The sequence below is a fragment of the Oncorhynchus clarkii genome, chromosome 4, assembly GCF_045791955.1.
Source record: "Oncorhynchus clarkii lewisi isolate Uvic-CL-2024 chromosome 4, UVic_Ocla_1.0, whole genome shotgun sequence".
NCBI lineage: Eukaryota > Metazoa > Chordata > Actinopteri > Salmoniformes > Salmonidae > Oncorhynchus > Oncorhynchus clarkii.
Genome location: NC_092150.1, coordinates 14,048,115 through 14,190,658, shown reverse-complemented (window position 1 = coordinate 14,190,658; position 142,544 = coordinate 14,048,115). Strand labels below are relative to the sequence as shown.

General features: G+C 40.9%; 10 protein-coding genes and 1 non-coding gene across 20 annotated transcripts in view; 1 reads left to right on the top strand and 10 right to left on the bottom strand.

The window, feature by feature from the left end:
- LOC139406471 (troponin I, fast skeletal muscle-like) overlaps positions 1-3,007 on the bottom strand; it is a 5,081-nt gene extending 2,074 nt beyond the window's left edge. The window contains exons 1-4 of one of the 2 annotated variants that reach the window (XM_071149088.1): positions 2,787-3,007; positions 976-1,008; positions 786-822; positions 462-587 (exon numbers count right to left, since the gene is read on the bottom strand). In XM_071149088.1, the coding sequence (XP_071005189.1) occupies positions 462-587; positions 786-822; positions 976-983 (171 nt within the window). In that variant the 5' untranslated portion in view covers positions 984-1,008; positions 2,787-3,007. Of the gene's footprint in view, positions 1-461; positions 588-785; positions 823-975; positions 1,009-2,550 lie in introns of both variants that reach the window. The other variant, XM_071149089.1, reaches the window with a different exon arrangement.
- A 1,497-nt stretch (positions 3,008-4,504) lies between these two features.
- On the bottom strand, positions 4,505-5,733 carry LOC139407501 (troponin I, fast skeletal muscle-like). Its single transcript, XM_071151293.1, has 5 exons — positions 5,718-5,733; positions 5,548-5,636; positions 5,155-5,265; positions 4,895-5,068; positions 4,505-4,726 (listed from the first exon to the last, which is right to left on the bottom strand). The coding sequence occupies exons 1-5, from the start codon at positions 5,731-5,733 to the stop codon at positions 4,655-4,657; spliced, it is 462 nt and encodes a 153-aa protein (XP_071007394.1). The 3' UTR covers positions 4,505-4,654.
- A 6,583-nt stretch (positions 5,734-12,316) lies between these two features.
- LOC139406470 (troponin I, fast skeletal muscle-like) lies at positions 12,317-16,980 on the bottom strand. The gene is made up of 7 exons (XM_071149087.1): positions 16,766-16,980; positions 15,097-15,127; positions 14,961-14,997; positions 13,401-13,529; positions 13,020-13,109; positions 12,760-12,933; positions 12,317-12,591 (listed from the first exon to the last, which is right to left on the bottom strand). Exons 2-7 carry the CDS (start codon positions 15,102-15,104, stop codon positions 12,511-12,513), a joined length of 519 nt encoding a protein of 172 aa, XP_071005188.1. The 5' UTR covers positions 15,105-15,127; positions 16,766-16,980; the 3' UTR covers positions 12,317-12,510.
- A 2,199-nt stretch (positions 16,981-19,179) lies between these two features.
- Positions 19,180-33,619, bottom strand: LOC139406472 (troponin I, fast skeletal muscle-like). 3 transcript variants are annotated; one of them, XM_071149092.1, is made up of 7 exons: positions 33,539-33,619; positions 27,880-27,912; positions 27,491-27,527; positions 27,190-27,318; positions 26,943-27,032; positions 26,670-26,813; positions 19,180-19,292 (listed from the first exon to the last, which is right to left on the bottom strand). In XM_071149092.1, the coding sequence occupies exons 2-7, from the start codon at positions 27,885-27,887 to the stop codon at positions 19,200-19,202; spliced, it is 501 nt and encodes a 166-aa protein (XP_071005193.1). In that variant the 5' UTR covers positions 27,888-27,912; positions 33,539-33,619; the 3' UTR covers positions 19,180-19,199. The 3 variants fall into 3 exon arrangements, with proteins under 3 accessions (XP_071005193.1, XP_071005194.1, XP_071005192.1); XM_071149093.1 differs by lacking the exon at positions 19,180-19,292 and adding an exon at positions 20,094-20,451; XM_071149091.1 differs by lacking the exons at positions 19,180-19,292; positions 27,491-27,527; positions 27,880-27,912; positions 33,539-33,619 and adding an exon at positions 20,288-20,451 and having other exon boundaries at positions 27,190-27,384.
- Positions 33,620-34,422: 803 nt separating this feature from the next.
- Positions 34,423-41,156, bottom strand: LOC139406467 (troponin I, fast skeletal muscle-like). Of its 2 annotated transcripts, none has more exons than XM_071149084.1 (7): positions 40,918-41,156; positions 36,926-36,958; positions 36,793-36,835; positions 36,510-36,638; positions 36,248-36,337; positions 34,900-35,076; positions 34,423-34,789 (listed from the first exon to the last, which is right to left on the bottom strand). In XM_071149084.1, exons 2-7 carry the CDS (start codon positions 36,931-36,933, stop codon positions 34,694-34,696), a joined length of 543 nt encoding a protein of 180 aa, XP_071005185.1. In that variant the 5' UTR covers positions 36,934-36,958; positions 40,918-41,156; the 3' UTR covers positions 34,423-34,693. The 2 variants fall into 2 exon arrangements, with proteins under 2 accessions (XP_071005185.1, XP_071005186.1); XM_071149085.1 differs by having other exon boundaries at positions 40,899-41,001.
- Positions 41,157-44,316: 3,160 nt separating this feature from the next.
- Positions 44,317-52,330, bottom strand: LOC139406468 (troponin I, fast skeletal muscle-like). The gene is made up of 7 exons (XM_071149086.1): positions 52,272-52,330; positions 48,346-48,378; positions 48,200-48,236; positions 47,892-48,020; positions 45,586-45,675; positions 45,295-45,471; positions 44,317-44,578 (listed from the first exon to the last, which is right to left on the bottom strand). The coding sequence occupies exons 2-7, from the start codon at positions 48,351-48,353 to the stop codon at positions 44,483-44,485; spliced, it is 537 nt and encodes a 178-aa protein (XP_071005187.1). The 5' UTR covers positions 48,354-48,378; positions 52,272-52,330; the 3' UTR covers positions 44,317-44,482.
- A 4,449-nt stretch (positions 52,331-56,779) lies between these two features.
- LOC139406466 (uncharacterized) lies at positions 56,780-63,633 on the bottom strand. 2 transcript variants are annotated; one of them, XM_071149083.1, is made up of 5 exons: positions 63,519-63,633; positions 62,753-62,850; positions 62,535-62,621; positions 61,589-61,773; positions 56,780-58,063 (listed from the first exon to the last, which is right to left on the bottom strand). In XM_071149083.1, the coding sequence occupies exons 2-5, from the start codon at positions 62,838-62,840 to the stop codon at positions 57,158-57,160; spliced, it is 1,266 nt and encodes a 421-aa protein (XP_071005184.1). In that variant the 5' UTR covers positions 62,841-62,850; positions 63,519-63,633; the 3' UTR covers positions 56,780-57,157. The 2 variants fall into 2 exon arrangements, with proteins under 2 accessions (XP_071005184.1, XP_071005183.1); XM_071149082.1 differs by having other exon boundaries at positions 63,457-63,537.
- A 3,050-nt stretch (positions 63,634-66,683) lies between these two features.
- On the bottom strand, positions 66,684-72,781 carry LOC139406464 (synaptotagmin-2-like). Of its 2 annotated transcripts, XM_071149077.1 has the most exons (10): positions 72,669-72,781; positions 72,167-72,226; positions 70,645-70,767; positions 69,986-70,155; positions 69,660-69,746; positions 69,225-69,392; positions 68,904-69,071; positions 68,628-68,745; positions 68,166-68,299; positions 66,684-67,958 (listed from the first exon to the last, which is right to left on the bottom strand). In XM_071149077.1, the coding sequence occupies exons 3-10, from the start codon at positions 70,751-70,753 to the stop codon at positions 67,719-67,721; spliced, it is 1,194 nt and encodes a 397-aa protein (XP_071005178.1). In that variant the 5' UTR covers positions 70,754-70,767; positions 72,167-72,226; positions 72,669-72,781; the 3' UTR covers positions 66,684-67,718. The 2 variants fall into 2 exon arrangements, with proteins under 2 accessions (XP_071005178.1, XP_071005177.1); XM_071149076.1 differs by lacking the exon at positions 72,167-72,226.
- Positions 70,692-100,021, top strand: LOC139406465 (cathepsin D-like). Of its 4 annotated transcripts, XR_011633988.1 has the most exons (10): positions 84,352-84,521; positions 84,798-84,948; positions 85,111-85,234; positions 86,146-86,264; positions 86,348-86,544; positions 86,747-86,869; positions 96,924-97,068; positions 97,156-97,210; positions 97,356-97,454; positions 97,779-100,021. XR_011633988.1 is itself a non-coding variant. In XM_071149081.1 (9 exons), exons 2-9 carry the CDS (start codon positions 84,835-84,837, stop codon positions 97,923-97,925), a joined length of 1,068 nt encoding a protein of 355 aa, XP_071005182.1. In that variant the 5' UTR covers positions 70,692-70,911; positions 84,798-84,834; the 3' UTR covers positions 97,926-98,492. The 4 variants fall into 4 exon arrangements, 3 of the variants coding, with proteins under 3 accessions (XP_071005182.1, XP_071005181.1, XP_071005180.1); XM_071149081.1 differs by lacking the exons at positions 84,352-84,521; positions 97,156-97,210 and adding an exon at positions 70,692-70,911 and having other exon boundaries at positions 97,779-98,492; XM_071149080.1 differs by lacking the exon at positions 97,156-97,210 and having other exon boundaries at positions 84,351-84,521; positions 97,394-97,454.
- Positions 100,022-101,524: 1,503 nt separating this feature from the next.
- Positions 101,525-115,819, bottom strand: LOC139407578 (cadherin-related family member 5b). The gene is made up of 15 exons (XM_071151404.1): positions 115,729-115,819; positions 110,093-110,268; positions 109,833-109,883; positions 109,189-109,278; positions 108,801-108,887; positions 108,586-108,684; positions 108,254-108,430; positions 107,971-108,061; positions 107,680-107,777; positions 107,050-107,256; positions 106,657-106,770; positions 106,444-106,510; positions 106,087-106,248; positions 102,553-102,728; positions 101,525-102,158 (listed from the first exon to the last, which is right to left on the bottom strand). Exons 1-15 carry the CDS (start codon positions 115,817-115,819, stop codon positions 101,601-101,603), a joined length of 2,244 nt encoding a protein of 747 aa, XP_071007505.1. The 3' UTR covers positions 101,525-101,600.
- LOC139408134 (U7 small nuclear RNA) lies at positions 103,413-103,466 on the bottom strand. Its single transcript, XR_011634191.1, has one exon. It is a non-coding gene; the product is annotated as a U7 small nuclear RNA (small nuclear RNA).
- Positions 115,820-142,544: the final 26,725 nt, after the last annotated feature.

The window sequence follows — 142,544 nt, the reverse complement described above, 5'->3', positions numbered from 1 at the left end:
TTACAACTGCGACCTGGACAAGATAAAGCAAAGCAGTGCGACACGAACAACAACACAGAGCTACACATGGAATAAACAAGCGTACAGTCAATAACACAATAGAAAAAAAGAAAGTCTATATACAGTGTGTGCAAATGGCGTGAGGTGGTAAGGCAATAAATAGGCCAGAGTAGCAAAGTAATTACAATTTAGCAGATTAACACTGGAGTGATAGATGAGCAGATGATGATGATCAGATGACGGTGTGTAAGTAGTGATACTGGTGTGCAAAAGAGCAGAAAAGTAAATAAAAACAATATGAGGTAGGTAGATTGGGTGGGCTATTTACAGATGGACTATGTACAGCTGCAGCGATCAGTTAGCTGCTCAGATAGCTGATGTTTAAAGTTAGTGAGGGAAATGTAGGTCTCCAGATGCGTGAAGTTTGTGTAAATGAATTAATTATTAGCGTTGTATCGTACCACCAGCGCCGTTTGATCTCCAGACAAATCCAGGGCGGGGAGCTCAGCCATGAAATTGGCTTTCTCCTGCACAGCCTCCTTTTTCTCCACTTCAATAAGCTCAAACGCAATCTGGAGCACTAAGCTCTGTAGGACAAAGAAACATAGTAAAGACAAACCCAGTCTATGTAGTATTGGGGCACAAAAGATTACCTAAATGATTAAAGAGGTTGAAAAGTTATAAAACCAGTCTAATTTATGCCCAAACTAATTCAGTCAAGTACTGGACATTGGTGTGAAATACTTGTTTCATCCAATGGACCATAATTCATTGTCTTGGTTCACCTTCAGATGATGCCTGCGGCTCGATGTCATCTTTTTACTGTGGAAAAAACATGGATTTGACATGTTGTTAGGGATATAACAGTTATGTGCATTGCTGAGAGAACATAAGGGTGGTTTGGACATGTTTTGTGTCAGGCTGGAAGTCTGGAATTACACTTTTAGTGAATGTTAGACAAATTTCAAGACTTACTCTGACATCTTGGCTGTTGTTGTGTTTCACACCCTGAATAGAAGCACAACAGAGAAAACTTGCTTTTTTTATTTTGTATTTTTTTTATTTCACCTTTATTTAACCAGGTAGGCCAGTTGAGAACAAGTTCTCATTTGCAACTGCGACCTGACCAAGATAAAGCATAGCAGTGTGAACAGACAACACAGAGTTACACATGGAGTAAACAATTAACAAGTCAATAACACAGTAGAAAATTGTCTATATACATTGTGTGCAAAAGGCATGAGGAGGTAACAGATTAACACTGGAGTGATAAATGATCAGATGGTCATGTACAGGTGAAGATACTGGTGTGCAAAAGAACAGAAAAGTAAATAAATATAAACAGTATGGGGATGAGGTAGGTGATATTGGGTGGGCTATTTACCGATAGACTATGTACAGCTGCAGCGATCGGTTAGCTGCTCAGATAGCAGATGTTTGAAGTTGGTGAGGGAGATAAAAGTCTCCAACTTCAGCGATTTTTGCAATTCGTTCCAGTCACAGGCAGCAGAGAACTGGAACGAAAGGCGGCCAAATGAGGTGTTGGCTTTAGGGATGATCAGTGAGATACACCTGCTGGAGCGCGTGCTTGATACTTATGATTAAAAAATAAACATTTATAATATCAGTAGGGTGCAATATGTGCAATAGGTGCAAAAGCGAGAGACATGTCTCGTCTAAAGATCATATTCTGATATTGAGCTGAAGATTGGGGAACACTAGGCCAAACTAGGTTCTTAGGGGAAATATGATACATTTTCACAGCTAGAGTCTGAGGCAATTCCGAGAAAGCTATATCTGGACTGCTAGAGTCAGTTGTCTGACTTGTTTAATGGTTGTTAGAATGTGAAACCCTAATAAACTTTAACTGCTGCTGCCTTCAGAGACGCAGGTTTCAATTTATTAACCTGCTGCGGTGCTGTATATCAGAAAACCCTTCCTAAATACATAAATCAACAGCATCTTCTTCATTCTGTAGACAGATGTGATTGTGTTGAATCAATGTCCTCACACTCATCAATGGATATAATGGTTTGCTATTTTATTCCCCAACAATTGACTGTAAGTCTCAGTTAAAAGTTATTGATAATTGAAAACATCAAAAAAGCGTTACTTTCCCAGTCATTCATAATCTAATCAAATTAATTATTTAATTTCAAATCATCATGTCAACTACACAATTTAGCAAGCTAAGATCTATCGCAAAACTCTACTTTTTATTTTTGTTGACCTATACATGACAATTAACATGGCATTTAGCATGCTGTCTATTACACAGTATTACAAAGCTGTTACTCCATCCACCACCTCAAATAAACATGCACCACATAGTGTATAACACTATGAACTTACCATTTTATATTGAATTAACAATCATCTAAATATAATCTCACACAGAACATTCTGTGCCTGAGGTCTTTATCTCAAACTCAATAACTCAGAGGTCTGTATTTATGTTGTGTCTTTACCAGCTTTGACTGCTAGAGTATAACCCCTAACCAGAACCCTAGTCAAAGTTTTACAAAAAGAAAGAAAGTCTGACTTATTTACCTCAATGTCTTCACCTGTTTTGCCAGGTGAATATATCTGTTCCATATGCTCCATTTGGTAATGATCCATAAAGTGGTAAACAGAAATACACCCATGTGCAGTGAGTGTGTTGGATTGTTACGATTGCCATTGGTTGGGAGGCCCTTTAGTCTATTTCTATTCCTTGTGCTTTTAATCCCAGTGATGCAACACAATCAGAGAGTTTGATAGAGAGACGGGAAAAGAGAGATTCTCACCTATGAGAGGAAGAGGAGGAGGAGGAGGGCAGAACACACCAGGAGGAAGAATGGAAGACTAGCACACTGACAAGCGACATGCGGTGAAACATGAAAACGGTATATATGGTGTCGGATGATGCATCAGCAGAAACATTGGGTCCTCTTTATGGAAGTAGTTTCCATGTCAGACCAATGGAACATCGAGCTCCTGAAATACACTATGCCCAGCCCTGTTCACCTCATAAATGTTCTTTCCTTCAAGATGTCTTTCAAGACATATGTTGCTCTGAGCAGTGTGTATAGAATTACAGTTCAGTATGGGAGGGATAGGGAAAGTATTTATAGATAAGAGTGAATATAAAAAATATGATACTGTATTTCTAAAATCTAAATTAATTGAAGTGGGAGTCTACTTCAACAAGTGAATCATAGTAATATAACTCAACAAGTGAATCATATTATTAATTCTAGAAAAACAAGTTCTTGAAAATCCTAATACAGTTTTAAAAGTGGTTATTTTATCGAATCAGTAAAGCACTCAGAAATTTAAATTGTATCGAAATCAGAAATTGATTTATTGTCTTAAAGACAAAACACAATAAACCTCAATTCCATCATGTTTCCTTCAAACCTAAAAGCACAGCAACTGTGAATTATATGTTAGGCCATATTGATAATATGTTGAGTGCTTAATCAGGCCAACACATGACAAATGGAGTTAAACAAACGAGTAAATAACACGTAGTAAGTGAAATGCTACTCTACTCATGATTCTGCTTGGCTACATTTGGTGAAACAGTGCAGATTGCCATTGTTTGTTCAAAACTCACCAACTTCCCCCATTTTTCCATTGCTATACTTTCAGAGAAAGGGGATTGTATTAAATTGAGAGTTGGGCAGAGTGAATGAGAGAGAGAGGAAGGATCAGCAGAAATTAAAAGTACTCTACTATACTGACATCTTGTGGTTTAATAGATAACCTAATAGATGTATTTAATAAATAACCTCCACCCCAGATGTTCTAGGTGTCTCCAGAATTTGTGTTGCAAAATTCCAGTAACTTTCCCAAAATTACCAGGTTTTCCAGAAATCCTGGTGGGAAGATTCCCAGAATAAGAAGCAAATAAGATGATTTTTCAGAAAGCCAACTTTTTTCCAACCATACTCCAGAATACCTTACATCCAAAAGCATGGAGGGACCAAATCTGAAAGGAGTAAAATAATTTACCACAACATAGAATCATAAAATTGATACCATTTCCATGTTTCATGTTTCCACCATGTTCATGTTTCCACCATGTTCATGTTTCCACCATGTTCATGTTCATGTTTCCACCATGTTCATGTTCATGTTTCCACTATGTTCATGTTCATGTTTCCACCATGTTCATGTTTCCACCATGTTCATGTTTCCACCATGTTCATGTTCATGTTTCCACCATGTTCATGTTCATGTTTCCACCATGTTCATGTTTCCACCATGTTCATGTTCATGTTTCCACCATGTTCATGCTCATGTTTCCACCATGTTCATGTTTCCACCATGTTCATGTTCATGTTTCCACCATGTTCATGTTCATGTTTCCACCATGTTCATGTTTCCACCATGTTGCCAACATTTATTGAATTACTGCAGTTTGGCAGTTGTATATATTTTCAGTAAGCCTATATATTTGGAAAATAATTTACAATTCGATTACAGTTTACAGTTAGTATAAGGGCTTATCTTATGCTGTAAGATAAACATGTCTTTGCCTCAAATCTCGACCTTAGGTCTTCCATATCCAACTCTGTAACCGTACAACAAAATAACAAAAAAGATAGATCAATCACTCTGTATCCTCCGTAGTTTTGAACACCAAAACTAATTTGGTAATTTTGGCAGACTAAAACTTCTTCTTCCTGCCGTCCATGCCAGCCTGTTCATCAACGTTCTTACGCCAGTCACCGACTTCCTCCTGCATGACATAAAATGTACGATGTGACATTCTTAGTGTTTGAGGATATAATATGAAATAAATGTAATTGATCCTTTCATCAAAGCCCTGAATACATGTGGGGAAAAGGTTGCCAACTCCCAAAGTACTGTGATTCTCTGCTTCGTAATTCTCCCCACAAATACCCACCTCCTCTTTGACCTCCTTCTTCACTTCTTTCAAGTTGGCTCTGAAATCCATGGAAGCCTTGTGCTTGGTGCCCAGCAGAGCTGCAAGCATAGCATCAGCAGACATACGCACTTTCTTCAGAGCTGGCTTCTTTATGCCCTGGATCTCAACCACTTTCATCTTCAGGTCCTCGATCTGTGAAGAGGGTGAGTCAACACATAGTCAAGACCAGCGCTATATGTTTCCAGGATGAGGACAATATGGAATGCAAAGTACTGTACCTCTTTGTCTGTCTTCTTCACTTTTGCCTCGGCGTCATATCTTTCCTCATCAACCTTGTCAATGGTCTGGGCCAACTTTTTAAAATAATTTCCTGTGTGCACAACAACACACTACAGATCATTTGTATGAGAGGCATCACTATGGCACCAGAATCTAAAGAGGGTGGAATTAACCACTTTCTACAGGCAAAAGCTATCTAGAGAGGGAGAGGTGGTAACCTTTCATTTGACATACTGATGAAGGCTTTGCCAAGACGTCTGTGCGAAATTATATCCCCCGCTGTGGAATTAAAATAAGACATTAGCAACCACAAAAGGAAGACAATGGAGTGTGTATACATCTACGAATCCCACCTCATTACGATAAACTCAAATCAATAAACAGTATGGTACCACCAGCGCCGCTTGATTTCCAGACAAATCCACAATGGGGATCTGAGCCATGAAATCTTCTTTCTCTTGCATGGACTCCTTTTTCTCTGCTGCCAGAAAAGTAGCCGCAATCGAGAGACACAAGCTCTGGAGGAAAAGGAAACCCAGTGAGGCCAAACCTAGTCCAGTACCTGGCTTGGTGTACATTCAGGACACGCTGTTGTGCTTAGTGGAGGTCAAAAAGATAGAAATGCACATTGGCATACACAGAGTCATATACTGCTCATATAGGAAACCCATTGACAAAATGCAGTTTGCACCTAATTTGCCAAGCATAAGAATACATAGAATGTTGTCACAGTGAACTGTGTTGATTTACCTTTAGATTATGCTTGCGGCTCGAGGTCATCCTTTTCCTGTGAAGAAAGGTGAGTTTGACATACTGGATTGTTATATACATGACTGGTCAATATGCTGAAGGGACATGAATGATCAATATGCTGAAGGTACATGACTGGTCAATATGATGAAGAGACATGACTGGTCAATATGATGAAGAGACATGACTGGTCAATATGATGAAGAGACATGACTGATCAATATGCTGAAGGGACATGACTGATCAATATGATGAAGAGACATGACTGATCAATATGCTGAAGGGACATGACTGATCAATATGATGAAGGGACATGACTGATCAATATGTTGAAGGGACATGACTGATCAATATGATGAAGAGACATGACTGATCAATATGATGAAGAGACATGACTGGTCAATATGCTGAAGGGACATGACTGATCAATATGATGAAGGGACATGACTGGTCAATATGATGAAGGGACATGAATGATCAATATGATGAAGGGACATGACTGATCAATATGATGAAGGGACATGACTGATCAATATGCTGAAGGGACATGACTGATCAATATGATGAAGGGACATGACTGATCAATATGATGAAGGGACATGACTGATCAATATGATGAAGAGACATGACTGATCAATATGATGAAGGGACATGACTGATCAATATGCTGAAGGGACATGACTGATCAATATGCTGAAGAGACATGACTGATCAATATGCTGAAGAGACATGACTGATCAATATGCTGAAGGGACATGACTGATCAATATGCTGAAGGGACATGACTGATCAATATGCTGAAGAGACATGACTGATCAATATGATGAAGGGACATGACTGGTCAATATGATGAAGAGACATGACTGATCAATATGCTGAAGAGACATGACTGGTCAATATGTTGACCAAGGCTTGTATCAGTGATATGCTATAGCATGCTGAATAGATTGGGAAGGTCAAAAAATATCTAATTTACTTTTCTCACGTTGTTGTGAAAGACTCACACCCAATAGTTTTTATGATGGCCATGAGCAATATGGTATCATTGCAAAATGTATACTGAATAGAAATATAAATCCAACATGCAACAATTTAAACGATTTTACTGAGGTACAGTTCATATAAATTAATTAGGCCCTAATCTATGAATTTCACATGACTAGGAATACAGAAATGAGTGCACAATACTTGAGAGAAATAAAGGTTTTGAGTGTATGGAACATTTCGGGGATCATTTCAGCTCATGAAACATGGGAAAAACACTTTAAATGTTGCATTTATATTTGTGCTCAGTGTAAGCATCCTGCTCAATTTCTATGTAATTTATTTCATACATTATTTACATATTATTGCCTTCGTAAAGTATTCAGACCCCTTTACTTTTTCCCATTTTTGTATGTTACAGCTTTATTCTAAAATGTTCCTCATCAATCTACACACAATAACCCATAGTGACAAAGCAAAAACAGGTTTTTAGAAAATTTTACAAATGTATTACAAATAAAGAAATGGAAATATAACATTTATAATATTTAGACCCTTTACTCAGTACTTTGTTGAAACACCTTTGGCAGCAATTACAGTATCGAGTCTTCTTGGGTATGATGCCACACAAGCCACAAGCTTGGCAGACCTGTTTCTGCCAGGTTTCCTCCAGAAGTGACGCTTGGCATTCAGGCCAAAGCGTTCAGAGAATCTTGTTTCTGATGGTATGAGAGTCTTTAGGTGCCTTTTGGCAAATCAAAGTCAGGTGGTCATGTGCCTTTTACTGAGGAGTGGCTTCCGTCTTGGCACACTCTCCCGTAAAGGCCTGATTGGTGGATGGCTGCAGAGGCAGTTGTCCTTCTGGAAGGTTCTCCCATCTCCACAGAGGAACTCTAGAGCTCTGTCAGAGTGACCATCAGGTTCTAGGTCACCTCCCTGACCAAGGCCCTTCTCCCCCGATTGCTCAGTTCGGCCGGGCAGCCAGCTCAACGAAGAGTCTTGGTGGATCCAAACTTCTTCCATTTCAGAATGATGGAGGCCACTGTGTTCTTGGGGACTTTCAATGCTGCAGAAATGTTTTGGTACCCTTCTCCAGATCTGTGCCTCTACACAATCCTGTCTTGGAGCTCTATGGACAATTCCTTCAACCTCATGGCTTGGTTTTTGCTCTGACATGCATTGTCAACTATGGGACCTTATATAGACAGGTGTGTACCTTTCCACATCAAGTCCAATCAATTGAATTTACCACAGGTGGACTCCAATCAAGTTGTAGCAGCATCTCAAGGATGATCAATGGAAATGGGATGCACCTGAGCATAGGGAAGGGTCTAAATACTTATGTAAATAAGTTATTTATATATATTTTTTTTTAATATATTTGCAAAAAATTCTAAACACCTGGTTTTGCTTTGTCATTATGTGGTATTGTGTGTAGATTGCTGATGATTTTTTATTTTTAAATCCATTTTAGAATAAGGCTTTAATGTAACAAAATGTGGAAAAAGTCAAGGGGTCTGAATACTTTCTGAAGGTACTGTGTGTGTGTGTGTATATTTGCCCATGTTAGAGTACGGTTTAGGCATACTAGCAATTGTTTGATGTTAGGGTTAGGGTTGGCTGTTTGTTTTTTGTTTGTATGTTTCTTTGTCTATTTGTTTATTTATTCTGATTTGGTATAAAAAAAAATCCCTACTTTCTAACACTATGTTTGTCTAAGACTAGGGATGCAAAAATCTGTAACTTTCCGAAGATTCCCAGGTTTTTCCGAAATTCTGGTTGGAGGATTCCAGATTCCTGCTTATTCACTCCTGATTACGGGAGACTTCCAAACAGGATTTCTGGAAAACTGGAGAATTTTTGGAAAGCTACCGCATATTTGCAACGCTATCTAAAATCCTGTGAAAAGAATAACATGTGGCAAACATCAAGGTAATGGATACTTACTCAGACATGATGGAGGAATGTGTGCTTCAGACCCTGTAACAACAAGACAATGAGGAAGAGAAATGTTTTTAGCATTAGGGTGCTATTTGCCTCATAAGCCTAAAATTAGAACAGGCTTGTGTATCCAGCTCAAGAATGATTAATGAACACTGGCTGCTAATGGAGCAATTTGGACACTTCAAGGAAGGGAGGGGAAATCTGATCCATTTGACTATTAAAACTTGTTGGAACAATTTTGATCAGGCTAAATTTGGACAGCTGGAGACAAGAGTCACCCCTGACATTCATGGGCTGTTACTTTATTGATGTCATTAGCACACAAATCTTCTGCAGGCATCATCGTCTTGCTCCACCCTGAGAACATCTTGGTATCACTCAAATCACTACAACCTGCGTTCTCAGTGAACCCCGTCATTACATCTCTTTCACTTTTCCTATTGCATTTTGGGGGGCATACTTTCTGTCATGAAAAGCCCCTCAATCGAATCATTGATTATTATTTTAAGCAATACAGTATGGCTCAAATGTTGTAAGACACTGTTGTTAAACCCCACCGCATCAATGAATAGCAATGTTAAGAATAGGAATGATGTTTTTAACAACTTCTCTGTTTTCTCTAGTTTGAAGTCAATGACACATGCAGTTCAAATACGTTCAAATTCATTAATATTCAAATGATCAAATAAATGCTACTATTTTGAGTATACTTCAGCAAACAGAGAAATTGACAATAAAAACTCTTGCCAACACATCCTTTTCCAATCTGTTCAACTAGGAACATACATGATAATCAAAATATGTATTAAACTCTTACTTTCAAATGCCTGATAGAGCATGGTGCTTGCAACGCTCAACTGTTATGCCATGACTATCAACTGACCAGTGGATCTGAAACTATTCTGTAGGTTACCAAATGTTAGCTGTAGCCCAAGAGGAACGGACCTCCAACCAAGGGCCTAGAAGCCCCATTCAGTAAACACTGTCTGCTGTAACCTAGTTATCACATTCGAGTTACAGTATAATCAAAATTCTAGATCTCCATCACAAATCCCATATCGCTATCCGTGACAGTTATACACATTGAATATTTGAGCAGGAGTCCCCCCCGCCCTCCACACAGGGTCACACTGTCTAACACAGAGGCCCGTCGGCCACATCATTCTGTCTAGACAGGCTCAATAGTCTTTCATAATATCCACCCTGATATATTTATCTCAATGTATTCACCTGTATTCAAATGTAGTGAACTTGTGACAGGTGTCACTTAGTGCGATCATTTCCAGGTGCTACCTGTTAATGGGTATTTTTTTATTCTTTTTTTTCTACTGTGTTATTGACTTGTTAATTGTATATTCCATGTGTAACTCTGTGTTGCTGTCTGTTCACACTGCTATGCTTTATCTTGGTCAGGTCACAGTTGTAAATGAGAACTTGTTCTCAACTAGCCTACCTGGTTAAATAAAGGTGAAATAAAAAAAATAAAAAAAATAATATCTGTGTAAATGTAGCCATGAAATCACCTTTACATCAACGTCTATAAATGTACACTGTGTAAGACTTAATTACCAGGTAAAACTACCCCCCCACGGTGAGACTGTATTCCTTCATTTATCAATAAGTCACATCCAACCTTATTTATCATTAAGACAGATCCTGTGTGATCGAAAGATAAGAGAGGTTCTCACCTATGAGATGAGGAGGACAGGACACACTTGGTGAAGAAGGGGAGAAACTGGTAAGTCACAGGCAAAGAACAAATCCAACAGGGTATATATATGTAGACTAGTGATGAATCAGCAGAAACCCAGGGACCTCCTTGTGGTGGTGGAGACTCCTTAGGCCAACGGAACTGTGGGCTCCTGAAATACCACCAACCCTTTCCTCCAACTCACATCATAAATTTCCCTTTCTGCAAGGTGTCTCCCAAAACCTGAGCTGCCACTGGCTTCCATACCAACGACGTTGGAAAGGTTTGACAAAGCCATCCCAGTTAAGCACGGACAACATGGATAGATAAACCCGGGTAAGCAAGGGTCAACGTTGATATATTCTTGAACCACTTTTGGTTGATTGATGATAATTCCATTTTCAATAATAAGAAGGCTATTGTTAAAGGGTCAGTGTGCAGTTCAAACAATAAAAAGTGACTTCCCAGCCACTGTTTTGACAAAAAGTTCTTCAACAATCAATGTGTATATAGCAATAATTTTAAAGTAAAAAAATGGAAGTACCAATTGCAGATTGCACCTGTAAAATAAAAAAGGGAAAGGGGTCGTGAACTTTAACAAGGGAACCATGCTATCAATTGCATTTAAGTGAAACCGTTGAACAATTTCTGTATCTGTCATTATTGTCAGAACAATTTTTGACCTCTGGAATCCATTTTGTTAAGGATTTTTAAAAAGTAGAAAAAAGTGTTACTCACCATTTGCAGGACTAGAGTTCCCCAATCCAACTTCAATTGCATGGCAATACACTGTAAATTGAATATCTACAAATAATGAGAAATTCCTGAGAAAAAAGTGGGCAAGCAAATAGCCCTCTTTTGCTCAAAGGTGAGATGGGGAGAAGGAGCGAGAGATTGAAAGAGAGCGAGAGAGAGCGATAGAGTGATGGAGAGAGGATATTTATTTATTTATATATTATATTACTAATTATATCATAACTATATTCTTGTAAATTGTTTATGATATTCTTTATTCAAATATGAAAGGTATAATTAAATATAAAACATTTTTTAAATGATTAATACACATCTAAAATGTGTAACTAAATCAAGCCAATCGTTATTGAGTTTTAATTAAATTGTGTTTTCATCAAGTTATTTCGCATGACACATTATACTCTAATGACATTGACATTTATGATGAAATGTTTGTAGGAAATATAATCCTATATTCTTACCACAAATATATTAGATTAATTCACTGTGGGGTTGCAAAAAGCAAATGTTACCGGTTTTCAGGGATACAACCTAACTTCAGTTTCTCCTGGAAACCGGAAGTGTGGACTCTGCTTAGGCGTCTTTTTACACCAGTATTATCTTATGCCAGGTTGTGATTTTCAATGTTCCTGATAGGTCGATATTTCCTTGGGGGCTGGAATAGAGAACCTTGACACAGCTGTCTGGTAGGTGCACATAAGTGACATAAGTGCAACATTAATATTTGGAATAAATATTTATTAATATTTGGAAAAGCCCTAGTTATGGATGCCCCACTATTTCAGTGCCAAATTAGTAATAAAGAAATAAACATGCATAACAATGTTCAAGCACAGGAGGTTGGAAAGCACGGACTCGTAGTAATGACTGGAGCGGAGTGGGTGGAATGGTATCAAATACAACACACATACGGTTTCCATGTGTTTGATGCCCTTCCATTTGCTCTGTTCCAACTATTATTATGAGCCGTCCTACCCTCAGCAGCCTCCACTGTATTCAAGAAATATACATGTCAAAAGTAACAAAAAAAGACTGTCTTCTTCAAAGCATTTATTTAATTACTGAGCTTTGGCATGAATGTTGGACATAGGTAAAATATGTTTTCTTCAATAGCTTTTTACTATTGACATAAGACATACGTTTAAGTTAAATAGATTGACAAAATGACTCTAACTCTGTGACGGTATAACAAAACAACCTAAAATATGTATTAAAAAGCAAATTCAGTCATTTATGCGGTCTCAAACTTCTTCTTCCTGCCGTCCATGCCAGCCTGTTCATCAACGTTCTTACGCCAGTCACCGACTTCCTCCTGCATGACATAAAATGTACGATGTGACATTCTTAGTGTTTGAGGATGTAATATGAAATTCATGTAACTGATCATTTCCTCAAAGTTCTGAGCACATTCGGAACAACTGCCGCCAACTCCTAAAGTACTGTGATTCTCTGCTTCGTAATTCTCCCCACAAATACCCACCTCCTCTTTGACCTCCTTCTTCACTTCTTTCAAGTTGGCTCTGAAATCCATGGAAGCCTTGTGCTTGGTGCCCAGCAGAGCTGCAAGCATAGCATCAGCAGACATACGCACTTTCTTCAGAGCTGGCTTCTTTATGCCCTGGATCTCAACCACTTTCATTCTCAAGTCCTCGATCTGTGAAGAGGGTGAGTCAACACATAGTCAAGACCAGCGCTATATGCTTCCAGGATGAGGACAATATGGAATGCAACGTACTGTACCTCTTTGTCTGTCTTCTTCACTTTTGCCTCGGCGTCATATCTATCCTCATCAACCTTGTCAATGGTCTGGGCCAACTTTTTAAGCATTTCCTGTTGACACACAAACATATCACAGATAATTTGTATGAGAAACACAGTGTATCTTAATGGTGTCTTCAGCTTTTGGCACAGATCAATCTCATTCAATTCATTTTCGTTTCTATGCAAATCAAATAAATCCAAATGCAGCCTTAACACATATCTCAAAATCAAATATGTAACATGAAAAATAAATAGGTTAGGATTTTTGTGGTACCAATTGTATGGTTGTATGAATTATTGTATATGTCAGGTATTCAAAGCAGACTAAATGAGAATGAACTGGTTAGAATGGTAAAATACCTGCAGCTCAGGAAGACCCCCAGACAATACCGGAGCAGGGCAGTTTTCTGCTATAAAAGCTGCCTTTTCCGTTATCAAGTCTGCTGCTTCTTTCTCCAGGAGGTCTTTGGCAATCGCAAGCATCAAGCTCTGGATGCCAGGGGGAGAAAAGGTGTCAGAGCAGCTAACACGACTACACCAAAACATGTAGGACTCACCAATGCAAAGTTAGGCCTAGCATCAATTTCAGGCACTCTCAAATGTACTGTATTTCCTTATACATTCAAGAAAGTAACCTTGTGGTATTACCATGTGTCTGAATAAATAATTGAGAGCCTAAGCACGTTAACTTCAGGCAACTGCCAGCTAATGTGTTTCTGCCGTTTGTGTTTGTCTTGATACATTTTACACAATCACTTGTACACATAGTTCATTTGTGGTTATTTAATTAAATAGGGAAAAGTATTTGAATTTCATATCGCTACTGTGCCCGCAGTTTTGACATCTTTTCAAATAAGAATGGGTTATTATTTGACTTAGCTGTATAGACACAATATGAGTCAAAGGTTTGGACACACCTATTCATTCAAGGGTTTTTCTTTATTTTTACTATTTTATACATTGTACAATAGTAGTGAAAGCATTAAAACTATGAAATAACACATACACACTGTCATGTAGTAACCAAAAAAGCATTAAACACACCAAAATATATTTTATATTTGAGATGCTTCAAAGTAGCCACCCTTTGCCTTGATGACAGCTTTGCACACTCTTGGCATTCTCTCAACCAGCTTCATGAGGTGGAAGGTGACCTGGAAGGCATTTAAATTAACAGGTGTGCCTAGTTAAAAGGTCCTTTGTAAAATGTATTTCCTTCTTAATGCGTTTCAGCCAGTCAGTTGTGTTGTAACAAGGTAGGGGTGATATACATTGGATAAAGACAGCCATGTTTGATAAAATACCATGTCCATATTATGGAAAGAACAGCTCAAATAAGTAAAGAGAAATGACAGTCCATCATTACTTTAAGACATGACGGTCAGTCAATGCAGAAAATGTAAAGAAATATTTGACCAAGAAAGAGAGTGAGGGAGTGCTGCATCAGATGACCTGGCCTCCACAATAACCAGACCTCAACCCAATTGAGATGGATTGGGATGAGTTGGACTGCAGAGTGAAGGAAAAGCAGCCAAAAAGTTCTCAGGATATGTGGGAACTCCTTCAAGACTGTTGGAAAATCATTCCTCATGAAGCTGGTTGAGAGATTGCTAATAGTGTGCAAAACACTGTCATCAAGGCAAAGGGTGGCTACGTTGAATAATCAAAAATATAAAATATATTTTGATTTGTTTAACACTTTTTTTGGTTACTACATGATTCCATATGTGTTCTTTCATAGTTTTGAAATCTTCACTATTATTCTACAATGTAGAAAATAGTAAAAATAAAGAAAAACTCTTGAATGAGTAGGTGTGTCCAAACTTTTGACTGGTACTGTAAATGTTCAATCAAAGGAGAGTAAGAACAAAACAGTTTTTCATATTGGAAGCTGAAATTGGGTTAAATCAGTATATTTACCTTCAGATGACCCCTGCGGCTCGAATTCATCTTTTTCCTGTGAGAGGAAGAAGTAGATACATGAGATGTTCGCGATGCACTCAGACAATCAGTCACCTCTCAGATGTTATTGAGTCTAATGTAATATTGTACTTACTCTGACATCTTGCTTGTTTATTTTTTCACACCTTGTACAAGACAGAAATTAAAAGATTAAAAACTTTGACAGAACAAGTGTTGTTATAAATGTATATGTTGTACTGTGATAGACTCAGAAGAGCAGTCATAATGCCAAAATGAATCCACAAAATAACAGTAGCACACATAAGATATAGAGATCACTTTAATTACTCAGCAAGTAGGAGTCTACCCTGGCTCACTTTACTGGGTATGTACTTATTTTTATCTTTATGCTGGTGCAGGACATTTGGACAACCTGCGATTTTAGCATATTATTATGGCAGCTAGACACTGGCAATAGAACACCTTTCAACTAGTTTCACATTGCAGATATAAGCATGCAGATATGAAGTATTCACAAACATGTATCATATTGCTGCTTGCCACTTGGAACAATTTTATGCTTAAACAGATAGGGTTTCAACTTATTCAGATGCCAAAACATATATACATTCTGAATGATAGTTTCTTATTTCCCTGAGGACGACAAATCTAAACTGGTATTTGGCATGCTAAACTTTGATCTACTTAATTATTGAGCTGCTGACCTACATTTGAATATAACTACAACTACAATTTTACTAATTTGTTAAAACAATGAGTCACTCTTTATAATGTTGATCCTTTAAAGGGATAGTTAAACTATTTTTTTTAAATTGTAGCTTTTCTTCCAATTTCCTTAAGTTGTTGTTGTTTTCTCCAAACCATTTCAAAATAACTAGCTAGCTAACCAAGTTAAATACTAGCTAACCAATTTAAATACAGTTCGTAGGAAACCAATAACTAGCTAACCAATTGAAATACAGTTTGAAGGAAACCAATAACTAGCTAAACACCCTAAAGTCGAAAATACGCTAATATTTCCAAAAAGTGAACTATCACTTTAAACAGTGATATATTCAATTTTTTTACTCATGAATGTTCAAATCTTGCAAATAAATCATGTAAAATGTTTTATTCATTCATGATACACAAAAGGTTTCATATTCTGATGGTTATTTATATTTAATTTCTGTAGATTCCAGACATCTAGAACACCACCTGTTCAGGAACAAATGGCATAAGATTGCACACACAGAGCAGAACAAAAACATCCAGGTAACAAGGTCCCCTTGAGCATCATGTTGGGCTGATACATGCAATCAGCCTACGAAGTATAATATTTCTAGTGACCAAGACGGCTCAAACTGTTGAGCTAGCTCTACTTCCTGAATAGCTAAATTCACATCTGGTGACACAAAACAATTCAGCAATTCAATTCATTCAATTAAAACATTCAAATTCCTTAATATCTGTCAATCATGTGCACATAATGAATCACTGAAAATAACGTCTATCGCTTAAAAAAAGAAAGGTGAGAATACAGACCTGTATTTGTTTCCCCCTTATATCCCAAAACAATTTAGCCAGCACACATGCATACATTTACCATGTGGGTGGCCATAGGGATAGAATCCACAACCCTGGTGTTACAAGCACTGTCCTCAACCAACTGAGCCATACAGGACCATGTTACTACTGTGATCGTATGATCTGTCAATGTGCAGAAACCAACAGCTGCAACACTACATACAGTTCAAAGCAGTCAAGAGACAGGAGCACATTATGCATGCTGGAGCACTATAAGATCCCACTATTATCCTCACCTGTGAGAAAAATAATGATGAAAAATGAAGAGCAGCTGTAAGAGATGGAGAGGGAGAGGATGGCAAGCCAATAGCAGATTAAATGAGGGAGTACACAGTATTAAATACTGATGGGTGGACACCAGTGGTTTATCCCTCCCTCAACATGGTAATGTTTACTGCAGTAGGTCAGTCTTTATGGTAGTGGTCAGTGATGCTGCCGGCCCCCTGTCAGCCTGATATACTGCCCTGTAACATATACATGCCCTGTAACATGCCCCGTTATCTAAATATAGGCTCCATATTTCCAAACCAGATAACTAAAGTATCAATAATATTTCCACATCTTGCTCTGTAACTTAAATAATAACAAGCAACGTGCAACTGCTTGTCACAATGTCATCCCCTCTATAGTTTCTTGTTGTGATCAAGTCTTAATCGATGAATGATACGTGAATGTGGTCAAAGTAGCCCTACACTACAGGGCCAGATATAATAAGCATTGGAAATAAAGCATCTAATGGTAGGAACTTACCCGGTAAAATAAGGGTTAAATAAAAAATAAAAATAGGGGTCTGATCCCATACTTTGACCTAGGGCTGGCTCCAGCCTTTTGGGGGCCCTAAGCAAGATTTGGTAGGGGGCCCCCCACATCACGGCAAAACATTTGAGAGGCACCGCTCTTGACGGTGGAGAAAAAAATGCTTGTTTTAAAGGCCCAGTGTATTTTCCTTTGTTTTATACATATTTCCATACTATGAGTTTGGAATACACTGACAATTTTAATTGAAAACAATCAAAATCAAATCAAATTTCATTTGTCACTTGCACCGAATACAACAGGTGAAATGCTTACTTAAGAGCCCTTTTCCCAACAATGCAGAGTTTAAAAGTAAGAGCAATTTGCCAAATAAAAAAAGGAAATAGTAGGGCCTCCTGGGTGGCGCAGTGGTCTAAGGCACTGCATCGCAGGAGTCACTAGGAGTCACTGCAATTCTACACATTTTGCCATGGGGCATAGAGAAAATGTTGCAGTTTTAAAGCAAGTTTACTGCAATCCTATGAATTGTGACATGGGACAGAGATCATTTTTTCAGTTTTTCAGTTTTACAACAAATTTCCCACAATCTACCTATTTTGCCATGGATGGAGATACTTTTTTTTTGCAGTTTTAAAGCAAATTTTCTGCAATTATACACATTGTGCAAGGACTTATGCCATGTTAATATGATATGAGTGAGAATGACTAACAAAATCAATGGAGGCCCCTCTGGAGGTCAGGTACCCTGGGCACGAGCCCTGCGTGCACGGTCGGTATTCAGCCATGCTTTCTACAAGTTTAGATAGCTGGTTAGACTAACTACCAATAAAAAAAGTGTTAGCTGACATGGCTAATTGAGTGACTGTCATTGACTGACATAACAAGAGAAAAACTGCTGGCACACAACCACATTTCGAAATTGCACCTGGGGTATTCAACTATTCTCACTCTGAAATAGTAAGTTGAGATCCGACTGAATTTCCCCCAAAAATGTCATAAATAAATAATAATAATTTGTTGGGGGCCCTAAGCGACCGCTTATGTTGCTTATGCCTGGAGCCGGCCCTGCTTTGACTATCCTCCATCCTGACTTTGTATTTAGGTCATTTGGCACCAGAATTAGCCTAGTTCTATATCCACCAGCCATCTGCTAAAATGTAATGGCCCCTCCTAGGAATCTTTTGGGGGAATTTGTTGTGGCAAATTTTTCTGTGGCTCTGTATTACAGTTTAGTTATTTAGCAGACGCTCTTATCCAGAGTGACTTAGTAGTGAGTACCTACATTTTAATATTTTTTCGCACAGGTCCCACGTGGGAAACGAACCCAAAATCCTGGCATTGCAAGCACCAAGCAGTACCAAATGAACCACAGAGGACATATTGTAAGCATCATCTAATTTGTCCTTTAAAGACACAGATTGTTAAATATGATACCCAGTGAAAAGTGTCACCTTGAAAGTAAGGGAAACGGTTTTGCAAATGTGCAAGAAGAAGAAGATACAGACATGTGAATCATGCATCCTCTGGTTGATCAGTTATAGAAGATATTGTCATGCATTGTTCACACAGAGTTATTTCTCCAATAGGCTTTAACAATACAATCACAACTTCAACCATTTCTTTTACATCTGATAAAGCACCATGATCCAAATACAATCCTTACATCACTCACCTAATATCCTTTTTCCATTCAATATATATCTATCTATCCAGATTTCTCCATTTTTCATCTACCCAGATTGAATTCTACACTGTGATTGACAATAAAACCAAAGCACTTGTCAATAAATCACATCAAAGCTGTAGTAGGCAAAAACGCAAAGAAGATCTATTACACAGATGATCCATATCTGAATTGATTACCATGGCCAGCCAACAGGTTTCTTATTTCTCCCATACCTGCAGTTGTGTGTGCTACGGTGAGGCAGTAGAGGGCGTCATATCCATGCTAGTCCACCGCTGTCTTGCTCTCGCTACAGCGGAGATGTCACAAGATACAACACCAACCTATGGTGTCATAAGACACAAGAAAACATAGGTTTTTCATCATGAATACAAGAAAACATCATGAATACTCAACTACCCTGGTCAACACACTATGCATGCTGATTTTTGTGTGAGAAATACTAACAATCCAATATTCGGTAATTCACGAATTAGCCATTATAGGCCAAAGTTAAAATACATGTTTCTAATGCTAATAGTAATAGTTTCTATGCTTATAAAAACGTATACATGTTTATAAATGTTTACAAATAATGAAATACTTATTTACTAATAGATTATAAATAGTTTATTAATGCGTAGTCATGAAAGTTGTTATAACATGTTACACTATATTCATTCTTAATTTTTTATATAAAGTTACTGCTTATATTTTTGTATTAGTATTAGTATTGAACATTTGATTAACTCTACAATTGATTAAATCCTAGCCTAAATATGTTTGTATCAGTTTCCATTCACAAGATGGCCAAACAATAAAGAGATGCTACCAATTCTAGGAGTCATAATTACAGCAGGATTCGGCAGAGAGAAAAAGAGAGAGGGAGAGAGAACATGCACAGAGCATACACCTTTTGGTTTGTGTGACATGTTCTAAGAAATTATGTCCTAAGATGAAAGTCCTTCAGTCGTTACATTTTTTTTTACAACTAGCTTCTAATTGCCATCTGCTATTGAACATTGAATAGTGTTCTACTCATACTCAAATCAAGTAGGTAACTGCATAAGTCGTGTTCTCTTTTTATTCATCACAAAACCCTAAAAGACATGCAGGCAAAATAAAAATGCTATTCCAGTTGTAAAGGTTCAAATATTTATTTAATATTCAGTCATATATACTTAAGTACATTTCTTCATACAGCAAGTGTTCTTCAAAATATGTTCAAGTTGCTGTGAAAAGGGAAATTATCTTAGTCGACAACATGGTCATACAAATCCATATCTGACTTAACCACAAAACTACTTTATATATCTAACATCTAAATACAAAATACAGCCATGGCTGACAACAACTGACTTATTATTAGGACATAGAGAAAGGCAGGTGAAATGGGACTGAGTCGTGCCACAGATATTATGCTGCCTCAAACATCTTCTTTCTGCCGTCCATGCCTGCCTTGTCATCAATGTTCTTACGCCAGTCACCAACTGCCTCTTTGTCCTGTAAGGGTAGAGTGGGTGTTACAGCAGAGAGATCAGGTCAATAGAGAATCTAAGCTATTTGTTTAGGTTATTTAAAATTTGAGCTTTAAGGGTTTTCATAGTGATATTAGTCAATATGGATATACTCCAGAATGTTATGAAGAGTGATCAGATGAATTGCAATTAATTGCAAAGTCCCTCTTTGCCATGCAAATGAACTGAATCCCCCAAAAACATTTCCACTGCCTTTCAGCCCTGCAACAAAAGGACCATCTGACATCATGTCAGTGATTCTCTCGTTAACACAGGTGTGAGTGCTGATTGAGTTCGAATAACAGACTGGAAGCTTAAAACAGAGGGTGGTGCATGGAATCATTGTTCTTCCTCTGTCAATCATGGTTACCTGCAAGGAAACAAGTGCCGTCATCATTACATTGCACAAAAAGGGCTTCACAGGCAAGGATATTGCTGCCAGTATGATTGCACCAAAATCAAACATTTATCGGATCATCAAGAACTTCAAGGAGAGCAGTTCAATTGTTTTGAAGAAGGCTTCAGGGTGCCCAAGAAAGTACAGAAAGCGCCAGGACCGTCTCCTAAAGTTGATTCAGCTGCGGGATCGGGGCACCACCAGTACAGAGCTTGCTCAGGAATGGCAGCAAGCAGGTGTGAGTGCATCTGCACGCAGTGAGGCGAAGACTTTTGGAGGATGGCCTGGTGTCTAGAAGGGCAGCAAAGAAGCCCCTTCTCTCCAGGAAAAACATCAGGGACAGACTGATATTCTGCAAAAGGTACAGGGATTGGACTGCTGAGGACTGGGGTAAAGTCATTTTCTCTGATGAATCCCAATTTCCGATTTTTTGAGGCATCCGGAAAAAAAAAGCTTGTCCGGAGAAGACAAGGTGAGCGCTACCATCAGTCCTGTGTCATGCCAACAGTAAAGTATCCTGAGACCATTCGTGTGTGTGGTTGCTTCTCAACACAGCCATGAATGAAGAACGGTACCAACACATCCTCCGAGAGCAACTTCTCACAACCATCCAGGAACAGTTTGGTGATGAACAATGCCTTTTCCAGCATGATGGAGCACCTTGCCGTAAGGCAAAAGTGATAACTAAGTGGCTCGGGGAACAAAACATCGATATTTAGGGTCCATGGCCAGGAAACCCCCCAGACCTTAATCCCATTGAGAACTTGTGGTCAAACCTCGAGGCAGGTGGACAAACAAAAACCCACAAATTCTGACAAACTCCAAGCATTGATTATGCAAGAATGGGCTGCCATCAGTCAGGATGTGGTCAGAAGTTAATTGACAGCATGCCAGGGCGGATTGCAGAGGTCTTGAAGAAGAAAGGTCAACACTGCAAATATTGACTCTTTGCATCAACTTCATGTAATTGTCAATAAAAGCCTTTAACACTTATGAAATGCTTGTAATTGTACTTCAGACAAAAATATCTAAAGACACTGAAGCAGCAAACGTTGTGGAAATTAATATTGGTGTCATTCTCAAAACTTATGGCCACGACTGTATGTAGGCACTGATACATAGCCTCGTGAAGTATCAAATCAAATTTATTTATAAAGCCCTTAGTTTTTGGGGGTTTCTGTTCATTACTCCACTATCTATATTTTTGACAACTTTTACTTCACTACATTCCTGAAGAAAATAATGTACTTTTTACTCCATACATTTTCGCTGACACCCAAAAGTACTCGTTACATTTGGAATGCTTAGCAGGACAGAAAATGTTTCAATTCACACACTTATTAAGAGAACATCACTGGTTATCCCTACTGCCTCTGATCTGTCGGACTCACTAAACACAAATGCTTCATTTGTAAAATATGTCTGAGTGTTGGAGTGTGCCCCAGGATATCCGTAAATTTAAAAAAACAAGAACACTTTACCGTTTATTTTGTAAATATATGAGGAACTTTTAATTATTCATACTTAGATTTTTACTTTTGATACTTAAGTATATTTTAAACCAAATACTTTTTGACTTTTACTCAAGTAGAATTTTACTGGGTGACTTTCACTTTTACTTGAGTCATTTTCTATTAAGGTATCTTTACTTTCACTCAAGTTTGACAATTGGGTACTTTTTACACTACTGATATTTGATCAACTCCCAATATTGAGCGAACAGCATTGTTTTACAAAGTATCTTTGAGGGATAGGTTATTGGCAAGAGTGCATCTGCCATCACCGCTGAGCACACATACAGTGCCTTTGGAAAGTGTTCAGACCATTTGACTTCTTCCACATTTTGTTACATTACAGCCTTATTCTAAAATAGATGAAACCAAATAAAATCCTTAGCAATCTACACACAATACCCCATAATGACAAAGCGAAAACAGATTTTTTTAATCTTTTATCTAAAACTGAAATACCTTATTTACATAAGTATTCAGACCCTTTGCTATGAGTCTCAAAATTGGGCTCAGGTGCATCCTGTTTCCATTGATCATCCTTGAGATGTTGCAACAACTTGATTGGAGTCCACCTGTGGTAAATTCAATTGATTGGACATGATTTGGAAAGGCACACCTGTCTATAAATGGTCCATCAATTGACAGTGAATGTCTGAGCAAAAACCAAGCCATGAGGTCGAAGGAATTGTCCATAGAGCTCCGAGACAGGATTGTGTCCAGGCACAGATCTGGGGAAGGGTATCAAAAAATGTCTGCAGCATTGAAGGTCCCCAAGAACACAGTGGCCTCCATCATTCTTAAATGGAAGAAATTCGTAACCACCAAGACTCTTTGTTGAGCCGGCTGCCCGGCCAAACTGAGCAATCAGGGGAGAAGGGCCTTGGTCAGGAAGGTGACCAAAAACCAGATGGTCTCTCTGACAGAGCTCTAGAGTTCCTCTGTGGAGATGGGAGAACCTTCCAGAAGGACAACCATCTCTGCAGCACTCCACCAATCAGGCCTTTATTGTAGAGTGGCCAGACGGAAGCCACTCTTCAGTAAAAGGCACTTTTCACACCACTTGAAGTTTGCCAAAAGGCACCTAAAGACTCTCGAAACATGAGAAACAAGATTCTCTGGTCAGAAGAAACCAAGATTGAACTCTTTGGCCTGAATGCCAAGCGTCACGTTTGGAGTAAATCTGGCACCAACTCTACAGTGAAGCATGGTGGTGGCAGAATCCTGCTCTCAGGGACTGAGAGACTTTTTATAGTCCCGTAACCCTTTAAACATTCAACCTCCAGCTGCGTACCCCCTCTAGCACCAGGGTTTGCGCACTCTCAAATGCCGTTTTTTGGCATCGTTGTAAGCCTGCCACACACACTATGAAATATTTATTAAACATTTGTCACAATATAACAAATAACAATATAATATTAATCAATAATTTTGCTCTTTATTTAGCCATCTTACATATAAAACCTTATTTGTTCATCAACAAAATGGTGAATAACTCACTACAGGTTAATGAGAAGGGTATGCTTGAAAGGATGCACATAACTCTGCAGTGTTGGGTTGTATTGGAGAGAGACTCTGTGCCTGTATTTAGTTGTCATACTAGTGAGGGCCGAGAATCCACTCTCACATAGGTACGTGGTTGCAAAGGGCATCAGTGTCTTAACAGAGCGATTTGCCAAGGCTGGATACTCTGAGCCCAATCCAGAAATCTGGCAGTGGCTTTTGATTTAAATTACATTTTCACAGAACCGCTTTTTGCAATTTCGATGAGACCCTCTTGTTCAGATTTCGGTAAGTGGACTGGAGGCAGGGCATGAAAGGGATAACGAATCCAGTTGTTTGTGTCATACGTTTCAGGGAAGTACCTGAGTAATTGCGCATCCAACTCACTCAGGTGCTTCGCTATATCACATTTGACATTGTCCGTAAGCTTGAGTTCATTTGCACACAAAAAAATCATACAATGATGGAGAGACCTGTGTGTTGTCCTTGTTAATGCAGACAGAGATGATCTCCAACTTCTTAATCATAGCCTCAATTTTGTCCTGCATATTGAATATAGTTGCGGAGAGTCCCAGTAATCCTAGATTCAGATCATTCAGGCGAGAAAAAACATCACCCAGATAGGCCAGTCATGTGAGAAACTCGTCACCATGCAAGCGGTCAGACAAATGAACATTTTAAGATGGTCTCTCAATTCAGGAAACGTGTCAGTACTTTGCCCCTTGATAACCCGCGCACTTTTGTATGTTGCAAAAGCGTTACATGGTCGCTGCCCATATCATTGCATAGTGCAGAAAATACCCAAGTGCAGTGTACCCAAGTGGGGTCAGGAGCAACTGCTTGCACTCACATTACCACTCCACTATGTCTCCCTGTCATGGCTCTTGCACCAATCAGTACAGATACCAACACATCTTGACCACCAAAGTCCATTTGATATCACAAAGCTGTCCAGTACTTTAAAAATATCCTCTCCTGTTGTCCTGGTTTCCAGAAGAGGATGTCTTCCTTAATGGCCCCCATAAACGTAACTGATATTTATCAGGAGCTGTGCCAGGCCCGCCACGTCTGTTGACTCCTCCGGCTGTAACGCACAGAATTCATTGGCTTGTATGCGAAGCAGTAATTGTTTCAAAACATCTCCTGCCATGTCACTGATGCGTCGTGAAACAGTGTTGTTTGATGAAGACATTGTCTGTATAGTTTTTTTGGCCTTTTCCCCCAGCGTTGTCCCAGCCATATCCATGGCAGCAGGAAGAATTAAGTCCTCCACAATAGCATGGGGCTTGCCTGTTCTAGTCACTCGGTAGCTTATCATATAAGACACTTCTAGCCTGTTCTTATTAATGGAACTATTGCTTTTATACATGCCTTACTACTCGAAAGTCGTCTTAATTTTCACTCAAAAAACTCCTGTGGCTTATTTTTCAAATTGGCATGTTTTGTTTCTAAATGTCTGCACAAGAGTGAAGGATTCATCAAGTTGTGAGATAGGACTTTTGCACATATAACACACTGTGGCTGAGGAAAGGCACTACTCCCAATATAAGTGAACCCCAAATAAATGTAGTTCTCATCATATTTGCTCCTCTTCGATGGTCCAACGTCCCTGTCTGTTGTTCGGTGCTTTCCCAGGTAAGGGGGCAGTAGCTCTTCGGCTGCATCAGATTCACAACTGTCAGTGTCCATGTTAGCTGGGCTAACAACAAATGTAGAATTACTGATGCTAGCATTGGATGAATTGAACAACTTGTGTCATCAACAGGTGCAGGTGTAGTACTGCTGGTTGTAGCAGTACTACCAGTAGAGCTGGTATTTGTCTCTATGGACACAGGCCTTACTTTTTTTAACCATTTATACATTTTTGAGCAAACGGAATGAGCAGCAGCTACATTTGACTACATACGGACCGTTAGTGGAATTCCCGCAAGAGAGTAACGGTTAATGTGATTAATTATTTGACTAGGCTACCTGTATTTGACATTGTGTTGTTATTACTCTGAACACTAGATGGTTTCATTTAATTTTTGCCAGTGAAACTAGGCTACTCAGGCGAGAAAAAAACCTCACCCAAATGTATAGCCCCGTTGGAAAATATAAATGGACTTTTTGAAAATGTGAGGGGAAAAATATATATATATTTTTAAATGTTTTATTTGACCTACCCTTGACGGCATTTCGCGTACCCCAGTTTGGGAATACTTGGCCTAGGCTATTGGTTGCATTCAAGACTAAGTTGTTTCTATTGTTCTCAGTTTTTCAGGGTCAGAGTACCCTGTCATTACGGTTGTTTCAGGGTCAGAGTACCCTGTCATTACGGTTGATTCAGGGTCAGAGTACCCTGTCATTACGGTTGTTTCAGGGTCAGAGTACCCTGTCATTACGGTTGTTTCAGGGTCAGAGTACCCTGTCATTACGGTTGTTTCAGGGTCAGAGTACCCTGTCATTACGGTTGTTTCAGGGTCAGAGTACCCTGTAGTTACGGTTGTTTCAGGGTCAGAGGACCCTGTCATTATGGTTATTTGTTTGGTATTAAAAAATATTTTGAAAATGTCTCCCTTCATTTAAAATTATGTAGAATTGCATGAAATGCTTTTTGCTAAATTATAGAATGTCTTCTGCTTCTGTCTTCTGCACCACTATACGCAAATTCGATGATAGAGACAGGCAACGCTTTATTATAAAGGTGACCCCCCCAACTCAAAACATTTTACATCTTCCCATGGGTATTCACTGATATCCTTCCATAGTATTATACCAATTCTCTGCTTTGTAGATTTCCACACAAATACCCACCTCCTCTTTGACTTCCTTCTTCACTTCTTTCAGGTTGGCTCTGAAATCCATAGACACCTTGTGCTTGGAGCCCAGCAGTGCCTGGAGCATGGAGTCAGCAGACAAGCCTTGGAACTCAATCACTTTAATCCTCAAATCCTCAATCTGTGAAGAGAGGAAGTCAGGAAAAAGACTAGATCTGCACTCTTAACAAGAGAGAAAATCAACAAACATAATCAACCTCAAATGCCTACAATAGGATTTAATTTGACAGATTAACTTTGGTTTCTGTACCTCTTTGTCACACTTGCCCCCTTTGTCTGCCAGGTCGTATCTCTCCTCATCCACTTTATCAATCTGGTGATGAATTGTCTTGCACAGTTCCTGCAGGAGGTTATTAACAAAAAGGAACCTTGAACAACTAAAGATTGAAATGAAGAACTGAATGTAATAAATACAACCCACCTGCACTGTGGCGCAACGAAAGGGAATTTCCTAACAGTGTCGATTGAAAATGTAGTTTAAGCATTTGATACTGTACCTGCAGTTCTGCCAATGACCCAGGCATGTCCAATGCAGCGCAGTTCTCATCCATGTAAAAAAAAATATCTTCCACTGCCTCTATGGCCTCTGCATCTAGCAAGCCCTTAGCAATCTGGAGCATCAAGCTCTGGAGAAGGAGAGAGAAGCAGGAATAGTGACACAACTGGATGAAGGTTAACAGTGGAATACACATCACAACGCACAAAGACTTTCATTATAATGTAACATTATAACATATTGTGCTCAAGATAAAGTTTAATTACAAAAAATTGAATTCAATTTTACTTGTGACAAATTACCTTCAGATGATGCTTGTGACTCGATGCCATTATTTTCCTAAAAGAGTTGATCAAAAGATGTGTGAATTTTCATAAAAAATTCAGATTTTTTTAAATTGGGACATGGGGCACTGGAGAGGTAAAGATGAGTTTCCAACCATTAATAAAAAAAAAGGCAATTTATTGATACTGTATACATGGATGTCCAAGATCATGAAGTATACATCATAGAGTGAATGTTATATTTATTTTCCCACATTGAGCATATATAAAATATCCCATCTTACCCCACTTGCCCCTAATGGGAGGCTATTCCATTGATGAACACCAATATAGTAGTGAAGTTAATATTATTCACACAGGACAGACAAATATAGTCACTGATATCATAAGAACATATTGGAACTCACTCAGACATCTTGGCCTCTTGTTTGCTTCAGACCCTTTTGGAAAGAAACGACAATACAACAATGTAATAAACTCAACACTAACCCTAACCCTAACCCTAACTTGCAAATATTTATGCACTCTTGACAACTTTTTTTTTCATTTGAATAGCATTTGAATACCAATAGCAATACTTTACCAAAACAGAATTGACTTCGATGAATGAGAGGTAACATTGTGCTTCCTCATGTAACAGTTAAGAATGTGTCGTAAACTCACTCCACAGCTAGCTTGAAATGTCGCCAATGGTGCTATCAAATTGGATCCTTTTCTACAGCACAACTAGTTTTGGCGGTCACGTGTGTTTGCGACCAGAGGACCAGTAGTTCAAGCCCAGAAAGGGGACAGGGACAGCACTGTTAGCAGCACACTGACACTAGTTTCACGTAAGAGGGTTAGGATAGTTATTTCCCTGCTGTGTTCAAGGAAAGGAGCTAATTTCTAAAATTGTGTCTAAGGAAGGAGCCAGCTGTCTTCTTGGGATTCTCTTCTGATACTGTCAGTTGTCATCAGCAGGTCAATTATAACCTAACACTTTCTCATGTGCCTCCAAACCGTACTGTAGCACAGTACACCACTGAGACAGCCAAGGACGACGATTTGAAGGAGCTTCATCCCCAACATACAGAATAATCAATAGATTTACAACCACGCAGCCTTCGCCCTCTAAAAAATAATGATTGGACAAAATGATGAAACATGCTACATGTACTTTACAATATTTGTAAGCATCTGCCAGTGACTGAGGATGTGGTCTTGAAGGACAGAGGTGATTATCTGTGATGTATGTGACGACCCAAGACATATTCCCATTCCAAATTAAAACGATTTCAAGCTAATCTTTGAAGATCCAACAACAATCAAATTGGAAATGCTAGTAATTATAAACTTACAAAAAAATCATTACATTTGTAAACAAAACCAAATGTACTTTGGCATGATGCACATGACATAAATACATGACAACTGACAAAATCGAATTAAATGTATGTCCACTGACGTCAAAGGAGACTGGCGAGTGAGTATAGCTTTCTAAATGAATTTCTCATGTAGGAGTATGGTTTAAAAATATCAAGTAGCTGGCAATGTTCCCAAGAATTTGCTACACCTCATTGAACAGCGATGTTCGCCAGAATTTGCCACGGTCTGATTCGGTCACGTCAGTTACACAATTAGATATATTTAACACTACATTCCAGACTATATTGAACTCAAACAAACATATTAAATAAGATAAACATGTTAACCCTGCACATTCTTATTTCTTGTGAGATTTATTTTATGATAATTTTATGACTAAAAGACAAGTGAGCAAAGTTGTTAAATAAGTGATAATGCTCGAGAAGCCGGTGTTTGCGCTTTAAACCAATCAGCATTCAGGATTAGACCCAACCGTTGAACAATGCTCTATAATATGGGTGGTTTGACAGGACTATACCCCCCCCCCCCCCCCCCCCCCCCCCCCCCCAGAGAGACACCTGGTCTGATCTCACGTGTGCAGCTGATTGCAGGGTTTCCAAACTGAAGGAGGAGTGCTAATCCAGAACAGCAAAATCAGTGGAGTTGCTGAAATCCTGTGATTCTTAACCAAGCTGAAAACAGGGAGCAGATAGAGAGTCAGGATAGACAGGTGAGAGGTTCTCACCTGTTAGAGAAAGCTGGCGATCGAGCAGTACACACGTCTGGGACTGTGACAGGCAACTGAAATGTTATGAGGGTTTTAATTGGATACTGTGACAGGTCAGAAAAACTCTGCATTTCTCTTTATGGAATTGGATTGAAGTCCCGCTCCAGACCAATGGTTTAGCAAGCTGCTGTAACTCTAGTCACAACCCAACCTCCCTGCTGCCTTCATATACATAAGCAACCCTTCAAGATTGTTATTGTAGTTGTATTGCTTATTTATGTAACCGCCTGTCAATTGCAAGATGAGTTACAAACGTACAGTGAAGACCAAGACTGTACAGCAGAATTATTCAGCCTATTTGTCCTTGCGTTGATGCTGGACAATTAGTTCTGGTTTCGGAGGACTCTGCAAGTACTGTCTACCCTTCTCTGTGGTAGGAGATTATGTAGAGATGTAGGATCTTAATTTGAGGCAGTTTGCTACAGCAGGAAAATAATCTTGCAGCAAGCAACAGGAAATATGTAGTATTGTGTGTATTATAATTAATGGACATATTTGTAGGGGTTGATACATTTTTCGTAAGGGAAAATCAAGTCTGAAATGTCCAAGTGGGAATTACAAGCTTCAGAAGCCTTTTTAAACCTCAAATACACTAGAAGTTTTACATTTCCTGCATTACAGGAAAGTTCTCCTGCAAAAGGGTGAAGAGTCAGTGGGATGTCTCTATTCTTTGTTATTATCTTGCTTGTCCTTTTCTGTACCCTGTCCAGTGCAGCTTGCTGCTTCTTTGTGCCACCCACCAGCAACATACTGACATACTCAAGGCGTGGTGGGATCAGTGTGGTGTAGATTTCCACAAGGTCCTCAGTGTGAAGACTGTTTCTTGCCATCACAGTCAGGAAGGATAGATGCTTTGAAGCCCTTTTCACTGCCTGGTCAATATGTTGGTTACCACTGAGTTGGTTGTCCAAGTGGAAGCCAAGGTATTTTGTTCCAACTGGAACAGCCTGTCTACCCAGGTTCATTGGAGCCTGCTGGTGGGGATTTCTAGAGAAACAAATTAGTTGGACAGAAGTATGTTGTTGTCTTCCGCCCATTCATCCAGTTACTTCAACTCCTCTTCCATTGAGGTGTCATTTTCAATGTTTTCTAGCCTTAAAGAACAGGACAAATCAAAGATGACTCTCCGAGTGCACATGTGGAGCAGAAAGAGGTAAGACGAGACAACCCCACCCTGTGGGACCCCAGATGTTACCTCTGTCCATGAGCTGTACATTCCATGTGCCATCCCCCTCTGTGTTCTCCCTGTTGTGTAGCTGTGAGGCCAGGTGAGTAGCCTTGGACACAGACCCAGACTGGTCAGATGCTGGAGGAGTTTAGCATGGTTGACACGATCAAAAGCTTGTGACATGTCAGCCACCAGAACCTGAACCACCGTGGTTTGCTTTAAGTCTGTCTCTGTAAGCCAGGTGTGTGTGACTCTGACCAGCTCATTTGTTGTGCTGTGGTTAGCCAAGTATGCATACTGGCTTTTGCATTCCTGAAGAGCAACTACTGTAGGTAGAAGCTCTTCACAATGGACCTTTCCTGGAATTTGCCCAGACAGGATGGAGGAGATATTGGTCTCCAGTCACTTTTCTTTCCAGGACTGGGAACCACACTTAAGGTACATAACCCAATAGGTGTTTACTAAGTGTGTGACCACCAGAGATTGCCTCCCCCCCCCCCCCCCCCCCCCCCAATCCTCCCTGATACACGTGTACATATTGGACTATAAATTGTGCCTTCATGTAATATATGTATGGTCAAATGCCATTTACTTTATGTTCTTCTCTTTTACTATGTCTTATTGTTTTGCAATGTTGAGAAGGAACCTGCAAGTAAGCATTTTGTTGGACTTTGTATACTACGTGTTCTTTACATACGACTAATAACACTTGAAACTAAACTGAAACTAGCTAGATCCTCTGCAGATTCCTTTATTACCCGGGGAGACATCTGGACAAAATGCTTTCTATATAATAAGAACAATTTGGTGGGTGCTTATATTTGTCCTATAGTGGACAAAACATTAAGGACACTTGCTATTTCCATGACACAGACTGACCAGGTGAATCAAGGTGAAAGCTATGATCCCTTATTGATGTCACTTGTTAAATCAACTTCAATCAGTGTAGATGAAGGGGAGGAGACAGGTTAAGTAAACATTTTTAAGCCTTGAGACAATTGAGACATGGATTGTGTATGTGGATTGTGTATATGCCTTAGAAAGAGGTATGTTAGTAGGTGCCAGGCAGACCGGTTTGTGTCAAGAACTACAATGCTGCTGGGTTTTTCATTCTCATATCCCGCTGCTGGTTTTTTGCATATCCCAACACCCCCTTTCACGGCCACTGTGTCTTAAAATAACTTGTTACATTAGTCAGAATATAATATTCATGTAAACTGTGCTACTAGAAGAATAAATACAAATCCTCAATATACAGTACATTCGGAAAGTATTCAGAGCCCTTGACTTTTTTCACATTGTTACCTTATAGCCTTATTCTAAAATTGTTCAATTGTTTTTTCCCCTCATCAACACATTACCCTATAATGACAAAGCGAAAACACGTTTTTTGAAATGTTTGCAAATGTTTGCAAAAAAATAATTAGAAATATCTTATTTACATAAGTATTCAGACCCTTTACTCAGTACTTTGTTGAAGCACATTTGGCAGCGATTACAGCCTTGAGTCTTCTTGGGTATGACGCTACAAGCTTGGCACCTGTATTTGGGGAGTTTCTCCCATTCTTCTCTGCAGATCCTCTCAAGCTCTGTCAGTTTGGATGGGTTGCTGACCAGCTATTTTCAGGTCTCTCCAGAGATGTTAGATCGGGTTCAAGTCCAGGCTCTGGCTGGGCCACTCAAGGACATTCAGAGACTTGTCCCGAAGCCAATCCTGCGTTATCTTGGCTGTGTGCTTAGTCGTTTTCTTGTTGGAAGGTGAACCTTCACCCCAGTCTGAGGTCCTGAGCGCTCTGAAGCAGGTTTTCATCAAGGATCTCTCTCTACTTTGCTCATCTTTCCCTCGATCCTGACTAGTCTCCCAGTCCCTGCCGCTGAAAAACATCCCCACAGCATGATGCTGCCACCACCATGCTTCACTGTAGGGATAGTGCTAGGTTTCGTCCAGACGTGACGCTTGGCATTCAGGCCAAAGAGTTCAATCTCTGTTTCATCAGACCAGAGAATCTTGTTTCTCATGGTCTGAGAGTCCTTTAGGAGCCGTTTGGCAACCTCCAATCGGGCTGTCATGTGCCTCTTACTGAAGAGTGGCTCCCGTCTGGCCACTCTACCATAAAGGCCTGATGGTGGAGTGCTGCAGAGATGGTTGTCCTTCTAGAAGGTTCTCCCATCTCCACAGAGGAATTCTGGAGTCTGTCAGAGTGAACATCGGGTTCTTGGTCACCTCCCTGACCAAGGCCCTTCTCCCCCCGATTGCTTAGTTTGGCTGTGCGGCCAGCTCTAGGAAGAGTCTTGGTGGATTCAAACTTCTTCCATTTAAGAATGATGGAGGCGACTGTGTTCTTCGGGACCTTCAATGGTGCAAACATTTTTTGGTACCCTTCCCCAGATCTTTGACTTGACACAATCCTGTCTCGAGCTCTATGGTCAATTCCTTCGACCTCATGGCTTGGTTTTTGCTCTGACATTGACTGTCATCTGTGGGACCTTATATAGACAGGTGTGCCTTTCCAAATCATGTCCAATCAAAGGAAACAGGATGAACCTGGGATAGATTTTGAATCTCATAACTAAGGGTTTGAATACTTATGTAAATAAGGTATTTCTGTTTTTTTATTTGGTAGATTTGTCATAATGGGGTATTGTGTGTAGATTGATGAGGGAAAAAATATATTTCATCCATTTTAGAATAAGGCTGTAACATAACAAAATATGGAAAAAGTCAAGGGGTCTGATTACTTTCCAAGTGCACTGTAAAGACACTTACCACTGAAGTGTCAATAAGATTCCATCTGATGTTTAAGTGAGTATTTATCTGTTGAGAGTAGGAAAGTAATAAATTACAGTAAATGCAAATTGTAGACAGGAAACATTTAACTACAATTTTGAAAACATAAAATTGCTTAGTCAATTTGTTTCAATTGTAAGAGTGAACAATGAAATAATATACTTGCTTTTACTTTGTAATACAAAAGGGAAAAATGCAAAATAATGAAGTAACTCACCTTAATTTCAGTGACAATGACAAAGACCTCAAAAAGACTGCAGAAAACATTGCTGAGCCCAATTGTTGACAGGTTTTTTTCTCATATTAGCCTGAACTGTTGAATGAATAAAATCTATAAAACAAATCTCATGATTTTACTTAACATAAAGTTTTCTTCATGCAACAATAACTGAATAATGTTCCAGATAACGTGGTACAACATGACAGAAAGCATTGATTTCAAAGCCTCTAGAAACGTGTTACTGTACATGCTGCACAAATTAGACTAGAAAATCGGAGACGAGTATTAAAGAGATTGAACGGGATTTTAAAATGATTCTTATTTTTCATTTGGAGGATGTAACGTATCATACAAAATGGGTGACGTTGCACACAATTGTGCACAATTTTCAGGAGCCCATTTGGACTTTTGAGCACTACTTTCAAAACTACTGTCTGAAATGAATGAAAACCTTTATAACGCATCTTTAACTATAGGAGTGATCTGCATATGTGACTTTTGAAAAGAAAGAGATATGGGCAACTCAGCACTCCAGTCTAGAACATTACCAGGGAACCACTCTATTGAAACTCTATTTAGTGGTTGCAAGATTTTGCATTTTAGTTCTCTTAGTGTATCAGAATGACAAAATATAAATTTTGAATGATTTCCTTAAGACAATTTATTTGAAAAGTTTGTCACTGTACTACAGGGAGTAAAGCATTAAACCAACATACAGACCATTACACACATCTTCCTTAGACTTTCTTACTCTCTGTTTCTGTTTCCTTCTATTTATTTTGTGTCTTCAAAAGAAACAAAGATGTGTCATATAGTTACAGTACTGGTTGTAATGGGTATCAATCAGTATGTGGTTGACAGTAAGACATTACAGGACAGTAGTCAGTCACATCATACAAACACAGCCCAATGATCTAATTATCTCCCTGAAACATCTTCTTCCTGCCATCCATACCGGCCTTGTCGTCAATGTTCTTGCGCCAGTCACCAACGTCACGCAATTCCTTATCCTGTGATGGTAGAAAGGGTGAGAAGACAATGAAGTGTAGAATATCAAGGCCTAAAGTTCGTTCAACATTGACAATGTCTCCCGATGCGATATCCAACCTAATGGACCCACCTCTTTCTTCTCATCTTTCTTCACTTGTTTCAGGTTGGATCTCAAATCCATTGTCACCTTGTGCTTGGAGCCCAGCAGAGCCTGGAGCATAGCGTCAGCAGACATACGCACTTTCTTCAGAGCTGGCTTCTTGAACTTGCCCCTCAGGTCAACTATTTTGATGTTTAGGTCTAAAACCTTGTGGGTGTAATTTTGGAACAGGAAAATCAGTGATTCAGGTGGGCTCAACAGAGGGACTGTATATATATAAAATATATTTATCATATTCCATATATAGCAACAATACTGTTATATTTAAATATATATTGTACATACAGTGCCTTCAGAAAGTATTCACACCCCTTGACTTTTTCAAAATGTTATTTTGATACAGCCTGAATTTAACATTCATAAACGTGTTTCTACACACCATACCCCATCATTTCAAAGTGGAATTATTTTTCAACATTTTTTCAAGTCAATTAGAAAATGAAAAGCTAAAATGTCTCGAGTCAATAAGTATTCAAGCCCTTGGTTACGGCAAGCCTTAACAAGTCACATAATAAGTTGCATGGACTCACTCTGTGTGCAGTAATAGTGTTTAATATGATTTGTGAATGACTACCTCATCTCTATAGCCCACACATACGATTATCTGTAAGGTCCCTCTGTCGAGCAGTGAATTTCAAACACAGATTCAGCCACAAAGTCCAGGGAGGTTTTCCAATGCAAGGACTGGGCAAATTTTCAGGATAAAAATGGAACGAAATGGAGCTAAGCACAGGCAAAAACCTAGAGGAAAATCTGGTTCAGTGTGCTTTCCACCAGACACTGTGAGATTGATTCACCTTTCAGCAGGACAATAACCTAAAACACAAAGCCAAATCAATACTGGAGTTGCTTACCAAGAAGACAGTGAATATTACTGAGAGGTCGAGTTACAGTTTAGACTTAAATCTACATTAAAATCAATGGCAAGACCTGAAAATGGTTGTCTAGCAATGATCAACCAATTTGACAGAGAATGAAGAATTTTGAAAATAATAATAGGCAAACGTTTCACAAACCAGGTGTGGAAAGCTCTTAGAGAATTACCCAGAAACACTCACAGCTGTCATCACAGCCAAATGTGATTTTACTCAGAGATGTCTCTGTAATTCATTTTCAATACATTAGAAAAAATTTCTAAAAACATGTTTTCAATTTGTCATTGTGAGGTATTGTGTGTGTAGATGGGTGAGAATCAAAATCTATTTCATCCATTTTGAATTCAAGCTGTAACACAACAAAATGTGGAATAAGTCTTTCTGAAGGCACTGTGTATTTATATTGAAACATAAAAAAATGAACAGACAGGACAGTTGCTTACCTCATTGCAAACCATGATCACTTTATATTCTAAGTTGTATCTCTCCTCATCAATCACATTAATTTTGTCGTACATCTTTTGGCAAAGCTCCTAATGAAACAATGCAACAAAGGAAAATGTAACTGTCTTCATATAATACCTATTTTTATGCTTGAACTTAGTACAGCTGAACCGGATAGAAGCACAATTCATATAACACACTGTATCAAGCAGGTATGATATGTTTTCATAATGTCTGTCTTTGAATATCTGAATATCATACCATCAAATCATCCTTGGAGTGGGACATCTCCAGAGGAGGGCAGTTCTCTTCCATGTATCTCTCCCTCTCTTTAACTTTCTCTAATGCTTCAGCTTCAAGCCAATCCTTTGCAAGTGCCAGCATACAACTCTGGAGACAAATTATGACAGTTGACAGATAATTGACCTACATCTCCCTTTGTTTTACTACTTTTTAAAAGTATGATATATTGTGATTTTTATACATTATTAAATGTTTTATTCTACGTAAAACATTAAAGGAATGGCTGTGTGGGATTCTTTACCTTCAGAGTGTGCTTACGGCTTGAGGACACGTTGCCTTTCTTGCTATTGGACCAAGGAAAGAAAGTCAGGTTAAGTACAACTACCTAAACACTTGAAACACAACATGTAGACAATGTATTGGCCTATACTTACTCAGCCATCTTGGCTGTTTTGTGTCTTCACTTCCTAGAAATGCAAAACAATAGTAATCATGAATTATGTACTCATAACAGCTAACATTTTACCAACAATACTGGTATATCCTCAACTATACCAATTACAAAACTACACCAGTAAGATTACTGATACTATTATATAGGATAAGGTACATGGAGAATGCTAGACCAGTCAATACAAAAAAGTAGTCCAAGTCTGAAAAAAGTATATATTTTTTAAGCACATTGAATAAGAGTACTCTAGGCTATTTCGAATTTGTGTTATTGAATCTGTCCCTTTTTACAATTATGCCTGTTCTGCCCTACTTCCAACGGGGGCCGTGGCATGCAGTTATGATTTACAACTGTCTTCTTATTTGCTCTTGTAATTGAGACAAGTGATAAGAATACATTCCGAATTCCTTAAACTCAGTCGACTCCAAATCTTTGGTCTGGGCTCTGGGTATCGTTTCCCTGGAGATGGGGAAGTTATCTTGTGTTGAGGAGATCTAAATTGGGCCCAGATCTTATCTAAAATGGCTCTGTGTTATTGTAGGCTTGTCTCCGAGAGGTCACAGTAACCCAACACCGCAGCTGGTGGTGCCAGCCCTGCCACCAGCCCTGCCATTGCCTTCCAGAACATCCCTTAGATGACCAAGACATTAGGCCTTGTCTCAAAAATAACTGCTGCTGCTCCATCAGGTCAGTTCATTGTACTCACTCAACTGTCTCCATTCTCCATGATTAACTACACTGAATATACACCACCGTTCAAAAGTTTGGGGTCACTTGGAAATGTCCTTGTTTTTGAAAGAAAATCTAATTTCCATTAAAATAACATCAAATTAATCTGAAATACTGTGTAGACATTGATAATGTTGTAAATGACTATTGTAGCTGGAAACGGCAGGATTTTTTATGGAATATCTATATAGGCGTACAGAGGCCCATTATCAGCAACCATCACTCCTGGGTTCAAATGGCACATTGTGTTAGCTAATCCAAGTTTATCATTTTAAAATGATAATTGATCATTGGAAAACCCTTTTGCAATTATGTTAGCACAGCTGAAATCTGTTGTTCTGATTAAAGAAGCAATCAAACTGGCCTTCTTTAGACTAGTTGAGTATCTGGAGAATCGGCATTTGTGGGTTCGATTACAGGCTCAAAATGGCCAGAAACAAAGCACTTTCTTCTGAAACTCGTCAGTTTATTCTTGTTCTGAGAAATGAAGGCTATTCCATGTGAGAAATTGCCAAGAAGCTGAAGATCTCGTACAACACTGTGTACTACTCCCTTCACAGAACAGCGCAAACTGGCTCTAACCAGAATAGAAAGAGGAGTGGGAGGCTCCAGTGCACTTTCCATTCTGCTCAGAGCCAGTTTGCGCTGTTCTGTGAAGGGAGTAGTACACATCTTTTCTTTCAAAAACAAGGACATTTCTAAGTGACCCCAAACCTTAGAACAATAGTGTATGTATGTATGTATGTATGTATGTATGTATGTATGTATTGTAGATGTAGAAAATAGTTAATAATAATTGTTACTATTTTCTACACTGTAGAATAGTAGTGAAGACATCAAAGCTATGAAATAACACATATGGAATCATACAGTAACGAAAAAAGTGTTAAACAAATGAAAATATATTTTATATTTGAGATTCTTCAAAAAAAACGTGTTCAACAAATCAAAATATATTTCATATTTGAGATTCTTCAAAGAAGGCACGCTTTGCCTTGATGACAGCTTTGCACACTCTTGGCATTCTCTCAACCAGCTTCATGAGGCATGCATTTCAATTAACAGGTGTGCCTAGTTGAAAGTTAAATTGTGGAATTTATTTCCTTCTTAATGCATTTGAACCAAACAGTTGTGTTGTGAATAGGTATAGGTGATATAGCCTATTTGGTAAAAGACCAAGTCCATATTATGTCAAGAACAGCTCAAATAAGCAAAGAGAAAGTCCATTACTTTAAGACATGCAGGTCAGTCAATACTGAACATTTCAAGAACTTTGAAAGTTTCTTCAAGTGCAGTTTCAAAAACCAACAAGCTCTATGATGAAACTGTCTCTCATGAGGACCGCCACAGGAAAGGAAGACAGAGTTACCTCTACTGCAGAGGATAAGTTCATTAGAGTTACCAGCCTCAGATTGCAGCACAAATAAATGCTTCACAGAGTTCATCTCAACATCAACTGTTCAAAGGAGAATGTGTGAATCAGGCATTCATGGTCAAATTGCTGCAAAGAAACCACTACTAAAGGACACCAATAATAATAAGAGACTTGCTTGGGCCAAGAAACACGAGCAATGGCCATTAGACCGGTGGAAATCTGTCCTTTGGTCTGAGGAGTCCAAATTTGAGATTTTTGCCTACAACCGCCGTGTCTTTGTGAGACGCAGAGTAGGTGAACGGATGATCTGTGTGGCTCCCACTGTGAAGCATGGAGGAGGAGGTGTGATGTTGTGGGTGTGCTTTGCTGGTGACACTTATTTAGAATTCAAGGCACACTTAACCAGCATGGCTACCACGGCATTCTGCAGTGGTGGGACTATCATTTGTTTTCAACAGGACAATGACCCAACACACATCCAGGCTGTGTAAGGGCTATTTGGCCAAGAATGAGAGTGATGGAGTGCTGCATCAGATGACCTGGCATCCACAGTCACCCCACCTCAACCTAATTGAGATGGTTTGGGATGAGCTGGAACGCAGAGTGAAGGATAAGCTGACAACAAGTGCTCAGCATGTGGGAACTCCTTCAAGACTGTTGGAAAAGCATTCCAGGTGAAGCTGGTTGAGAGAATGCCAAGAGTGTGCAAAGCTGTCATCAAGGCAAAGGGTGGCTACTTTGAAGAATCCAAAATATAACATACATTTTGATATGTTAAACACTTTTTTGGTTACTACATGATTCCATATGTGTTATTTCATAGTTTTAATGTCTTCACTATTATTATACAATGTAAATAGTCAAAATAAATAAAAACACTTGAATTTATAGGTGTGTCCGAACTCTTCACTGGTAGTGTATATATATATATATATATATATATATATATATATATATATATATATATATATATTTGTCCAGATTGCCAATTAGGTGATGTATCAGAGATGTCTATAACGTTGTAACAGGCTGTGTAGGTATGTTTAAAATATGGTGTTGAGAGGAAGGAAAACATTTGACGATCGCTTTCAGATTTATGTCTTGTGGTGGTGTACCCTTCTGCATGTCACATCATGAGTCCATTTAGATCTATCATTTACCACCGCACAGATGCTCACTAAACACATTCAAAACACTACTGGTACCTGAGAACATTTTCTTATGCAAATACTACTATTGAAAGTTTACAAATTAAGATACACCGACAAAATAAATCATGAAATACTGTACTAAACAAATAAAATATCTATAAAATGTATTGAAATAAACCAAGTAATTCAGTTATGATTTTTTAAACGTTGGTGTTAATATTTTTCAAATTATATATAATTTCAGTCATTTAAACATTAGTGACAGACATGAAATATATTTGAATAAGGATAAGATGTCATATAAAAAGAGCATTACTACATAAAGCAACAATCCAAAGACATCAGTTCATGACTACAGGAAAGACATTTAACACTCTTGGACTAGAGCCAACAATACCAACCAAATACAAATGAATATAAATACAAATACTAAAATGCATTTCACATGCTGAAATCTTTATAAACCTATCTTCTTTTCCTCAACCAACAGCCAAGTATTGACATTAAATAGGCATATCACTATAATTCTGCAATTTCTCATGAATAAGTTAGCGCAAAGACCGCACTGCTTCTGTATATCATAGCTAGAAAAAATGTAGTTTCTCCGAAAACTAAAACCTGAGTAAAATCTTAATAAATCTTCTCTCCTTCAAATAGTGTCTAACTAGTTAGAAGTACAGGACAGACAGAGAGGGACATACTGTAAACGTTGGTTCTCACCTCGGGACTAAAGAGAGCAGCACAGGCTTGTTAAGAGATCCCCAACTGACTGACTGATCGCAGGCAGCTCAAGTGTTAAGAAGGTATATATTGCATTTTCTGATCCCTCGCTATAATCCTCCATTTCTCTTTATGGAAGCGGATTACAGACCAAACCAATGGGCTGACAAGGTCATGAAATACAGTACGGTGTTTCCCTGTTCCCTCCCCTCCCCCAGCGGCTCTAGTATAAATAACACGTCCTTCAAGATGGTTGTTCTTATTTCATCATCTTTTATTTAGCATATGCCATCACCCATAAGGAGCATGCATGGCCAGTACTCAGAACTTTAAAGGCCACTCACACCAACAGTAATAGAGAATGCTATAATTCACACATTTTCAGAAGGCCAGACATGCAACTGGCACCCATGATGTTTATCGTAAAAGGATGGCAAACTATTGAACTGGTAGTACCTCGGAGGCATCATGTGTCTGAGATTTATGTCCGTGGCTTCTGAGGCGCCCAAAGGACCTGATGACAGTTCTGTCACTGTCAGATCTCCCACTGAAAGACAAGTAAGATGGACAAGGATGGTTCATGGATATCTTTTTCTCTACTAACTCAACTTTTCACTGTGGATGAAAGAATGAAACTGGAAACATCTTGAGTGCTACTTGAAACCATCCATCAATGCTACCTAATTACTAACATTTGTAATCAGTTCTCACATATTTAATCAATTAACAGAGCCATGGCCAGGCAGTAGGCCTGCCTTGCGGCTCGCCTCACTTACCCCACTTCCCAAGAAGAGTTCTTCTCTTCTTCACTCCCACCCTCCACAGCTGCACCACCTGACAACATCTCTTTATATCTAATAAGTGGTTACCCAGGCAACAACCAATAGTGCTCTGCTTGTTTCTTAAATACTGTTTACTATCAACTGATACTGTACCTCTAGCAAACCAGACCATACAATTAGCCAAACCTCTACCCACTGGGCACACACTGGCTGAATCAACAATGTTTCAATGAAATTACGTTGAACCAACGTGGAATAGACGTTGAATTGACGTCCATGCCCAGTGGGTAAGGTCAGAATGTGCTATTACTGAAGATTTAATGTGGTCAGGTCGCATTATATCTGTCAGTCAGGTTGTAAATCACTGGCTGGCAATTCCTCTAGAGGACTTGTGAATATGATTCTAGAGTGATAGACATTGGTGGCACTTCACTCCATATCACGTGATACCACTGTGCCTATCATACTGCACAGTCTAGTCAGGCTTACATGTACTGTAAGTGCAATGGCCGTTGTTGGTGGAAGAAGGTGAGGACCAAGGTGCAGCGTGGTATGTGTCCATATTTATTAAAATGAACACGGAAATAACAAAAATAACAAAGAGAAACGACCTAAAACAGTTCTGGCTGGTGCAGACACACAACAGAAAACAATCACCCACGAAACACAATAGAAAACAGGCTCCCTAAATATGGTCCTCAATCAGGGACAACGATTGACAGCTGCCTCTGATTGAGAACCATACCAGGCCAAACACAGAAATAGCAAATCATAGAAAAACGAACATAGACAACACACCTAACTCACGCCCTGACCATACTAAAACAAAGACATAACAAAAGAACTAAGGTCAGAACGTGACAGTACCCCCCCCCCCCCCAAAGGTGCGGACTCCGGCCGCAAAACCTGAACCTATTGGGGAGGGTCTCGGTGGCGGCTCTGGCACGGGACGTGGACCCCACTCCACCATAGTCCTTGTCCGCCTCTGGCAGCTCCTGGCTGACGGACGGCTCTGGCAGCTCCTGACTGACGGACGGCTCTGGCAGCTCCTGACTGACGGGCGGCTCTGGCAGCTCCTGACTGACGGGCGGCTCTGGCAGCTCCTGACTGACGGGCGACTAGGGCAGCTCCTGACTGACGGGCGACTCTGGCAGCTCCTGACTGACGGGCGGCTCTGGCAGCTCCTGACTGACGGGCGACCAGGGCAGCTCCTGACTGACGGGCGACTCTGGCAGCTCCTGGCTGACGGACGGCTCTGGCAGCTCCTGACTGACGGGCGACTCTGGCAACTCCTGACTGATGGGCGACTCTGGCAGCTGAGGACAGACGGGCGACTCTGGCAGCTCCTGGCTGACGGACGGTTCTGGCAGCTCAGGACAGACGGGAGACTCTGGCAGCGCTGGGTATGAGGAAGACTCTGGCAGCACTGGACAGGCGGGAGCACCTGTAGGGAGGAGACGGAGAGACAGCCTGGTGTGGGGGGCTGCCACCGGAGGGCTGGTGCGTGGAGATGGCACCGGATAGACTGGACCGTGAAGGCGCACTGGAGCTCTCGAGCACCGAGCCTGCCCAACCCTACCTGGCTGAATGCGCCCCGTAGCCAGGCCAATGCGGCAAGGTGGAATAGCCCGCACTGGGCTGTGCTAGCGAACCGGGGACACCATGCGAAGGGCAGGTGCCATGTACCCCGGCCCAAGGAGACGCACTGGAGACCAGATGCGCTGAGCCGGCTTCATGGCACCTGGCTCGATGCCCACTCTAGTCCGGCCAATACGAGGCGCTGCTATGTACCGCACCGGGCTATGCCTGCGCACCGGGGACACCGTGCGCCTCACGGCATAACACGGTGCCTGCCCGGTCCACCTCTCTCCACGGTAAGCACGAGGAGTTGGCGCAGGTCTCCTACCTGACTTAGCCACACTCCCTGTTTTTTGGGGCTGCCTCTCGGGCTTCCTTGACCCCCATGCCAACTCCATTCTCCTGTATCCCTCCTCACATTGTTCCAGAGAATCCCAGCCGGGCTCCGGCACTATCCCTGAGTCGACCGACCTCCTCTCTATTTCGTCCCATGTTGTAACCTCCTCCAGATAGCGCTGCTCCTTACCACGCTGCTTGGTCCTTTGGTGGTGGGTGATTCTGTAACGTTCGTCGTCTTCTTCTGATGAGGAGTAAGAGAGGTCGGACCAATTTGCAGCGTGGTAAGTGTCCATTTTAATAAGACAAACTGAACACTACAAAAGTACAAAATAACAAAGTGAAACAAACGAAACGGTCCTGTGTGGTAACAAACACTAACACGGAAAATAATCACCCACCACTCAAAAGTGAAACCAGGCTACCTAAATATGGTTCTCAATCAGGGGCAGCTGCAAATTGGTCCGACCTCTCTTACTCCTCATCAGAAGAAGACGACAATCGTTAAAATAAGGAAATTGTGTCTATTGATACATCAGGAAAAACAAAAGAAGATAAAAACTGGCAGAAAATATGTTTGTCATATATATTTGAACTAACAAACATAACACATGTTCTAGACTAGAGGTAAATTTAGACAAGACAGAGACAAAACATAGATCTGATCACACAGGTACAAGAAATTGTGACAATCTGAAAAGCATTTATTAACGCACGTTACTGTTCCACTCGAAACATTTAATTGTCCTTTCGTTTTACACACATACACTGGTTCAAATGATACCATAGTGCTCAATAAGAGAAATGTTCAAAAAAGTGAGAGTTTTGTGTTGTTTAGCGGGATCTATACAGGGAAATGATAGACTAAATTAACCCTCGGACTCAAACATCTTCTTCCTCCCGTCCATTCCGGACTTGTCTTCAATGTTCTGACGCCAGTCTCCAACATTACGCAGTTCCTTATCCTGCAATAGCAACATAGTCAAAGGTTCAGGGTTAAAAATTCAGTAAATTATAACCTTGAGATATTTGAGTGCTGAAGCCAAACAACATGTCGTCATGTTGGAGTGGAGCAGTTGTTTGGCAGAAGTTGTATAACTGTAGATGACCCAAGAACCGAAAGCTATGAAAATATATCTGACCCTGTATCAGTGGTTTGGCCACTCTATACAACATCAAATCGAACAGCCTTATAACATGGGTGCGCTCTGCTGAGCTTATCTATGTGTGAATTCATTTCACCTCTTAGAGTAGATTAACAAGGCCTCAGGTTGGACAATAACAATGTCTGCCAATGGCTAATCTCGGACAGAACAAATCTTGTGAAATTGATGCTGGATTAAGTCCTGGGGGGAGACGTGTTATAAAATGTACTTTGTACTAAGGAGACTCGTGAAGTCTCTACCCCTCTAAACAGAAACTCTCAGCCAGTTTTGTACAAGTCTATGGGCCAAATGTCCCCTCCCCTTCTGAAATTTGAAATATGCGAGCACCTGCGAAATTGGGATTTATTCAAATGGTCAGTGATGAAAAATCTGAGTCTTGCAACAAAGTTGTTAGTCGTCGCATCGCACAGTCTGTCACCAGATACTACCACCATTTATGTTATGTGCATGTATCCACGAGAGATTACCCAAGGTGACATCTCTACAATATTCTATTTTACTGAACAGTTACCCACCTCCTCTTTCACCTCCTTCTTTACTTGTTTCAGGTTGGATCTCAGATCCATGGACACCTTGTGCTTGGAGCCCAGCAGAGCCTGGAGCATAGCATCAGCAGACATACGCACTTTCCTCAAAGTTGGCTTCTTGAACTTGCCCTTCAAGTCAATAACTTTAATGTTCAAATCTTCAATCTGACCAATGGAAGAAGAGGAGAACAACAACATTGATCTAACTGGCACCACATAATTACTCATGGAATGCATTCCAAGTTTCAGTTGGTGTGAGGTAAAGTGAATACAGTATACCTCCTTAGTGGCTTTGTTCACTTTGCTCTCCAGGTCATATCTCTCCTCATCTATCACGTCAATCTTATGATGCAGCTCTTTCAAGAACTCCTGAGGTGATATCAATAAAAATCAAGCATTAATAATAATAATCATCATCATCATTATACCAATAAAACGAATATATACTACCATCACTACTACTGCTGCTACTACTATTGCAACTACTATTGCTACTACTGCTAGTATTACTGCTGCTACTACTTCTACTACTACTGTTACTACTGCTCCTACTACTGCTACTACTACTACTACTGCTTCTGCTACTACTGCTGCTGCTGGTACTACTACTATTACTACTACTACTACTACTACTACTACTACTACTACTACTACTGCTACTACTGCTGCAGTACTTCTGCTACTTATATTAGTGCTACTACTACTGCTACTGTTACTATGACTACTACAACTAGTACTACTACTACTATTCATAACAATAATCATAATAACAATAGTGAACACTTTATTCAATACATTTGAATACAGTAAATAATGATGTAATCATCATATACAGTGCCTTGCGAAAGTATTCGGCCCCCTTGAACTTTGCGACCTTTTGCCACATTTCAGGCTTCAAACATAAAGATATAAAACTTTATTTTTTTGTGAAGAATCAACAACAAGTGGGACACAATCATGAAGTGGAACGACATTTATTGGATATTTCAAACTTTTTTAACAAATCAAAAACTGAAAAATTGGGCGTGCAAAATTATTCAGCCCCTTTACTTTCAGTGCAGCAAACTCTCTCCAGAAGTTCAGTGAGGATCTCTGAATGATCCAATGTTGACCTAAATGACTAATGATGATAAATACAATCCACCTGTGTGTAATCAAGTCTCCGTATAAATGCACCTGCACTGTGATAGTCTCAGAGGTCCGTTAAAAGCGCAGAGAGCATCATGAAGAACAAGGAACACACCAGGCAGGTCCGAGATACTGTTGTGAAGAAGTTTAAAGCCGGATTTGAATACAAAAAGATTTCCCAAGCTTTAAACATCCCAAGGAGCACTGTGCAAGCGATAATATTGAAATGGAAGGAGTATCAGACCACTGCAAATCTACCAAGACCTGGCAGTCCCTCTAAACTTTCAGCTCATACAAGGAGAAGACTGATCAGAGATGCAGCCAAGAGGCCCATGATCACTCTGGATGAACTGCAGAGATCTACAGCTGAGGTGGGAGACTCTGTCCATAAGACAACAATCAGTCGTATATTGCATAAATCTGGCCTTTATGGAAGAGTGGCAAGAAGAAAGACATTTCTTAAAGATATCCATAAAAAGTGTTGTTTAAAGTTTGCCACAAGCCACCTGGGAGACACACCAAACATGTGGAAGAAGGTGCTCTGGTCAGATGAAACCAAAATTGAACTTTTTGGCAACAATGCAAAACGTTATATTTGGCGTAAAAGCAACACTGCTCATCACCCTGAACACACCATACCCACTGTCAAACATGGTGGTGGCAGCATCATGGTTTGGGCCTGCTTTTCTTCAGCAGGGACAGGGAAGATGGTTAAAATTGATGGGAAGATGGATGGAGCCAAATACAGGACCATTCTGGAAGAAAACCTGATGGAGTCTGCAAAAGACCTGAGACTGGGACGGAGATTTGTCTTCCAACAAGACAATGATCCAAAACATAAAGCAAAATCTACAATGGAATGGTTCAAAAATAAACATATCCAGGTGTTAGAATGGCCAAGTCAAAGTCCAAACCTGAATCCAATCGAGAATCTGTGGAAAGAACTGAAAACTGCTGTTCACAAATGCTCTCCATCCAACCTCACTGAGCTCGAGCTGTTTTGCAAGGAGGAATGGGAAAAAATGTCAGTCTCTCGATGTGCAAAACTGATAGAGACATACCCCAAGCGACTTACAGCTGTAATCGCAGCAAAAGGTGGCGCTACAAAGTATTAACTTAAGGGGGCTGAATAATTTTGCACGCCCAATTTTTCAGTTTTTGATTTGTTAAAAAAGTTTGGAATATCCAATAAATGTCGTTCCACTTCATGATTGTGTCCCACTTGTTGTTGATTCTTCACAAAAAAATACAGTTTTATATCTTTATGTTTGAAGCCTGAAATGTGGCAAAAGGTCGCAAAGTTCAAGGGGGCCGAATACTTTCGCAAGGCACTGTATATGAAGGCATACATTTTACATTGATTTGGGGTTTGACCAAATGTTGATTGTTGAGTGAACAACCACTTTACATTGTGGGATTATGTAGTAATGCTTTGATTGATTGTTTGTTTGGTTTACCTGTAACTGTTGAGTACCCCCTGGCAGGGACAGGGGAGGGCAGTTCTCCGCCATCCATCTTATTCTCTCTTGCTCGTTCTCCTTTGCCTCGTCTTCCAGTAAGCCTTTAGCAATGGAGAGCATCAAGCTCTGGGAGACAATGAGGCATGCAGGTTACACGTGTGAAAAGCCCAGTTATAACAGAATTAAGACATTTCGTGTAAAACATGAACCTTGAGATATTGTATACTTGTGTTCCCCTCTATTCTCCTTGTATTGATAGTTGTTGACAAGTATCAAATTAAGATCCGATATTTGAAAGTGTTTACCTTCAGGTAATGCCTCCGACTCGAAGACATCTTTTTCCTGAAGAGATAAAATGATGAAAAGGTGAGAGAAAATATCATGTTCATTTTCATGTATTACACATCGACATCCAAAAATTTGAGATGTGATCAATGTATAAATTACTCACTCCGACATCTTGGCGTTTGTTTGATTTCACACTCTGTGAAAAAACAGGTCATTATTTCATATAAATTTCAAACTAATTAAAAGAAATACATTTACTGCATTGCCAATCGCCTGTCATGTCAGTTAAATATTTTCTTAAGGCTGCAAAAATGTGTCCTGTTTACAAATTGCAAGTGGAAAACATATGTATTTTTCTGTGTACTTTCTGTTATCAACTGCATGGCTTTGTTTTACAGTGGCAAAGAAAAATAATACAATTCACAACTATGTAAATGTATGTGATATATACTGTAACTACAATGGTCAAACGTCAGAACTGTTGACACGTTCTAATGTTGAGTATGTTGATTATCAAACTATCAAATAGTTGTATTTTGATGTATTTTCTATTTCTTTTTCAGACGAACATTGATGGAATTTAGGTGGATATAATTAGATACTATTTTGTTCACCTAATCTAAACAGATGTATCAATGAATCTCTCCAGGAATCTCTCAAGGAGGATCAATCAGAAGTCATGCTGAGTTTAATCACCATGGAAGTTCCTTATATAGGGCAGTCATGCATAATTGTTCCACTGAGGGGGAACACTATAGCCTACCAACACACGTGAGGGCTGAGGGGAAACACTATAGCCTCCCAACACAAGTGAGGGCCATTTGGCCCTGGAAAAGCAGCAGGGTCTAAATGAGTCTAAGAATATGAAGGCCAGCTGTTCTCCTTGAGTAGCTCCATAATGGAAGGCTGGGAGATTATCAACAACCTGATACCACCTCTGTTGATGCCCAGCCTACCCTCTAGAATATCCCTGAGATGGCAGAGATGTTACACCATCACATCTGAAATAAGGGCTCATCTGCCTGGAAAAGTCCACTTGATCCAGCACTTCAATAGAGCTTTGACTGTTTAAAGGGGCAATCGGGGATTCAAACATTAATAAAGTGGGCACCCTAACACTGTTTTGGTAAACAGCGGTGGGATGGGGCTGGAGAAATGTAATCACTTTCAAATTAAAAAACAGCTACATATCTTTAATTTAAAAGTAAAAAAATTGATGTACCAATCACAGATTGCCCTTTTATGGTTAGAAGACCTGTCAAACACCAAAATAAAAGCTTCTGGATAAATCTTTTGAACCTATATCTCTTGTAAAAAAATTATTGTAAATTGATAATCCCAGTGCTTTCATAAAGAATGAGATGTGGCTTTGAATCTTTATCTTTGGCAGATAGTACCATGGACACTGTGTTAAATTGTGTGTGTTTAACACAGTGTTAAATTGAGCACCTTCTTAGTCATTATACGTGGCCTACCAAAATAGTGTTAAACTAACACTTTTCAAAGTGTTGATAAACTAACACCTCAAGAGTTTGGGGTCCCTAACACTATGGGTATTGCAAATTCCAATTTAAATTATCACTTTATTACAGTTGATGCTTTCTCAGCGTTAGGGAATTAGCACTTATGGTGTTACAGTAACTGGTTTTTGGGTGTTGTTTTAACACTGTAGGCAGGGTGTAAAGTCTTATTTGCATATGTGTTTCCCAGGGTGCATTTGAAGTGTATTTTAGAGGTACCACCCATGACTATGTTTGCTAGTGGCATTTCTGTTAAATCTCTGATTGAAAAGCAAGTGGGAGGGGTATTCATTATCATATTTCCTAACAAGGTTTGTTCCAGATTGATTGTTAGCAAAAGTTTGTTTTAATATCTGTGTCTGCATGCACATTGATTGATTTATCTTAAACTATATCAAAGATAGATGACTTACATTTTCTAAACTAATCCAATCTGTAAAGGGTTGGATTTATGCACCCGTTACTGAGATGGTTATTCCAGTTTACATGGTTTAGGTAGTGTTGTATGTCAAGTTCTTCACCATAGCAATCTGAATGCAGGTTGTGAGTGATAAAATATTCAAATTGTTGGATTTCCTCCATCTGGCTGGATTCCGATAGGAATTACTAATCACTTCACAAAGCAGTGTATTGTGACTTGCAGGTCTGATGTGCAAGCATTTTCATACCACAATGTCGAGGATAACTAGGCCATAACTAAAGGCCTTATGAAATGTATAATATATGGTCATAAAGGCTTTACTTTAAATGTAAACACATTCACTTAGGAGGTCATTTCAGGGCTAAAAGTTATTGAATGCAACTACCATGAATCTGTCACTTACAAATACAGTCATGGGTAGGTATCGCTTACATTAAATTGAAATCAATAGTTTATGTGTCGGGGGGCTAGGGTCAGTCTGTTATATCTGGAGTATTTCTCCTGTCTTACCCGGTGTCCTGTGTGAATTTAAGTATGCTCTCTCTAATTATTTCTTTCTTTCTCTCTCTCGGAGGACCTGAGCCCTAGGACCATGCCCCAGGACTACCTGGCCTGATGACTCCTTGCTGTCCCCAGTCCACCTGGCCGTGCTGCTGCTCCAGTTTCAACTGTTCTGCCTGCGGCTATGGAACCCTGACCTGTTCACCGGACGTGCAACCTGTCCAAGACCTGCTGTTTTCAACTCTCTAGAGACAGCAGGAGCGGTAGAGATACTCTGAATGATCGGCTATGAAAAGCCAGCTGACATTTACTCCTGAGGTGCTGACCTGTTGCACCCTCGACAACCAATGTGATTATTATTATTTGACCCTGCTGGTCATCTATGAACATTTGAACATCTTGGCCATGTTATGTTTTAATCTCCACCCGGCACAGCCAGAAGAGGACTGGCCACCCCTCATAGCCTGGTTCCTCTCTAGGTTTCTTCCTAGGATCTGGCCTTTCTAGGGAGTTTTTCCTAGCCCCCGTGCTTCTACACCTGCATTGCTTTCTGTTTGGGGTTTTAGGCTGGGTTTCTGTACAGCACTTTGAGATATCAGCTGATGTAAGAAGGGCTTTATAAATACATTTGATTTGAAAGGCATGCTGGAAAATATGCAAACATGGCATTACACCCTACAGTGTTAAAACAACCCCCTCCCCCAAATACTGTAACACCACATGTGTAATTCCCTAACACGGAAAAAGTATAACAGCATCAACTCTAATAAATGGTGTTAGGGAACCAAGTGTTAGTTTTACACTATTTTGGTGGGTCACATATCATTTATAAGTGTTACATTTAACACTGTGGGTGTTAAATTCTGATCTAAAATGTGATGTGTAATGCCACACTTCATTAAACATTGATATAAAATGTAGGACTACAAAGAAAGACACGTTTAGAATGAAGACACTTCATCACATTACCCTTGATATTACCTCAGTGATAGCCTGGTATAACACTCTATGATCTACTTTATTATCCAATTCGGCAACCTGCCTTCCCATCTCCACAACCAACATAACATCCTCCGGGTTTGAGATTATATTCCAGCCAAATCCTCATCTGTGTTATATAGTGAACAATTGTTTGCGTTGACACCAAGATAAACACTGGGGGTATCGCATTTCACATCCATCAGTTAAAGGTGTCTAGTAATTTTAAACAGCCCACATAAACAGCATCTAGGTCTAGAACAACCTACATTGTCCTTGTATAATGTAGAAAGTGCTGGATAATGTCTCCTTCACAAATGTTTGCATTGTACTTCCATAAAAACCTACACTAATCATCAACGGATTGACAACATCTCATTGAAACTGCATAAAACCAGGAAGAATGCTTTAATAGGCAACACCCACCACAGAAACCACCACATCCAAACAACACCCACCACAGAAACCACCACATCCAAACAACACCCACCACAGAAACCACCACATCCAAACAAAGAAGCAATAAGTCCCAAATCCTTCAAATAGAACCCGTACATAAACCGGCACAAAGTCATTTGAAACTAGATGGACCACTGAATAAATCCAAACAATTCACCAGTAGCACAGAGCAGTCAAGCTAGAGCCGGCTGAAAGAAGAGCAGTCCTCACCTAGGAGCTGAGCAGGAAGAGGAGCCCGACAGATTTTGGGTGAGACCGGCTAGTGGCTACAGCAGCAGATGGAATCATAAGATGGTATATATTGCAATTCCCAATGGCCAAGGAAATCCCATCTTTCTGTTTATGGAAGTAGATTCATCCTCAGACCAATAGGCAAGCACCTGAAATACTATATCTGACTCCCACCTCCTCCGTTATAAATAACCTTACTCTGATGATATTGTGATTGTTATGTGATAATTCCTTTAGACAACAGCCTTATTTAGTACAGAAGAAAGTGGTGGTCTGATGAGTTGTGGGTAGCTTGGTTTACTGCTGTGAGTCGGATTGCCACTTTAGCTTCAGAAAGAGTGAAGAACTGAGAGACAGGGCTAGGGTTGTTAGTGCGTTTGATAGGGAGATGACCATTCAGAAAGAGTTCTACAGAGAAGTGACAGTGTGATACCACCACCACCAGTTTGAGCAGGCTGAAGAAAAGAACGAGGGAATGCTCAGTGATGAAAGTAAAGGAGGCAGCAGGTGTGAGAATGGTCCAGGGAATTTGTTTTGGCTGCGCAGTGAAGACTATTCAGGAAGCTGTACATGAAATGACCAATGGACTTGTATAATTAACCAGAAGTAACAACAGCACAGTGCAAGCTACTTTAGAGAATCAGTGAGCAGTTAATGGTGATGTGTTAGAGGAGAATCAATATATACCAGCATCATGCTTTGGCATTTCTTCCAGAACATATCAGGTTGAGGTGGCGGTCACCATAGCACTGAGAAAAAGTGTTTATACTAAACAGAAGAATGTTTGTTTTAGTAATAATATGATATGTAATATCTGCCACTGAATATGAATGTTTAATTTAGTGCCATATACAGTATGGTATGATTCATAGTATGACGTTAGCTGAAGAGCTGTTTCTTCCAGACAGCCAGACTACATTAAATCTAACACTGTGTTACAATGGGCAAAGGGTTGGAATGATATCAAATGCCCGATCGCATGAAAAAGGCTCTTTGCAGACGTCACATCACTAATGGGTTGGACAGGTGGGTGAGTGAATACAGCAGCCTCAACATGCAGCCTGGGAATGGGGGAGATGGGAGGGGAGGAGAGAGGCAAACTGTGGGGATATGTAGTACTTAAGGACCAGTGAGAGCCAGAAGAGGGGCAGGGCGATGGAATAAAGGAAGGGAAAGCTGAAGTCGTGCAGGTCATAGAAGTCATGGAGGCTGGTGACAGACAGGCCACAGCAGCAGTGTGTTAGCCCTGTGTGTGGAATAAGGCTAATAATACTGTGATGGGGTCAGGGTCAGAAAGCCCCCCCTCACCCTCTGCAGGAATGTCTGATGTCGTCAAGATGTAATTTCTTCACGAATGTGTATGTTTAAAGCTGATTATTTTAAAACTGGAGCCTGGCTCCTTATTCTGCATAGGGTATTTTGTGTGTATGTGTCTCCTCTTCAGAGAGCAGAATAATAGTTTCCTGATGCTCGACCTCAAACCTTGAAGCCCCCATTTTCCTATGATTCTCTACCCTTTCCGCCCTCCCCGAGTGCACTTGTTCACGTCACGACTGATATTGATGTGGGGAATCCAAGATTAGCCTCGTGTAAATTCACTAGACATTAAATGGAAGAAAACGGACAGAAATGGGGATGGACTACCTGAACCTGAGCTGATAAGAAACTTATTTTTATGGTATACACTAATGAATAGAACCCTGAGAACACAAAGACTCAACTTTGTTTACGTTTCTATACAGAATAATCCGGTCAAACAATATACATATGGCAATGATGTAACGTCTTTTTTAATATGTACACCTACCAAAAACTCGACAGGAAATGCGTAGCTTCACATATTCTGGTTTCATATACAGTTCAGTCAAAACATTCTGGGCCATCATACAGCTCACCTGAGAACAAGTTTTAAAACCAAAGTTGAGAGACGACCCAAAGACACCATCACAAGGGTCAAATAAACCTTCTATAACCGTTTATTTTTAAATATAGTATATTCACCATGAAAATGTTAAAACATCCGTCTATGGCCTAAATTGTACGGCGTGCAGAAGTGCACAAAATGTTGAATCATCACATCTAGGGTTTAAAAACTCCCAGGTTTTCCAGAAATCCCAGTTGGTAGATTCCAGGAATCAGGTGGAAATACACAGAAAATCCTGAATCCTCCAAAAAGGATTTCTGGAACACCTGGGAATTTTGGGAAAGTTAGGGTCATTCTGTAACCCTGATCACATCATGAATGAATGGTCACAGCCACATTTCGCATAGTACATAAGACTGTGCACTCACTGACCACCAAAACATGTTACAGCAATAACCAATTCACATAACTGTATTCTTTCATAAGATCCTTATGTCATGTATTCCAATTAAAAACATTGACAGCATCAATAGGCAACATTTTAAAGTAGAAAAATGTTTATCAACGCCCAACAACTGCATACAAAGTGTGCAAGTGTCACTGTACAGTCAGTCGCACAAGACAAATTCAAGCAAAGGCACCATACTCATGTACTGAAGCTTCCATTCCACCCATACTGGTCACAGAACAACAAACATGTACTACAACCACTGCTGACAAAAATAAGCATTGCTAATATTAAGTCTGTCAGATAAAAGTGGTTTATGATCATAATCATACTACAATAACATTGGATCAGTGGCATTTTATGAATATGATAAATTACTGTAGCAAGCCATCTTCTTTTTTTTTTTTTTTTTACAGAAATGTAACTATTTTATAAATCATATGAGCCTCTACACAACTCCCTGGATATAAAGTTTTGCTTTCCAATGTTATGTTAATTTGAGTTCATTTTGCAATTCAGACAGTTCTAAAGATGGGCAACATTCAACCCTTGTGTTGAGGTAGAGAATGCTAACATTTAGCCTGTTGTGGCTGAAGCAAAATAATGAAACCCTAATCCTAGACGTAGTCACTACTGGTCTATGACTACCTCCAAGATAAGTCAAATAATGAAACCCTAATCCTAGACGTAGTCACTACTGGTCTATGACTACCTCCAAGATAAGTCAAATAATGAAACCCTAATCCTAGACGTAGTCACTACTGGTCTATGACTACCTCCAAGATAAGTCAAATAATTGAAATATTACTTTTGAACAAACTGTCCCTTTAAGGGAAAAATATTGGGACCAAATTAACTGAATCGAACACTAGAGCACAAAGTCTTCAAAACAATCATTTTAAAAATACATTTCCATACCACAGAACAATGACAATAAAAAAGTTAACTGGTGTTTAGATTCATGTCAGCTTTCTAATACCCATCAAACTGTGCATTTCTGGAGAACCTTTTTAGGTAGTGCAATAGAATTTCCCGTAGTACAACACTGAATCACCATTCAGTCTGATTTATAATATACTAATACTGACATTCCAGAGAGATAGATACTGACCATCCATTTTCATTGCATACACAACAGCTGAAATTACAAAGCCACAGTTTCCAAGAAGTAGCACAGCAAATGTTTACAACGGTGAGTTAAAGTGATAGGGAACGTCATGTAAGTTAGTTTTCCTCATAGAGGATGATCTATGATAAATCATTGTCTTCCACCTGGTCTTCTGAACCATGATGGAAAATGTCTTGAGGAGGCTACCACATTGTTATGTCTGTCTGTGGCAGGAGGGTCACAGACCAATTGAGGTGTGAGGGAGGGATTTACAACAACAACAAATCGGAATCCATGTGCAAAGTCCCCTGCATGTCGCTGATATAGTACAGTAATGATCTGCTCCTGTGGTTGGCCGATGTAGATCCAGGAGAGCAGTGGCATCCTCCATTATTCACACAGAGCTTTCATATTAGATCAGCAGTGTTTTGCAGCTATATTGGAATGACATCATCATTAGTTCTCCTGAGAACTCCCATTCAAATTCCCCTGAAATAAAAACACAACCACAATAAAACCAAGGTAGCACAGGGCTTATTCAGCCTGAAGTCACTGTCTAGAATGAAACAGTTTCCATATCTAGCAGATGTAAAGAGTAAAACATCGAATCGCTTATGGAGAAACATCACAAAGTCAAATTCACGGGCTCAGAAGAGGACAAATACATCAACTTGCATTTACATTTTCACAAGCATTTTGATGTGTTGCAAGTACATTGAGCTTCAAAAGTATTGGGACTGACATTTGTCGTCGTTTTGGCTCTGTACTCCAGCACTTTGGATTTGAAATGATACAATGGAGGTTAAAGTTCAGACTGTCAGCTTTCATTTGAGGGTATTTTCATCCATATCTGGTGAACCGTTAAGAAGGTATGTGCAAAAAGTGCTGTACTAAAAGTATTGGGACAAATTCACTTATATTTGTATTAAACTTGTCAAAAGTTTAGTATTTGGTCCCATATTCCTAGCACGCAAAGATTACATCAAGCTTGTAAGACTCTACAAACTTGTTAGAGGCATTTGCTTTGGTGGTGTTTCAGATTATTTTGTGCTCAATAGAAATGAATGGTCATTTTGGAGTCACTTTTATTGCAAATAAGAATAGAATATGGTTTCTAAACACTTCTACAATGGTTCACCAGATATGGATGAAAATACCCTCAAATTAAAGCTGACAGTCTGAACTTTAACCTCAGTCATCGTATCCTTTCAAATCCAAAGGCCTGAAGTACAGAGCCAAAACATTTAAAAAATGTGTCACTGTCTCAATACTTTTGAAGCTCACTGTTAGTGGCAACATCTCCATATCCAGTTGACTATGACAGAAAGTAAAGCTGCCTTTCAAAAATTGTCCATAGAAAAATATCCATTGAATGCCACAGTTAGATTAGAAAAATAAAGAGGGCCAAACTACAGGGAAAGGGGAGTGGAGGGGGAGGAGCCAGGTCAGGTCCAGGCCACTTTCCTTGAGATAGCCTGCTTGAAGCACTCTGGGTCCACGTTGCCTCCAGGCCGCAGAGCTCTCTCCAGGCTCACCAGCACATTCTGGTGACACTCCCTGATGTTAACGGGGTACTTGGCCCTCAGCAGCTCGTAGGCCGAGATCAGCCGCATATTCTGCTTCACCATGAGGTACTGGATGATACAGGTCGGAGCCAGGGAGTACCCGTCACGGCAGTGGACCAGCACTCGTTTCCTTTTTTCCGTGGAAGCCTCGATGCACTCGTTGATGTCCTCGAAGCAGTGCTGCTTCAGGGCAGGGCTTCCCTCGCCCAGTGCGTCTGGGACATCACAGATGTCCACCTTGAGGCGGGACCAGCTGTGGCGGGCTCCTCGGGAGCAGGTGCAGGGGATAAGGCTGAGACTTGGGCCGGAGTCCCCTGGCATGCTGCTCATGTCGATGATGCTGTCAATGTTGTTGCGACACAGCGTGCGCCCGTTGTACGCTGCGTTCAGGTTGCCCACGAAGATGTAGTCCGTCACCTTGGAGATGACGGGCTCAGAGTACTGGAAGTGTTCCGGGACGTTCTGTTTGGGAGTGTCTGGGGTGTCTGGTGGACCCGCCCTGCCCACTGACCCCACCCCGGCCGGACCTGTGGCAGCTCTCATGCTGTAGTTACGCAGCTTCTTGGAGCCGGAGCGGGAGGGGGGGTTGGAGTCGGACTCTGAGCTACTGTTCCAGGGAGGGGAAAATAGGGAGAAGCGGCTGGAGGACTTGCTCTTGGTGAGGTTCTCCACAGGGCTGGATAGGCCAGAGCTGGAGGCTGTGGTGGAACCAGAGGCACAAAACAATGAGGCCCTCTCCAGGGAGCCTGTGCTGCTGGCTGCTCCTGCACTGTGGGCCTGCTCCATCTGAAGTGAGACACAAACAACATCAAACACACACACACAAAGCATACTGAAGTAGGGCACCATACCAAAAGATAGGACACAGATTTTTTCAAAGAAATTCATTTAGGGATGTCAGCAATACATTAAAATACTAGTAACAATGAGGGGTTGGAAACGAAAAGGTCATTTATTTTAGAGGAACACAACCAGAACTGACAACAAATGTGATCTACATTGTTCTGGAACAGAGCCATTATTTTTAAAAAGCATGGGAACCGGTTAACGTTATTTAACATTCTGGACATTTTTTTCCAGTCCCTCAAAAAAACCAAAGTGCCTATGCAAAGCCCTCACTGTCAACTCAGAAACTAATTCCAGTGTCTGCCTGCCAGCTGGAAATCTTTGCCAGTGTGTGTGCATGTGTAGGGTATCTGACCCTTCCCCCGAAGCATAGTCTACTGTAGCTACTGATGTTACAGGCGTCATTCAGAAATTAGGGAGAGATTTTACACTGAACAAAAACATAAAACGCAACCATTTCAAAGATTTTACTGAGTTACAGTACATAAGGAAATCAGTCAATTTAAATAAATGCATTAGGCCCTGATCTAAGGATTTCACATGGCTGGAATACAGGCACTCTGCCACCATGGGGCACTCTGTTCACTACGTTGTCATCAGCCAACCGCTCGCCAACACGATGCTATATAGACGCTGTCTGCCATCTTCCCAGTACAGTTGAAACCAGAATTTATCTGTGAAGAGCACACTTCTTTAGTGTGCCAGTGGCCATCGAAGGTGAGCATTTGCCCACTGAAGTCGGTTACGACACCCAACTGCAGTCAGGTCACAGTTTCATCAGCTGTCCGGATGGCTGGTTTCAGACGATCCTGCAGGTGAAGAAGCCTGGTGTGGAGGTCCATGGCTGGCATGGTTACACGTGGGTTGTGAGGCCAGTTGGACGTACTGACAAATTCTCTAAAACAACATTATGGTAGAGAAATTAAAACTGTATTCTCTGGCAACAGCTCTGGTGGACATTCCTGCAGTCAGCATCCCAATTACACACTCCCTCAAAACGTGAGACATCTGTGGCATTGTGTTGTCTGACAAAACAGCACATTTTAGAGTGGGCTTTTATTGTCCCCAGCACAAGGTGCACCTGCGTAATGATCATGCTGTTTAATCAGCTTCTTGATATGCCACACATGTCAGGTGGATGGATTACCTTGGCAATGGAGAAATGCTCACGAACATGGATGTAAACATATTTCTGGACAGAATTTGAGAGAAATAAGCACTGTGTGTATGGAAATGTTCTGGGATCTTTTATTTCAGCCCATGAAACATGGGACCAACACTTTTCATGTTGGATTTATATTTTTGTTTAGTGTAGAGAACAATGCATTACCTTTTTTAATGCTAGTTAAGGACACTATAGATTTCATGTTTCACATTGGATTTATTATCTACGAAAATGTAAGACGTGCTATTTTATTTTATTTCTGGTACAGTGCAGTCGGGAAGTATTCAGACCCATTGACTTTTTCTACATCTTGTTACATTACAGCCTTGCTCTAAAATTGATTAAATAATAGTTTTTCCTCCTCAATCTACACACAATACACCATAAATTCAAAGCAGAAACAGGTTTGTCGAAATTTTTGTAAATGTATTACAAATATAAAACAGAAATAACTTATTTACATAAGTATTCAGACCCTTTGCCATGAGACTCTAAATTGAGCTCAGGTCCATCCTGTTTCTACTGATCATCCTTGAGATGTTTCTACAACTTGGAGTCCACCTGAGGTAAATTCAATTGATTGGATATAATTTGGAAAGGCACACACCTGTCTATGTAAGGTCCATCAATTGACAGTGAATGTCAGAGCAAAAACCAAGCCATGAGGTCAAAGGAATTGTCCGTAGAGCTCAGAGACAGGATTGTGTCGAGGCACAGATCTGGGGAAGTGTACCAAAACATGTCTGCAGCATTGAAAGTCCCCAAGAACACAGTGGCCCACATCATTCTTAAATGGAAGAAGTTTGGAACCACCAAGACTTTTCTTAGAGCTGGCCGCCAAACTGAGCAATCGGGGGAGAAGGGCCTTGGTCAGGGAGGTGACCAACAACCCGATGGTCACTGACAGAGCTCTAGAGTTACTCTGTGGAGATGGATGTCCTTCTGAAAAGGTTCTCCCACCTCTGCAGCACTCCACCAATCAGGCCTTTACCGTAAAGTCGCCAGACAGAAGCCACTCCTCAGCAAAAGGCAGGACAGTCCTCTTGGAGTTTGTCAAAAGGCAAAGAAATGACTCAAGATGCTCTGGTCCAAGATGGAACTCTTTGGCCTGAATGCCAAGCGTCACGTCTGGAGGAAACCTTTCACTCTCCCTACAGTGAAGCATGGTGGTGGCAGCATCGTGCTGTGGGGTTGTTTTTCAGTGGCAGGAACTGGGAGACTAGTCATTATCGAGGGAAAGATGAACAGAGCAAAGCACAGAGAGATCCTTGATGAAAACCTGCCCCAGAGTGCTCAGGACCTCAGACTGAGGTGAAGGTTCACCTTACAACAGGACAACTACCCTAAGCACACAGCCAAGACAATGCTGGAGTGGCTTCGGGACAAGTCTCTAAATGTCTTTGAGTGGCCCAGCCAGAGCCCGGACATTAACCCGATCCAACATCTCTAGAGAACTGAAAATAGCTGTGCAGTGACGCTCTCCATCTAACCTGACAGAGCTTAAGAGGATCTGCAGAGAAGAATGGAAGTAACTCACCAAATACAGGTGTACGAAGCTTGCAGCGTCATACCCAAGAAGACTCAAGGCTGTAATCGCTGCCAAAGGTGCTTCAACAAAGTAATGACTAAAGGGTCTGAATAAAATGTGATATTATTTTCATTGTTTATATTAATTTGCAAAAATGTATAAAAAAACTATTTTGCTTTGTCATTATGGGGTATTGTGTATAGATTGATAGGGGGAAAAAACAATTCACACATTTTTAGAATAAGGCTGTAACATAACAAAATGTGATAAAAGTCAAGGGGTCTGAATACTTCCCAATTGCACTATAGCTAGCTTTTTTAGCTAGCTCTGGCCTAGCTCTCAAAAAACTCATAATCAAGGGCTAGCTCTGGTCCAACATTAGTTAAGCCAACTCTGAAGTTCAAAGACATTCCAATGTCAGTCACATGTCATACCCTTCGCTAAACTTGTCTGTCCAATGCATGTACGTACATAGCTTGCCAGCTCCATAGCAAGCAGCTCTATTCATTGGTGAAGTAATTTGATTTCAGCGGTTTAAAAGGGAACAAAAAGGAACGATAAACAGTTTCTTTTTTGGTGTTCGAACTGGTTCAAAACTTTATTTTGCAAGTCGAAACAGTGGAACGGAAAGAAAGAAATTGTGGTTCTGGGCAAAGAATTTTGGTTCCAACCCCTGGTTACAATGCAAGTACTACAGTCACCCACATAGCTAACAGTAGTCACTGATGGGGAAACCCACCAGTACCAGCATAGGCCTAGTAGACAGACATACCTGGGCTTTGAGATTGTTCTTCCACTCTTGGGTCTCCAGAGCTTTGAAGCGGCCATTGCTATCTGAGGAGACGGAGAGGCAGAGGGGCCGGTGGGCCCTTGGGACAAGCTGGGGGGTGAGGGCAACAGGGACAGGCCGAGGCTCGTGGTGCTCATTCCTACTCATCATCAAATTTGGACAGGAGCCTGAATTACATATACAGGTAGGAAAACATCCAGAGATTAGGCCTTGCCAAGTTCTGTAACTTTGCTGTTATAATGTTTCTTGAACTTGTATTTTGTTTCACCTTTATTTAACCAGGTAGGCAAGTTCTCATTTACAATTTTAATTAAAACTACGAGAAAGGCCTCAACAGCATAGTGCCTCATACAAGCAAAAGGATAGTCACAGTGCCACATCTGTGGTTTTATAAATAGCTCAACCACTCTGTGAATGTTGCCATTTCTGTTCTACTAGTACAGGGTTTCCCAAACTCGATCCTGGTCCCCTCTCCAGGTAAACATTTTGGTTTTTCCACTAGCACTGCACAGCTGATTCAAATAACCAACTCATCATCAAGCTTTGATTATTTGAAGCAGCTGTGTAGCGCTCGGGCAAAAACCAAACTGTTTACCCGGGGAGGGGGCAAGGATCGAGTTTGGGAAACTCTGTACTAGAAAATGGAGCCTTTCATATTGGACCAATTGTTGCTTGCTGAGGGGCTAAACATTAACACCGAGATATCCCTGATTGACAAAGGGAGTGTGAATATTTACCTGTGTTACAATGTAATTAGTTATGATAAGAATGAACCCTCTGTATATGCTGTAGCTAATGCATAGTGCTAAAACAGATTATCAAAAACCCAACCCCAACATTTAGGATGCAGTGCTCAAAAAAATAGTCAACATTGAAATATTACCAGAATAAAAAAGGGCACTAGGTTTCAGGACAAATATTTTCTTACCAGTGGCACATTCTGAGCGACTGACGGACTGTATCTGCAAACTATGTTGAAGTCTGAATGTGTTGTGAAGATGCTTCACAATCATGCCTGTGAATGAAAGAACATTTATATTTTCAGTTCTGTATTTTCATTTACCATTCATTCATACACGATGACTTGTTAAGCAACATTGTTTTATGTGTACATTACTAAAAGTGCAACCCATGAAGAACAAGTACCTGTCTTGCCATTTTGTTTGGGAAATACTTTTCTATCCAACAATTTAGGTGATATTAGGCATTTGTTCCATTTTTCCACGGTTTCCATTTTCTGCCTCCTGATGAACAAGACAGACAGATTAATTGAGGATTCTGATGATCAACATGGGTTAACATTTTCCAAAGCTATCCGATATCTGTGTTGATAATGGCTACTGACAATCTGTAACCATCAATCAACACAGCCTAGGTAACTAAATATATCAATTGTCATAGTAGAGAATCTCCCTCTGCCGCCGGAGAACTGAAATGAATGATGAGGAGTAGCAGCAGAGAGCATTCAAAGAGTCCGACATCTAACGTTAATCTGACTCATGTTGTGGTGGTGGCCATCGGCTCGCTGCTGTTTTTACCAGCCAGTTAATCAGCTAGCGGTAGCATTCCTGGGGACGTGTGCCAAGCCGTGCATTGACTAACCGAGCATAATCAAATAATTTTTAGCATAGCATATTTCTGCTAAATTAATGTATTGCATTATAATATTGCTGTCTGCTATGGTATGCCGTATGCACACAGCTTGCTAACGTTAGTTAGCTAGCTACTGTTAGCAAATTTAGCTAGCCAGAAAAGGTTGGTGCAGTGTCGCTGTTTAATGAATGCTTGCCAATCAGCAAAAGACACACACACAATAAATGCGCATTCGAAATAATGTAGACAAACAGTACACTATTGCATAGATGTCCATACAACAAGAATGAAATGGATAGAAATTCCAGATAGCACAAACCCCCCATCCACTCGCTCTTTGCAGCTCTCAGCTGAATGAACAGTACGGAAGCTCACGTAGACAAATCACCTCAATAACGAGATTAGGAATTCTACTGAGGTGTAATCATTATGCCGATTCTGTTGCAAAACGTTTCGTCTGTTATTTTTTTTGCAAAAACCGTTCATTCCAAGAGGAAAAGGCCAACGAGAGTTCCTATTGGACAAAATCAAATAGGTCCCGCCCCATTTCGTTCAATTTTCTCTGTTTGCTTCCGTTTGGTTGTTAAACGGTAAACGGTTTCCGTAATAAATACACCCCCGGTAAATGGGGTCGGTTGTGGCCCCTGTGTTGACAACTCTGTCAAGGAAAAATTGTATTGAATATACAAAAAAACACAATTGAACAAATATTGCCTGCATTAGACGTATCAAATGTCATCATTTGATTTGATGGAATATTAAAATATAAATCTTGACTGATCTTGGTCTGATAGTGATCCAGTCCCAATGGTTTGGTATAAATGGGCTGGAGAAATGCAACTCTCAAATTCGTCTGGGCAATCGATTCAAGGGACTGACAGTCCAGGACAGTTTTTTTTTAAAGAATTCAGATAACAAAAAAAAGTAGAAAACAACCTTAAATGTTGTGTAACAATAGAGTGGGCTCATATAATTATTATATTCTTCAATAATCAAATGGTTATATCATTAGATTAAATTACCATAGAGCATCATATTATCCCACATTGTTCCTTAATCATTTGTAGGCTAACTATCTGGGATACTAAGATGCCTATGCCTAATTCACATTCAAAAAGGTTTAAACACTCACCTTGTGTAGTGATAGCCTATGATTTTATTGGATTTTCTCTCGTCGTCTCTCAATTGACAAATAATCCTTCTTGTCATACCCTGGTTGCAATCTGCATGAAGCAAACCCTCATTGAGAGCAATCACTTAAACTGTATGAGGCAATGGTTTTCAAGGCGAGCTTTAATTGGGCAGCTTAGCCGCACTCCAGGTATCCTGGAAACGCTAGTCACATGATGTCACCCTGCTGCATACAGAGCAGCTGAGCACATAGTCAGTCCATAGAGATAGAATACTTTTATCTCTGTGACATAGACCCATAGTGATAGAATATGTTTTTATCTATGACATAGACCCATAGAGATATAATAGTTTTATCTCTGTGACATAGACCCATATGGATAGAATAGTTTTATCTCCATGACATAGACCCATAGAGATATAATAGTTTTATCTCTGTGACATAGACCCATATGGATAGAATAGTTTTATCTCCATGACATAGACCCATATGGATAGAATAGTTTTATCTCTGTGACATAGACCCATAGTGATAGAATAGTTTTATCTCCATTACATAGACCCATATGGATAGAATAGTTTTATCTCTGTGACATAGACCCATAGTGATAGAATAGTTTTATCTCCATGACATAGACCCATAGTGATAGAATAGTTTTATCTCCATGACATAGGCCCATATGGATAGAATAGTTGTAGGTGGGTGGGCGTCATTTACATTTCAAAGAACCCCTCAAGCTTCTCAGCTCTTAATTTTCAGGTGCAAGATATGTGTCGATAAGAACCCCGCGAGACGGCAAGGGAAGGCCCTGCCTGCCTGTTGCCAAGACACCTGCCTCTCCGAGGCCTTTCTCTCTCCTCTGTACCTATTATTCAACACCTGCTTGTGATGCTTGGGTCTTTACGCAAACAATGACTCCAGAAGCACTTCAAACAATATGCTTAGAGAGAACTAACAACCACATTATGAATTAGATGGAGTCCCATTGACAGATTATCTGCTTGTTTTCTGTCCATTTGCCTCATGCTAAATGACTCTTGGTGTCATGTGATGTGTCTGGTACCATGGAGTGTGCTTACTAACTCTACCAGGGAGTGGGCTTACTAACTCTACCAGGGTGTGGGCTTACTAACTCTACCAGGGAGTGGGCTTAATAACTCTACCATGGAGTGTGCTTACTAACTCTACCATGGAGTGTGCTTACTAACTCTACCAGGGAGTGGGCTTACTAACTCTACCAGGGAGTGGGCTTACTAACTCTACCAGGGAGTGGGCTTAATAACTCTACCAGGGAGTGTGCTATCCATGGTTTATTGATCAGGCCTGTAGTTAGGATCAGAACAGGCATATTCCATGGTTCCCAGGGGCTCTTTGATGTTACTGTGCCCAGCGTTGGGAGGCTCACCACAGGCCAGGTCACCCAGCGGGAGAGCCTGTGTCACAGGACAGAGTGGGCGAAAAACACAGCAGCGTGAGCGATGACCTTTGGTTTGGCTCTGCTGTTGGATCATCACTCAGATCCTTATGTTCTGGAAACACGTGCAGTTCTGCTCTCACACACACTGGTCATCCATTCATCTCTTTCCAGGAAGTAACAATTCACCGGAATAATGAATAGGATTCTGAGAAAGTCTATTTGATTTCCATTGAAAAATTATAATTGGAAATGAGGGAAGGTCTATTTAATTTCCAATACAACCATAAAAACCCAATTGAATTGGAGATTGAAGGCATTTTCCTTGAATCCTTCTAATTTCCTCTTATAGGCATAGCCATTTCTTTGAATTTCACTCTATGATAACTGACCTAGCATGGTTAGAACCCAGTTCAATCAAAGTATCATGATTTAAAGTCTAAACCTTTCCAAGTTATACTCAAACTTCCATATTTGTTGCAATATTGCTAAATGTGTTGCAATACTATTGTATTAAGGGTATGTTTGACAACATGCACTCAAGCCATGAAAAAACTCCTTTACTTATTTCATACCATTCAATATGTTACACCTGACCACCTGTGAGAGCAGTAAGCAACTTGTCGTGGCCACAGTGCTTCCAGTGCTCTGTCCAAAACATAGCTCCTAATTAGGTAGCTGTAATGAGCATGTGCACAGTAGGTGCTGACAACGCTGGCTCAGACTCCAAGCTCTGCTTCTGTTGTTTTATCCCTCCCATAGGGATCCATGTTAATCTAAAGGTATTATAGGCTGACACTGCTGTGGCTCCCTGATTTCCCACTGTACCAACCCTGTGTCAACTGGGAGAGAGGAGGCTGCTGAACTCAGGTTAATTGACTCAAGGTAGGGCACATCATCTGAGATTCAATCAGACACATTTAATCAGATGCTTTGGGGAAATTAGAAGCCATACATGGATTTATTGCATATTACCATCAAGTAAGAGTTTTAGAATATTTCCATATAGGGGCAGTGTTTGTTCAATAACTTGAGGTAGACACTATGACAATTGTTCTACAACTGAGACAAATTGTAATTACTTTTTTATGAACATGTCAGTCATGTGTGCAGCGTTCAAGTTTGCCTGTAAGGCTATTCAAACTGAGGATAAAACCAATAAACAACGGACTACATAGAAAATAGTTGAGCTTCTATAATTCTATTATTCCTAAATTATCATGTGTTTATAATGAAATGTCTATAAAAATGGCAGCATTTACAGTGCCTTCAGAAAGTATTCATACCCCTTGACTTATTCCACAGTTTGTTGTGTTATAGCCTAAATTCAAAATGGATTACATAGATTTTTTTAGATTTTTTGCAACCATCTACACAAAAACCTCAAAATAACAAAGTGAAAACATGTTTTTAGCAAATTTATTGAAAATGAAATGCAGAAATATTTCATTTACATAAGTATTCACACCCCCGAGTCAATACATGTTATAATCACATTTGGCTGAGATTACAAATGTGAGTCTTTCTGGGAAAATCTCTAAGAGCTTTTCACACCTGGATTGTATGATATTTGCACATTATTATTTTTAAAATGTTTCAAGCTTTGTCACTTATTGACTCAAAACATTTCAGCTTTTCATAAAAATATTTTTTGTAAATATTTCTAAAAACATAATTCCACTTTGAAATGATAGGGTATTGTGTGTAGGACAGTGACGTAAAAATCTCAATATAATCCATTTTAAATTCAGGCTGTAACACAACAAAATGTGTAAAAAAGTCAAGGGGTGTGAATACTTTCTGAAGGCTCTGTATTTTGCAGCGTTTAAAAGTGCTAGGGCCTCCAAGCTGCTATTAGCTTAGTGAAGTAGAAGGAGGAATCTGGTTATGTCGGGCCATTGAGGAGGATTTTCTCCAACCTCTTCCCATAGCCACCTGAGTGCCATGAGTCTGGCAAGCGAGTCTAAGATTTCTCAAAAGTTCTTATTGATGAAGGGGATCCTAACTGTGTGTTTGAGGTCGAGGGTGGAGTCCACTTGTTCGTTGGAAAGCAGGTTGTGCCACTGAGCCACAGGCCTACGGGGATTGGACAGCATGTCTGCCCAGTGCCTCAGCTGGTTCCCTGCAGCATCACAACCCAGGAAAATCTTCCCTATGGCGTCGTTCCTGCTCAACTTGTCATGGTCCCACACGGAAATCATCAGGTGAACCCTCTAGAGGGAGCGACAGCAGAGAACAGTCACTGCAAACTGTGCTTCTACAGAGAATGTCCCATAATCTTTTTGTTTACATGATTTTGCCAACAAAATAACATTATAATGTAAAGAGATGGCCTCTTTTCTGGAGCTCCATAGCATGCAGGCTGTTGAGCTTGTAACTGGCCTCATCTTAGCCATATTCTGAGATAAGATCATACTTACTTGAATTTGTTCAAACGACACATCAAACGTAAAGGATTCGTTGAAGTAGGGATTCAGTGTGGACTTTTTAACAGATGTCTTCTTTCTCTTCCACTTCTTCTTGTCCAGAGCAAGCTGCACTTTTACATAGGGATCTACAGTGTACATGAGTACAGTAGAGAGTATTTTGAGCATCCACTGCCTCACAAATAATGCAATATTATTTGTGATAATCGAAACTGGCCTCAATAATAACAGAATATTATTTGTTTGATTAATAACTTAGGCTGGAATCCAGACCTGTTTTGTGGTAACATTGCACTCTTTGTTTCTCCGTGTTACATGTTTGTTGCATGACACTGACTGAGAACAAGGAGTGGAATGTCAGCACAAAACAGGTCTGGATTCCAGGCTAATCATAACTAGCCTCTTCAGCAAAACAACCGCTCAGTCTTCCTCGCAGAGAGCCAGGCTTCCACCTACCTGATGAACCCCCTTTGTCCATACTCTTTAAGTTCTTGGCTTCCAGGATGACAACAGTCAGCTTGTTAGTGGTGGGGACATAGCGCAACGAGAAGCAGATCTCCCCCAGAATTTCATCCTGTAATCACATGTGGAAATTCAGTATGTGGGCCTATAGATGTCAAGGCAAAGTAGGCCTATGGCTAGATTTAACAACTTTGTGATATTCAAATGCTGTTTGAAAAAAAACTTTTGACCTGCACTATTTGGTTCCAGAAATCAAGTAAATCTCCTGACCTCAAACTTGGAGGGTTCTCTCAGGTCTTCCCACTCTTCAATCACATGGTTCCAGTCGATGACTCCGAGCTGCAGCCTCAGCTCCCCGATGATGTCGTGTTTGGAGAATCTATCGAAGTCGAACACTTTCATGACTATGGTGGACTCATTGAGCTCAGCCTTGTCAATCTGGACACAAGATAGTCAGGCACGAGTCAAGAGTGGTGCAGAAACACAGACTCACACTGTGTATGGTATGTAAAACAGTTTAAAAACCTCTCAAATTGGTATACTGTCTGGTAATACTGCTATAATAACATGTGTATAATACCCTTCAAATACCTTAAATGTGAAGTGTTCATTGAACACAGGGTTGAGGGTTTTCCTGTAGACCTTAGTCTCAAATGTCTTTGACTTGTTGGGAGTGATGTAGACTTTAACATAGGGGTCAGAGGTGCCACTCCGGTCCATGGCTGTCAGAGCTGCAGCCTCTTTCAGCCCCACTGTCAGCTGCAGGGTATGAGAGATGGCAGCATAGTCAAAGATAGTAGGGGAAGATAAGGGTGCCAGAAAAACACGATATCACTGTATGGTAGACAAATAAATACACACTGAATTCTACTTCAGTGATATTTTGAAAAAGAAGACATTTATCTTTATATGTGTGATAATTAATATCTTGTTAAATCTGTGATCAACTCTGGATCTATGGCTTGTGGTGGCTACAGTATTTTGATCAAGTTACAAGTTCAAAAGACTAATCAAGTTCATTCTAACCTCTTGTGCCTTGTATTCCAGAGAATAGAGTAGTCTCCCCCGGTTTTTAGCTGAGCCGTAGCCTGCATCATCCGAGCCATGTTGGACCTGCCCATCAAGAACACTGTCATACCTTGAACCAGCCAATCACATTCATCGGCCAGCCAACCAATCCCTCAATCAGCGGCCCATCCTAACAGACATGAGGAGCTAAAGCTGCACCTCTACCTCACTCCTTCTTCACAATGGCAACCAGTCTAAACAAAAATAAATGGATAGAATGGAGCAGACGCTCTGCGCTATCCCACCAAGATCTAGCTACGACGACTACTACTCCCAGTACTTACTAGCGATGTAGTCGAGGAACCAATCACCCCTTGTAGATTGATTTGATTGTCCGGCTTCTTTTTGATCTTTTTCTTGCTCTTGCAGCAGCATTTCGCACAGATGCATATAATACACACCAAAAACATCAAGACAATGACAGCAAAGATGGTGTAAATGGCCCATCTTGGCACTGAGTGAGACAAAAAAAAAGACAGCAGTTTGTCTCATTGTGACACACATCTGAAGCATGAGGCAAGAGCACAGCCAGCAGGATTAAGGAGAGATGAACTTGTAACAAGTAGAAATGGAGAGCTATTCGAAAAGACATACGCCTTGTATTTATGTGAGAGTAGCAGCCCCTAGCTGCAGAGTCTTAAGAGAGTCAGTGTAGTCAACTTGTCTCACTATGACACACATCTGAAGCATGCAGCAAGAGCACAGTCAGCAAGATTCAGGAGATATAAACTTGTATAATAAGTGAAAATGGAGAGCTAAGAAATGTGTGTTGGGAGTGGAATTAGATATGACACATGAAGACAGGTGTCAGGCAGCTCTCCCCTGCCATGTCTGTTGAAAGTGGGACAGAAGGGGGGCAGCATAGGGGTGCCCACTCAGGAGGGGTGGGGGGCAGAGGAGGGGGGGTAGAGTGAGAGGCGGGGGGATTTAGGGGGTTACTCACAGGGAATCTTGTTCAGTAGTTGGTCTATAAACCCGGGAGCGGCGGTGGTGTGGCTGGCTGTAGTGTTAGGGGTTACGGTGCTCTTAGCTAATGGGATTGTAGCAAACATGGTGTAGCGGTGGCCTAGAATCGAGCGCAAACAGAAAACACAGACAATGAGGAAAAGCAATTTGATTAGTTCATAGCTCAGGTTGCTACTGTGTTTATTGACCCCAACTTCTACTTTAACACAGTTACTGTACTGTTGATCCTCATCAGTCTCCTCTGGTAAGATAAAGCACTAATCATTTTCTTTGCCTTAAACCATTTTTGTTAGGTTAACAGATAACTTTTTGGAGATCATAGCTTTGATGTTGAAACTTAAACCAGTGGTGGAAAAAGTAACAAATTGTCATACTTGAGTAAAAGTAAAGATACCTTACTAGAAAATTACTAAAGTAAAAGTGAAAGTCACCTAGCAAAATACTACTTGAGTAAAAGTCAAAAAGTATTTGGTTTTAAATATACTTAGTATAGTATATTAAAAGTCTAAAGCATTTCACATTCTTTATATTAAGCAAACCAGATTAAATGATTTTCTTGTTTTTAAAAAGTTACGGATAGCCAGGGGCACACTCCAACACATAATTTACAAATTAAGCAATTATATTTAGTGAGTCCGCCAGATCAGAGGCAGCAGGGATGACCAGGGATGTTCTCTTGATAAGTGTGTGAATTGGACCATTTTCTGTCCTGCTAAGCATTAAACATGTAACGAGTACTTTTGGATGTCAGAGAAAATGTATGGAGTAAAATGTACATTATTTACTTCAGGAATGTAGTGGAGGAAAAGTAAAACTTTTGTATAGTAAAGTACAGATACCTAAAGAACAACTTAAGTAGTACTTGAAAGTATTTTTACTTAAGTACTTTACACCACTGGTTTAAACTCAAGTTGTGGCCAACACCCATTCTTTCTTACACACAAAATATTGTGCCTCTGCTTCCAAAAACTTGGTTGCAATGACAGAGGAGAGTACTTAGCCACCACCATTGTTAAACAACTGCATGGTTGAGTGCTGACAGCTCCACACAGGCAACTTAAAACAGGGTGTGCTGCACTCTCTGATAACATCCCTTTCTAAATGACCACAGCACGGCGGATTACTTTTCTTTGCTTTACATGACGTAAATACAGTCATTCAGGTGCTTTCCAATTGGAATGTGTCAAAGGTAAGGAACAGTCAATACAAAGAAATTCACACCCAATGGACATTGTCCCTAAAACCCAATACAAGGTGTTTCATACAGTAGCTGCTAGTTCGAAGACACAGAATTTGAGCGTTAGAACAAAGGTAATTAAAAAACAGAGTACCACAAGAGCTTGTATCACAAGAGCTTGAGTCTTTGTTCACATGAACACAACCAACAACCATAAAACAGCAAAAACCATTTTTTATTAATAGATACCTATATTCTGAGAGAATCAGGTTCTACTTACAATATAGGGAAACGTATAAGTAAAAACTAAAGTAGTACTCACTGTTTCAGTACCAGCGTAGTTTGTATCCTTTTTACTGTAGCCTACTTGAAGACTGTATTACTTTATCATTCACCCATGCAGTTCTCCAGCAAAAGGGAGGGATTATAACAAATGAGGGGAAGGAAGTCACTTGGCCCTGAAAGCCTGAAAGTGGCTGGATCGGCCCATAAACATTCTGTATAAAGTGTTTGATCAAGAAGTGGTCTCATGTGGAAGATAAATAGCTATTCTTCTGCTTAGACCAATACATGCATTTCACATAGTTCATTGCTAAGCAAAGAAAGGTCATCTCAGTTAGGGCGTAGCCTTCAATATTGTCCTGCAGTATCACACTTTCATTTACAATAAAATGTTTGAGTAAATTATGTTACCGATGCTTTTTACTAGTATTAAACAGCTCAATAAACTGTGTATTATGGTTTACAATTTTTTTTCTGTAATGGTGATTGAGTGGGTTAATTCTAAATGTGTAAATATCACACTGGTAAATTGATTTACTCACCTTTTCTACAATGATAATTGACACGTTTGTTTCCAGAAATGTGAAATCCAATGATGTGTCCAGTCTATTTCTTGATCCCAATCATCCCTTCCCTCCATGTTGTTACAACTTGTAGATGACAGGGAGCTTTGATGCATTTCCTCAACACACTATCACGCCTCATGTACACACGGTGACACCACACTGTGTGTGTGTGTGTGTGTGTGTGTGTGTGTGTGTGTGTGTGTGTGTGTGTGTGAGTGAGTGAGTGAGTGAGTGAGTGAGTGAGTGAGTGAGTGAGTGAGTGAGTGAGTGAGTGAGTGTGTGTGTGTGTGTGTGTGTGTGTGTGTGTGTGTGTGTGTGTGTGTGTGTGTGTGTGTGTGTGTGTGTGTGTGTGTGTGTGTGTGTGTCAGGGAACACATACAGCATTGGAATGTTTGGCTCCACCTCAGGATTAGAGAAGAGAACAGTAGAACAGTAGAACAGTATGACAGCAGTCTGGATATGTTGTGTAAACATGGGATGAACCAATACTACAGTAAGGTATCATATTCCATCTTGAAAGGAAACCAAGGTTAAAAACACAAACATTTGCATTAACATAGAAGATGCCTAGACTGAACCGGTTCAGTTACAACAAAGTAACATCGGTCCCTCCATGAGTCAATAGTCAACCCCTCCATCGTCTGTTTATTGAGCAAATAACTATTGATATTTATCTCCAATCATGTTCAATCTACATGTGCTCTATAGATGGAGCTCTCTGACTTTTATTCATGTTGAAAATTGTCATGCATTTATAAAAATACATATTTAAATAGTTGCTAATAATAATCATAGCTTCCGCTGTGGCTATATGGTTTCCATAACAAATCCAATCAAATATTAAGAATCTTATCAATAAGGTTAAGCTGTAGTTTTTCTTAATATTAATTTTGGAGTACAAATATGACCTTGATTATAATAATATTCGTTTTTAGGGGATAACTTGTGTAGTTTTGCGTGTCCTACTACTCCTGTGCAGCAGATGGCAGTGTTGGTTCAGTATCTTTTTCTCTCAGTACGGAAAAACACTGTAGCAAGGCAAACAAGGTAGGGCAATCTGATGTGGGATATATAGTATATAAAGGCGATTCAAGCACTGTTCCAAATTATTCCTTATTCTGCATTATTTGTTCCTCACATGTTGAAGTTTGTCATTATAGCCTATTCAAAAAGACCATTGTGCACAAATGCCTATTGACATTTTACTTTTGTTTTCATAAAAAAAACTTGGAGTATGAGATTGTTTGGGTTATTTTTTCTTTTTTTTCACTCTCTTCCGCTTTATCAAGATGGATGGTTTCAATGGTGTGCAATCCCGATTAGGGTTGAAGGGCAGGAACCCAGTTACCAAGATTTATCACCTAAAACCACTCCCTTTTCCCAATATAAATAACTGCGAGAAACCGGTAAATTATCATAAATTATTCATATGAACAGCATGACGTGAAATGAAACTGTTAAATTATATGTGATGCCTAAATCTGGATTCTCGTTGACCAGATGCTTTTCAACATCACCTGGAGAAATCGTATACATAATATATATGTCGTTATGAACACATGGAAATAGTGGTCTCAACTTTTTAAAACATTTTCTACTTTGAATAAGACTTTTAAGATAAATTGGGCTAAACATTTCTTAAAGAATCCAACTTAAAGTTGGAATTTCATCCCTCATTATATCTTCTTCCGTTTTGGTGGCTTCAAATGTATGTTATTTTGTAGCTATAACATTGATAAGATTCCTACAAAATGATCAGCTTTTCATAGACAAGTATTCTTAGCGTGGTCATTAATATATGAACATAATTTTTCCTCACATAGGTATTTCATTTGGAACAGTAAAGATATTTTGTATAGAATCAAGTCTTTATTTTTTAAGAACTGGTTTAATAATCATATCCTACTGGTGAGTCAACTTTTTAATGCAGAAGGATTGCTACTCAATTATGAGGAATTTTGCATCTCGTTACAGAATCCCTGTTATACCTACTGTTGAGAGTTTGCCATAGTCTTTGATTCTATTCCATCTGGAACTCTCATGTTGTTTAGAGTTGTAACCAGACCTCACCTTCTTGAGCTACCCTCGCTTAATCCAGCTGACTCTCCAATTGGAAACGTGTGTTTCTCCTTGCTCCCTCAGAACAACATATCCATAGTGCTTTATTTCAAAGGGATATTGTATCTATTCCTTATGTCACAACTTACTGGAATACATGTGTCTATAATGCTACACTACATTACTATTTTGCTAGCACAGACTGGAATATGTTCCGGGATTCATCCAATGGCATTGAGGAATACAAGTCATCGGCTTCATTAATAAGTGCATCGATGACGTCGTCCCCACAGTGACTGTACGTACATATCCCAACCAGAAGCCATGGATTACAGGCAACATCCGCATCAAGCTAAAGGCTAGAGCTGCCACTTTCAAGGAGCAGGTGACTAATCCGGACACTTATATGAAATCCCGCTATGCCCTCAGACGAACCATCAAACAAACAAAGTGTCAATACAGGATGAAGATTGAATCCTACACCTGTTCTGACGCTCGTCGGAGGTGACAGGGCTTGAAAACTATTACAGACTGCAAAGGGAAACCCAGCCATGAGCTGCCCAGTGACATGAGCCTACCAGACAAGCTTAATGCCTTTTATGATCGCTTCGAGGCAAGCAACACTGAAGCATGCATGTGAGCACCAGCTGCTCTGGGTGACTGTGTGATAACGCTCTCGGTAGCCGATGTGAACAAAATCTTTAAACAGGTCAACATTCACAAAGCCGCTGGGCCAGACGGATTACCAGGATGGGTACTCAAAGCATGTGTGGACCAACTGTCAAGTGTCTTCACTGACATTTTCAACCTCTCCCTGACCGAGTCTGTAATACCTACATGTTTCAAGCAGACCACCATTGTCCCTGTACCCAAGGAAGCGAAGGTAACCTGCCTAAATGATTACCGCCCTGTGGCACTCATGTCGGTAGCCATGAAGTGCTTTGAAAGGCTGGTCATGGATCACATCAACAGCATCCTCCTAGACACCCTAGACCCCCTCCAATTCGCATACCGCCCCAACAGATCCACAGATGACGCAATCTCAATCTTACTCCACACTGCCCTTTCTCGCCTATTCAAAAGGAAGACCTATGTGAGAATGCTGTTAATTGACTACAGCTCAGTGTTCAACACCATAGTGCCCACGAAGCTCATCAGTAAGCTAAGATCTCTGGGACTAAAAACCTCCCTCCGCAACTGAATCCTGAATTTCCTGACGGGCCAACCCCAGGTGGTAAGAGTCGGCAACAACACGTCTTACACGCTGATCCTTAGCACTGGGGCCCCTCTGGGGTGTGTACTTGGTCCCCTCCTGTATTCCCTGTTCACCCACGACTGCGTGGCCAAACACGACTCCGACACCATCATTAAGTTTGTTGGCGACACAACAGTGTCGCCGTCTCAATGATGAGACGGCCTATTGGGAGGAGGTCAGAGAACTGGCAGTGTGTCGCCAGGACAACAACCTCTCCCTCAGGGTGAGCAAGACAAAGGAGCTGATCGTGGACTACAGGAAAAGGTGGGCCGAACAGGCCCCCATTAACATCGACGGGACTGTAGTGGAGCGGGTCGAGAGATTCAAGCTCCTTGGTGTCCACATCACCAACAAACTATGATTGTCCAAACATACCAAGAGAGTCGTGAAGAGGGCACGCCAAACCTTTTCCCCCTCCAGAGACTGAAAAGATTTGGCATGGGTCCCCAGATTTTCAAAAGGTTCTACAGCTGCACCATCGAGAGCATCCTGACCGGTTGCATCACCACCTGGTACAGTGGCAGGGTAGCCTAGTGGTTAGAGCGTTGGACTAGTAACCGGAAGGTTACCGGAAGGTTGCAAGTTCAAACCCCCGAGCTGACAAGGTACAAATCTGTCGTTCGGCCCGTGAACAGGCAGTTAACCTACTGTTCCTAGGCCATCATTGAAAATAAGAATTTGTTCTTAACTGACTTGCCTGGTTAAATAAAGGTAAAAATAAAAAAAACTGCTCGCTATCTGACCGTAAGGTGCTACAGAGCCCAGTACATCATACATCACACAAGCTTCCTGCCATCCAGGACCTATATGACAGGCGGTGTCAGAGGAAAGCCCAGAAAATTGTCTGAGACTGCACACTGACTCAGTACTGGTGCCCCCTGTTTATAGCCTTGTTATTCTTATTGTTTTACTTTTTATTATTACTTTTTATTTTAGCCTACTTGGTAAATATTTCTTCTTCTTGAACAGTACTGTTGGTTAAGGACTCGTCAGTAAGCATTTCACGGTAAAGTCTACACTTGTTGTATTCGGCGCATGTGGCAAATAAAGTTTGATTTGATTTTGATTTGATAATATCTGTTGGAAAAATGTATGGTTATTACCAAACAAATGCCTGCTTGGTTAAAGAGGTCTCTTTCAGAATGATCCCTGCAAATCATTACCTGAAGAAATTCAAAAAATACATTAACATTAACAGTACGTTTTGTGTTGAGCATCCAGAAACAGTTTTGCATTTATTTTGGCATTGTCTACATGTAAAGAAATTATGGCAAGATAATTATAGTTTTATCATTGTTAATATTGTTGATGACTTTTGCTTATTATGGTCGATTTCCTTAACTATAATAAGGATAAAGAAAAACAATTTTACCTCATAAATCTAATTGTGGTAAATTCAGTAATTGAGCAGTACATTAAGACCATTCTACATTATTTTAATAAGAAAGCTGTTAAAACAGTCAATATGTGTGTATCTTTTAAGTTCTTTGTATAATCTGTAATTTGTTGTACCCCTTAGCACATGTTATCATTGTCTGGGTAAGGGTCGACGCTGGTAGAGACAGGTAGCAGGTACATGGAGGGAACATTTAATGGCGACGGACATGGGACAGGACAGGACAGCGCCTGGATGTAAACACATAACAACATTAATGCAGACACAGGGAACACACGTGGGAGCAGACAGTTATACACGAGGCAATCAACAAAGGGAAGTAGTCCAGGTGAGTCCAATGAGCTTTCCTGCGCGTAATGATGGTGACAGGTGTGCGTGCATGATGAAGGGCAGCCCTTGAGCGCCAGAGAGGGAGAGCGGGAGCAGGCGTGACAGTCTTTTAAAAAAAAATGTGTATAGTTATTGTGTGTATGTGTACTGGTGTTTCTCCAATAATAAAAAATAATAAAATAATAATTCTCTCTGCTCCCTGTATGGTCAATCATCCAAAATAGATTATCCCGTTTAAGATGCTTATAGGCATATACTGTATATAGATGTCCAAGCCTACCACTTTCAGGAAATACATTCAATGCCGATTTAGCCTTATATTTAGCTAATGAATGATGGGCTATGCATAATAAGCGTCTAACTTATAGCCTCTGTATCTTGCGCAATACGCACACCACCTGTGCTCCGCTGGCCTCTCTCCTAAAAAAAAATCTCCTTAGCTCTTTGAGTCCCATGCAAGAAAAGATAGACTATAATAGCTTGCTGGTCATTTTTTGTGTGCATTTATTATACCAATAGACTATTCAAAGAGGGATGGATGCAAGCTCATGTTTGCTGAATGTTAAATAAAGCAGCCAATAGAACTCACGGGTAGTTTGAAAGAAGTGCGAACGAGAGATAGGATATAGCATTTATTTATTCAGACCCCATAACCATTCAATCTTCGTGAAGACAAGTAGAAGCTGTCTGCATCTAATTCTAGTCTTATATTATGCAAGCATGTCATTAGAATTGTGATGATAAGGATAACGAAACGTATTTAATTGAACCGTTGAAAGCGAGGAACGAATGAAGCAACAATGGAGAGAGAAAGAGGACGTAGGCTATAATATTAGGGGAAATATTGTAAAAGGTATATATATATATATATGCAAGCCTACTAATTATAGAAATAGGCCCTATTATAATTCAAAATTTAAATCAAATTCGCATGTGCTGCACCAGAATTGCATGTTCTCTCCCAACTTGATCATGGTTTGAACGAGGAGCGTAATTCCAGTCCATATAATGCAATATAAAACAATACACTAGGAATACAATAATACAGTTCACACTCAGAAAGATTAGCCTACTGGAGTTTGTGTCATTTATTTACCCAATACAGCATATACAGTTGAAGTCGGAAGTTTACATACACTTAGGTTGGAGTCATTAAAACTCGTTTTTCAACCACTCCACTATTTTTTTTGTTTCGGATAGGACAATTTCTTTAGTTTCGGTTAGGACATCTACTTTGTGCATGGCACAAGTCGTTTTTCCAACAATTGTTTACAGACAGGTTATTTCACTTATAATTCACTGTATCATAATTACAATGGGTCAGAAGTTTACATACTCTAAGTTGACTGTGCTTTTAAACAGCTTGGAGAATTCCAGAAAATGTCATGGCTTTAGAAGCTTCTGATAGGCTCATTTACATAATTTGAGTCAATTGGAGGTGTACCTGTGGATGTATTTCAAGGCCTACCTTGAAACTCAGTGCCTCTTTGCTTGACATCATAGGAAAATCACAAGAAATCAGCCAAGACCTCAGAAAAACAATTCTAGACCTCCACAAGTCTGGTTCATCCTTGGGAGCAATTTCCAAATGCCTGAAGGTACCACGTTCAACAGTACAAACAATAGTACGCAAGTATAAACATCATGGGACCACGCAGCCGTCATACCGCTCAGGAAGGCACGCTATGTCTCCTAGAGAAGAACATACTTTGGTGCGAAAAGTGCAAATCAATCCCAGAACAACAGCAAAGGACCTGGAGGAAACAGGTAGAAAAGTATCTGTATCCACATTAAACCGAGTCCTATATCGACATAACCTGAAAGGCAAGGAAGAAAGGCAAAGAAGAAGCCACTTCACCAAATCCGCCATAAAAAAGCCAGACTACGGTTTGCAACTACACATGGGGACAAAGATCGTACTTTTTGGAGAAGTGTCCTCTGTTCTGATGAAACAAAAATAGAACTGTTTGGTCATAAGGGTCATCGTTATGTTTGGAGGAAAAAGGGGAGGCTTGCAAGCCGAAGAACACCATCCCAAACGTGAAGCACTGGGGTGGCAGAATCATGTTGTGTGAGTGTTTTGCTGCAGGAGCAACTGGTGCACTTCACAAAATAGATGGCATGATGAGGTAGGACATTTATGTGGATATATTGAAGAAACATCTCAAGACATCAGTCAGGAAGTTAAAGCTTGGTCGCAAATGGGTCTTCCAAATGGACAATGACCCCAAGCATACTTCCAAAGTTGTGGCAAAATGGCTCAAAGACAACAAAGTCAAGGTATTGGAGTGGCCATCACAAAGCCCTGATCTCAATCCTATAGAAAATTTGTGGGCAGAACTGAAACAGCGTGTGCGAGCAAGGAGGCCTACAAACCTGACTCAGTTACACCAGCTCTGTCACAGGAGGAATGGGCCAAAATTCACCCAACTTATTGTGTGAAGCTTGTGAAAGGCTACCCAAAACGTTTGACCCAAGTTAAACAATTTAAAGGCAATGCTACCAAATACTAATTGAGTGTATGTAAACTTGTGACCCACTGGGAATGTGATGAAATAAATAAAAGCTGAAATAAACCATTCTCTCTACTATTATTCTGACATTTCACATTCTTAAAATAAAGTGGTGATCCTAACTGACCTAAGACAGGGAATTTTTACTAGGATTAAATGTCAGGAATTGTGAAGAACTGAGTTTAAATGTATTTGGCTATGGTGTATGTATACTTCCGACTTCAACTGTAGCTAGCTACATCTATGGGCTTTTATGTTTTTATGTTGTGCCTGTATACTGTATCATATATGTATTGGATAAAGGCGCAATCATTTGGGCTTTTTTAGGCTTGGGCTCATAAAATGTTTTAATGTATGGCTCATCGGGCTCAGGTAGCATCAGGCTTGAATTCTCAATCAAATCTGTCATTTGAATTACGCTTCCGGTTTTGGCGGGAAATACCGGGTTATCCGGGAGAAAAGTGATTTATTCCCGGGATGGAACATTTGTAAAATACCTGGAAAATATTCAACCCTAATCTGCAAAACTGTCTGGTTGGTGAGACAAAGACATGTCAAATATCCTGCGGCAAAACCGTCTAGTTGCAGTTTCTTATAATAGTCAACAGAACAACTACTTGAATGCTATGGGGTATTGTCAATGTTTTAACTACATTATTTAATGTTTATTTCTGTCTCTAGAGAGACTCAACTCAGGCTGTGGTTGTTGAAATGTAATCAGATGCAATTGTTTGCACCAGCAGCTGAAGCTGAGCAAGTCCATGGAGAAACAGAAAGGGAGATGCTTTTTCGTTCATCATCAGTTTCATTCCTGTGTCTGCGCTGATGTTGTTTTGTTTCTCTTGTTCAGACGCTGTTGTTGTTTAGTTTTATGTCTATTTATTACTTGCTTCCCATCTCCCATCGTCTGTGGTTACGGAACTGTTACACTCTCTCTCTCTCTGTCTCTCTCCATCTCTCAATTCAATTCAATTTCAATTGAAGAGGCATTATTGGCATGGGAAAAATATTTTTACATTGCCAAAGGAAGTGATATAGATAATAAACAAAAGTGAAATAAACAATAAAGAACATGCACAGTAATCATTACACTCTCAAAAGTTCCAAAATAATAAAGACATTTCAAATGCCATATTATGTCTATATACAGTGTTGTAATGATGTTCAAATAGTTAACGTACAAAAGGGAAAATAAATCAATATAAATATAGGTTGTATTTACAGTGGTGTTTATTCTTCACTGGTTGCCCTTTTCTTGTGGCAACAGGTCACAAATCTTGCTGCTGTGATGGCACACTGTGGTATTTCACCCAGTAGATATGGGAGTTTATAAAAATTGGATTTGTTTTCAAATTCTTTGTGGGTCTGTGTAATCTGAGGGAAATATGAGTCTCTAATATGGTCATACATTTGTCAGGAGGTTAGGAAGTGCAGCTCAGTTTCCACCTCATTTTATGGGCAATGTGCACATAGCCTGTCTTCTCTTGAGCCAGGTCTGCCTTTGGCAGCCTTTCTCAATAGCAAGTCAAAGATTTCCTTAATTTTGGGTCAGTCACAGTGGTCAGGTATTCTGCTACTGTGTACTATCTGTTTAGGGCCAAATAGCATTCTAGTTCTCTCAGTTTTCTTGTAAAACTTTCCAATGTGTCTAGTAATTATCAATGTTTTCTCATGATTTGGTTGGGTCTAACTGTTGCTGTCCTGGGGCTCTGTGGTGTCTGTTTGTGTTTGTGAACAGAGCCCCAGGACCAGCTTGCTTAGAGAGTTCTCCAGGTTAATTTCTCTGTAGGTGATGGCTTTGTTATGGAAGGTTTGGGAATTGCTTCCTTTTTGGTGGTTGTAGAATTTAATAGCTCTTTCCTGGATTTTGATAGCTGGTATTGGCCTAATTCTGCTCTGCATGCATTATTTTGGTGTTTTACGTTGTACACAGAGGATATTTTTGCAGAATTCTGCATGCAGAGTCTCAATTCAGTGTTTGTCCCATTTTGTGAATTCTTGTTTGGTGAGCGGACCCCAGACCTCACAACCATAAAGGGCAATGGGTGCGATACCTGATTCAAGTATTTTTTTTAGCCAGATCCTAATTGGTATGTTCCTTTTATGTTCCTTTTATGTTCCTTTATATTAATTTTGTTTCTCAGATTGTTCACAGCTTTGTGGAAGTTACCTGTGGTACTGATGTTTAGGATGAGGTACATATCGTTTTTTTGTGTGCTCCAGGGCAACGGTGTCTAGATGGAATTTATATTTGTGGTCCTGGCAACTGGACCTTTTTTGGAACACCATTATTTTTGTCTTACTGAGATTTACTGTCAGGGCCCAGGTCTAACAGAATCTGTGCTTTATATTTAGGTGCTGCTGTAGGCCCTCCTTGGTTGGGGACAGAAGCACCAGATCATCTGCAAACAGTAGACATTTGACTTCAGATTCTAGTAGGGTGAGGCTGGGTGCTGCAGACTGTTCTAGTGCCCTCGCCAATTCGTTGATATATATGTTGAAGAAGGTGGGGCTTAAGCTGCCCTGTGGAAAGAAATGTGTGGTTTTTTTTGTCAATTTTAACCGCACATTTGTTGTTTGTGTACATGGATTTTATAATGTTGTATGTTTTTCACACAACACCACTTTCCATATAGCAGACCCTCATGCCAAATTGAGTCGAAAGCTTTTGAAATCAACAAAGCATGAGAAGACTTTGCCTTTGTTTTGGTTTGTTTGTTTGTCAATTAGGGCGTGCAGGGTGACTACGTGGTCTGTTGTACGGTAATTTGGTAAAAAGCCAATTAAAAAAATTCTTAGTACATTGTTTTCACTGAGGAAATGTACGAGTCTGTTAATGATAATGCAGATGATTTTCCCAAGGTTGCTGTTGACCCTCGGTAGTTATTGGGGTCAAATTTGGCTCCACTTTTGTGGATTGGGGTGATCAGTCTTTGGTTCCGAATATTGGATAAGATACCAGAGCTGAGGAGGATGTTAAAGAGTTAAAGTATAGCCAACTGGAATTTGTGGTCTGTATATTTTATCATTTAATTTAGGATACCATGAACCCCACAGGCCTTTTTGGGTTGGAGGGTTTGTATTTTGTCCTGTAGTTCACTCAATGTAATTGGAGAATCCAGTGAGTTATGGTAGTCTTTAATAGTTGATTCTAATATTTATATTTAATTGTGTATATGTTTTTACTGTTTGTTCTTTGTTATAGAGCCAAAAATATTGGAGATGTGGTTATCCATACATCTCTGTTTTAGATAGATAACTCTTCGTGTTGTTGTTTGTTTTCAAATTTTTCGACGGCCTTTATCACATGGAGGGGGTCACCACGATGTCATGATTGATGGCAGATGGATGGGGAGAAGATACTGCATATTTTGGGATATTTTTCTGTTAGATTTTCAGATCAACTTTTTTTTGCAAAGCTTTTTTTTTGTCTCCAGTTTTAAATATTTCACTGGCACGTTTATCATTCATCATTCATTACAACAGCTGCCACCTTCAGTATATCATTGAAGCAACTGCTTAAACAGATTGTACAAATTAAACAATCAAGATTAACATAATATTTCAATATTCATTTACACAACGAAGTAAAAATATTGAATAAACTCCAAGAGCAGAAGCACAAAATGCATTCTGAATGACACACATTCTTCCTCAGGTGGAGCGGTGCCTGATAATAATTAGGTGGGTGCATATATTTGTCCAGTTTCACACAAGTGTGTTTTATATACATGTGTGAATTGGAAATGTGATTTTTGCATATCCCAACACCCCCTGAGAGACCCTCTGAGAGTGAGGTCACAGCGAGGGATCAGCCATTATTGATGGCGACCCTGGAGCAATTAGGGTTAAATGCCTTGCTCAAGGGCACATTGACAGATTTTTCACCTAGTCAGCTTGGGGATTTGAACCAGCAACATTTTGGTTGCTGTCTCAACACTCTTAAATTCTAGGCTGCCTGCCGCCGGCATAGTCTACATCAATAAGAATTATCTTAGCTCCAATATTTGAACCTGTGAATTAGCCTCAGGTAGGTAATGTGTTGGATGACAGGAGTGACAAGTACACAGAAACAAGCAAACAATGATTTGTTTAAACTGCTCTCAGGAGAGATGCTATCCAGTGTATGGATCCTTACTCTACTGTCCAACGCCACAGCAGTGGTAGAGAAGCCATCAGAATTTGCATTGACAACAACCACAAGAAAGACTCAAAATGAAGATGATATATCTCTGTGTGTTAGCAGCATGTGCGTGGACGTCCGAGTCACTCATACGGTATGATACACGGCAGACGTGTTTTTAATAGCATTTCTAGTTCATTTATAAAACTGCATTATTAACTGCATTATTAACTGCATTAATGTGTGGTTTGCAACTGGACATTACCTAAATTATGCAGTAATTCTATATGAATTATGTAGTGATAAAAATAGATTGCTGCTGTCTAGAGACCTTTTTCGTTCATACTTAGTGAAGGCTCGACAAAGGTCCCAGAGGCACTGAGAAGATCCTCATGTCCTGTGTACCTTTTTTGTTTATTTTGCTATCCAGTATTCCCCTCACAAAGTGTAACTCCTTGAGACAATCTATGTCTGACTCAGAGGGGGATTTCAGTCGTCTATTCCATGATTCCTACTCCGACAACTTTGACGACGATGACGCCAGTGGGTCCAGCAAAGTGGCTCTGAGGAACTATGTTGATGTAAGGGTCTGCCCGCCTTATGCACAGTATAAGTCATATAAAAGTCCTATTTCATTTGCACAGTTAGTGGCCTTATGCACAGTAACTCAAGTCATTATGCATTACTCATTATGTATTGGTTTTGATATATCTTCTTCATCGTTGATGTGATTGTGAATTCAGGCTCAGTTCTATGGAGAGATTAGTTTAGGAACCCCACCTCAAATGTTCAGGGTGACCTTTGACACTGGATCCAACAATCTCTGGGTGCCCTCTTCCAAGTGCTCCGTCGCTGACATCACATGCTGTAAGTGTCTCATCATGCACTGTGGACATGGGTAGACTATTCCCTGTAGCATATACACTTAAAGTACAAAACATTTTTACTGTAGGAATATCATGTATATCATATGTTACTGCAATGTAATGTTAGCACAGCCAGAGTATAGGAAAGTTAAAGGCGTATGGAAATATACACTGAGTGTACAAAACATTAAGAAAACTGATCTTTCCATGGCATACTGACCAGGTGAATCCAGGTGAAAACTATGATCCCTTGTTGATGTCATATTTTAAAACCACTTCAATCAGTGCAGATGAAGGGGTGGAGACAGGCTAAAGAAGGACTTTTAAGCCTTGAGACAATTTAGATATAGGTTGTGTATGTGTGCCATTCAAATAGGCACACATACAAGACAACATTTTAAGTGCCTTTGAACAGGGCATGGTAGTAGGTGCCAGGCGCATCGGTTTGAGTGTGTCAAGAACTGCAATGCTGCTGGGTTTTTCATGCTCAACAGTTTCCTGTGTGTATCAAGAATGGTCCACCACCCAAAGGACATCCAGCCAACTTGACATAACTATGGCAAGCATTGGAGTCAACATGGGCCAGCATCCCTGTGGAACGCTTTCGACACCTTGTAGAGCCCAATGAATTGAGGCTGTTCTGAGGGCAAAAGGGGGTGCAACTCAATAATAGGAAGGTGTTTCTAATGTTTTGTACACTCAGTGTAAATTTGAAGTAAATGGATATAAGGTTTAAAAATAAAGATAGAGAGAGTTAAGAGTTAAAACCCAAGGCTGATTTCATGTCTGAGTGACATCATTTATGTCAATACTAGGAATAAACATGAGAATTGTGATTTCCTGTCTTAGCTATTTTTTTGTTCAGAAAACACCATATCAAACTGATAATGTATGTTTAACGTTGTATTGCAGTGATTCACCGGAAATACAATGATACCAAGTCCAGCACATATGTCAAGGGTGGAAGAAAGTTTTCAATTCATTATGGACTGGGAAGTGTAACTGGGTACCTCAGCCAGGATACGTGCACAGTAAGTTTGGAAAGGAGGAGAAATGAATGGCTGCCACTGACAGATTATATAGGTTTAAATCATCTGCTTTGCTCTTCTGTCAGATTGGAAGTGTATCCGTAAAAGATCAGGTGTTTGGTGAGGCCGTCAAGATATATGGAGCGAACTTCATTGGTGCTAAGTTCGATGGAGTTCTGGGAATGTCTTACCCAACAGATGATGCCATGAGCCCTGTCTTTGACAACATAATGAAAGAGAAGCTGTTGGCGGAGAATGTTTTCTCCTTCTACCTCAACCACAGGTGAGTGGCGATAGTGAAGTGGAATGCAGATCAGTATTGTATTTTATACCTATTTATCCAGAAAGTCCCATTGAGAAGAACTCTTTCCCAAGGGAGATCTGAATTAACTGTAAGTTAACATGGCAGTTTTAGAAATCGACTTGTGCCACTGGAAATGAACTGCAGATGCTGTCTTCTGATGGGCGCTACTGTTCTGTGACAGGATCTCCTCCAACCAGCCAGGGGGACAGCTACTGCTGGGAGGGACTGACCCTGCATACTACACTGGGGACTTCCACTATGCCAACGTCACCACAAAGGACCTCTGGAACATCCACATGGACGAGTTAGTGCTGCTAACCAGTGTATTTATTAGAACCAGTGTATTTATTACAGCCCGTGGATTTATTACAACCAGTGTATTTTATTTTATCGGCATATCTCAACAACAGAATAATATGGGTGTATACCGACCGGTCTCTTGTGTTCAGTAATTTGTGTCGTAGCTCAGTTGTGTATTGAATACTGTTTGCTTTAAGAATGTATCAGGCAAATTGTGCATGTACGGAGGTGTGAGGATAGGATGGGTGAGTTGGTACTAGTTGTTAACATGTTGATCTGAAGTAAAGACGTTCAGTTTAATTGCACAATAAGCCATCGTGCATTTGTAACATTTGGTGACAAGGATGGCTGAGTTTAGCTTACCTCCACCATCTCTATTTCTCCCTGTCCCTGGAGATCCACCTGTTCCATGGGATCACTGGTTTCAATCCTTTCAGTTGTATATGGTAGCTATCAATCTGCATGGAGCTGCCGACACACACAAACGGGTGATTCTACTCCGCTACCTCGGCGCTGAGGGACAATGTGTCTTCTCCACTCTGCAGCCAGTGGAGAACAAGTTTACATCGGCTGCCCAAGCTCTCGGGGAACACTACAGTAGCTCAAGCAGTGTGATCATGCATTGTTTTCTCTTCAGACAAGGAGCCCAACTGCCGGGTGAGTCCGTAGCACAGTACCTAGTGGGACCATGCAGATTGGGACCACTAGAAAACGAATTTGTATATGATCAGATCATTGAAAACAACGTCATGTTCTCCACTGAGGGAGAAATTGTTGTTAAAGACTGTTGGAAAACAAATGGAAGTTGTTCTCACTGACCTACCGAGCGCATCTCAAGGGGCAGGGCTTCACACACTGGCTGAGCCAACAGTCCAAAAGGTGCACGAAACCACTGGGGGGCAACGTTGTTCTAATTGTGGAACAGTCTACATGTCCAGCAAAAGAGCAACGCTGCAAGAACTGCAAAAATACAATAATCTTGCCCATTGTTGTCATTCAGCAGCGGCAGGACAGCATCGAGAAGATCAATCAATCAATCAAATGTATTCATAAAGCCCTTTTTACATCAGCAGATATCACAAAGTGCAGTAGAGAAACCCAGCCTAAAACAGCAGGCAATGCAGATGTCGAAGTTCAGCAGTCTCCATTAACTCTGTACATGATGACTCAATTGCGGCCAAGCAATGTGACTGCTACATCGAGGGTGTTAAAACCTCACTGGTGACTGACACTGAAGAAAATATGTCACATTTGAACAAAGCCACTTATGACTAATTATTCTCACATGTTCCACTGCAGAGACCAGCAGTATCCCTCTACAGCTAAAACCACACACCGATCTCAATCACTGCCAGTCTGTTTCAACAACAAAACCACACCGGCCAGCCAGGTCTACGTTGCCTGCACCAGTACCTATGGAGTACTCACAACTGTTTGAGGGGCCAGGTCACCTCAGCTGTTTTGTCCACCGACCTACAGTCAACAAAGAGGTCAAGCCAGTAATCCAGTCATTGTGGAGGGTTCCGCTGACCCTTCGGGAGCCCATTGACAAGGAACTTGACAACCTCCTTGACGCCTCGCCATGGGTCTCAAACCTGGTCATTGTTCCCAAGAAAAATTGCGATCTTTGGATCTGCATGGACCTCAGGACTGTGAACAACTGCTCCTCTTTAACGGCTAGGACTGTCGGGATGCTGTGCAGGAGCTCAAGGTGCAGCTTACATCAACACCAACACTGGCTCACTTTGACACATCAACACAAACGATTGTCCCCTGTAATGCCTCGGCAGTGGCCCTTGGAGCTGTTTTGTCTCAACTGCATGGAGGCGTGGAATAGCCAGTGGCCTTTGCCTCACGGGCCTTGTCTCCGATTGAACAAAAGTACTATGTGGTAGAGTAGGACACCATGGCTTGCATGTGGGCGTGCGAGCGCTGGCACTTGTAATTGTAAGGCAGAACATTCAAACTCCGCACAGACCATCAAACCCTCACAGCACTGCTGGCCACACAGGGCTCCGGACATAAGCCTCTATGGCTCTACTGGTCATTCATGACTTGCATTCGAAATGGGCAGAAGCCGTGCCGTTGTCCTCTACTACCTCACAGATGATCATCCAAACACTGGATAAGCTGTTCTGTCAGTGGGGGTTGCCCAGCTGTCTCTGCCCAAAACAAAAGAACAAGCCTGCTGCAGCAAGGCAAGCCTATGTTGGAGCAGCACAGCAACAGATGAAACAACGTTATGACACGTCTCACAGAGTGAAACAACTAAGCCTGAAGGCCCAGGACTGCGTGCAGATCAGGACTGACAACTGTCGGAACAAGCTCTCCTCATTTTGGTCCAAGCCCCTGAAAGTGGAACGATAGCTAGGGCTTGCAACATTCCAACTTCTTGATGGATTCCGCTGGCATGCAAATCGCCTTAGAAAGGTCCATTTGCCTGTGAGGTATCCTTTCCTGACCTGTCTGTCCACAACTCACCATGGGCATGAGCAAGATCAAGGGGCTCCTGCACCTCCAACCCTACACCAGGCTCAGTTCAGGGCCCTTCCACCAGTCAGGCCTCAAATGCCTGCAGTTCCCCTGCCATCAGCCGCACCTCTGAACACTGGGAGACCCCAACGGGTCATAGCTCCTCCCTTGTGGCTTAATGACCATGTGAACTAGAGTGGGTGGGGTTGGGGGGATGCTGTGTTCAGTAATATTGTTTCATACCTCAGTTGAGTATTGAATACTGTTGCTTTAAAAATGTGTCAGGCACATTTCGAATGTACGGAGGTGAGGATTGGATGAGTAAGTTTGTGTTGATCTGAAGTAAAGACGTTCAGTTTAATTGCACAAATTCAAATCAAATCAAATCAAATGTATTTATAACCCCCTTCTTATATCAGCTGATATCTCAAAGTGCTGTACAGAAACCTAGCCTAAAACCCCAAACAGAAAGCAATGCAGGTGTAGAAGTACAGTGGCTAGGAAAAACTCCCTAGAAAGGCCAGAACCTACGAAGAAACCAAGAGAGGAATCAGGCTATGAGGGGTGGCCAGTCCTCTTCTGGCTGTGCCGGGTGGAGATTATAACAGAACATGGCCAAGATGTTCAAATGTTCATAGATGACCAGCAGGGTAAAAAAATAATAATCACAGTGGTTGTCGAGGGTGCAACAGGTCAGCACCTCAGGAGTAAATGTCAGTTGGCTTTTCATAGACGATCATTCAGAGTATCTCTACTGCTCCTGCTGTCTCTAGAGAGTTGAAAACAGCAGGTCTGGGACAGGTAACACGTCCGGTGAACAGATCAGGATTGCATAGCCGCAGGCAGAACAGTTGAAACTGGAGCAGCAGCACGGCCTGGTGGACTTGGGACAGCAAGGAGTCATCAGGCCAGGTAGCACTGAGGCATGGTCCTAGAGCTCAGGTCCTCCTCCGAGAGAAATAAAGAATTCACACAGGACACTGGATAAGACAGGAGAAATGCTCCAGATATATTAGACTGACACTAGCCCCCCGACACAGAAACTACTGCAGCATAAATACTGGAGGCTGAGACAGGAGGGGTCGGGAGACACTGTGGCCCCATCCGACGATACCCCCGGGACAGGGCCAAACAGGCAGGATATAACCCCACCCACTTTGCCAAAGTACAGCCCACACACCACTAGAGGGATATCTTCAACCACCAACTTACCATCCTGAGACAAGGCCGAGTATAGCCCACAAAGATCTCTGCCACGGCACAACCCAAGGGGGGGCACCAACCCAGACAGGAAGATCACGTCAGTGACTCAACCCACTCAAGTGACGCACCCCTCCTAGGTGTAACGGATGTGAAACGGCTAGCTTAGTTAGCGTGGGCGCTAAATAGCGTTTCAATCAGTGACGTCACTTGCTCTGAGACCTTGAAGTAGTAGTTCCCCTTGCTCTGCAAGGGCCGCGGCTTTTGTGGAGCGATGGGTAACGATGCTTCGTGGGTGTCAGTTGTTGATGTGTGCAGTAGGTCCCTGGTTCGCGCCCGGGTATGGGCGAGGGCACGGTTTAAAGTTATACTGTTACATTGATGCTGTTGACCCGGATTACTGGTTGCTGCGGAAAAAGGAGGAAGGTCAAAAGGGGGGTGAGTGTAACGGATGTGAAACGGCTAGCTTAGTTAGCGTGGGCGCTAAATAGCGTTTCAATCAGTGACGTCACTTGCTCTGAGACCTTGAAGTAGTAGTTCCCCTTGCTCTGCAAGGGCCGCGGCTTTTGTGGAGCGATGGGTAACGATGCTTCGTAGGTGTCAGTTGTTGATGTGTGCAGAAGGTCCCTGGTTCGCGCCCGGGTATGGGCGAGGGGACGGTTAAAAATTATACTGTTACATAGGGACGGCATGGAAGAGCACCAGTAAGCCAGTGACTCAGCACCTGTAATAGGGTTAGAGGCAGAGAATCCCAGTGGAGAGAGGGGAACCGGCCAGGCAGAGACAGCAAGGGCAGTTCGTTCCTCCAGTGCCTTTCCGTTCACCTTCACACTCCTGGACCAGACTACACTCAATCATAGGACCTACTGAAGAGATGAGTCTTCAATAAAGAATTAAAAGTTGAGACTGAGTCTGCGTCTCTCACATGAGTAGGCAGACCATTCCATAAAAATGGAGCTCTATAGGAGAAAGCCCCTGTGCATACAAGCCTCTGTGCATTTGTAACATGGTCATCAAAATAATTCATGCGAGTAGACGCTGATTGGCCAGCTCGTCCTCCTCAGGAGGATGACATCATCCTCTATGAGGAAATAGACAGCATTTTTATAAACTGTCTGTTTGAGAAGTTTTAGGTGGTGTTTTTGAAGTGTTTTTTTCTTCAACTTATGCTTTGGCCACAAATACGAGTATAGGATGAATCAACAATATTATTTGGGTATGAGTTAACTGAATATTAACTTTTTGACCATATTTTATGTTATAAAATACATTTCACAGAGACAAATCTGATTCTTCATGTTTTGGATCCTTCAGTGGGATCTATCTCCAACAAACTCAGCAAAAAAAGAAACGTCCCTTTTTCAGGACCCTGTCTTTCAAAGATAATTTGTAAAAATCCAAATAACTTCACAGATCTTCATTGTAAAGGGTTTTAACACTGATTCCCATGCTGTTCAATGAACCATAAACAATTAATGAACATGCACCTGTGGAACAGTCATTAAGACACTAACAGCTTACAGACGGTAGGCAATTTAGGTCACAGTTATGAAAACTTCGGACACTAAAGAGGCCTTTCTACTGACTCTGAATAACACCAAAAGAAAGATGCCCAGGTCCCAGTTCATCTGCGTGAACGTGCCTTAGGCATGCTGCAAGATGGCAAGAGGACTGCAGATGTGGCCAGGGCAATACATTTCCATGTCTGTACTGTCAGATGCCTAAGACAATGCTACAGTGAGACAGGACGGACAGCTGATTGTCCTCACAGTGGCAGACCACGTGTAACAACACCTGCACAGGATCGGTACATCCAAACATCACACTTGCGGGACAGGTACAGGATAGCACCAACTGCCCGAGTTACACCAGGATCGCACAATCCCTCCATCAGTGCTCAGACTGTAAGAAATAGGCTGAGAGAGGCTGAACTGAGGGCTCGTAGGCCTGTTGTAAGGCAGGTCCTCACCAGATTTCACCAGCAACAACGTCGCCTATGGGCACAAACCCACCGTCGCTGCACCAGACAGGACTGGCAAAAGTGCTCTTTTGTCATACGAGTCGCGGTTTTGTCTCACCAGGGGTGATGGTCGGGTGTGCGTTTATCATTGAAGGAAGTGTTACAACGAGGCCTGTACTCTGGAGCGGGATCGATTTGTAGGTGGAGGGCCCGTCATGGTCTGGGTTGGTGTGTCACAACATCATCGGACTGAGCTTGTTGTCATTGCAGGCAATCTCAACGCTGTGCGTTACAGGGAAGACATCCTTCTCCCTCATGTGGTACCCTTCCTGCAGGCTCATCCTGACATGACCCTCCAGCATGACACCAGCCATACTGCTCATGTGCAGTATGGCTGGTGTCATGCTGCTCGTGTGTTTCTGTTAGTCACATGTCTGCGACACTTGTTCAGTTTGTGTCTCAGTTGTTGAATCTTATATTCTTATATCTTATATATACTTATAAATACAAATATTTACACATGTTCAGTTTGCTGAAAATAAAAGCAGTTGACAGTGAGGACGTTGCTGAGTTTATCATTAACATCATATCCTAAAGTCAGATTTTGTAACCTAATACATCCAATAATAATCTCATCAAACTTTACATTCCACATTTTGTGGTCGTCGTCTTCCAAATTGCTTCCGCGGGAAGCAAGTGGGTAAATTAGCATGACACGAGCTGAATTAAATAGAACTAAAAGGCTTTGAAAATAAAAGCTTGCAGTACGCTCAGTGTGCCGTTCTTTGAATGATGTTGTGTCTGCATCTATGTATTACAACTAATAAACTTCAAGAGTATTTACCACTCCTACTCCTGGGACATCAATGATTACACATTGTAACTATGCAATAGACTAGAATCATGATTGAAGTAAAGGCTGACTTGTAATTCATATATACAGAAAATAAAACATGCCTATCTAACTCCCTTCATCTGATGTCACAGGATATGAGATACTAATTTCAACCAGTTGAGAATGTGAAACGCTTTATTGAAAGAAGTCAATTATCCAGGTGTTATAAATACATAATACATGCATTATAATGATGATAATTGTAATATTATATTATAAATACAAGTTCAATTTGTACTTCAATGCACATATGGGTGTGCATTATAAAATGAGGAAGAAAGATGAGGTGGGGAGAGAGGTGTAGAAGACAGAAAGGGAAAGCTGTAAGAACAGAGGCAGACAGCGTATGATTCTTGAATTACAGTGCTACCCTAATATTCTCTCAGTTCATCACAATTACAGTGCTACCCTAACATTCTCTCAGTTCATCACAATTACAGTGCTACCCTAACATTCTCTCAGTTCATCACAATTACAGTGCTACCCTAACATTATCTCAGTTCATTACAATTACAGTGTCTCTAGTGGTGTCTCCTAACCAGCCTTGGATTTCCAGTCGGCCCAAAGGTTATCTTAATAGCAGGTGAGGTGGTGATGACGGGACTGGCTTCCTCTCTCACATCTAAACATACTTGCAGATGAGAGAGGTGGAGAGAGAGAGAGCATGATTAAGCCTTGTTTTTTTATTCTAACACGGTCAGTCATCATAATCATCAGGAGGTGAAATGCAAACTGACCTTGTATCATTAACTCTGGGACTACTACATCTCTATCTGTATTTCGATGTAAAGCATCTCTTTAATAATACTTCCCGTTGACCCGACCAGGGATACCTCTCACCTATGATCATGCTGTGCCCTCTGTCAGCCAGTTCAGATGCGGGAGGGGTTCACCAACAGCTGATATAACCTAGAGGATTTAGGAGAAGGGGGAGAGGGATGAAGTGAAGGAGAGCGACTGTTATTGTGTGTGGTCTCACCTGGTGTCCACACTAAGTGGCTACAGTACTTGCTGAAAAACAGACACACGAGGACAAACAATAGAAGATAGTCATTATTAGACAAATACCACTTGAAGCTTGATTATGACTTGATCATTTGAATCAGCTGTGTAGTGCTAAGGCAAAAACAAAAATGTTGTTGGAGCATTCCGATTTGCCACACCTGTGAGGTGTCAAGTTCGCCTCTGTACTTAAAGGGTGATTATTCAAACTGTGAAATACTGCAGATCTGCCCGCAGACGAGGTAGGAACACATATCCCACACAGAAGAGGTGGATAGAATTCGACAGGTCAAGGTACCCTTCTTCCTCCAAACTGTGCATATGAGACAGGTTCTATGTACAACAAGACGGGCAGAGAGGAAGAGAGAAAAATAACACGGAACAGTTGAATTCCCAATGCACTACTGTGTCTCTAATTGACAATGAATGGGCAATATAAACCAAATAATAAACTGATAATTGTGTACGACTTCAAATGAAACAAGCAGGGAGCAGGTTTCGAACCCTCAACCTTCTTGCCCGAAGTCCAGCGCGCTACCGACTGTGCACCAAAAGAATGCTCAAGCCGCTGAGTCGGTATGTTAGCTATCTACCTAACGTTAGTAGTTATACATCAAACTTGACAGTATATTAACTATAGGCTAACTACCCAACGTTTATCGACTTGATTATTCTCATCATTCTTAGCTTAGCTAAATGGTATAGTCGTTGTGTGTTCTCAATGGACATTCGGGTGCTTTCGTAAATTCGCTCTGGCTATCTACTCCAATTTCAGAGCACTCTAGTCTGAGTGTACCAGAGCGCAGAATAATGAATTTACTAGCGCTCAACACCCATTGAATATGGCCGGTGTCAGTAAATGTTGGCAAAAAAAAGCATAATTAAATTGTTTCCAGCAGCACAGTTACAGTCACCAAAGCTCTGGTTAACACGAAAACTGCCTAACCAGCTCTGCTAGGGTGAGTAAAATTGTCAGAGTGGTCTCATTTGTGTCTGGAAGTAGCTAGCTATTCTACGTTGTAGAATAATAGTGAAGACATCACAACTTTAAAATAACATATGGAATCAGTTAAGAACAAATGATTATTTACAAGGACAGCCTACTCCTTCCTCACGGTGGGGAATTGAACCCCGGTGTCCCACGTACCTGCAATATGGAAGACTATTGAATGCTTCTCAAAAATGCCCTCTGGTGGTCAAACTAGCATTAACTTGCATTAACAGAAAAAAATGGCTGACAATTAAATGACGTGCCACAGAACGCTGCGGCAGCCCGCAAGGTGTGCCACAGTATGACGCAACTTTTAAAGGAGGAACCACTGTACGCTTCTTTTTGTGAGAAGTCTTCGAAAAAGAAGAAACTTTTCATTAATATGAACAGCACATACTAAAATGAAAATACTACATGTCATGTCTCAAAATTTATATCTATCTTCTCCTCTATATTGTTTTATGTTCTCCGGATATGAGAAGAAAGATGGCGAGTTCAATGGAAAGCCTGTCAGGTAACCTTCATTCTCAGATAGCATCGCGTCAGCTAGGCTGGATGCTATTTACCAGATTCTTGACCCTTTTTTTCCTCTGGCCTCCATAGATTTAGTCTCCCTGTCATGCTGATATAAAGGATTTTGGAGAAAAGATTTTGAAGCCTAGAAAGCCGGTGATGTAGACCACCGGAACTGGTGAACAGAATGAGCATCAGTACCGGGGGGATCCGTGACACTCCCTAATTTTGACCATCCTACAAGAGTAAAAACTCCAATAGAAATCCAACGTATTATGATAGAGACATGAGGTTTATATACACAATTTGTCACGGCTGTTGAAGGAACTGGACCAAGGTGCAGCGTGGTAAGTCAACATTTTCTCTTTCATTTGAAATGACGCTGACAAAACAATACAAAACAAACCGTGAAGCTTCAGGCTAAGTGCCATCAAACAAAGATAACTTCCCACAAACACAGGTGGGAAAAAGGGTACCTAAGTATGGTTCCCAATCAGAGACAACGATAGACAGCTGTCCCTGATTGAGAACCATACCCTGCCAAAACATAGAAAATCATAGAAACACAAAACATAGAATGCCCACCCCAACTCTCGCCCTGACCAAACCAAAATAAAGACATAAAAAGGATCTCTAAGGTCAGGGCGTGATAGTACCGGCGACACAGTGCGCATCACCCCATTGCACGGGGCCTGACCAGTCACATGATCGCCACGGTAAGTACGGGGAGTTGGCTCAGGTCTCCAACCTGACTCAGCCACACTCCCCGTGTGCCCCAAACATTTTGGGGGGGCTGCCTCTCAGGCTTCCTTGCCAGCCGTGTTCCCTCATAATGTCGCCTGGCTCCCCTGTGGGTGGGCCTATGCCCTTTCATGTGAAATGATTAAGGCCTAATTCATTTATTTCAATTGACTGATTTCCTTTTATGAATTGTAACTCAGTAAAATTGTTGAAATTGTTGCATGTTGGGTTTATATTTTTGTTCAGTATATTTCTATAACTAAATATTTAGGTGTCTTTGGCAGTTTGAGCGTTGGAGAGGATGTCAAGCTGTGTAAAGGTGGCTGTGAGGCCATGGTGGACACTGGCACCTCCCTGATCCTAGGTCCCTATGATGAGATCAGTGCTCTGCAGAAGGCTGTAGGAGCTGTGCCCTGGAACCGTGGAAAGGTAGAACATGACAGATGACAGAAACTAGAATCACCTATTATTTTCTATCTCTTCTCTCTACAATATCTCCCTAATCCTTTTCTTTAGAAAATGCATACCAACCGACGAGTATATCCTCCTGGTATCTACCAAACCAAAGAGGGTGAATATATTTGTAATCATGAAGCTAAATAGGTCCTCGAATAGCCATTTCACAACTCTCTAGGGATTCTGTTGACATTAAAGCATGTTAGCTGTAAGAGGGTGGTTTTACTGTTGATAAACGCTATCTGTTACTTGTTTCACAGTACACGGTTGACTGTGAGAAAGTGTCCTCCCTCCCCAGTGTCTCCTTCACTGTCAGTGGAAAGGTCTACCCTCTGAACGGAGAACAGTATATTCTCAGGGTATGTACAGTATATAGCGTATCAGGCAGTTTGTAAAGAGCTAAATGCACTATATATTTACTGTATATATATCATGTATATTATATGATACTGCAATGTAATGTTAGCATAGTCAGAGTCTAGGAAAGTAAAAGGCACATGGAAATATACAGTGTAATAATGTAGCATCATTATACACGCTGTTAGAATAGAAACCTTGTTAGTATACTGTATCTGTAGATGTCACTGGTGCTCCTTCTTACCTGTGTGTGTGTGTGTGTGTGTGTGTGTGTGTGTGTGTGTGTGTGTGTGTGTGTGTGTGTGTGTGTGTGTGTGTGTGCACAGTGGACTACGAAGGGAAAGAAAGTCTGCCTTTTAGGATTTTTCCCCTCAGGCTTCCCTGGCTGGACCCTGGGAGATATCTTCATTGGAGCTTACTACACAGTCTTTGACCGGGACAACGATAGGGTGGGATTTGCCAAAGCAATATAAGAGGAAGGGAAAGTGGATACCTCTTCAGTTGCACAACTGAATACATTCAACCGAAATGTGTCTTCTGCATCCGCATTTAATCCAAACCTTCTAGATCGTGAAATAATGTTGAAAAGAGTGTAATGCTAAAACACCTGATGGTATAAAATACAGTATATACAAATGGGATGAGTAATGCAAGATAGGTAAACATCATTAAAGTGTCATCATTAATGTGACGAGTGACACATGATTTCAAGTCTGTATGTTGGCAGCAGCCTCTCTGTGTTAGTGATGGCTGTTTAACAGTCGGATGCCCTTGAGATAGAAGCTATTTTTCAGTCTCTCGTGCGTTCATAGTTTTAAAATGATTATTTTAGAATAACAAACTTGGTAAAAATTATACTTGTCCTTGAAAAGGAGGATAAGCAGACAAGTATCATAACTAATTTTCACAGCATTCAGTCTTGTTTGTTTTATGAGTAAGTGGGTGCATTTTCCTGTGTTCATTTCCCTGGTTAATCTCCCTATTTAATCATGACCTCTATTTGATATTTTTGTGTGTAAAGAGATGAATGAATCAAATAAATTCTTAACTCCCAGTTATTTGGCATTTGTGTGTATGTGGTGTTATTTCAGAGTAATTGCAGCAGATTGGGTGTAGTTGTGAAGTTGCACCAACATTTGTGTGTATGTGGTGTTATTTCAGAGTAATTGCAGCAGATTGGGTGTAGTTGTGAAGTTGCACCAACATTTGTGTGTATGTGGTGTTATTTCAGAGTAATTGCAGCAGATTGGGTGTAGTTGTGAAGTTGCACCAACAGCGATGTTTATCACAGCTTTGCTGTTGCCATGAGGAAATGAATGTGCTTTCCTTTGACTTTGGAATCACTTCAGCGCATCTCCATCTATATGGACTCAGCATGCCGTCTACATGCTTCTCTTCCTGCGTACATTTATACATGTGTATTATTCAATGTTATGAGGATATTACTTCCTATTCAGATTTGGAATTTGACATTAGATAATAGTGATATTGCTGATACATGAACACGTGTGGGGTCGTTAGGCACAACATTATTTTGGTAATTCCACACAAATACTGCAGTGACAAATAGCTAGCATTTTCATTCAGTCCCTGTGATGGATTGGATTGACAAGTGGACCTGTTCTCCCCTGGTATGTCATGGGTTAAGATGTACTCATTCTCATAAATATAGAACATCTAGGATTATTGTACATGGATGATTATTTTATTAGAGTACAAAGTGCACTTGTTTGCATCAGTCTATTGCTCTTTACAGCCCCAGACTGCTGGTAACCAGGGCCTTATCATAAACAAGCACTAACAATGGAGGACTTGTTGCTATCAGCATCTGTACTGCCACGTTTTTACATTCAGGTGTCTGTATTATCAAACTCATGTGAGACATGATCATTCGATATTTGGTTTGTCAAATCATCCTTGAGTTCTTTATTATTACATAAATAATTTTATTTTTAACATCCATTATTTACAAAGATACAAGAAAGTTGAAGCTTAAGTTCAAGCCATGAATGATCTTACCCGAACAACGGGAAAACAAAATGAGTAAACATTGCACTTAATGTTATTTTTTTCTGTTTGTTTTTGTGTATGATAACACATTTTCTAATAGTACTGTATCAAGCAATAAAGTGAGTTACTGATTAGTGAACAGCAGAGTTTCGGTAAGCAACAAGGAAGCATGACTCCGATGTGTACTAGGGTCAAAGTTCCACATGATTAATAATGGAGAGCAAGTATGGCAGGATTAAATGTTTCCAGGTTTGATGAGAAAGCAGCAGAAGTTCTAACATGTTGTCCAATAAAATAGTAGTCTAAAACCTCATTCCTGCAGTCAAATGACCAAATCGCCCTCTAGTGGCCTCATTGGTGAAATGTTATTAATATTTTTCAAAATGTCATAATTAATAAACATCATTTAAGAAAACCTGTTGAAAATCCAGTGTTTCTACGTCAACCGGTTTTGTTATATTTCAATCTGCTGTGATGTATATAAAGTGTAATATTGGGATGCTCAAAATTGAATACATTTTAACTCAATATCTGACATGATGCAGGTGTCTTCTTTTTTTAAGCCCATAACCATGTGTGTGAAGTGTATACTTTGTTTCAAAGTAGATTTGTTTAAGACTACCAAGAAACACTCTGTGTGACCCTGATTTAGCCCACTGCAGTAAAATGTTGATGTGATGCTTCAGACAGGTGGGATCCTGGTGCAGAAAATAGCATTTCTTTCTTTCACATACAGTACAGCACTTCAGAGGCCTCATTTATAAATGTTGCGTACATACAAAATATACCCCGAAACAGTTTTTGGGCATTTATCCAAATTTAACTTGAGAATGTCCCTCCACGCAAACTTTACACCACGCGCACACACATTGTCTAGTGGTTGAAGTATTGCATTGCAAGCAGGCCAGTAATGCTGTGTTCACGTGCTCATCGGAACTAGGAAACTCAGAAATGTCTGACTTGCTAACAGGTTGAACGCGACACGTGTATAACTACAACCAGTTAGCAAGTCAAAAATGTGCTGGTTTTCTAGTTCCGACTAGCATGTGAACACGGCATAAGTAGTTTGTGCAAATGGTTGCTATTATGACACGCTTATTCATAAAAACAGAATAACAAGATGTTAATTTTTTTATTCTGTTAATTTTGTTGTTGAATGATTAGACATAGGAATCTATTCCTATTTATTTTATTTTCATAACCATTGCACCTTCCCGGGCAGTATATTAGGTTGGAGTATATTAGGTTGGGGGGAGAGTCAACGTAAAACATTGTTGAGGTCAGACATTCTGCTGACAGGCCCACAACAATTTACCATCATTTCTCGTTCAGAAATTGTCACAGTCCTTTGCTAAATACAGAATGTTACTGCAAAAGATTAAAACAGTCTGCCAACACAGTAAATAGACCAGTAGTTTTAAGTAAAATGCTACAGCCCACAGTTTTAAACAAAAGACAAATTGTTGTTCAATATTTAGTGTAGCAATCGATGATTGTGTTTCTATCTCCTGTCTTGGTATAGGCTTAAACAGGCTATGATGTCACGCTCCTATTGCACAGCAATACTGTAGCCTATACCCATACTGTCAAAGTAAAATTGTTTTGAATATACAATCAATAAAGTGCTTGGCACTCACTATAGGCAGCATGAATGTTGAGTTTGAAAAAGTCACTGTAAAAAACTAAAACATTCTGCACACACCTCTACAAAATGTAATCAAATTTGCCATTACTCTTTCTTTCAGAAACTTACGTGGCCTAATTCCAATAGTTCCAAATTATACAGCAAATAAAGGGCGTTATTGTCACTATAAAAGGTGAATGAAAGGACTTTTTCTGACAGAGTTAGAATGCTAGTCCATGTGTGCACAGTTTAACGACAGGTCTGAATTATAATGGTAAAAATGTGTTTGTAGGGCATGTGCCAAGTTTAGAAATCTCAATATGTTTAGACGTACGTATTATTTTCAGAAATGGCGCACACAGATATTTAGTGTGGAATTTACACAACAATTATAGATGGGGCCCCAATTGCGCAATATTTAGCTTACCCGGCACAACTGAACGAAAAAAGAAAAGCTCACCCACCCAAACAGACAAGGCAAGCTAAATCCAGTGCAGGCCTACCCCTCTACTCCTCACAGGTCAGACGTCTGGATCTTTTCTTTCTCAGAATCCTCAAACCTCACTCCACGGCCATCATCCATATCAGCATCAGAGAACAACACCTTTGGGGTCTTTGGTGACGAGTTGTCATATTCTTCTTCCTCCTCTCTAAACCCCTCCTCTTCCTCGTCATCATCATCATCGTCGTCACCTTCCCGCTCCCCATTGTCAGGTATGATGACCACTTCCTCCTTGGCATTGGGGTCGATGTCCTCTTTGAACCAGACTGACTTGTAGCCCTCCTCCACACGCCTCTCCTTGGTCAGGATGGGCTTCACCTCCTTCTCGCTGTCAGCCTTATCAGACCCTGCCAGGCTGCTGGTGTCAAGCAGAAGGTTGGAGTACAGGGGAGCCGAGACCTTCATGACAGTCTCCTCCACAGCTCTGGAGGTCACTCCATTCCCGATGGACCGCTTCCCATCCATCTCCTCTGGGCCTTTGGATCCCACACTGCTAGTGTCTCCGTCATTCTGGAAGCCCTCGTTGGTGTACTGCACCCCATTCTTGAGTTCGCCGGGACCTTTCCCAAGCTGTAAACAAGCAATGTACCAGTCAGAACAGACTGCATTTAGGGAGGCAGAGCAAAAATCTTTAACACAAATATATATTTTTTGCCATCAATTGATTACTACACTTCAAAATGGTTTTAAGCTGTCCACATAGGATAACCCTTTTTGTTTCCAGGTAGAATCATTTTTGTTTCCAGATAGAACCCTTTTAGTTTCCATGTAGAACCCTCTGTGGTAAGGGTTCTACATGGAACTCAAAAGGGTTCTAACTGGACCCAAAAAGGGTTCTTCAAAGGGTTATCATATGGGGACAGTAGAATACCCCTTTAAGGTTCAAGATAGCAATTTTTTTCCTGAGTGTTGCTTTTAAAAGATTTGCATTGCTATTTCTTCTTGCAGTGTAGAATGAACTCACAGAGCTACGGAAGATGTTGGCCTCTGACAGCTTCCTCCAATCTGTCTTGCCCTTCTGGATGCGGAAGACGAGCAGGCCGATGACGACCATAGAGATCACCAGTAACACAGCCAGGCTTGCACCCAGGGCAGCCATGTCCCCAGGACCATATCCACCTGGGGCCCCAAGAACCCCTTCTGCAGGTCCAAGGTCAAACACAATGTTTAAAACATGCCGCCCCTCACAGAAATAAATACAACACAAGAATGGACATTGGCATCCAGCTAATATGTCTACAGGACAGCCATCTTGGTCGGGGAAAACGTTATTTCTAGAGACTAATCAAATATGGTAAAATATTGTATAATATTGTATATATGCATCTCTATGGCCCACTCCCCCCTAAAACGCTTACAAAAGGTGAATTAGGGAAGGGGTTTAACAATAACCACAGGAATGTCCAAAGAAATACCTCTAACATTATGTGTGAGTACAATTTTTGCAACCTTCAGACATTGGTTTTACAATCAGTGAATGGATTTTGGGATTTTGTTGACAAGCCAAGCGAAAGGACTGTGTGCGACCTTGTGTAAGAAGCATAGGCAGCAGCAATAGGCATTATCAGTGAGGTTGTGTTTGGTCTCCTGAGAGAAAAAGAAGGGTGGTTAGGGGATACCCACATGAAAAAATACTATAGTATACTATGGTATAAATACTGTAGTATTGCTATATTTATATACTATAGTATTCACTGTAGTAATTACTGTAGTGTTTTTGCAGACATGATTGTAGTATACTGTAATAATTACTGTAGTGTTCTTGAGGACATTTCTGGAGTATTTACTACAGCGTTTTTATTTGATTATCTTTGACATAGAAGTGGGGGCTTTCTCCTTGAGGAAACCTACTGGACAAATACAAAAATAGCAATTTTCCATTACCTGTAGGTAGGAAGGACTGGAGGAGTCTGAACAGATAGTTCAGAGCTTCTGCTCTTTTCTATAACCTGTAGGTAGGTAGGAGGACTGGAGCCTGATTGGATAGTTCAGAGATTCTAGTCTTTTCTATCCATGTCATTTCATGGGATGAGAGGGGGAGGCAAGACAGTCAGAGGGCAAGGAGGGAGGATGTGTTTAACTCAAGGCTTGTTATTAAGGGTGCATTGCATTTGTAGAGGGGAGTTTATTAGGTAAACCAATTTAGTTCTGGGTCAGACCCACCTTTGCCTCCAGAACAGCTTGAAATGGAATTGTTACTCAAATGGTATCAAGGGACCTAACGTGTGCCAGGAAAATGTTCCCCACACCATTACAACACCGCCACCAGCCTGTACCGTTGACACCAGGCAGGGTGGGGCCGTGGACTCATGCTTCTTACGTTAAATCCTGACTATCAAAATAAAATAGCATTTTCTTTGTCACATGCGCCGAATACCTTACCATAAAATGTTTACTAAATAAACTGAAGTAAAAAATAAAAGAGCAACAATAAATAGGGCTCCCGAGTGGCGCAGCGGTCTAAAGCTAGAGGCGTCATTACAGACACCCTGGTATGATTCCAGGCAGTCCCACAGGGCGATGCACAATTGGCCCAGCGTCTTCCGGGTTTGGCCGGTGTAGTACGTCATTGTAAATAAGAATTTGTTCTTAACTGACTTGCTTAGTTAAATAAAGGTTAATAAAAAACATGTGTATATATATATATATATATATATATTTAAAAATAACAATAGCGAGGCTGCATACAGCGGTACCAGTACGAGTCAATGTGCGGGGGTACAGGTTAGTCGAGGTAATTAAGGTAATATAAACATATAGGTAGGAGTAAAATGACTATGCATAGATAAGAGATAATAAAGAACGAGTAGCAGCAGTGTAAAAAAAAGGGGGGGGTCAATGCAAATCGTCCGGGTAGCCATTTGATTAGCTGTTCAGCAGCCTTGTGGCTTGGTGGTAGAAGCTGTTAAGCAGTTACCATACCAGGCGGTGATGCAACCAGTGCTCTCGATGGTGCAGCTGTATAACTTTGAGGATTTGAGGACCCATGCCAAATATTTTCAATAAGGAATAGGCTTATGACTCTGCCATAATCATGCCACAACAGGAACCAGGATTTGTCAGACCAGGCAAAGTTTTTCCGCTCTTCAGTTGTCCAGTGTTGGTGATCGCGTGTCCACTGGAGCCGTTTCTTCTTGTTTTTAGCTAATGGAAGTGAAACCCGGTGTGGTTGTCTGCTGCAATAGCCCATCAGTGACAAGGACCGACGAGTTGTGCATTCCCGAGATGCCGTTCTGCACACCCCTGTTGTACTGAGACGATATTTGCTAGTTTGTGACCCGCCTGTTAGCTTGTACAATTTTTGCCATTCTCCTTTGACCTATCATCAAAAAGCTGTTTTTTCGCCCATAGGACTGCTGCTGACAGGATGTTTTTTGTTTGTCGCACCATTCTCGGTAAACCCTAGACACTGTTGTGTGTGAAAAGCCCAGGAGGCCGGCCGTTTCTTAGAAACTGGAACTGGCGTGCTTGGCACTGACGATTATTCCAAGCTCGAAGTCGCTTAGGTCACTCGTTTTTCCCATTCTAACTTTCAATCAGTAACTGAATGCCTCGATGCCTGTCTGCCATGTGACTCGCTGTCTGTAGGAGTGAACCATTTTAATGAACGGGGAGGTGTACCTACTAAACTGACCACTGAATGCATATCCTTTAGCAAAAAAAACATTTTAATTCATATCTAAATTCAAACATTTTCTATTGTATTAATATTTTATATATTTCTTTATTTTTGTTAATAAAGGAAAGAAGAGTGCCAACTAGATGAGTTAAAAGTAGTTTGTGGGAGAAGAGTTAAAATAGTAGCAAAGTTTAGAAAGGTAAAAGTGTAAAGAACTGTTTGTAGATGCCAATTGTAGTGTTATGTTTAGTAAGTGGGAGGGGAGGGGGAGGATCCGAACCCAGATTAGGGTAAGGGTTGGGGATAGGGCACATGTTAATCAGGGTTACGTTGTGTTTATAAGTGAGGTATGTTGATGTTGTGTGGAATGTGAGGTTGAGTTTATATCAGTCTGACATCTGGAGCATGACGGACAGAGGTGTTTCAGTGTAACCTGTAGGGAACACAATATGTGGTCTATACTCACTCATGGGTAGCAGAAATTGGGATATGGTGGATAGGAATGGGTCGGGTGTATGCAATTTAAATGCTGTAGTATTACTATAGTTAAAAACTATAGTGTTTTAGCAGACACTGCAGTGTTTTTGCATTATTTACTTCACTTTAGTACTACAGTGTTTAAATGTGGATAATACTGTAGCATTTACTATCGTATTCTCCAATATACTACTAAATTATAAAGTAAGCGCTACACAATCAAGGGGGATACTACAATGTGTAGTATAATATTCTACAGTATACTACAAGATACTAAAGTAAGTACTAGACATGATCGAGGGATACTACAGTGTGGAGTATAGTATTCTACAGTATACTATCATTTACTACAGTTTACTAGAGAATTCTATAGTAAACTGTAGTATTTTTCCATGTGGGTACCTGTTGTGGAGTTGATGGCGGCATGGGTGGCAGTAGCCATGTCAGTGGTGGCCATGTCAGTGGTGGCCATAACAGTGGTGGCCATGTCAGTGGTGGCCATGTCAGTGGTGGCCATAACAGTGGTGGCCATGTCAGTGGTGGTTGGGGCCATGGTTGTAATCCCTGGGAGGAGAGCAGTGTCAGCAGCTGTTCAGCATGGATCCCCTCCCCATCTCTGTCCCTCCATAGCATGGAGAATGACATAGGGCGCGCAGTAGCACGTGATTTGCGTGTAATTAATGGAGAGCAGGGAGGGTGATAGGCAACTAGTGTTATTTATAACTATGTAAGTATATTAGCTACATTAATGGGTTTTACCTGGCATGACCTCCACCTTGAGAGATGCTGTAGTTGATTCTGCATTGGATGAGTCGATGGCATGCAACTGAGCAAACAATAAAAAAGTTAAACATTGAAAGTCTAAGTACAAGATCGTTTTTTCTAACATCTTACTCAAACACCTTCAGTTGACTTTACTCTAGTTTATTTGTAGGTTGTTGTTTTGGATTAAAGGGAACAGAACACACTCACATTCATGGAAACAGTGCCTGGCATAACGTTTTTAGTCATGAGGATGAAGCCTTGCGGGGTAATGGAGAATTCAGTGCTTCCCTGAACCTCATATCTCACATCAGGGTTGATGCCCTGTAGAGAAGGATTGGTTAGCCATAATGTTAGATAGGGGTACCATGAAATAAGGTCCCTGAAATGGGAAATGTAAGCTAACTAAAGATCATATTTAGAGTTAGTGTGATCAATATCAATATCATCTGTAGCATATTTGAGGTCTCTATAAAAATTAAATATCTCCAATAAATATCGAAGTCACACATTAATTGCAACCTTTTGTCTGAGATCTGTACTTTACATGTGCAATATGTTTTCACTGCTACCGACACAAGGGAATAGACCCATAGACCTTACATCAGCATAGTCTGTGTCCTTGGCCTGGACCTTGAGTGGCCTGTTGGAGGCTTTGCTCTCCAGAACCATGCTGTCTACGCCCGCGTCTGCAGAGATGAAGCCCTCATACTCCATCTTCTCAAACTGCGGTGGGTTCACACTCTTTTTCACAACAACGATAGTGACCGTTGTGGTCGCGAACTGGTCACCGTTGGATGTCTGTAAAGCCTGAGAATAAAAACCGCGTTAACATTTTCTATCAATGATTGTATCTGTGCCGCAGAAACATAATCCTGTGATGTCAACTGCATAATTATATTAATTGCAATAAGAGGTTATTAACTACACACTCTTAGGAAAAAAGGGTTCCAAAAGGGTTCTGCTTCTGTCCCCTTAGGAGAACCCTTTTTGGTTTGAGGTAAAACTATTTTGGGTTCCATGTAGAACCCTCTGTGAAATGGGTTCTACAGGGAATGCAAAAGGGTTCCACCTGGAACCAAAAGGAGTTCTTCAAAAGGTTCTCCTATGGCGACAACCGAAAAACCCTTTTCAATTCTAGATGGCACCTTTTTTTCTAAGTGTGTATAGACTATATGGTTGGCAGAGGTCTATATGGACATTATGGATTCATTCAGAGAAACTTTGAATTACCAAAACTGTTAAGGTCAGTGGACCCGCTATATCTGCCGCCTTCAACATGGTGATGTCCCCAGTGATCTGATTGATCTGGAAAATGTCAGATTCAGACCCTTAAAAAGAGAAAAAAAGAAACGTGAGAGCCCTGTTAGTAGAGGTATTTTCATTGGAGAAGAAATGTGTTTTTGGCCAGGCCTATAGGTGAGGTAGTTGCTCTGTGAAATATAGCCGAGTCTGTCAGTATCAATGATCGTGATATTTTTGAGAGTATTTACATGTAAAATGTTGAATATTCATGATGCTTACCAGTTGGAAATGTGTACATTATCGGCACATTTAAGCCTTTGTCACCATCAATGGCATGCACCGGACCTGGCAGCAATGGCAATGCACCAACCTGGGACGTAAATGAGACTTTGCATTACTTAATGTGGCTACTGTCACTACTACTTCAATCCAATAATGTCATGGGCTAAGCTAAACACACAATGATGGCTAGCTGTACTGAGTAGATTGTGAATATTAGTCAGATGTATTATAAGATTATAACAACGTTGTTGTTTTTGAGGGGAGAGGATGGTGGACGCACCTCTTGCTCTGTTAAGTTGACTGTTCCAGTATATCCAGAGCTGAGGCAGATTTTGGACATGTCAACTATGGTTTCTGTGCAGGGCTGAAACCATGGTGGACGGTTGTCAATGTCCATGATGTTGACATGGATAGTGGCTGTGGCAGTGAATGAAGGTGGTGTGGATGTGGGGGTATCCTAAAAAAAACCACAACAAAAGGACTCGGTGAAGATCTAAAGCTTGGATGCCGTCAAATAGATGATGGTTTCAACCAATACAATTTATTATTCCACGGCCCCAAACAATCAATCACTTTCATTACAAGAACTATAAAAACAGAACAAGCACTCACCTGAGCAGATAATATAAGTGTCACACTTGTCACTGCGTCATAGTCAAGAACATGTTGCACTAGTATATTTGGGCTGTTTTCTTGCAGTTTAAAACCCTCCTGTGAGAATTTAATAGGACGTTATTTTATTTTTCGATAAGTTATGTATGGCTGGGAGGAGCATTTTCTTTTAGTATTCACTCTCATATTTAGACAGGATGAGGATGGGGACTTACTGTATCTGGCACTAGGCTGTAATAGAGTCGATCCTTATCTGCATCTGTTGCTTCAAATGCACCGACACTTTTGCCTACAGGTGACAACTGGTCCAAAGAAAATAACACATACAGTGTTTATTTCTGTCACGAGTAGTTTTTTAAATATGTTTTATATATAGAATAGAGTAAATGGAATCAGACATTCTACCATGAAACCTTAACATGATTCTAGAAATATGGTAAAGTACTCATGGCTAGTATACCAACTGCTTAACTGTTTTTCTACTTAACTGTTTATCTGCTTAACTGTTTATCTTAACTGTTTGACTGACTAGCTAAAAACGTGATCTAACTTCCCTATGACTGATAATGAAGTACACTAGCCGAGAAAGAAATATGCACTCACCTCATCGACATTGAGAGTGTACTGGCTTTCTGCAAATACTGGCGGGTTGTCATTCACATTCTCAATAAGTACCACTACTATTAGAGTGAGCTGGAATGAAGATCACATCTGAATTACTGACTCCATAGAGGTATAGAAGTAAAATTAGGTTTAACTTAAGTTTAATATTGCATGCCATATGTTATAAATCTAACCATATTTAAGGGTTTTACCTCAAAAAAGGTCACAGTAGCTTTGAATATATATTTTATAAGTAATTTTGCTCTAAAGGAGTGTTGTCCCTTGAGCACTACAGGTATACTGTATAATAGAAATCAAGTGCTATTTGCACGTGAAAATGTAATGGAATGCAGTTTGGAATATTTCTCCATTTACACTTTGATAGTAAACTAAATGTACAGTGTACAGTCTGTATGTCTATTCCATAAAATTACCATACACAAGTGTGTAGCCAAAACCCCCAGTTATGACTGAATGAATCTCAAATCCAAATGATTTTGATTATAATGTCAATCAATGTATTATGGACATTACTTTTTATTGTAATTACTTTTCTAAATAATGTATTTATTGGTCCAGCTTGCCCATAGGTTAGCCACTCCCATAACATATCGATCATTAAAAGTATAAGAAAGTGCACTTACAAATTGGTCACCTTTTTTACAAAGAAGGTCAACGGTGAAAGATGTTTTAGTCTGTGAAATAAACAAAATGACACCAACTTCTCATCTGCATTATACAATTGACTATATTCATAATCAACTGCAAGAAAAGGGCTAATTAATGTGGAAAAGGCACCAGCAGAGCCAAAGGAATTAAGTGTACCCAACAACACATGTGCCTTTAGTAGCTTAATCTAGATCCAAGATGAAAACCTATTCATGCTAAAAAAGTGATAACATACCTCGAAGTCCAAAACTTTTACCGCTGTAAGATCATTGCCATTCAGACCAAAAGAGTCTGCAGGATTACTGGCAATAGTTAGGGTCACTCCTTCTTCTGTGGTGATTGTGGTCACAACAGCACCAACAACGTTGTTCTCTCTAATAGTGGGAGGCGTTGCCCCAGGCATGGAGCATACTGCAATGGAAGAGAGAAAAGACGTATAACAATGACTGAACAGTACCCAAATTATGTAACATAAAGTAAAATAATTGTCTGTTTTCAATGAAAGTATCATTCAAGCTAAATGTGTTTGAACTCTATGGATATTATCCCACTGGGCACACCACGTCATTTAAACATGGAGAATTGGGTCATTTGGTAGATACAGTACGTTGATGAATGAGATTCCAACCTATTTTCACCAACTCAAAAAGACAGTCAGAAGTTTGTTGACTTCTAAATGTGTTATCACAGCACTTTCAACCATTTAAAAGCACAACAAAGTCCAAATGGTAGTACAATGTCAGATCTTTTCTATTCATAAAACAACTTAATGTGTTACATTAAAGAACATACTGTAAGTGATCAATGCTGTTTGAGATTCTGTGCAGATTATTACAGCAATTGTGAAGATTTCCACAGACCTAGGAAGACATTTATACTTACATTAGGGTAACCTCAACATGTGGCCATGGATGTGTTACTCATTTTAAGGTTGAATAAATATTGTTACATTCGTTTTCAAGATATCCTTAACATTAGGCTATTTACTGCCTAACAAAAGTAATATTGAATTGTGTTTGGTTGACAACACAACCAAAAATCAACATTTAAAGGAGATTTATCTACTGCTTGGATAGTTAGATCTGGGCCACTAGCTTAATCCTATTATTTTATGTATTTAACTTATATTACGGTTGAGATGGAGACATGAATCCAACATATAATTTGTTAACCTGTAGAAAAGTTAAAAGGCTATTTAATATATTGCAAAAAATCCTGAATCCAAGATGGCGTAGCAGTCAGACATCTTTTGTCCTCGTCTTGTCCTGTCCCGTGTATATATCCCTTTATATATTTTTCTTCGCATATCTTTTTTATATATTTTTTCTAAACCTCAACTTCAAAACACTCTCCTGCAACCCACCTCACCCAATGTGGTGCGGATCTGTTTTTATCTAAAGTATTATTCACCTCGAATCCGAAATCCCCCAAACGAAGCTAGCCAGCTCACTAGCTAGTAGTCAGCTAACCACTGGTAGCGGTCATCAGCTAACCACTGCTAGCGGTCATCAGCTAACCTTTAGCTCGGAAAGCTCTCGCCAGTTTGTACAACGTGACTCAAACCAGAGCATACTGGACCTATTTTCTCTCCACATCCCCGGAATCCTACCGCAAGCTCTGAACATTTTCACCTGGATAATCGCAGCTAGCTAGTTGCTATCTGAGTGACTACTGGCTAACGTTGGTCCCGGAACAAGAACCAATTAGCCTGGAGCTAGCCAATGCTAGGCCCTTTCTCCCGGCTAGCTAAAGAGGCCCATCAGCCACTAGTGGGCCACAATACCTGGACACCTTCCACTGCCGGTACGGGGCACGGAACCCTGCCGATCCTTCACGACTGGACTATGACGTAGTATGCTCGAGGGGGTACTCATCTGGCCTCTACATCGCGTCGTCCCCTGAATGCCCATCCGCTAGCCACGGCCCTCTGGCTGTCTAGAGCATATTGGACTGTTAGCTGTATAGATCCATCGGCCAATTTCTTGGGCCATTATACCTATTTTGCCAATTGGACTTGGACCTCTCTGCTACTCGGAACCCTACTAATCCACCATAACTGGTCTATCGACGTCACTGCACGTGGAGGCTAAAAAAGACTTTCCCCCGTCAAGACGTCCCTCTAAGGCCCTTCTGCTAGCTTGCTAGCCCCGGCCTGCTAGCTGTCTGAATCGCCGTGTCTCTAGCCAGCCCAACCACTCACTGGACCCCTATTGATCACCCGGCTACGCATGCCTTTCCCTAATATCAATATGCCTTGTCCATTACTGTCCTGGTTAGTGATTATTGCTTTATTTCACTGTAGCCTCTAGCCCTGCTCAATATGCCTTAACCTACCATTTAGTTCCACCTCCCACATTTGCGGTGCCATCACCTGGTTTGAACATCTCTAGAGACAATATCTCTCTCATCATTACTCAATGCCTAGGTTTACCTCCAATGTACTCACATCCTACCATACCTCTGTCTGTACATTATGCCTTGAATCTACTCTCTCACGCCCAGAAATCTGCTCCTTTTACTCTCTGCTCTGAACGCACTAGACGACCAGTCCTGATAGCCTTTAGCCGTACCCTCATCCTACTCCTCCTCTGTTCCTCTGGTGATGTAGAGGTTAATCCAGGCCTTGCAGTGCCTAGCTCCACTCCTACTCACCAGGTGCTCTCATTTGTTGACTTCTGTAACCGTAAAAGCCTTGGTTTCATGCATGTTAACATTAGAAGCCTCCTCCCTAAGTTTGTTTTATTCACTGCATTAGCACACTCTGCCAACCCGGATGTACTAGCCGTGTCTGAATCCTGGCTTAGGAAGTCCACCAAAAACTCTGAAATCTCCATCCCTAACTATAACATAGATAGAACTGCCAAAGGGGGTGGTGTTGCAATCTACTGCAGAGAAAGCGTGCAGAGTTCTGTCTTACTATCCAGGTATGTGCCCACACAATTAAAAATCCATCTTTCCAGAAACAAGTCTCTCACCGTTGCCGCTTGCTATAGACCACCCACTGCCCCCAGCTGTGCCCTAGACACCATATATGAATTGATTGCCCCCATCTATCTTCAGAGCTCGTGCTGCTAGGTGACCTAAACTGTGACATGCTTAACACCCCGGCCATCCTACAATCTAAGCTTGATGCCCTCAATCTCACACAAATTATCAATGAACCCACCAGGTACAACCGCAAATCCGTAAACACAGGCACCCTCATAGATATCATAATAACCAACTTGCCCACCAAATACACCTCTGCTGTTTTCAACCAAGATCTCAGCGATCACTGCCTCATTGCAGCCGTCTTCATAGACCTTGCCAAGGCTTTCGACTCTGTCAATCACCGTATTCTTATTGGCAGACTCAGTAGCCTCGGTTTTTCGGATGACTGCCTTGCCTGGTTCACCAATTACTTTGCAGACAGAGTTCAGTGTGTCAAATCGGAGGGCATGCTGTCCGGTCCTCTGGCAGTCTCTATGGGGGTGCCACAGGGTTCAATTCTCGGGCCGACTCTTTTCTCTGTATATATCAATGATGTTTCTCATGCTGCGGGCGATTCCCTGATCCACCTCTACGCAGACGACACCATTCTATATACTTCCGGCCCGTCCTTGGACACTGTGCTATCTAACCTCCAAACGAGCTTCAATGCCATACAGCACTCCTTCCGTGGCCTCCAACTGCTCTTAAACGCTAGTAAAACCAAATGCATGCTTTTCAACCGTTCGCTGCCTGCACCCGCACGCCTGACCAGCATCACCACCCTGGATGGTTCCGACCTTGAATATGTGGACATCTATAAGTACCTAGGTGTCTGGCTAGACTCTAAACTCTCCTTCCAGACCCATATCAAACATCTCCAATCGAAAATCAAATCAAGAGTCGGCTTTCTATTCCGCAACAAAGCCTCCTTCACTCACGCCGCCAAACTTACCCTAGTAAAACTGACTATCCTACCGATCCTCGACTTCGGCGATGTCATCTACAAAATTGCTTCCAACACTCTACTCAGCAAACTGGATGCAGTTTATCACAGTGCCATCCGTTTTGTCACTAAAGCACCTTATACCACCCACCACTGCGACTTGTATGCTCTAGTCGGCTGGCCCTCGCTACATATTCGTCGCCAGACCCACTGGCTCCAGGTCATCTACAAGTCCATGCTAGGTAAAGCTCCGCCTTATCTCAGTTCACTGGTTACGATGGCAACACCCATCCGTAGCACGCGCTCCAGCAGGTGTATCTCACTGATCATCCCTAAAGCCAACACCTCATTTGGCCGCCTTTCGTTCCAGTTCTCTGCTGCCTGTGATTGGAACGAATTGCAAAAATCGCTGAAGTTGGAGACTTTTATCTCCCTCACCAACTTCAAACATCTGCTATCTGAGCAGCTAACCGATCGCTGCAGCTGTACATAGTCTATTGGTAAATAGCCCACCCATTTTCACCTACCTCATCCCCATACTGTTTTTATTTATTTATTTTTCTGCTCTTTTGCACACCAATATCTCTACCTTTACATAACCATCTGATCATTTATCACTCCAGTGTTAATCTGCATAATTGTAATTATTTGCCTACCTTCTCATGCCTTTTGCACACAATGTATATATAGACTCCCCTTTTTTCTACTGTGTTATTGACTTGTTAATTGTTTACTCCATGTGTAACTCTGTGTTGTCTGTTCACACTGCTATGCCTTATCTTGGCCAGGTCGCAGTTGCAAATGAGAACTTGTTCTCAACTAGCCTACCTGGTTAAATAAAGGTGAAATAAAAAAAATAAAAAAAATTGCCTGCATCCGTAATGGGTCTGCGGTCAAACAACCACCCCTCATCACTGTAAAACACTTCGACCTGGCCCGGGTATCCTGGAAGGATATTGACCTCATCCTGTCAGTAGAGGATGCCTGGTTATTCTTTAAAAGTGCCTTCCTCATCATCTTAAATAAGCATTAGCATCGAATAGCCCCCATGATATGCAACTTTTCAGGGAAGTTAGGAACAAATATACACAGGCAGTTAGGAAAGCTAAGGCTAGCTTTTCAAGCAGAAATCTGCATCCTGTAGCACAAACTCAAAAAAGTTCTGGGACACTGTAAAGTCCATGGATAATAAGAGCACCTCCTCCCAGCTGCCCACTGCACTGTGGCTAGGAAACACTGTCACCACTGATAAATCCACTATAATTGACAATTTCTTGGGCCTTCCTCTGACACCACCTGGTATAGAGGTCCTGGATGGCAGGGAGCTCGGTCCCTCTGTTGAGTCTAGCCTTTGGAATGACTTTTATAGCAACAGTGAATCTATTAAGTTAAGATTTCTCAACAATCATTCTCATGATACCACTTTGGTTGTAGTCAGTGTAATATCAACTACAGTGGATATTACATTGAAGATCAGATGTTGTTTCAAATGTACAAATTCAACATATTTTATACAAGGTTTGTCTATGTTGAAAATTCGTTACCGGGATGACATAATCCTGTATTTGAAATTTTACCCTCAAAACAACAGTTTACGTTGATAACTTTTTTCAAATCCAATGTGTTTCCCACGTAGATTCCACGTCACTATAAGCTGGCAAATTACGTTGAAACAACCAGTTTGTGCCAGGTGGATAGATAGCCTTACGGTTTGTGTAATTAAATAACAAGAAAATACAGATAATACATACATAGCCTTAGTTTCATTGGTGATTTAAAGGACTGAGAAAATGCTATATTTTATTTGGGACAAATTCCAACTCCAGAATTAGAATTCCAAATTCGAAGTGTAAAAAAAGTCATTGGACAACCAATCTGAAACATATTCCAAAAGCTGTAGACCCTGAATCTGTGTCCCTGTCAATGTACAATAATCATTTCAGTTTGGAAATACTTACTCTGTTGCGCTTCAGTTGATCTGTGAAGCAAAAACACAAGCAGAAAGCTCAACAAGGTCCTCAAAGTAAAGTGTGGATATTTCTTCTCCATTGCCCTGTTCAATTGTCCGATCGATCCTAATGAAATAAGGTAGGAATAGCAGGGCTTTTGTACCGACTTGTACTTGTCCGCATAAAGCAGTGATTATATGGCCTGAGGAGAGAGGACTGACTTTAGTCTCCACCTTTGTGACTATAAGGCTTATCTGCTGTTTTATGATCAGAGGAGAGGAGCATGTCTCTGGTGGACTTTCCCCCCTCATAAAGATACAAATCTGTTGTGGAGAAATCATACAATAATAAGAGCCACTCCTACATGAAAGCGGATCTGTTTTTGAGGTTGAGATGAGATCTATTTGTCGGATCATTATATGAGAAATTGCACATTATCTGTTTTGAGGGCAGCATGGGGGAAAGGGATGGACCTTTTTGTCCTATAAGCTATAGTGTCCAGAGAATTGAACACAACTGTTGCAAAGTATAGTGAAGAAGAAATCATGTGAGGCATGATGACCTCCCTAAACTTGGAGGATTAATCCCATATTAAAATGATTTGATATATTTGTCATATTTTCTAATATGGAACTACTAGTCCACCGGGTCTGAATGACAATGAAAACAGGAATGTGTGGTGGCCTTTGGTCAGTAGCAACAAACTTCATGACTGTATGCTGTACATGTACAACAACCATCCACATGAGGACAACAAATATCAGGAGTTACAAAGGCCTATATTACTGACTATCCAAATATAAATGTTACCTACTGCAGACACTACTTTAATGATTTGGGGAGAATTAGAACCATATGACATCCATACATGTATTTAAGACTTGGGCCAAACACCGTAAGGCAGAATTCAAAACGACATCAGATTAATTATCAGATTTCAACAGGGGCAGGCAAATGACAGGTGAAGGCAGGCAGGGGTCGATAATCCAGAGTAGCGGAAAAGGTACAGGACGGCAGGCAGGCTCAGGGACAGGGGCAGGCAGAGTGGTCAAGCAGGCGGGCTCAGAGTCAGGACAGGCAAAGGTCAAAACCAGGAGGACGAGGAAAAATAGAGACTGGGGAAAACCAGGAGCTGAGAAAACCGCTAGTTGACTTAAACAAACAAGACGAACTGGCACAGACTGACTGAAAACAGAGGTATAAATACCCAGGGGATAAGTGGGGAAGATCTGCAACACCTGGAGGGGGGTGGAGGCAAGCACAAGGACAGGTGAAACATATCAGGGCATGACATTAATAAGGAAATGATTAGGAGAAGATTGTTTCATCGTTTCGATGAGAGAGGCTGGAGGACCTTTGAATGGGTGGAACACAAGGGCGTATACTATAGGATATAACCTAGTTTCATCTGTGACTACACCACAAGACTATTCAACTCCACCCACCAAGTGCCACTGTCATACTATGATGATTTTCATGATTTGTTTTTATGTACTTTTATGTAGTTATGTAGGCCTGGTGTGTGGGCTGACTCTGACCAGATAGTGGCAAAAAGAAACCCAGTATGCCTATACCAGCGGTGGTCGGTGCTGTTTAAGATGAGGAAGGACAATTTGTTTTCTTCTCAAGAGCATGGCCTTTTTTCTATTACAGCATTTTGGATGTCATTTATATTCCATTCGCCTGTTTCAATGTAAAAGCGACAGGTTTAGGCTACTACATGATACTCAAATTTTCCCAATACCCATCACGAGGTTGCTACAGCCTATAAATGAAAGTTTACACAGTAGGTGCACACAGCTCGAGAGATACATTTCAGGTGATGGACAGTAACACATGGTCAGACAGTGACACATTCAATCCTGCCTTGCTCACTCTTGTCTGCATCTAGCTGATCTAGGGTGTAATAATTAGTCCAACAGTTGCAAACCATAGTTTCTATTGGACAAATTCAAGTATGTTTATCTCCATTTCTTTTTCAATTGAATCGGCGTAATAAATACACCCCTGATCATACGTAAACACAGTTCACGTTCATAGCAGCTACGTTGTATTCCTTCTTGCATCTACGTGCTCTCCTCCTCTTACCTTTTCCCTTCACTTGTGGACTTCAATGCACAACACATCAGCTGTATGTGACCAGGTCCAAAAAATCTTTCCATGCCAAACCATATCATAACTGCTACACACAGCCTACATCGTTGTCACAATACTAGGTAAAAAGCTTCCCTGTACTTGGAAGAGTTCCAGTGTTGTGTTGGATAATCATAGCCAGCTAGCTAACATAGCATCCCTCTGTTTGAGCCAGGTGTTTGAGTAGGCAAAACTAGATAGCTGCATTTGCTAGATAAGTGAAAGAAAACTATTTTAAAAAGTATATCTCTTCTCTCTCTTGCTTCTCCTTAATTTTTGAAGAAATTAATTTGTTCAAAACTATTCAACAATTGTCTTTCTCTCTCTTCGAGTCAACTACTCACCACATTTTATGCACTGCAGTGCTAGCTAACTGAAGCTTTTGCTTTCAGTACTAGATTCATTCTCTGATCCTCTGATTGGATGGACAACATGTCAGTTCATGCTGCAAGAGCTCTGATAGGTTGGAGGACATCCTCTAGAAGTTGTCATAATTACTGTGTAAGTCTATGAAAGGGGGTGAGAACCATGAGCCTCCTAAGTTTTGTATTGAAGTTAATGTACTCAGAGGAGAATGGAAGCTAGCTGTTGACTTGGAAGAGTTCCAGTGTTGTGTTGCATCACCATGATGCAGAGTGCTGTTGTCGTCAGTGATAAATATCAAAGCTAAGCCGGGCTTGGTTACAACTCTGGATGGGTTAAAACTTGGTTAAAACTCGTGATAGCTGTAGATAGATAAACAACAGGGAACTTGTTATCAGATCAATGTGCAAAGAAAAGGGGTTAGTCCATGACAGTCTTTATATAGTATCAGGTATCAGTCCATGACAGTCTTTATATAGTATCAGGTATCAGTCCATGACAGTCTTTATATAGTATCAGGTATCAGTCCACGACAGTCTTTTTGATATCAGGTATCACTCCATGACAGTCTTTATATGGTATGAGGTATCAGTCCATCACAGTCTTTATATAGGTATCATTTTACACACCCAGTCTACAGATACTCAGTGGTGGAACAAGTACTCAATGCTCAAACTTAAGTAAAAGTAAAGATACCTTAATAGAAAAGGACTCAAGTAAAAGTGAAAGTCACCCAGTGAAATACAACTTGAGTAAAAGTCTAAAAGTATTGGTTATATTGGTTTTAAATAGACTTAAGTATCAAAAGAAAATGTAATCGCTAAAATATACTAAAGTATCAAAAGTAAAAAATAAAAGTTTGAATAACTTAAAATTCCTTACATTAAGCAAACCAGACAACACAATTTTCTTGTTTGTTTTGTTTACGGATAGCCAACAAAGCATTTGTGTTTAGTGAGTCTGCCAGATCAGAGGCAGTAGATGACCAGGGATGTTCTCTTGATAAGTGTGCGAATTGGACCCTTTTCTGTCCTGCTAAGCATTCAAAATGTAACAAGTACTTTTGGGTGTCAGGGAAAATGTATGGAGTAAAAAGTAAATGAATAGTAATGTAAAGTACAGATACCCCAAAAAACGACTTAAGTAGTACTTGAAAGTATTTTTACTTAAGTACTTTACACCACTGCAGATACTTGGGTAACACTTTATAATAACGTTAATAAACTAGCCATTACTTAAGATTTTATAAATGCTCATTACTTGTAATGTTTTTAAATATATATATTGATAAATAGTTTGTTAATGCTTAATCATGAAAGTTACTGTGCTATTGTAAAGTGGTACAGACACTGGTGATACAGGTGGGAAACTAGATATCTAAATCACTATGACAATTTATAAATAACTACAGATTGGCCTAATTCATACTCACAAAATATATTTATTACACCCTGAGACCTCTAAATAGCATATAGTTCCATGATTGATTAAACATCACATCTAATAGAATAGTATCTTAAAATGTCTAAACAATCCATTGTTTACTGCTGTAACATTAGGTAGTCAGTCTTCCATGGTAGTCCAGTTGGAGAGACGCCAGTCGCTTCCCGCATTTCCATCCCTGTTGTCCTCCAGTTACAACTCAGTTATAACTCAGTCTGCCCAGTGGTAGACATTGGGACACATGTACTGCTTTAACAGCAGGTTGACCTCTGTATCTGCTCCTAACCCACTGTGGACAAGCATGCAGTGATACATTGATACAGTATATGAAATTATTATGAGTTTTGACACGTACAGCAGGAAACACCAACACATATGGAAATGAATATGATTGTTTACTGTTCATGTTCTGTTACAGAGAGAGAGAGAGAGAGAGAGAGAGAGAGAGAGAGAGAGAGAGAGAGAGAGAGAGAGAGAGAGAGAGAGAGAGAGAGAGAGAGAGAGAGAGAGAGAGAGAGAGAGAGAGAGAGAGAGAGAGAGAGAGAGAGAGAGAGAAAGGAAGAAAGAAAGAAAAAGAAAGAGAAATAAATATAAATGAGAAAGCAAGCGAGAGAAAGGGAAAAATGAGAGAGAGAGAAAGAGAGATATGACCCTGGTGATGTCATAAAAAATAGAGCTGTATAAAACAGACATCCACATTAAAGTCAACGTTACGTGATAGTAATTATATTTCTATGAGTGACATTACCTTTTCTTAACAGTCTGCATGCGTTGGAGGAAGGCGCAGATTGAGCTGTGCTTTGCTTTGGACCTCAGGTACTCAGCGTATCGGTTGGAGAACTCAATGTCCCCCAACTGTCTCGTCTGTGGGCCTGATCTTCTAGATTGACTGGAATAGTAGGCAGATCAATGAAGTGGTAGAAACATTAGTACTAGTGCTTATCATGCCGATATGGTCTCATTAGAATATTTAACCAATGCAGTTACAGTGGCTTGTAAAAGTATTCACCCCCTTGACATTTTTCCTATTTTGTTGCCTTACAACCTGGAATTAAAATAGATTGTTTGGGGGGTTTGTATCATTTGATTTACACAACATGCCTACCACTTTGAAGATGCAAAATATGATTTATTGAGAAACAAACAAGAAATAAGACAAAAAAACATAACTATTCACCTCCTAAGTCAATACTTTGTAGAGCCACCTTTTGCATCAATTACAGCTGCAAGTCTCTTGGGGTATCGCTATAAGCTTGGCAAATCTAGCCACTGGGATTTTCACCCATTTTTCAAGGCAAAACTGCTCTAGCTCCTTCAAGTTGGATGGGTTCCGCTGGTTTACAGCAATATTTATGTCATACCACAGATTCTCAATTGGATTGTGGTCTGGGCTTTGACTAGGCCATTCCAAGATATTTAAATGTTTCCCCTTAAACCCCTCGTGTGTTGCTTTAGCAGGGCGCTTAGGGTCATTGTCCTGCTGGAAAGTGGTCTCAATTCTCTGGAAGACTGAAACAACAGGTTTCTCTCAAGAATTTCTCTATATTTAGCGCCATCCATCATTCCTTCAATTCTGACCAGTTTCCCAGTCCCTGCCAATGAAAAACATGGTATTCTCGGGGTGATGAGAGGTGTTGGGTTTGCTTGGAGAGCTCCTTGGTCTTCATGGTGCCGCTTGCTTGGTGTGTGCCCCTTGCTTAGTGGTGTTGAAGACTCTTGGGCCTTTCAGAACAGGTGTCTATATACTGAGATCATGTGACAGATCATGAGACACTTAGATTGCACACAGGTGGACTATATTTAACTAATTATGTGACTTCTGAAGGTAACTGGTTGCACCAGATCTTATTTAGGGGCTTCATATCGAAATGCTGAATACATGTGCACGCACCACTTTTCAGTTGTTTATTTTTGTAAATTTTTTGAAAGAAGTCATTTTTTGCATTTCACTTCACCAATTTGGGCTATTTTGTGTATGTCCATTACATGAAATCCAAATTAAAATCCATTTAAATTACAGGTTGTAATGCAACAACAATAGGAAAAACGCACAGGGGGATGAATACTTTTGCAAGGCACTGTATATGTCACACATGAAGCCGCCATAGTGAGAGAAATTGTTTTTTAAGAGGAGCATGGATGTGTAACCTACCTCAGTCTTGCCTCAACTAGGGCATCCACATAGTTCCTGGCGAACAGGGACTGGGTGTTTAAATGACTGATCTCACTCCTGATGATCCCCTCCAGATCCCCCTGGTTACTGTGGTAATGACATGATATTAAGTTGTGGAATAACACACACCAGCTAGTAACACTGGCTGCACATATACACATGTATGAAATTACGTATTTGCAGGGGACCAAAGGTATTGAAATCCAGATCAGGCAAGGTGAGCTATAAATGAGTGGACAACAAAATCTTACCTCTCCCACAGAGGAAGGGATGCTGTGTGGTGGAAGAGAATGGTTGTGAGCAGTAGCATCTGTCCCATACTGATGAGAAAGGCCATGATGTTACCCTGGAAAAATACTTCAATCGTTTGGAACTAACAAGACAAATGTTCTACAGTAGGTCTAGTCTTCAAGTCACATAATCTGACCACGCAAAAAATATATTTTAAATAATCATACTGTACATGATACATTTTCCCAGATCTGAGCACAAACACAACAGTGATATACTAACAATCCTAGCAGTAGCAGCGACTCAACCACTTAGGTTGTGTTTAGACAGGCAGCCCAAATACTATATGTTTTCCACTAATTGGTCTTTCTTGACCAATCACATCAGCTCTGAAAAAGACTTGATGTGAAAAGGTCTGATGTGATTTTTCAAAAGACAAATTAGTGGAAATAATACCAGAACTGGGCTGCCTGTCTAAATGCAGCCTTAGAAGCCCCTTCAATTGCTCCTCAGATCTAATAGAGAGGAACGAGGAAAGTACTGACCTTGGTCTGGAGTGGCATGAAGCAGAAGAGTGACCGTCACCTCAGAGAGAATGTAGGGTCCCTCTGTGTGGTCGCCTTATGTAGCCCTGGAAGTTATTGACCCCTTCACAGAACCTACGCCAGTGATGTCAACCGCCCGCTTCACATTCAGACTGACCCCTCTTTGCCCGTCTGATAGATACTATTTATTGTCATTCATATTTGCTGATGTAATTAAATCTCTGTTATTCGTGTTCTAATCAGGGCATGATGGTCCTGTTTGTGTACTTTGTTTAATAGAGATCAATCACATTGCCGGTCTTCACTTCCTTAATTGGTTTGAACTGCTGCAGATTGCTACTATTGGGCATGTCACATGGGTGTTTTCACATGATGAAATCAGAGAAAAAAATCAATGTCAGAGAACTGATTGCTTGACATACATTCGACACCTAGGAGTGAACGGGGTGAGATCTTGCGTGGAGCCCCAGATCGAGGGAGATTATCAGTGGTCTTGTATGTCTTCCATTTCCTAATAATTGCTCCCACAGTTGATTTCTTCAAACCAAGCTGCTTACCTATTGCAGATTCAGTCTTCCCAGCCTGGTGCAGGTCTACAATTTTGTTTCTGGTGTCCTTTGACAGCTCTTTGGTCTTGGCCATAGTGGAGTTTGGAGTGTGACTGTTTGAGGTTGTGGACAAGTGTCTTTTATACTGATGACAAGTTCAAACAGGTGCCATTAATACAGGTAACGAGTGTAGGACAGAGGAGCCTCTTAAAGAAGAAGTTACAGGTCTGTGAGAGCCAGAAATCTTGCTTGTTTGTAGGTGACCAAATACTTATTTTCCACCATAATTTGCAAATAAATTCATTAAAAATCCTACAATGTGATTTTCTGGATTTTTTTTCTAATTTTGTCTGTCATAGTTGAAGTGTACCTATGATGAAAATTACAGGCCTCTCTCATCTTTTTAAGTGGGAGAACTTGCACAATTGGTGGCTGACTAAATACTTGTTTTGCCCCACTGTATGTCTTGCTCACATTGAGGGACATGTTGTTGTCTTGGCACCACTCTGCCAGGTCTCTGACCTCCTCCCTATAGGATGTATCATCGTTGTCGGTGATCGGATCTACCACTGTTGTGTTGTCAGCAAATGTAATGATGGTGTGGGAGTCGTGCTTGTCCAAGCAGTCATGGGTGAACAGGGTGTACAGGAGGGGACTAAGCACGCACCCGTGAGGGGCCCAGTGTTGAGAATCAGTGGGGCAGATGTGTTGTTGCCTACCCTTACCACCTTGGTGTGGCCCGTCGGGAAGTCCTGGATCCAGTTGCAGAGGGAGGTGTTTAGTCCCAGGGTCATTAGCTTACTGATGAGCTTCGTGGGCACTGTGGTGTTGAATGCTGAGCTGTAGTCTATGAACAGAATTTTCCCATAGGTGTTCCTTTTGTCCAGTTGAGAAAGGGCAGTGTGGAGTGTGATTGAGATTGCTTCATCTGTGGATCTGTGGGCGTATGCGAATTGGAGTGGGTCTAGGGTTTCCGGCATGATGGTGTTGATGTGAGCCATGACCAGCCTTTCAAATCACTTCATGGCTACCGACATGAGTGATACGGGGCGGTAATCATTTAGGCAGGTTACCTTCACTTTCTTGGGCACAAAGACTATGGTAGTCTGTTTGAAACACGTAGGTATTACGGACTCGGTAAAGGAGAGGTTGAAAATGTCAATGAAGACACTTGCCAGTTGGTCCGCGCATGCCTCGAGTACACGTCCTTGTAATCCATCTGACCCAACGGATTTGTGAATGTTGGCCTGTTTAAAGGCATTGCTCACATTTGCTACAGAGAGAGTGATCATACAGTTGTCCAGAACAGCTGGTGCTCTTATGCATGCTTCAGTGTTGCTAGCAGGCGCCATTATATACTAACTAAAAAGCTTAATGTCGAGACAAGTATTCAACCCCTTTGTTATGACAAGCATACATAAATTCAGGAGTCAACATTTGCTTAACAAGTTACATAATAAATTGGATGGACTCACTCTCTGTGCAATAATAGTTAACATGATTTTTCAGTAACTACCTCATCGTTTTGAATGACTACAATTATTGTATCTGTAAGGTCCCTCAGTTGAGCAGTGAATTTCAAACACAGATTCAACCACAAAGACCAGGGAGGATTTCCAAAGTCTCGCAAAGGGCACCTATTGGTAGATGGGTAAAAATCAAAAACGCAAATATTGAATATTTATTTGAGCATGGTGAAATTATTAAATACAGGTATCCTTCCTAACTCAGTTGCCAGAGAGGAAGGAAACAGTTCAGGAATTTCAAAATTAGGCCAATTGTGACTTTAAAACAGTTACAGAGTTTAATGGCTATGATATGAGAAAACTGAGGATATCAACAACATTGAAGTTACTTCACAATACTAACCTAACTGACAGAGTGAAAAGGAAGGCTGTACACATTAAACATATTCTAAAATATGCATCCTGTTTGCAACAAGGCACTAAAGTGATATTGCTTTGCCACATATTTTGCAGTTTGCTTTTTGCCCTGAATACAAAGTGTTACATTTGAGGCTAATCGAATACAAAACATTACTGAGTACCACTTTCCATATTTTCCATCATAGTGGTTGGTGGCTGCTTACAGACTGGGGAGTTTTTCCCAGGATAAGAAAGAAACAGAATGGAGCTAAGCACAGGCAAAATCCTAGAGTGAAACCTGGTTCAGTCTGATTTCCAGTGGAAGATGAATTCTCCTTTCATAAGGACAATATCCTAAAACACAAAGCCAAATCTAAACTTAAGTTGCTTGACAAGAAGAGTTTTGGCTTAAATCTGCTTGAAAATCTATGGCAAGACCTGAAAATGGTTGTCTAGGGATGATCGACAAACAATTTGACAGAGCTTGAAGAGTTTTGAAAAGAATGATGGGCAAATGTTGCACCATCCAGGTGAGGAAAGCTCTGAGAGACATACCCAGAAAGACTCACAGCTGTAATCACTGCCAAAGGTGCTTCTACAATGTATTGACTCCAGGGTGTGAATACTTATGTAAATGAGATATTTCTGTATTTCATTTCCAATACATTTGCAAAAAACTCTAAAAATATGTTTTCACTTTGTCATTATGGGGTATTGTGTACTTGCAAAAGGTACTCTAGATTGTCTTTTGACTCAAGAGCTCCTGAATATGGCCAAAAAAGGAACTAAACTGAACAATACTAAAGGAAAACTCCACTCAAACTATATTTTTGTATTTTTTTCATTACTGTTAATACAGTCCCACAATGTTTTGCATGATAGCAGTCAGGTTTTCAAGAGATTGGACTTTCAAGAAGCAAAGTGTCACTTGCCACATCATCATGATGAAGCAAAACGCATCATGTGAAGCAAAACACATCATATGAAGCAAAACACATTATAATGTGGCAAGTGACACTTTGGACTCCTGAAAAAAATAACATAAGATTGTTTATAGTGGTTGCTCTATATAAAAGGAAAAATCCACTCAAAAACAATCTGTAAACTATGAAATATGACTGACTGTTTTAGCAATGAGATACATCTTCTAAACATGGAGAGGAATGGCATCAGAACCCAAAGAGGATGTATGACCCACTGTATGTAACACTCCAACGGCCCCACCTCAAACAGCACTGACTGTTCCCAGCTAGCAGGTTGGCACCAGACAGCACAAACAGTTCATAGCTAGTAGGGTGGCACCAGACCAGCTAACAGCACCAAGGCTGTCCCTCGCCCTCACTTTGGAAAATCTGATCATAACTCTATCCTCCTGATTCCTGCTTATAAGTGTTGTGGAAATTCTTACACAGGGACACTCGAAGTCAATCTTATGTGAGCAGACCAAGTCTTTTTAGGTTGCTCCAAAACGGAAAGGTGGAATAAATGAGTCGAGAGCAGGTTCTTACATTGAACAAAGTTCTCTAATGAGGTATTTTCTCTTAAAACAAACCCTCCCACACAATCAAGGATGATCTCACAAGGATAACACAAATCATTTTCTTTGCAGGAATAAGTAACACAAGGTGAGTAACTTTTAACTATAAACATAAATCACGGGTGTGTCAGCACCTTAACTATCAGTTCGATGAGAGCTCCTTTCAGGTGGTGGTGCGGATCCATGGTTGCCATTCCCAAGAGGTAGTTTGTCCTCTTCCTCTCCAAATCGTCAGGTAAATCCTCCCCTTTGGAGAATCAATCACTCTTTTTTACAGCCAGTCTCCCCCTGCCAGTTCCCTCCTCTCTATTGTATGGGGAAGAAAATAGGTGATTAGTACCGTCAGCTGTGCTTAACTGCCTCTGATCACCTTGACTCACATGTAGTGCTACTATCCATGGAACCAGCCTGCCCCCTGGTGGTCCTTCCACACTTAAATAAAGCATTGTTTATTTGTCAGCGCGCTGGAGGGGTTCCAACCAACTCAATGCACCATAGTACATGTCAATCATAAGCTCTTCCTGGGTGGTCCCAGCAGTTGTCTTATATACGACTATACAGAGACAAGTAATATTTGCATGATTTAGCATAATTAATTCATCATTACTGTTTTCTTTCATCCATGAGGCCAACCAATACTGGCTCATAACATGTGACAGACCAGTACCTCATGCGGCTTCTTCTCTCTAAGCCTAGACCTTGAAACTGAGATATCTTTTGTTTCTCAAAACAAGGTCTGGGCGTACTGCCAAATTGCAGCTACTGATAGTAAGGATTTGTTCAGTCAGCCACTTGTTTGAACACAGAAATTGGTTATTAGAACTGCACATGAATAAAACACAGAAATTAGTTATAAGACAAGCACAAACATTAAAATTCATTATATAAGCAAAACCTCAAACAGGAAGTACCAGTAACACGGAAGTGGTCCGATGAAGCGGATGCTAAACTACAGTACTGTTTCGCTAGCACAGACTGGAATATGTTCTGGGATTCATTGAGGAGTTTACCACATCAGTCACCGGCTTCATTAATAAGTGCATGGACGACGTCGTCCTAATAGTAGCTGTACGTGCATATCCCAACCAGAAGACATGGATTACAAGCAACATCCACACTGAGCTAAAGGCTAGAGCTGCCGCTTTCAGGGATCGAGACACTAATCCGGTCGTTTATAAGAAATCCCGCTCCGACCTCCGATGAGCCATCAAACAGACAAAGTGTCAGTACAGGACTAAGATCGAACCCTACTATGCCAGCTCTGATGCTCATTGGATGTGGCAGGGCTTGCCAACTATCATTTATTACAAAGGGAAATCCAGCCGCTAGCTGCCCAGTGACGCAAGCCTACCAGACCACCTAAATGCCTTCTATGCTCACTTTGAGGCAAGCAACACTGAACCATGTATGAGTACTAGCTGTTCCGGACGATTATGTGATCTCACTCTTCGTAGCCGATGTGAGTAAGGCCTTTAAACAGGTTAACATTTAGAAGGCCATGGGGTGGAAACGGAGGGCTGAGCACGCCCCCATTCACATCGACAGGGCTGTAGTGGAGTGAGTCGAGTGCTTTAAGTTCCTTGTTTTCCACATCCTTATGAAATTAACATGGTCCGCACATACCATTACAGTCATGAAATAGGCAGGATAATGCCTCTTCCCCCTCAGGAGACTGAAAAGATTTGGCATGGGCCCTCAGATCCACAAAAAGTTTTACAGCTGCACCATTGAGCGCATCTTGATTGGCTGCATCCGACCACAAGGCTCTACAGAGGGTAGTGCGTATGGCCCAATAGATCACTGGGGCCGAGCTCCCTGCCATCCAGGACTTCAATACCAGGCGGTGTCAGAGGAAGGCCTCCCGCCACCCAAGTCATAGACTGTTCTCTCTGCTACTGCATGGCAAGCGGTACCGATGCACCAAGTCTGGAACCAACAGGACTCAGCTTCTACCCCCACAAGATTGCTAAATAGTTAACCAAATAGCTACACAGACGATCTGCATTGACCCTTTTTGCCTCATCACATATGCTGCTGCTACTGTTTATTATCTATCCTGTTGCCTAGTCAATTTACCCCTACCTATATGTACATATTTATCTCAATTACCTCATACCCCCGCACATCGACTTGGTTCTGGTACCCCTTGTATAAAGCCAAGTTCTCGTTACTCATTGTGTATTTATTCCTAATTTTTCTATTATTTTTCTATTTTTTCTCTCTGCATTGTTGTGAAGGGCCAGTGATTAAGCATCTCACTGTTAGTCTACACCTGTTGTTTACGAAGCATGTGACAAATACAATTTGATTTGATTTGAGATCCTAGCTAGCAGGGTGGCACCAGACCAGTGCCATCGATGTGACAAGTTGACCCATCACAGCAGGCTGTGGCACTTCCCAAATCCTACTGGCACCCATATGCACAAACTAAATTACATTGGAAGGAGGTGATGGCTGCACGGATGTTAGTCTGGGTGCCAGTCTGTTTCTGCTCTCTTGGAGTTGGCAAGGGTACAAACAGTTCTGGGACCAGGCTACATTGATATGACCTCAGCAGGCAGAACCAATCTCAGTAAATAGAAGGCATTGCAGCCCAGGCCAAATGGAGGTGGAGGAGAAGAAGGAACAGGAGGAGGAGGAGGAAAGGGAAGGAGGAGGAGCAAAAGGAGGAAGGGGAGGAGGAGAAGCAGCAGGAGGAAGGGGAGAAGGAGGATGAGGACTGGGAGGAGGAGGAGGAGCAGGAGGAGGAAGAGCAGGAGGCCAAGGTGAGCCGGTCCCCTTGATTCTGTACCATGAGGTGACTCCCAAATCTGTCCTGTTTTTTGAATCACGGTCTCGCTCTGCCGCCTTCCTAACTGCAGCCATCTGTCTCCGCATCCCCAAATTATGTCAACGAGCGGGTAGCAATGAGCCATGTCTACGGACACCCTACTCTGGAGAGACGGAGATGATGGATAACTCCAACATCTGATGAGCTGGAGAGAAAGGGGGATGGTTGGGATTGACTCCCACGATGCTGTCAAACAACTGTTGAACAACCCCAAATCATCAGCTCATGCACCATGGTCACACGTTATCTGTTAGTGAGCATTTCTCCTTTACCAAGATAATTAATCCACCTGACCGGTGTGGCATATCAAGAAGCTGATTAAACAGCCCGATCATTACATAGGTGCACCTTGTGCTGGGGACAATAAAAGGCCACTCTAAAATGTGCAGTTGTCACAGATGTCTCAACTTTTGAGGGAGGATAAAATTGGCATACGGACTGCGGGAATGTCCCCCAGAGCTGTCTCCAGACAATTTAATGTTCATTTCTCTGCCATAAGCCGAGGTGGCTTTTTAGAGAATTTGGCAGTACTTCCAGCCGTCTGACACCAGCCATCCGGACAGCTGATGAAACTGTGGGTTTGCACAACCGAAGAATTTCTGCACAAACTGTCAGAAACGGTCTCAGGGAAGCTCATCTGCATGCTCACCATCCTACCCAGGGTCTTGACCTGACTGCAGTTCGGCGTCGTAACTGACTTCAGTAGGCAAATGCTCACCTTCGATGGCCACTGGCATGCTGCAGAAGTGTGCTTTTCACAGATGAATCTCGGTTTCAACTGTACCGGGCAGATGGCAGACAGCGTGTATGGCGTTGTGTGGGTGAGCGGTTTGCTGATGTCAGCATTGTGAACAGAGTGCCCCATGGTGGCAGTGGGGTTATGGTATGGGCAGGCATAAGCAACGAACACAATTTCATTTTATCGATGACAATTTGAATGCACAGAGATACCTTGGCGAGATCCTGAGGACCATTGTCGTACCATTCATCCGTTGCCATCACCTCATGTTTCAGCATGATAATGCAAGGCCCGATTTCTACACAATTCCTGGCAGTTGAAAATGGCCCATTGCCCTTCCATTGCCTGCATACTCACCAGACATGTCACCCATTGAGCATGTTTGGGACGCTCTGGATCGACAGATGTTCCAGTTCCCTCCAATGTCCAGCAACTTTGCACAGGCCACAATCAAAAGCCTGATAAACTCTAGGTGAAGGAGATGTCGGGAGTCATGAGGCAAATGGTGATCACCAGATACTGACTGGTTTTCTAATCCATGGTATCTGTGACCAACAGATTCATATCTGTATTCCCAATCATGTGAAATCCATATCACAACCTTCCAACAGTGCAGACACTGAGCTAACACACTTCTAATCCTAATTCCTAACCCTAACCTTAAATTAAGACCAAAAAGCACATTTTTGTTTTCCTCAATTTTTACAATAGCCAATTATGACTTTGCAGATGGCCCATCTAGAGGAAATCTCTGTTCTGCCTCAAGGACAAGACTCCACCAAATAAAAGCCAACCTGCTTAAGAGGCATTAGAAGAAGACAAAAATGTATATTACCAACTGAACTACATCTATTGCAGGATAAATCAATGTTAGAGTTTACATAACTGGCCATAAATGGACGTTGCATTTTACTTTATGGATTGGTTGTGTAGGCTTCTTCTAATGACCCCTTGCTTTCTACTACAGATAATAATACTATTAGACTAGATCTTTACTTAAAAAACAGTCTGTCAGATTTCCAGTCCTTCCAATTAATTTCTTACATGGAACTATTGATTAGCCTAATTGTTTTAGGCCTACCTCAGCATAAGCGAAAAACTAAGAACTAATTAGCCTAATCTGTTGTTTTTTTATTATTTTGTTGTCATGGAAGACTGATTGGGCTTGTCGCCCTGGCCACAGAGAGGCTTTAATTCTCTATTTTGGTTAGGCCAGGGTGTGACTAGGCTGGGCATTCTAGTTTCTTTATTTCTGTGTTTTGGCCGGCTTTGGTTCTCAATCAGAGGCAGCTGTCTATCGTTGTCTCTGATTGGGAATCATACATAGGCAGCCTTTTTTCCCCACCTGTGTTTTGTGGGTAGTTGTTTCGTTATAGTTTATGCACATTACAGAACTGTGTCGGTTTTCCCCTCTTGTTTATTTTGTTTGAGTATTTTTGTGATCAAATCAAATCATGAACACTTACCACGGTGCGCTTTGGTCAGATCCACATTACTACAAAAGCCGTGACGGGGCTCTTGGCTTCAGTTGAAAAATAAATGTTGCTCTCGGAATGGCATGGTTTGAGCAGTACCAAGAAAGTGCTATTTGCATGTTAAAAACTAGATGGTAACTTTTAAATTAAGAAAATAAAAACCACTCTCAAGGTCTTTTAAAATAAAATCATATTTTGATAGTATGAAGCACAATACCACAGGGAAGTTTAGAAGGGAGGAACTAAAACTTGTATTATTTTGGCTGAGATCTGCACTAGGCCTTTGCGAGCTGTTGCAAGATAACATTTTTTACTGGCTGTCCATTGCCTCCGATTCTGTTGCGAAACGTTTGTTTCTTAAACGGAAGCAAATGGAACGAAACGGGGAGGGATTTGAATTTGTCCAACAAAAATTATCGTTTTGCTCTGTTTGCTTCCATTTGGTTCTTAAACGGTAAATGGTTTCCGTAATGAATACACCACTGGTCGTAAAAACAATTATTGATGGGTTGCTTAAACTATTTCAATTCAGCCATTATTGGGTTAAAATATACGTATACATTTGTGAACAGCATTCCACAACAACCACAATCCGCAGAGGGAAAATAAATGAGAGAGCAGCAGTGTGATTCACATCAGTGCGCTAGGTAGCCAAGATATCAGTATCGCTCATCTCTAAGGCTATGTCGCCCCAAAAACTATGACACTTTTCTGATTTCAATGACATTCAAATCAGCAAATTTAAATTTGCTCTGTCTGAGCGAGTCTGTACACAATAGGGAGGAACTAAAACGCGACACACCAAATGCGTTTGATAGATCGCAGGAAAAGGCTTTTGTAGGCTACAGTCCAAGTTTTGTCTTCTAATGGAGTGACTGCTGTCGTCCTTACCTCCAAGCATTTATTTAAATTGAATAATATGTGGATGCCGACAGCAGTCACTCCATTAGAAGACAAAGCTTGGACTGTAGCCTACAAAAGCCTTTTCCTGCTCTTTCCTGCGATCTATCAAACGCATTTGGTGTGTCGCGTTTTAGTTCCTCCCTATTGTGTACAGACTCGCTCAGACAGAGCAAATTTAAATTTGCTGATTTGAATGTCATTGACATCAGAAAAGTGTCATAGTTTTTGCTCAAACATCCTTTCTAAATTTCAAAGTAATCATAGAAATCTATTTTTCCCAAAATATCTGTAATCTCATTACAATATTGTTGCTGTTAATTTAACAGATTACAGCAATAGTTTTTTTTGTAATCTATTACATGTAATCGTTACTCTCCAACCCTGGCTGCTACCCATAAAAACCTTCTATTCTTTCTAAATTAATTCATACCAAACACACTACAACACTCAACTGCCAGTATTTCAAAACAGACTCATTGTCATCATCAACAGACATTGACCAAACCCAACATCACACATTAACAAAAGGACCAGTGTCAACAAAGACAATAATACAATGAATATCAGAGAAAATAAAGCATGATGAATGTTTTGGAATAAAAGGCACCATTATCATACTTTCCATGCAGCTAGAATAACAATAGCATTACTGTAAAGCCAGGGATGCCCTGCCGTATTGAAACAATTGCAAACAAGATACACACACACACACGCTATTCTTTCTGCATGACCAGAACCAGAGAGGCATGTCTACTGTTTCACTCTCTACAGTATTTAACAAGCAATCTAGCCCATGGAGGCCTGACTGGAGCCATTTAGGAAAATGGTCAGTCGCACACAAGAAGAGGTCTGCCCTCCCAGCACTGAAAAAGAGTTAAACTGCCAAAAGTGCCTGGAAACCCCATTCCCCCTCCCCGGTCCCCACTACCCCTTGGCAACAAACTTTTTGATTAACTATACCAGATACGAAAGTGTCTGCATTGAAGTGATGCGTGATGACCATATAAGGAGAACAGTAAAGCTTACTGTGCGGAGTACAGACACAACGGAGGCATCTCCTTAATGGCCCTGAACTGCTTGTGACAGGCGGAATCCTCCTCTGTTGTGGACTGGTCAATTAAAGAACTGTTAGTTCCACTGGGGATGAACTATGACTGACTGACCAAATTAATCAGACAGGGGCTACATCCCAAATGGCACCCTATTTGCTTTATAGTGCACTAAATTTGACCAGAGCTCTATCCTTGCAAACAATAATGTGTCGTTGTTAGGACGTCCATCGGACATTACAAAATTGTCGCCTAAAGTCGTCAGGGCGTTGTGTCATGGTCCCCTGGAGGTTTTGTCTCGTTCACCTGATGGTTGCAAAGAAAATGTTCTTCCTCTAAAAAATGTTCTACCCAGGGCACACCACCCTAGATTCATTACACATCACCCTGTTTACTGTTGCCTAGCCAATCAAGGCCCTGATTGGTGAACTGCTCAAGTCGCAGCTCTTTTGGCATCACTAGGGACAACCACACAAACAGTTCTTTAAACATAGTGTTTTTCAATTTACATATTTGACATACATGATTACATGATGTATGTGTATTCATACAGTAATGATCATTTCCTGGGATTGAAACGCACAACCTCCTGGTTCACAGCATTCTGAACTTCCTGCTACGCCATCATGTCTGTATTAACGATTGATTTCACCTATAGGCCTATTCCTACACTTTTCACTTCAAAGTAAATCTCAGCTCTGTTAAAAATACACGGAATAAAAAACTATTATTAATTTTTATAGTGATTCAGTAACATTAAAACAGAATAATATGCCCCACCAAAATTAGACAACTATATTGAAAACCCAAACTCAGATTGATGAAATAAATAAATAAAATCAATGAGAGAATAGTCAAATGAACTGCTAATTAAGTACGCAGGCACTATTTTGCTAAGTGCAGAGATGTATTTTAGGTAATGAATGTGTAGGGGACTTATGAAATACTACAGAGTTTGTGGCGCAGCACAGAGATTGTGAGTTCAAATCCAGAGGTTGTGAGTTCAAATCCGAAAGCGTTGGACTCGTAACCGAAAGGTTGCAAGTTCAAATACTGGCACCGACAAGGTAAAAAAATTGTCATTCTGCCCCTGAACAAGGCAGAATTTGTTTTAACTGACTTTCCTAGTAAACTAAAAATCCCAGGTGGGGTCATATTGAAAAGTCACTACTAAGTTATGTAAGGTCATTGATTAAAGATTTTTACACAATTTTAGCTGAACAGCGTTCCACTTACGTTAAAACCCCCATACAATGTAATAACTTTACATATAATTGTTTGGGACACCTTGGACAATCACATGACAAAAACCTCCAGGGTACGTCTCAAGAACGTTCAGGGGACCATGACACAACATCCTAAAAACGTCCCTGGGACAAACCGGGAACTACACAAAACCTCCAGGGGACCATGACACAGCATCCCAAGAACGTTCAGGGGACCTTCAGGAGACCATGAAACAATGTACTGAAAACTTCCCCGGGACAAACCGCTAACTATAAAATGGTCCCCGAAAGAATGTTCCCTTGGGACCATCACGCGATGTCCAAAGGACAATTAAAATGAAAGTCCTGTGAATGTCCTAAAAAGGACCTGATATGGTCCAGACATGGTCATGACATGGTCCTCAGTGAAGTACTGAGAACTTACAGGGAACTACACAAAGGTCTCCCAGAGAACATTCCCTTGGGACCATCACGCAATGTCCTAAGGACTAGTAAAATAAGACCTGAGAATGTCCTTAAAAGGACCTGACATGGTCCAGACATGGTCCTCAGTGACGTCCTGGTAACTTACAAGGAACTATACAGAGGTCCCAAAGAAAACGTTCCCTTGGGGACCATTTTATAGTTCCCGGTTTGTCCCGGGGACGTTCTTCAAACGTTCTCAGAATGTCAGTGGAATAACATCACACCAAAACCCTTAAGGGTCCTAATGGGAACATAACCAAACATCCTCATGACATCACCTGTTTGCTGGGATGGGCCCTGGACAAAATTAGTGCACTACAGGGAATAGGGTGCAATTTGAGGTGCAGCCAGGGTTATTAGTGCCAAAAGAAGCTTTGCAGGTGCTGGATAATGACATAACAAATACACTGGTTAACTGTACTTGTCAATTGTTCCAAGAAAAGTGGAAACCTGTCACGAGTTTACAACATAATTGTCTCCCTTTGTCTTATTTAAAAATATATATATATTTATTTGTTCCGCTAAGTAATTATACATCCGTACCATTTATCTTTGTGCTGTGCATTATGCAAGATCTATTTACAAAATGTAATGTCATGTCTAGTGAACTAATTAAAAAGATATGCTTGCATTGCTCACATTGCTCCTTTTCATTGGCAGAGAAAACAATGTATAATGTAAAAGACAAAACAATTATTATACTGGTAATAACATTGAGCCAATGTCCTAATAATCGGTTGCCAGCGAGGTTGGCTTGTCTAGAGTAGCTACTATTATTACAATAAACAAATGTATTCATACTAGGGAGAAGATTGGATATGGTCTGGCCTCTTTGTTTCTCTATTCACACAGCAATCCAGTCATATTTGACTTTGTCCCAAGATATTTACATAAGAGATAAAAATAGAATATACAGTGCCATGACAAATTAACCAATTTCACCATTGACAGAAATAATGAAAATGTGTTTACATATACAATGCCTTCAGAAAGTATTCACACCCCCTGACTTTCTCTACATTTTGTTGTGTTACAGCCTGAATCTAACATGGATAAAATTTTTAATTGCTATTTGTGTCACTACACACAATAGCCCATAATGTCAAAGTGGAATTATGTTTTTTGACATTTTTACAAATTAATTGAAAATGAAAAGCTGAAATGTCTTGAGTCAATAAGTATTCAACCCCTTTGTTACGGCATGCCTAAATAAGTTCAGGAGTAAAAATTTGCTTAACAAGTCACAAAATAAGTTGCATTGACTCTATATGCAATAATAGTGTTTAACATAATTTTTTAATGACGACCTCATTTCTGTACCCCACACATACTGCTTATCGTGCGGTAGCAGAGAGAGCAGTCTATGACTTGGGTGGCTGGAGTCTTTGGCAATTTTTTGGGCCTTCCTCTGACACCGTCTGGTATAGAGGTCCTGGATGGCAGGAAGCTTGGCCACAGTGATGTACTGGGCGGTACGCACTACCCTCTGTAGCGCCTTGTGGTCAGAGAGCGAGTAGTTGCCATACAAGGCGCAGACGCAACCAGTCAGGATACTTTTGATGGATCAGCTGTAGAACTTTCTGAGGATCAATTCCAAATCTCCTGAGGGGGGATAGGCGTTGTCATGCACTCTTCACGACTATCTTGGCGTGTTTGCACCATGATAGTTCGTTGGTGATGAGGACACCAAGGAACTTGAAGCTCTCAACCTGCTCCACTACAGTCCCATCGATGAGAATGGGTGCATGATCGGCCCTCCTTTTCCTGTAGTCCACCATCAGCTCCTTTGTCTTGATAACATTGAGGGAGAGGTTGTTGTCCTGGCACCCCTCTGCCAGGTCTCTGACCTCCTCCCTGTAGGCTGTGTCATCGTTGTCAGTGATCAGGCCTACCACCGTTGTGTTATTAGCAAACTTAATGATGGTGTTGGAGTCGTGCTTGGCCACGCAGTCATGGGTGAACAGGGAGTACAGGAGGGGACTAAGCACACACCCCTGAGGGGCCCCTGTGTTGAGAATCAGTGGGGCAGATGTGTGTTGCCTACCCTTACCACCTTGGGGCGGCCCGTCAGGAAGTCCAGGATTCAGTTGCAGAGGGAGGTGTTTAGTCCCAGGGTCATTAGCTTAGCAATAAGCTTTGAGGACACTATGGTATTGAACGTTGAGCTGTAGTCAATGAACAGCATTCTCATGTAGGTGTTCCTTTTTGTCCAGGTGGGAAAGGGCAGTGTGGGGTGGAATAGAGATTGCGTCATCTGTGGATCTGTTGGGGTGGTATGCAAATTGGAGTGGGTCTAGGGTTTCTGGGATTGTGGTGTTAATGTTCGCCATGACCAGCCTTTCAAAGCACTTCATGGCTACAGACGTGACTGCTACGGGTAGTCATTTTGGCAGGTTACCTTGGTGTTCTTGGGCACAGGGACTATGTTGGTCTGCTTGAAACATGTAGGCATTACAGACTTGGCCAGGGACAGGTTAAAAATGTCAGTGAAGACACTTGCCAGTTGGTCAGCGCGTGCTCACAGTACACATCCTGGTAATCCCTCTGGCCCTGCAGCCTTGTGAATGTTGACCTGTTTAAAGGTCTTGCTCACATTGGCTACGGTGAGCGTGATTACACAGTCGTCAGGAACAGCTGGTGCTCTCATGCATGCTTCAGTGTTGCTTGCCTTGAAGTGTGCATAGAAGTCATTTAGCTTGTCTGGTAAGCTCGTGTCACTGGGCAGCTCGCAGCTAGGCATCCCTTTGTAGTCCGTAATAGTTTGCAAGCCCTGCCACATCCGACAAGTGTTGGAGCTGGTGTATTAGAATTCAATCTTAGTCCTGTATTGACACTTTGCCTGTTTGATGTTTTGTCGGAGGGCATAGCGGGATTTCTTCTAAGTGTCTGGCTTAGAGTCCCACTCTTTGAAAGCGGCAGCTCTACCCTTTAGCTCAGTGTGGATGTTGCCTGTAATCCATGTCTTCTGGTTGGGGTATGTACGTACAGTCACTGTGGGGGGGACGTCGTCAATGCACTTATTGATGAAGCCAGTGACTGATGTGATATACTCCGCAATGTCATATGAACATATTCCAGTCTGTGCTAGCAAGACAGTCCTGTAGCTTAGCATCTGTGTCATCTGACCACTTCCGCATTGAGCGAGTCACTGGTACTTCCTGATTTCGTTTTTGCTTGTAAGCAGGAATCAGTAGGATAGAATTATGGTCAGATTTGCCAAATAGAGGATGAGAGGGAGCTTTGTATGTGTCTCTGTGTGTGGGGTAAAGGTGGTCTTGAGATTTTTTCCTGTGTCTGCACATGTAACAAGCTGGCAGAAATGAGGTAAAACAGATTTACATTTCCCTGCATTAAACTCTCTGGCCACTAGGAGCACCGCCTCTGGATGAGCATTTTCTTGTTTGCTTAGGACCTTACACAGCTTGTTGAGTGGGGTCTTAGTGTCAGCATCGTTTTGTGGTGGTAAATAAACAGCTATGAAAAAGATAGATGAAAACGCTCTTGGTAAATAGTGTGGTCTACAGCTCATCATGAGATACTTTACCTCAGGCGAGCAAAACCTAGAGACTTCCTTAATATTAGATTTTGTAAACACAGACCGCCACTACTTCTCTTACCAGAGGCAGCTGTTCTGACTTGCCGATGAACGGAAAACCCAGCCAACTGTATATTATCCATGTCGTCGTTCAGCAACGACTTGGTGAAACATAAGATATTATAGTTTTTAATGTCCCGTTGGTAGGAAAGTCTTGAATGGAGCTCATCCAGTTTATTCTCCAATGATTGCATGTTGTCCAATAGGACGGATTTTAGAGGCGGGTTGACGACTCATCAATAAATTCTCACAAGGCACCCGGACCTGCGTCCCCTGTATTGGCGTCAATGCAGGATGTCACGTGTAATGCCTCAGGTCATTGAACACCGTGGCCTAAATTATTTAATTACCTACCCACGCACCACTCTGACAATGCATAATATGTGCTCCAGGGGAGACTTCATTGAACTGATAACACCTTTCCAATGCTGTGGCGGTGCTGTACTATATACTGTGACCTGGCCTCACCTTCATGGACAGTGGCCTGTAGACCTTCAGCGCCTCAGCCAGTCAGCCTGCATCCTCGGCCATAGCAAAAACAATCTGTTATAGACAGCATTACATCTTCTGGTATTACCAAATTGAGGCCAGGTCAGGATCAACAATCCCAGCAACCACTGGAAAAACATACACATGTAATACCCCTTGGACAACACACATGACTGAGGTCACTGTCAAACAATCTAACATTAGCTTCCTTAAAAGAAAAATTGTCGCTGAGACATCCCAGACTTCTTAATATAATGAGTCTTGTCCGCATTAACAGTTTGACCAGGAGACTAAGTTCCTACAAATTCATCTGCTCTGACATCCAGCACAGCCGGTGGACTATAAATAACACATTATAACATCATTGCCGATATTAAATCCCTGAGCCAACACATCAACTTAACAAACGGTTATCATAGTGCACGTATGCAGTAGCTGGGTCTTTGTCTCAGTAAATGAGATGCATAACCTCCCCCAAGGGTAACCGTAATGTAGTCTGGCTATGAGGAGGAGCGGGGCCAGGGTCTATATATTTTAAAACACTCCTTGGAGACAGTTGTGAGAAGGAGTACATAGAAGGCTGGTAAATCCCCCCTTGGGAATATAATTACCATAAACAGGTTTTGTCCCAAATGGCAGCCTATTCCCTACATACAGTAGTGCACTTATCAAAAGTACTGCACTATATAGGGAAAAGGGTGCCATTTGGGATGCAGGCATAAGATTCCGCTTCATTGTAATGGGCTCTGCTAGGAGATTCTTCAGCAGCTGTTACTGGGCTGGATTCTAAAAGACAACCACACACCTCTATTCCCCCTTAGGGAATAATTAACTTAACCACTGTTTTGAAACATTAGACTATAAATACACTAAGAACACCTTATAGAGAATCAGAAAGAATCATATTGCATATTATAGCTCATGCTAGATGACCAATAAATTGTTTGACTAACAGGCTGTTGGACTAATGGTCAAAGTTATAGATGCAGTACACACTGGAAGAGCTTTTTGTGTTGCCACACCAGCGGAACCTTTCCAGTTTAAAAAGGTTCCTAGAGGAACCACTCTGAAAAGGGTCTTTGAGGAACCTTTTTGTGATGGGAGGGGTTTCTTTTGGCCCTTGAGGAACTCATACACTTCTGTTAGCCTCATTGAAGCTACAAAACTGTCAGTGTTCAGCCTTTACTCTAACAGGTGGCCAAAAAACGATATATCCTAAAGCCACACCCCTACTAAGCAGTGGTGTAAAGTACTTAAGTAAAAATACTTTAAAGTACTACTTAAGTATATTTTTTTGGTATCTGTACTTTACTATTTATATTTTTGACAACTTTTACTTTTATTTCACCACATTCCTAAAGAAAATAATGTACATTTTACTCCTTACATTTTCCCTGACACGTAAAAATACTCGTTACATTTTGAATGCTTAGCAGGACAGGAATATTGTCTAATTCACACACTTATCAAAAGAACATCCATGGTCATCCTTACTGCCTCTGATCTGGCAGACTCACTAAACACAAATGCTTTATTTGTAAATTATGTCTGACTGTTGAAGTGTGCCCCTGGCTATACGTAAATTTAAAAAACAATCAAATTGTGCCGTCTGGGTTTCTTAATATAAGGAATTTTCAATGGTTTATACTTTTACTTTTACTTTGATACTTAAGTATATTTTAGCGATTACATTTACTTTTGATACTTAAGTATATTTATATGAAATACTTTTAGACTTACTCAAGTAGTATTTTACTGGGTGACTCACTTTTACTTGTGTAATTTTCTTTTAAGGTATCTTTACTTTACTCAAATATGACAATTGGGCACTTTTTCCACCACTGCTATTAAGCCACGCCTCTACTAAAGGATACCTCCAGGAACTCCTTGCTACATTGAACCATTAAAAGTTCCTCCAAGAACCCCTGAACTAATCGAAGGTGCAGATATAAACCATCGACTAGCAATGGTTCCTTGAGGATCTTCAGGGTTCCTCTCGTCACCACTAATTCTAAGAGTGTTGTAAATATAATAGGAGTACTAAGTTTTAGATCTCTCACCCCAAGGTATTGATTTCATTAAAATAAGGAAGTGACAACATCATAGTGTATTTACTCTCAGTCTCGCTTGATCAATACTAAATTGAAGGAATAACAAAATCGATGGGTTTGTTTACTGACCCATATCACATCACACAACCCAGTGGCTTCCATCCAAAAAACAAGTTGAACCTGGATGCTTTCCAGGAGCTTCCTGCTCCTGTGCACTTCAGATAAGGGAAAAACAATTATTTAAATGTTTCCTGAAAGTTCTGAGGAGATCGTTCTTCCCCGGACGATCTTCCTCAAAAAAGTCAGACTTAAAGGAATTAAAGTACTGCTTAGCAGTGCACTTCCCATTAAGTCTGTGAAAAACGTCAGAGATGGTGGATATAATGACGAGGTGTTTGTGTCTCCGCCCTAACAATGGGATTTGTTGTCCACAGAGCGGAATGGAGGACTGTCAAGCTCTGGCTTATTCCTCTCTTTGGATCGGTGGATACATCTAGTTATTTTAATACTTTTTTGAATATTTGATGAGAAATATTGACGTCAACCGCCTGTATTCAATGGAGAGAGATGCTATGCTACAAGCCTCATTTACAGTATATGCATAGATGGTCTCGGATTTCAACAGGGACACCGCCGATATTAAGTGTTTTTTCTTAAAGTGGCCAGAATATTACATGCATCACATATCAGTACACTCGTAACAACCTAAGCATTGCAAAACTTATATTAAATCAAATAAGCCTCACGTATCAAAATCAAAATACATTTTTATCTTGACTAAATTAGACAAATCTGCTTAACGTGATTTCGGGCGGAGTAAAGCCTCTTGCTTCGCCTCTTCCTCTTTGATAATGTCAACCCCTACAATTATTGAAATGAGATTCAAATGTCCTTTGTGCCTTCAAGTGAAATTCTCTGTAAATATTTCTAATCAGTAAAAGTTAATGTCTGAAATAGCTGAGCCTGATGACCTTGTTAACTCTCTTGCAACCCTGATACAAGAAAGAGGCCCACTGCTGTAACACTTCACCCTGCCGAAAAACAGCAGACCCTCATGGCCCTACCACAATCAGAGACCGTGAACAAACCTGAGTGACGTGGTACATTATTAATATGACAGTCTTCAGGGGCAGCTGTAGAGCAACAGAGGTGCCCAAAAGGATCT

Bases quoted from the DNA above. Each gene is read 5' to 3' on its own strand.
- LOC139407501 (XM_071151293.1), bottom strand. The intron at 5,069-5,154 runs GTACAGTACTTT...CCCTCTTCACAG, and splicing joins TGAAGAAGACAGACAAAGAG to ATCGAGGACCTGAAGATGAA. The intron at 4,727-4,894 runs GTGGGTATTTGT...TATGTCATGCAG, and splicing joins AGAAGGAGGTCAAAGAGGAG to GAGGAAGTCGGTGACTGGCG.
- LOC139406470 (XM_071149087.1), bottom strand. The intron at 12,934-13,019 runs GTACAGTACGTT...CCCTCTTCACAG, and splicing joins TGAAGAAGACAGACAAAGAG to ATCGAGGACTTGAGAATGAA. The intron at 12,592-12,759 runs GTGGGTATTTGT...TATGTCATGCAG, and splicing joins AGAAGGAGGTCAAAGAGGAG to GAGGAAGTCGGTGACTGGCG.
- LOC139406472 (XM_071149091.1), bottom strand. From the start codon at position 27,384: ATGTGTATTCCACTGTTAACCTTCATCCAGTTGTGTCACTATTCCTGC. The intron at 26,814-26,942 runs GTACAGAAACCA...CTCTCTTCACAG, and splicing joins GGGGCAAGTGTGACAAAGAG to ATTGAGGATTTGAGGATTAA. The intron at 20,452-26,669 runs GTGGGTATTTGT...CTACCCTTACAG, and splicing joins AGAAGGAAGTCAAAGAGGAG to GACAAAGAGGCAGTTGGTGA.
- LOC139406467 (XM_071149084.1), bottom strand. The intron at 36,338-36,509 runs GTATGATATTCA...TTGTTTCATTAG, and splicing joins ACTCCAAGGATGATTTGATG to GAGCTTTGCCAAAAGATGTA. The intron at 34,790-34,899 runs GTGGGTCCATTA...CTACCATCACAG, and splicing joins AGAAAGATGAGAAGAAAGAG to GATAAGGAATTGCGTGACGT.
- LOC139406468 (XM_071149086.1), bottom strand. The intron at 48,021-48,199 runs GTAAACACTTTC...ATTGTCTCCCAG, and splicing joins GTCGGAGGCATTACCTGAAG to AGCTTGATGCTCTCCATTGC. The intron at 45,676-47,891 runs GTAAACCAAACA...ATATCACCTCAG, and splicing joins GGGGTACTCAACAGTTACAG to GAGTTCTTGAAAGAGCTGCA.
- LOC139406466 (XM_071149082.1), bottom strand. From the start codon at position 63,476: ATGGACATCTATGCAATAGT. The intron at 62,622-62,752 runs GTACTTGTTCTT...TTTCATTCACAG, and splicing joins CAAACAAAATGGCAAGACAG to GCATGATTGTGAAGCATCTT. The intron at 61,774-62,534 runs GTAAGAAAATAT...TATGTAATTCAG, and splicing joins TCGCTCAGAATGTGCCACTG to GCTCCTGTCCAAATTTGATG.
- LOC139406464 (XM_071149077.1), bottom strand. From the start codon at position 70,753: ATGTTTGCTACAATCCCATTAGCTAAGAGCACCGTAACCCCTAACACT. The intron at 70,156-70,644 runs GTGAGTAACCCC...TGTCTCACTCAG, and splicing joins ACTACTGAACAAGATTCCCT to TGCCAAGATGGGCCATTTAC. The intron at 69,072-69,224 runs GTATTTGAAGGG...TCTTGTGTCCAG, and splicing joins ATGAACACTTCACATTTAAG to ATTGACAAGGCTGAGCTCAA.
- LOC139406465 (XM_071149079.1), top strand. From the start codon at position 84,460: ATGAAGATGATATATCTCTGTGTGTTAGCAGCATGTGCGTGGACGTCC. The intron at 86,545-86,746 runs GTGAGTGGCGAT...GTTCTGTGACAG, and splicing joins TCCTTCTACCTCAACCACAG to GATCTCCTCCAACCAGCCAG. The intron at 97,069-97,355 runs GTAGAACATGAC...CTTGTTTCACAG, and splicing joins TGCCCTGGAACCGTGGAAAG to TACACGGTTGACTGTGAGAA.
- LOC139407578 (XM_071151404.1), bottom strand. From the start codon at position 115,819: ATGGAGAAGAAATATCCACACTTTACTTTGAGGACCTTGTTGAGCTTT. The intron at 108,888-109,188 runs GTGAGTGCATAT...TCTTTGGACCAG, and splicing joins ACACTCTCAATGTCGATGAG to TTGTCACCTGTAGGCAAAAG. The intron at 107,778-107,970 runs GTAAGCATCATG...TCTCTTTTTAAG, and splicing joins AATGTACACATTTCCAACTG to GGTCTGAATCTGACATTTTC.